This window comes from Cyprinodon tularosa, unplaced genomic scaffold (genome assembly GCF_016077235.1).
Source record: "Cyprinodon tularosa strain WSP-4 unplaced genomic scaffold, ASM1607723v1 ctg454, whole genome shotgun sequence".
Lineage (NCBI taxonomy): Eukaryota > Metazoa > Chordata > Actinopteri > Cyprinodontiformes > Cyprinodontidae > Cyprinodon > Cyprinodon tularosa.
In genome coordinates, this window is record NW_024039179.1 from 1 (window position 1) to 127,500 (window position 127,500).

General features: G+C 38.6%; 4 protein-coding genes across 5 annotated transcripts; 2 read left to right on the plus strand and 2 right to left on the minus strand.

Moving 5' to 3' along the window:
• Window positions 1-34,049: 34,049 nt before the first annotated feature.
• On the plus strand, window positions 34,050-40,755 carry b9d1 (B9 protein domain 1). Its single transcript, XM_038300726.1, has 7 exons — window positions 34,050-34,241; window positions 34,364-34,432; window positions 34,577-34,685; window positions 39,692-39,788; window positions 39,899-39,961; window positions 40,111-40,178; window positions 40,269-40,755. Exons 1-7 carry the CDS (start codon window positions 34,173-34,175, stop codon window positions 40,406-40,408), a joined length of 615 nt encoding a protein of 204 aa, XP_038156654.1. The 5' UTR covers window positions 34,050-34,172; the 3' UTR covers window positions 40,409-40,755.
• Window positions 40,756-45,092: 4,337 nt separating this feature from the next.
• On the minus strand, window positions 45,093-66,688 carry LOC119793523 (GTPase IMAP family member 7-like). Its single transcript, XM_038300725.1, has 5 exons — window positions 66,447-66,688; window positions 64,364-64,449; window positions 64,066-64,104; window positions 48,140-48,244; window positions 45,093-45,914 (listed from the first exon to the last, which is right to left on the minus strand). Exons 2-5 carry the CDS (start codon window positions 64,380-64,382, stop codon window positions 45,145-45,147), a joined length of 933 nt encoding a protein of 310 aa, XP_038156653.1. The 5' UTR covers window positions 64,383-64,449; window positions 66,447-66,688; the 3' UTR covers window positions 45,093-45,144.
• A 2,787-nt stretch (window positions 66,689-69,475) lies between these two features.
• Window positions 69,476-72,498, plus strand: LOC119793528 (GTPase IMAP family member 8-like). Its single transcript, XM_038300729.1, has 3 exons — window positions 69,476-69,516; window positions 70,873-71,406; window positions 71,602-72,498. Exons 2-3 carry the CDS (start codon window positions 70,884-70,886, stop codon window positions 72,432-72,434), a joined length of 1,356 nt encoding a protein of 451 aa, XP_038156657.1. The 5' UTR covers window positions 69,476-69,516; window positions 70,873-70,883; the 3' UTR covers window positions 72,435-72,498.
• A 5,089-nt stretch (window positions 72,499-77,587) lies between these two features.
• Window positions 77,588-121,268, minus strand: epn2 (epsin 2). 2 transcript variants are annotated; one of them, XM_038300730.1, is made up of 10 exons: window positions 121,051-121,268; window positions 100,441-101,171; window positions 99,751-99,905; window positions 86,892-87,004; window positions 86,602-86,706; window positions 86,331-86,445; window positions 83,597-83,749; window positions 83,099-83,191; window positions 81,892-82,119; window positions 77,588-81,722 (listed from the first exon to the last, which is right to left on the minus strand). In XM_038300730.1, exons 2-10 carry the CDS (start codon window positions 100,866-100,868, stop codon window positions 81,394-81,396), a joined length of 1,719 nt encoding a protein of 572 aa, XP_038156658.1. In that variant the 5' UTR covers window positions 100,869-101,171; window positions 121,051-121,268; the 3' UTR covers window positions 77,588-81,393. The 2 variants fall into 2 exon arrangements, with proteins under 2 accessions (XP_038156658.1, XP_038156659.1); XM_038300731.1 differs by lacking the exon at window positions 83,099-83,191 and having other exon boundaries at window positions 121,051-121,267.
• Between the last annotated feature and the right edge of the window lie 6,232 nt (window positions 121,269-127,500).

Below are 127,500 nucleotides of genomic sequence, written 5' to 3' on the forward strand. Positions count from 1 at the left end.
CAAGGGCACAAACCTACACCAGAAACTGCAGAACAACAGAGACATACATTCCATTACCTGACATAGGAGGAAAGAAAGCAAAGACGTACAAGACATCTTTGGAGAGTTTGCAAGAGCAAAATCTGATCTTTTTCTTCTAATTAGAAAGCTTTATCCTCTTGTATCTAATCCATTCAAAAAGGGGCTGGCCCTCGGTCCTCCAATCAAACGCCATCTCTGACACTGCTAGGGCTTCCCCTTATTTACTGCAAACATCTGGGGTCATTTGCTTCTTTGTTTTAACAAGAAAAGGCGGAAAGCTTGTCCTGGCATCTAGCATTCCTAAAGTCATAAAACACAAGATAAGCTCTCACAGACAGCTTGTGGAATGCGGGGGGCCTCACTTTTGACCTTCTGTAAACCAAGCAGAAATCTCTCCTGCAGGCTTAACTGTTATTCACCCCCCAGGAGATACTCATTCTATGGGCTGGTGGTCTAAATACTTATCCATTAGTAGTTTTAAATCATTAACACAGCCTTGTTCAAAATTAAGAAATATGTTCAAGTGAGAGTGTTTACACATGCCATAAGATTAACTGTATTAAAGTCTAAAAAATAATCATTTTTCTTTAACACAACATAACAGAGCAGATACTAAGACTGTGCACATTTGCTGTCAGAGGTGTTATCGAACACTTTTAACACCTAGTGGTCACTGACATCTGTCTCAACCTGCTTAAGATCCACCATTATTGTAAGTGCTCCACAGTGACACGTCTGAAGGACTTCTGACTTCTTGCCTTGGGTTGTAGGGGTGGCCATTTTATGAGTTTTATGCCCCATTTTGTGCCCATGTTCTTAGTCCCCCATTTCCCTTTTGGTCACATTTTTAGAACTCATGCTCTGTAGTAGCTAACTAGAGCTAAGATGGACCATATGGTAGGGGTTGGTATTTTGTGGTTTCACCAGTGTTGGGCACGTTACTTTTAAAAAGTGATTTTTTATCGTTACTAGTTACTTCTCCCAAACAGTAACTGAGTTACTAACTGAGTTACTCCACAATAAAAGTAACTAGTTACTAGTAAAAGTAACTATTGCGTTACTTTTGCGTTTCTCTCCCCCATAACCCTCACCACCCAGACCCCACCTTCTCCCTGTGTGTTTCAAAAGCCAGCTGAATAGAGCGGACGACAAAGACAAGAAACTGCAGAGAGTTTTGCATTTATTGCAACTCAACGTAAATGACATCAGGGGGGAACGCAATGTGAAGTTTTTTAACAGGGCATTCATATCTGGTAAGTATATGAAATTAATAACTGGGGATGTCTCATTCTGAAATCCTGTGTGTTTGGGTTGTTATAGATACTGCAACATCTATCTATCCATCTATCTATCTAGATGTATACTTCGTGTGTAACATAAAATATGGATCTCCATCCCTGCCTCAAAGGCCATCAAATAATGTTTAAAATAAAAAATACAGTAGGTTGAAAAGGCAGAGTATCCATCCATCCATCCATCCAGATTTCTCCCTTTCTCCATATAGGCTATCATTTGATTGTTCACGCTCTCCATAGTTCTCATGTGGCGCAAGCACAGGGCGACTGTTGCGCACCTTTAGCGAGCATAAGTGTTTCCTGTCGCTTGTGCGGTGAATCGTGCCGCCTGCGCTGTGCGGAGAAGCAGGGGAAACCATATCTGATGGGGAAACGCAGCTCAACGTTACACCAGTATTTCCATCTGGAAAACGCTGTTTTGCTGCTGGAGTCATCCTCACTCTCCATCTCTCTGTGTGTGCTGTACGTTAACACCCGCCAGCAGAAACACCCACCTACCCAACCGACAGACGGAATCTCACTATACATCAGCCATTCTCATCCTCCCTTCTCTCATGACAAGGCGCGCAGTCCTATCATGAAAAAAGGTTCATTGTGCGACCTGAGTAACGCGCAGTAACGGGGTGTCTGTGATGGTAACTGTGTTATAGTTACAGTCAAAGTAATTAGTTAGATTACTCGTTACTAAAACAAGGTAACGGCATTAGTAAGGCTGTTACTTTCAACGCCGTTAGTCCCATCACTGGGTTTCACCTCTAGCTGCGTCTTAAGTGTTATCTAAGCTAAGCATTGTGCTGCAATGCTGTATTGCTTAATGCATTTGTGAACCACCATCATTACCCATTGTATGCTGACTGAAACAACACTGCTTAACTTTATTGTTATTCATATATACCTGGTGTTATTTTGAACGGACACAAGTGAATGCAATGATACATCTGGCCAAACTTTGACATTCCTTAAGCAATTCTTTGAATGGACTCTTAGGCCCTTTTTTCCCTCTTTAAAAATATTTGTTTGATCTACCTGTTTATTTTCTAGTAGTGTACAGTGTTTGCATAGATGTTAGATTTGCTATAATTCTTGATTATTAGAAATACAGTAATCAATATTTTAACCTGCAGTAGTTTGTGTTTATTTTGCAGCGAACAATTTATCACTTAGGTCAAACTCACCCTGCTCTTGGTAACATTTGAATAAACAGAGAAAGTTTTCTTATAGCCATAGCCTAATTTACTAAATTGGTGCAGATAACTGGATTTTGAACAGCCGATCCAGGGTTCAACCGTGGATGTGAAAGACCAAGAATCCTGACGAGTAAGCAAATTACAGTTATAACCACTCAACTAATAACATTTAATTGGTTTTTCCCTTGATTTTGACTACAACTTTCTAGTTAATAATATATTCATATTCTACTGGTAAAATATCACAACACCTGGTACTGTGTGGTAGATTCAATAACCTCTGCATCAGTGTGGGAAGTTCAAGAAAATGGTGGCAGACTCCAGAAGAGAAAGGGATCCTTTTCATACCCTGTATGCTATACAGCTATGGAGATGGTCTTTAACTGCAGATCCACTGACCTTACCTGGAAAGCCAACAATTCTTGTTTGGCCAGAAAAGCTTATTAGTGTCCCTACTTCATCAGGAAACTTTTGATAACTGGACTGGGGAGGTCAGTCTTGTGGAACCTTGCTTCGTGATGGAACTTCCTTGCACATGTTTCACCCTGTAGCCCAGCAGCTGCACTGCTGGTGAGTGGACGGTTCTGCAGGGGAGTGGTATACACTGCATAGAAGACTGTAGGGAGCAGCCGTGCCTCCATCTTGCAACTCTACACATAAAGATGCAGAGGGAAGGCACATGTATCATGTAGGACTCCACCCATCCAGCACACTGACTGTTCCAGCCTCTCCCCTCAGGCAGGTAAATTAGGAGCATCTAGAGCAAGTAGGCCAGGCTCATAAACAGTTTCTACCCTGTAGCTGTTAGGCCGTTGAACTTGGGCCATGGTTAATTCAGAGACATCCTTTCTCTTTCTTAAATTTTAAGGTTCTTGAACTGGGAACTTAGTCCAATTTTTGTACACCAAAAACACAAATGTGAACTGGTATGATAATAAAAAAATCTTTGAATCCCTGAATAATGTAAAGTTAAGTAAGATAGCATTGACGTATGCTGAGATGTTTGTGTTACTTTTAACATCAAAGTCTCACTGGGGCCTTGTTAATGAAGCAGATGCTGTTTTTGTTGCAGGAGTTTTTGATTTTGATGGGCCTCAGCCTCCTAACAGAGGAAAGATTAAAGAACAACTTGTATCCAAGGTTGGAGGTGTTGGGGGAAATTTTTCCTGCTTTCATCCGAGTACTGGAGCTGTACAGTTCCTGGAAAAAGGATTTTAGCCAATTATCCTCTCTACAGAGCGAATGGTACGCTGCATTCTGACATTGACTTTTTACTCCCTGACTTCCCTGTCCCAGATGCCCAAGGTGCTTCCAGCCAAGAGACAACATTCTTCCAACAAGTCCAGGGTGATTCTCTGTTGGGAGATGCCTGGAACACCTCTCAGGGGCCTTCCAGGAGTCATCCAAAAAAGATGTCCTAGCCACCTCAGCTGACACTTCTCAATATGGAGAAGCACCACTATTTTAAGCCTCTCGTGGATGACCAAGCTCCTCACCTTATCTCTAACGGAGAGCTCAGCGATCCTCTCAACCACTTGTATCCTGGATCTCATTCTTTGGGTCCTGATCCAGATTTTATCACCATAGGACGAGAGCTTTTGCCTCTTTTCTCAGTTTTTCCGGACGAGAACCATGACCTCGGATACCGAAGAGCTGATTCTCATCCCAGCAGCTTCACATTTGGCTGCATGTGTGACGCGCCATGATAATTTATAGAACTCTGGTTCTTGAATGATGTTAGACAATATACCAGGACATTTTTGGATCCACATACATAAAACCCCCAGCTGCAAAATTCAAGTTCTTTTTAACATAAAGTTCATTTTCAACTAACAGCTTTTAGTGAGGATTCTGGATCCAATTGTGGTTGAGAGCTTGCTGTTTTCTGGTGAGTGGAGGGTCCAGGAGAAGGAAAATGTCCAAGTGTTTAAACTAAGCCATAGTTAGTATCAGTGTGGGTGAGAATCACAGAGTTTGTACAAAGTCATCAGACAGGAGAAGAGGGGAAGAAGGAGGGGAGACAAGGTTTAAGAAAAGATTCCAGAGGTAACAATCAGCATGGGAGTCTCAAAGAAAATCAGCTAATAAGGAAACAAGAGAATCTTGGTTTGTTGACCAGGAGACAGGGGGATAAGTTATATTGAAGGTTGTTAAGATGCAAACTCAAAAGCACTGAATCAAAGAGCTCAAATTGAACCTCAGGAACTCAGGGGGCTTGATTTTACCAACAAAATGGAACCATTAGGTGATAAATGGTAGCCAGTCGCTCCTTATTTATACTGCAGTAGATGGTAAATTGCACACAGGTGTACAACCTGCCACAGTTACTGGAAAAATTCATTAAGTGGACTTTTCTTGAAGCAATTAAACAAACAAATTGCCTCAAAACTATTTTAGTGAACTTAGAAAATCAAGTATGTGCACTTTATATACATTAAGTTTGCACTGGGTAGAATTAACTCAATATTGACAATACGCTCTTTTTGGAAAACCAGCCATAGAGCTTACCTGCTTGCAGTAAGTCTCTAAACAGGTTTTTCTCATTATATTATATGATTCTTCATTTCAATTTGACAAGACCTATATTTAGGACATTGAGACTCCTTGTCTTGTTGAAGCATTGATGTTTGGTTCATCAAACAACCAGGAAGACACAGTATTTCTATGGGGGCATATTATGATATATTTTACCTCTTAGAAAATCCTATATCCTATAATATTGAAAACATCCCATTAACCATAACAGCAGCTCCAGCCATAGTGTTGTCTGGCCACATGGTAAAATAAATAAATACATAAGCCATTTAGCTTTTATCAATTTGCAGGAGTCTTCATCGCTTTGAAATAATATGCATGTGTGGACTTAAATATTCTAAGTTATTAGAATATATATTTTTATCTCACAGTTCGAACTCAGTGTTGCAATTTACTGTGCAGCAGAGATCTCCGGAATGAAGAAGGATCATACTGTCACACATATACCCTACGACTCAGTCACTAGAAACATGACAGCATTTGGTTTTTGCTACATATATGTCTCTGGGGATTCTAGATTCCTTACATCTGACCGGATGCCAAGCTAGTGCAAACCGCTTTACTGGTTTGTTTACCCCAGTGTATTACAAGCGATATCTGTGGGAGACAGAGAAGAAAGTACAAATTATGCGCAACACTGAAAGTTAACTACAAACTTAGGTCGGAAGGCTTTTTGCCAAATGTGTCAAGAAGATATTTGACAATACAAATGAAGAGACAGCAGATAAGGTTTATTTGGGGTGTTATTAATTCCTACATATGATCTGGCCATTAATGACTTTGTTAGTAATGATGTTTTTATTCTGTCTTCCTTCTCTGTTTATTACACATTTCAGCAGTCCATTAATTCTGCAGTTCTTGGACTCTATTCCTAACATCAGCTTTTTCACTCACCAACTCCCCCACCCTACCCTCACCCTTTTTAGTCCCCCCCTCCCACTCCCTCTTGGTCTTCAAAGCAGAACTCTACAGAAGCTCTGCAGCTCTTGAAATATAGATTTTATCACCAGTGGGATGCTGCCTGCCGCACTGATATATTTCAAGACAAAAACACACTCCTCTTAATATCTCTTTCCTTGTTATAAAGGGAAACAAGGGTACCTCTCAGTAAAACATAAGCTGTTATAAAGAGAAAAATGTGGAATTCAATAGATTTTTCTTTTGTTTGTTTTGTATTTGATAGTATCAGCTAATTAATACAGACTGAACTCCAGCCTTCACGACTAACATTTCAGACCTCTAACTGCTGATCTGGACGAACCTTTTCCCCATTTAAAAAAAGAAAAACTGAATAGCGTTACCTAAAAGAATGTGTGCGCACCACAATTTTTTTTTTCATATCAAAGAAATAGTTGAATCCTGTTGTCTGCAAGAAATTGGTCGGCAAGTGCTTGTAATCTTTTTTTTATTGAACAACTAAGATACATTATTGTTTGTCTAAGAAAAAGATGTTACAAGTATGTACTGACAAGAAAAACTAAAAGGAAATATTAAAAAAAAAGAAAAATGTTTCTATACAAATAAAAATGAAATGTTTTTCTGGGGTTCTACTATATTTGAGAATAAGTTTTGAAAAATATTTGTCATTAAATTCCAAAAACATCTGGAGGTTGAAATAGATTGGATAAGAGAATAAAGCAGCAATGTTTTGAATGAAAGCAATTTAAATGCTGAAAAATTAAATCAATGAGGGATCTCTTTATATACCATGTTAATGTCAGGCTCAAAACAGAAGGATCCAGTATTCAGTGTGGACAAATAGATTTCTCAAAACGTTTATTGGAAACTAAATCGGAGTCAGCAGTGTCAGTGCCTAAGGCAGGAACCTCTGTGGGTGGAGACAGCAGGTTACTGACCACATCTAACTGGCAGTGGATGATAAAGAATGTGCGAGTCACTAAAGCCGGGCATACGCTGCACGATTTCTTTGCCCTTTTTGGGCTGATCTGTGCGAGAACTTTTTGATCAGACAGAGTTTCAGCCTGATCCTGCGTCCAGTATGCAGGGGATAAAGAGGGGCATTTAGCCTCTCACGACCACCTCCCGATCAGGAATCGTAAGGTCGGGAGATAAGCTAACACGTTTGAAATCCAGTTGGCCATCAGAAGCTCGCATTAGAGTGTCGGGATGCACAATGTGAGAACATACATCGTGAGCTGTGAACTTTTAAACCCTGCGGTTTTGTTGTACAGATTGAGCTGTAGCTGCGTGTAACGATTAAAAATATCGCACAGTGTATGCCCGGCTTAATCTGGTCTTATAGTTCACTCTCAATCCAGAGGGTGAGAATGGTTCCATCCGGGGAGAATGGCTGCTAAAACTCACAGAGAGTTCAAGACACTGATATATCGGTGGTGAGAGGAAAGGCATATTAGAAAGGATATTAGAACCGAGCAGATGAATGTAGGCAGGATATCCAAAGGGCGAAGCCAAAGCCGGTGTTGGGAACATGCTCGGTTGTCAGAGCCAGGAGGTGAGAGATCTGGTGAGGTTACAGTAAGTGTTCATTGACAAAGACATGTTTACAGTGTAATTTTAACAGAATCACTAATTTTTCCTGATTGGCAAACCTCAAGATGACAGCTGGTGGTCTTTGTCCCCCTCTCATGCAAGGATGACGTTACTTGTTGCTCCACCGACTGACTCCTCGTTGCTGGGAAGTCCACTGACCATGTCGACAGCAACTGCTAGAGCATGGTTTGATTTTAATCCCAGTGACAATCAAATAATTCACGTGAGTATACTGCTCCAACTCTTCCACACAATGCTCCAAATCCCCAAAGCGCTGATCCATTTCTATGCTATGGATGCAAAAGGTATTCAAAAGCTCCAATAAAGACAGAAGCTTAGATTGCTGTTTTCTGACAGTGGTCATCTCCTCTGCCAGGAAATCAAGGGAAACTTTAATGTCATCAAACTCCTCAGGTGACGCCCCACGTTCTGTGACAAGGCCCAGAACATAAGTCTCAGAATTTAGGTGACAGTAATATATTCAAAGACGTTTATTGAATAAGCGTACGGCGGGCTAACTTGAAACTCTGCAGGAGTAGAGGCTCAGTACAGTAACTTCAAAACTCAAACAAAGAACAACAATGAGCATGAAAGCCACCAACTTGGCAATGTTCATTATGTGCCCAGAAGAAGGAGTGAAACTCCAATGTTACTCAGCCAATGCCCAAAATCCAGGAGAGAGGAGGAGCAGCATCTTGAAACAGCCAGAGCGAGCAGGGGAAGCATAGGCCCGTGGTCAGAAGACAGGTCCAAGGTCTACAACAGGGCGGAATCCAAGTAAGTAACACAGTAAGAAACACAGAAAAGGCAAACAGAGCAAAACAGGGGTGGTCGAAACTCAGACGTCCGTGGGCAGAAACATGTCAGGAACAGGCAGATCTAAACACGGGATCACTAGAAGCTCAAATAATATTGGGACCAAAGGCTGGGATCAGGAAACTTAAATAGCCGCAGGAAACAGGTGGATCTGATAAGAGATAATGGGCACAGGGCAGAGCAAAGCAGAAGAGAGCAACAAGGAGAAAACCAAGCCTAAAGGTGTTCTGATCATTACACTTTCAGGAATGCACATTGAGCATTTAATTATTGGAAGTAAACTGCAGGGTGAAATTTGTTGGACTGCAGATCTGCTCCAAGCACAGCGTTTCTCATTCAATCAGAAAGTGAGACTCTTGGCATTGGAAAGCACTTCTGTGGTATGGGCCTCCGATTAAGATACCAGAATAATGTTTTTTTTTTTTTTTCATTCTCTTATACACCTAATTCCAGAGGTGTGTAGAGTGACCAACGATTTTACCTAAGTAAGAGCAGATTAATATTATTTATCTAAGTCAGAGTTGAAAATAGTCATCCAAGAAATTACTGAAATAACAGCCAAAAAGTATTTGATAGAATGGCTACTATCATGTACAAAACATCTGATTTAATGGTTAAATTGTGTTATCACATAGAGATTTATTTGCATATTCTGTTATTTTAAACTATAAACCAAAATGGAAGAATCGAAATAAATACAATTTAAAAATAACATATTTGGGTAGAAGAAACACTTTTCGAAATACATTTTTCAACATAAACTGTCATGATGGGTCTCTGTAATTAAACCCACATGCAGAACACCACACGAAGCAGGGTAAAAGTTTAATAGTTTATTTAAGAAAGACAAACACAGAGTAAACAATGCACTGGTTCTGGTACTGGTCCGGGACTTGGTTTCACAGAGTAATCTGCAGAGAAGGATAGTTTGGTTAGCCAGGTAACTATGACATCTTGACAGGGTTTTGATTCAGAGTTGTACCTGATAAGGTTCAGACTGATCGGTGGAGAGGGGGAACCGGTTGGGTCCAGAGACTGTGGGTTCAGCAGAGAGCTTAGCAACGGCAGAGCTTAGCTTCAGGCTAGCGAGGTTCAGACCTTGAGTAGTTCTCCAAGTTCTCTCCTGAGAACTAGCAGGGAGATTCAGACTGAGGATCTTCAGGTTTGGCTTCTTAGGGCAGGCAAGCAGGTTTCCAAACATGAGCTCCTCCAGAGCTACAGACTTCGATTAGGTTTCCTATAAGGCAGAGAAGACAGAGGCTGGTTAGAATCAGGTTACTCTCCAGAGCAGACAGAGATTCTATGTGCAGGCTGAGGATCAGGTTCTGCTAACCAAAACTGGTCAACACTATGGCGCTGAAGACAGGTCTGGCTGCTGCTTATGTAGCTGGTCTCCTGATGGGCTGATGATCCTCAGGTGTGCAGGAGGCTCCAGCTCAGGAGACCCATAGCGCTCTCTGCTGGAGACAGGTGGCAGATCTCCAGATCCCAACATAAACCTATGAAACCAGACATTGCAGTAGGTAAGGCATAGATGTCAATAGAGGTGAGAAAATCTACTGTTTATTATATTTTAACCTGATCTCTGAATAACTCCAGTAACTAGTGATGCGTGGAGTCACCTAAGATTTTACTCAAGAGTAAGCAAAGTACAACTACTCCTAAAACTACATTGTTTTCTTAATGCTAGTTAAGGAAATGTAAGTAGTTAAATGTGACTAGTTACTACCAACCTCTGCCTAATTCACTCATTCTTGAATTTATTGAGCATTTGTAGAAGCAGTTTAAAGTTTGGAGTTCTGTAGCTTTGATGGCAAAAAAGTTGGTGACCACACTTTCTGCTTTTTGGTGGTCTAACACTTCATGGTAGAGTTGTCACCAATGCCAACTGTTTGCTCTCTGTGATAATACCAATAACAGCTGAGTCCTAAGAGGGACCCATGGGGCCCCTGCGGCCCAGTGGGGAGAGAAGTCCTTCTCCAATCAGAAGCTGGTTGGATTCCAGTGTTCCCTGGCCACATGTCCTTTTGAAATAATTCAACTCCCTGAATATATTAGAACAGAATAGAAATTCTCTTTATTGTCCCACAATGGGGAAATACTGGTGTTACAGCAGCAAAAAGATCACAAAAAAAATGTTCACACACATATGTGGACCTTAGAAAGGTGTATTATTATACAACCTTTTTTATACAACATTAAGAAATAGACCCAGGTTGCCCACTAATCTGCATGTAGGGTGGCTGTAGCATAGAACTCCTTCACAGGTCAATGTAATTAAAAAAGAGCCTACAAATTCAGTCAGTTTATCAGTCCATTTACCATTCTTTCAATGGTCTTCGTATAGGCAGTCTGTATGCTTAGTTGCAATACATTGTACATGCATATATACAAACATTGTTGTGCCAGTTCCTCTGGTTCAACAGTTTGTTCTGGTTATTTACTGTTGCTCCCTTTTTTATCCCATTTCCATTCACATTTGATCAGATTTAAAGCATTGTAAACGTGCCAGATTTAAGACTTGCTTAAAGTCAAACCAGAGCTGTACCCATTTTTAAAAATCATGAGTTGGGCGTGCAGGTGGCGCAGTGGTTAGCACGCCAAACCCATGTACGGAGGCCGTAAGGGCTGGTTATACTCCCCGCAGCAGTGTGTCGCAGTGACCTTGGACATTTTTGATTTACACCCAATTTTGAAGCATGGTCTGCGCTTTCTGTGGGTCTAGATGGTGGTGAGAAAGTGGGGCGAGTTTGTCCAACAACGGAGGGACATGAGAGCGAAAAAGAGCAGGGATCCAGGTGGAAAAAGGGTCCCAGCGTTTACACGCACCTCACTCATCTAGCTGCCTTAACTTCGCAAGTTGTTTACCGCAAATGAGGTCATATGTGGCACTGTCTGCGGTCACCTACAATTTGGGAGAGGTGCAGCAGAGTGTCTGCGGAGAGGGCGCGGAAGGCTTTTTATTCACTGCGACACCTACGCAGACGACCTAGTTTCGAAGTATAAATCAGTCTTTAGTCCTCGACGTGGCCAACCCGGGTTAGAATCTGACCTGTGGTACTTTAGCTCCTGTCTCTCCCCCTCTCTCATAACCCCTTTCCTGTCAGCCTACTGTTAAAAACAGTAGCCACTAGTGCCATAAAAACAAAACAAAAAAATCATGAGTTTTTGGGGATGTTTCTTTGAATGTCTTTATGACAATTTTCTATATTACTTTCTGGACCTTTTAATATTTCTACGGCACTTTTTGTTTAGTTGAATTATGGATTTTGAGTAGGTAGGTTAAAGTTTCGAAGAAATTATTTTATATGATATGTTATTGTATCTAGTGTTAATTTAACTTCCCACTTCTTTCATTGCTAAAGGCACTTCTAAGGATAGGAGAAGCAAATTAATCATGGCTATATCCACTGTGAGGCAGGCTTTAGGTTGTTTGAAGTAATGAATTATCTTTATCTGATCTATTTTTACCAAAATAGGTTAATAAATGCAGCTTTGATGACACAGCTGTTTCAAATACTTCTTTATAAGTTCACAATATGCATTTTGTAAGAATAAGCCTGTATGGTAAACCATGCTCTATAGAGCATCTAATAGATGCCTTAATTCTTTTCACTGCCTCTCTCAGTTTCATTGTTGCCTTTCCCTCTTGATTCTTGTTCAACCACAAGTTCCAGCTCTTTCTTTCATTTCCTGTCCTCACTTTGCTCATTATTGATTTGTTTCAAAAACCTCTCCCATCCTACAGACTTGCCCTACTCCAGTGCAGTATTGTGGAGCAGGAGTTCAGTAGTAAATTTTCTTGATCGACAACAGCAGTTGCAGGGTGTGTTCAGAACAACGGTGACCCTGCTGTCTGGGTGACAGCCATTATGTTGTCAGAGAAGCACTCAAGCTAATGGAGAAGCAATCTTGATGATGATGATGATGGTATGCCCCCATCCCTCTAAGACTTTTTTTCCCCCAGTATAAACAACCACATATGCCTGCATAGCATTTATAATCAATGGCACCTTCATTCTTCTGACTCCAGCTATAAACGGATGACATTTGTACTTGACCTCCTTCCTTTTACTCGTTTGTCGATACACATAGACACAGTTGCACTGATGGGAACAATGGGAGACCCCTCTCCCCTATTGATTACAGTTTTATGAAGGACACATAGTTAATATCTGTAAGCTAAAAATAATTGTATTGTTTGATTGCTTTTCTTTAGCATGAGTATGCCATGTAGAAACAACATCATCAGCCAAATTATGATGTCAGTATGGGTTAAAAGGAAAGCAGCATAATATGCAGTAGATTTCCATGTTTCTTTGCTCAGATACCCTTTTCACTTTTTGGAAGCAGTAATATATCTGCAGTGCAAGAATGTTCAGCCACTCCACATTGGATCTTACCAAGTACTGACAGATTGATTTGTGCAATAGGTGACGTCACAAATCGAACATGTCAGTGTGAAGACATATGACTGAGGGGTAGAAGGGAGAATTATGGACGGTTGATGGATGTGTGCATGCAGCTAGTAATCAAGGATTGCCATATGTGTGGGTGTTTTTTAATTCAGAAATAGAAATTCTATCCATCCATTTAGGATGTTTTTTTTCTGTGCCCTGAAAAAATGAAAACACTGAGAACTATGGAATATAACAATACTAAATTGTAAACCACAACTGAAACTGTTTAAATGCCCCAAAACTCTTCTAGACCATGTTAAAGCCACAAAGATAAACCTCTCTCCCAGCTGCACCACAGCATCTTTAAATCAAGGAGTCAACCTGCAAATAGCGTCATTAAAGAATCAAACCTGGTGCAACAAAAAGAGGCCTGGAGTGGATGTGAATATTGTCAGTGGAGGGCACAATGTGTAATAACTGAGTCAAATATATTCCTTTAAATATTTATAGTTACTAGTGCTACTTCATTACAACCTTTGGTATCATACTGCAGGAGAATTGTGTGAGAGCAGTTGCAACAGAACAGTGTTTTACTATTCTAAAAAAAGCACCAGAATATTTATAAAATATTTAGTTTACATTTTAAGCTCTCCTTGGTAACCTAAACAAGTGATTAGAATTGTCAGCAATGCTTGCATAGTGGTCTATGTGGATATTCAGTATTTAGATGCTTACGTTAACTATGAGATTCCCAAAAGTGTGAGGAGCTCAATCTGAGTAGCCTTGCTGTACTCACCACCGATGCCATATGCTGAAATAGATATTTCAAAAAGTTGATTCTTCAAATCTACAAAGCCTTTGCTTTTTGTTAGTATTTCATGTGGTAGACAGTAAATGGCCCCACTCTGCTAATGCTGTATTCCAGTGTTCTGACAAAGGCTTGGGAACTGATGTGGGGATATTTTGTGTAAATTACCCTTTCATCCTGGAATGTGATTTCCAATATTCATCAGCTTTACTATTGATTATTTCTGGCAGCTTTATGATTTATCCTCTCTCTCAATTTAGACACTAAGCAATTTTGGGAAATCAATGGCAGATGGTTTTGAGTGTCACAGGACACTAGAAACAACCTATGTTGAACCTCCAGAGGTCCAGGGGTACTGCTTTTAGATTTCCCTGCTGTGTTATGGTAAATCCACGTAGGGCCTGATCATCAGAGGTACAAATGTGTCTGTACACACTGACCAAATCTTCAAAGAAGGTGCAATTTGCATTTGAAATTCAACAGAGAGCATGTGTAACTATTTCTTTTTTTTTTTTGCATGCTTGCCTTCATCAATATGCTGATGATATTCTACTGACCAAACTGTGCAAATTCATGGATGGAGGATATGCAAATGTATACATTTATCATGTGCAAAGCAATTTTTCCAAATAAATAGCTCATCTGCAGCTGCAGTTTTTGCATATTGTTTAGTGGTTTTGTAAGTTAGGTGCAAACTGACACACAAAAAATATCTGCAGTCATTGTTGCCACAATAGAAGCATTGGTGTGATGCCGACTGTTGGTGAGAGATTCTGTGCGCATGTAAACATATATGGACATTAATTAATTACAATATATTATTGAAGAAAAAATGTCTTCAGACAGCACAGATTATTCCAGCAGGATGCCAGACAATCTTTATACTATTAAACCATAGCTAAAATCTTAAACTGCTTTCCATTAGTTTTTCGAACATGAAATGAACGACTAACAATTGCCTTTTGGCTCCTTTCCCATTTGGTGAAAAATGCCGGATCAGACCCCCCACTGACAAGCTGCGTTGCCTCTGCCCCGCCACCACAGCTTATCTGATGATGCCATCATGTTGGCTTAGCAGTGATGATGTCACTGTCGGTGTGACAGATATCAGGAAAGTAAACAATGGAGAGCAATATGGAAGGGAGCAAAGGCATAGTCAGTGTGCTTTATTGTTTCACTCTTTTACCTGTCCAAGTCTCTCTTACCAGTGAGGTGCAAAGTTTATCAAATGTAAACAGAGTTGTTGTAGATTGTTATATATCAAATGCGACTGGTGCAATGAGGTGACAATGTTGCACTCAAGAGCATCGAGTAAATAGTGGGTCAACCCGTGTTTGGTGCTAAGCCGTTTCAAGGTGATTTTATCCCTCGTCGCTTCGTTTGAGGGGTCAATGAGCCATTCCCACCGCCACTAAAAGTGGATTTTGTGCAGGTAAAAAGGTTTTTTTTCGTGGCCAGTGGGAAGAGATAAATGACTGAACCTAAATATTGTGACATGTTTATATGAACTGGAATATCAAAAGAGCTTGCAAAGCAACCTGGAGGTGTAGGAGGGTGAGTGGGGTGTGAGGGGGTAGAGTGCTCATCTCTTTGCAACAGGGATTTTTTTTATTAAAAAATATCTGTACACAAAGCACAGTTATGTTTATTTTACTTTTAATCTTAATGCTTTGAGATAGGCTACGAGTTTCACTAAAAATATTATTAAGTATTATAAAATGTATTATTTCTAATACTGATCATTATTTATTATATATTTATGGTCATTTTCAAGTTACCTGTAGAGCATGGAATCTGCTCATTTTAATCCAAAATCCAAAATATTTGTAGATGAAAAACATCACACACCTGGAATTTAGAGCCTCATATTTGGAATCTCTGGTGATCAGGGCATAGTGTGCAACCACCATCTTTCTGTTTTGTTTTGTTTTTGTGTGAGTTTTAGGTTATAATTTATTTATTTTTTTAAATATATCTACAGAAACTCTAGTTCTAGTGAATCCTCTCCAGACCCTTCAATTAAAAAATAAAGAGAAAAAAACGTTCCTTTCCCACCAAATACAAACAAGGACACAACATCAAGATAAGAAATATAGAGGCTTAAAAAAAGTAATTGGTTGAAGCATTTCATTAAAATTAACATGTATTTAACACATTAAAATGCTATTTCCTCAGTTAGTACCATGTTGATGAGAACTGAATTAAATCTGATCTTAGTCTTCTGGATTACAGCCGCTGTTTATTTCAATCAATCAATCAATCAATCAATCAATCCATCCATCCATCCATCCATCCATCCATCCATCCATCCATCCATCTTTCTGTGTACCTATCGTACTATCTATCATTTGTACTTGCCAAACCTGAAGCTTTAGTTCTCGCTTCATTGTTTACCAACATTCCAATTGTATTTCAAGCCTTATTTGAATCTTATCAATCTTGAAATCAACTATGTTTTCAGTTTATTTTACAATGGATCTTGGACTTATCTCTATTAGTTTCCCAGCTCAGCTGGGAGGTGCTAACTGGCTTAGCTCCATTACTTCCTTGTTTACCCCCTGCGTGAATCTGCAGTGTGGTAACCCTATTATTACTGCGAAAATAAACAAAGGCTTAATTACTAACACATTTAGCAAAAACACTGTGTAAAATACAAAAGCAACAAATAATATGGCAGCAAAAAGAGGTAATCTTTCAGAAAATCTTTGCATTCAACTGGAGTAAGCTACTTTCATACAGATTTCAAAAATGTCATACAAAATGACTCTGCGCCTTTAAAAAAAAATCAAAACAGTTTTGCAACATATGCAGTGTTTATTGCTGCCTAAACTTGATTAGAGGGATTGCCACCCTCAGAAGAGAAAGAGTATCAGACAACCTAACAATTAATGGCAATGAGTATTTTAGATCGACATAAAAAGAACTTTAGCCATCTTATGCTAAATTTGTGAAATACATAAACGTTGAAGGATTGTAAACCTTGAAAAGGTCGTTTCAAGTTGTTACAGCATCCAGTTTGTGTAAAGACATTGACAAGCTCACTCCAAAAACTTTTTTTTCCTTTGAAAATATACTCAAGCTGTATAAAAGAGAAATTATGGAAACATATATTTTTAGGTAGATGTCAGATGCTTCTAACTGGGTTTTGCCCCCAAAAAATTAAGTGTTGGTTCAACTAGGCTTTAATTGAAAATACTTCAATGTTAACAATATATAACAGATATTGACTGGTTCATGGTGAAATGGGTACAAACAGAAGTAGAAATGGAGGAAATGGGTACACCAGCAAAGACCAGATTGGCCCGAGAGCTGGTAGATTCACAAAATCTGCTTTGGAAATAATCAGAAACATAAATACAGCAGTCACTTTGTTGCAGGAAGCTATGCTGTGTGTATATGTTACAGATCAGAACCTTAACTTCCATGTTCAGAACTTCAATTCCCATATCAGAGCATCAGATTAAGACTTTGTGTTGACGCAGCCTCTGACATCACATCCTGAACCATGCCACCGCAGCACTTTAAAAACTCCAGAAACTCTCTCTTTCTCTTGATAGGTGATAGCCTGTCCAGATGCAGAAACCCAACTTTCCATCTGGACATCACATTAGATGTGGCACATTCTCTGTAGCTGTGGTCCTATTTTGCTGCCAAAAAGGACTGCATCCTTTTTCTAAGAAGCTTTGAGCTCAAAACCCAGTACGACATTGCTGGTACTGCCTGTTTATGCAATGGATAAGGAGTTTTTAAATAACTGTCCGTCGATCAACAAACCCTCATGGGGCTCAGTCCTGGCCCTATGTCCAGTGTGCCCTTCTGCACTGTGAGAGGTTCTGACCCAAGGACCACTGAGTTGCTGCCTGTCTTTCTGCGCAGTGAGCTGATCTTTTATTATTTTAGTTGGTATCTTGCCTAGACATAAAGAATTAATAGTTAGATGTTGATTTGTTTATCAAAACAGAGCTGCTGAACTTTTTCTAAGGTTTATGACAATCATTCAAATTGTGTGTTTTTGATGTTCCCATCTTTGTAAAGTTGTGTTTTGTCATCTATTTGTGTGAGGTTTGCTTGTTTGTCTCTGTGTGTGTGTCATGATTTTGGTGCTCATGACTGGCTTAAAGGTTCATTTCATTCACTTGTCTAGCTCCCTCCCAGTTTCTGATCAGCGTTCACCTGTGTCACCTGCTCCAGTCTCTATTTAACCTGCTTACTCCCAGCCATCAGTGCCAGATTATTTAAGCCCATAGTGAGAGTTCTCTAGCGCACCTGTATGTATCCTGATCCTGATCACAGAGCCTGCCTGTTCCTGTTCTGATCCGTTTGCCTGATCTGTCTTTGGTCTCCTACTAGTTTCTGCCTGTGGACTGAACCTGAAAATGCTTCCTGACTTCAACCTGGATTTCCCTTTGGTACGTCTTCGGATCTCTGATCTTCTGGCTTTGACTCTCGTGAACCTCTTCGACACCGACTTTGGCTTCGCTCACTGAAAAGTCCTTCCTTCCTTCTTCTGCTTGAATCTGTCTTTCATCCAGCTCTGCAGTCTTCAAGGCTACAGCATCTAGAACCCTCTGGGCAGCATTCGCCGCATGCTGTTGGCAGCCATTCGGCTGGAATCCACTCTTTCCTCTTGGTAGAGTCTTGTTACAGGGATATTTGGGTTTAATAAATGTGTTTTAAGTGTGGTTCTCTGCAATCATGTATACAGCAGCGAACAAATGTCTATAATAGCTTATTTAACTTCTTTTGAGTTAATAACCAATAGAGAGAGACAAATATGTCCCACTGTGGTTAATGATTAATAACTCTGCTTGACTCATAAACCCAGTTACTGATATTTAATGATGGCGAAGACAACAAAGCTAAGCCGTTAATAAAGGTATGATAATTTACCTAACATCATCATTACTTGGTTTTACCCTAGTTTTAAATGAGATATTAATTAAGTAGAACTTCCAGTTCTAGTTATTAATATCTTCATAACCTGCTGGTAAAATTGCACAACATATATTAGACATAAATAATCATCCTTCTTGTCCAACTATCAAACATTAGAAGGAGGTACAAGAAAGTGTCCTGGAAGTAAGCTTCGGGTCATCCTTGGTCAACAGCTCTGCAGCCCAGTATTTATCTCAACTATTGGAGCCAAGCCAGATTAGGTACACCCACAAAATTGGCAATGTCAACTCTCCCCAACTGCAAACTATCAATGATCCGCTATACGTTGCTGAACATTATTCTTATCTCCGTCATAAACCAAAATCTGCATTCTGGCACTTAGCCTAACATTAACACTCTTTAAAGGTCTATGGCAGTAACAGTTATCTTTATATTTTTATAGGTTTCTTTTTTTTTTGTGCAACTAAGTCCTGTTTGGGGACTTTTTTATGGGGGGTTGAATGTATCAAACATGATTTTCAGAATGCTTTAACAAGGAATTCACTGCCTCCATTTTATTTCATCCAATGGGCATTAAGCCAACACACTCATGCAGATAGCTCTGAGAACAACAAATAAAAGGACGAGCCTAATTCCAGTAATCCACATTACAAGAAATCAATAGTACTTCATAGAGCACTGAAAGCATGATAGATATGCAGAATAACACTAAAATGAACAAGACGCTGAGCTGGTCAACAAATAAGAGATACAAATGTTTTCTATATAAACCTTTGGAGAGTCTGCTGAGCAGAGAGCATCAATACTTTTTACTTCATCCCTTGGGAGCTTTGTAAACCAAGCTGACCTTAAAACTCACTCCAGTCCTGAATATCTAAATATTTCCATTTCCCTTTTTCTACTAAACAGCTATTTGATTTGCTATTCTGTCATCATTGTACTGTTTTTGATGGAACTAGAAAGTATTTGTCTTTTTCAGCCAGTTGCTTTTAAAACGTCCTGTAATTTTATTCTCGTGTCAACTTACTCCCTCCCTGCTCTCACATCTAGTTGTCTTTTCCTCTGTAAAGGACAGTATAGGTTACAACATGCAGGTATTAGCCTGGAGGAAAAGCAGGATCTCAAAAATTGAGGACAAGTGCAAAGCAATTACTAATACTTCCCAGAATTTGTCTTTAGAGGGGGCCACCCTAACCAAACACATCTTCAATAATTGACTGAGTTTTGACTGATACTGGGCTGAAGGGCAGTGGCGGTGAAACCGTTCTAGAATTTTATCATAACCACACATAATTTTCAGCATAAATGTCATGATCGGTTTAAGGAATCTGACTCACATGCAGATCAAACCAATCAGAGAACACGGGGAAAAGTTTAACAGGTTTATTTGATGTAACATATACAGGAGTAGGATCTGGAACTGAGTGGACTGGTGAACCGGAACTGGAAACTCTGATGGGGAGATCACAGTGTTCAATTCAGGGACCGTAGGAAATTTGACTGCGGCTAGGATAATGCTGGAGAGGGACTCACATTTGAGGCAGCTCTTGTCAATCCTTGAATCCAGTCTGTGTGGGGCTAATCCAGAGAAGGGGGGAACTCGTTGGAGAGCAGACAGGTAGACATTCGTTGGACCCAGAGGAGTAATGGAGCGGACTGTCACTTGGATTTCCGATGGGAACTTGAATGGATCATGTGGAGGTTTTCCCCTGCTCAGTGTATTCTCAATGATTCCTTCCAGGGGGAGAAGGTACAGACAAACAGTTTTCACTTGAAGGCTTCCTGTCGAAGAGCAAAGACAAAAACACATTCAACTCAGTGAAACAAAGCTAGGTTAGACTCTGCTAATCTCAGCTTGGCTAGAGTACCCAAAACTGGCAAGCACTCTGGCTTTGAGGTAGTGACAGCCCACTGCTCAAATACTCCTCAAGTAATGAACCAACGAGCTGCAGGTGTGCAGGGAGGCCCAACAAGGACAGGGCACCACCTGGAGGGGGAGAGAGAAGAAACATACAGACAACCCACACAAACTGGATTCCTAACAATAAACATTTATGTGGGTCCTATGTAGACTTTTCTGGGGAATACTAAGTGGCTCTAGATCATAACAGAGGTTTTAAATGGGACCCACTTGGGTTCAATAACTACCAACTATTTTAAAAAACAACAACTGAGCACCTTCTTTAAATCTTACTTAAGACTCAAATTCATATTGACAAAAAAGGTTCTAAATGAGCAATGCTTGTAGGAGATGTATGAATCCCACTTTTACATAGATTCAAGTTGCATCAATTTGGGAAAATTATTCGAGGCAACTATGTAAGCTATACGTAATGTAATTTGGGTCCTATCTTTAAGACTATTTTATGTCTATGCGAGTTCTCATGAATTGCTTGCTGGGCTGAACAACAAAGACATAAAAGATGATATCGAAGTGAAAAAATGTGTGATATAGGTGAATCAGGGTTTACGGGATATGCAAAGTAAAGCAAAGAGGTGAGATTAAGTGATAAGTGCTGAGTTCAGAATTAAAAGAGTGAGTGAGTGAGTGAGTGAGTGAGTGAGTGAGTGAGTGAGTGAGTGAGTGAGTGAGTGAGTGAGTGAGTGAGTGAGTGAGTGAGTGAGTGAGTGAGTGAGTGAGTGAGTGAGTGAGTGAGTGAGTGAGTGAGTGAGTGCACCTTAATATCACTGGGTAAATCGAAGTAAATCCAATGTATCCAACAAATTTATGGATATTTGATGATGTAATGAAGTGAAATGATCAGTATTTTACCTTAGTGTTTGTATTGATTGTATGCAACATAGGGGCAGGATGCCAAGTGAGCAACTGCAGGCAAACCTTGTGGAAACGTGTTTGGTGTGAATTTACCTTACGTTTTTTATGTATGAAATTAAAAATAATTTTTAAAAAGCCTTTTTTTCACATTGTGTTTTTTGTGTAGAATTTTTTTTCTAAAGAGAATAATTTAATACCATTTGTAATAAAGCTATAACAGAACTGAAAGTGGAATAGATGCAGCAATCTGAATACTTTCTTGATTCAATGTTAAAGGGTGAAACTGAGGAGAAGGCATGGATACACAAGTAAGAAATATCAAGGCAATGGAGCAGACAGGTGGGTCAAATAAGCCAAATTGCCAAGGTGATAGTGCAGAGAAAAGGCTCTGTAACCGAGGGCAGAGACTGGGACTAAAAGGGTATGCAGAGCAGTACATACAGAATGAAAAGCAAACATAAACCAGAAAAGACATGGGGTAAACCAAAAATGTTAATATATAAGAAAACACCTAACTACAAATAATCAGATTAATGACAGACATAACAACATAAACTTAACACTCAATTGATATGAGTTACGGAGTTAAAAGGTGCATATAACAACATAATATTATCCACCAACCATTTTATTGCTACTTTTTTTTTCACTTTCTCCCTGTAACACTTGGGTTTCATTTAGTAGCTAATGGAAAATTTTCCACCAAAGCTGTAAAAACTAACTTAACGATTTAATTTTTTTTTTAAATACTGTACATCTATAGCATTTTCGGTAGATATTGATGTATTGTTTATCCATAATATGTAATGACACACAACAATATGATCTTTTAAAAGGATGTATTTGTAAGCCAAACAGTGCTGATAGGAGACAGTCACAGCTGTAGAAGCTTTTATGACATTGCCCAGTATTTGTAAAAAGGTTTGATTATGGGCAGATAAGCCCTTGAGAGACTCTAAGTCTGAACCAGAGACATTTGGAGAGAGGCAAAGATAGTGAGGGCTGCAGGAGAGCAGGGGAGTAGTTTAAAAATACGATGTGGAGTTTTGGTGCCTGTCCCAGAGGGAAAACACGATTTAAACTGGGCCAAAGATGGACCACACACACACACACACACATACACCTCACACATGCACCAATCAATCACATGCACTGACAGACACTGGGGGACAGGAAAACTGACAAAGTCACCCATCTTGGATTTAGTGCATTCCAGGTAAGGCAATGACAAAAGCCTGAAACAAAAGGGGGTGGAGAGGTTCAACTAAAAATGGAGTGGCAACAAGAGTAACTCATTAAAAATGGGTTTAAAGGGTGGAAACAATGAACTTCTGAAAGATTGTCTGGAAATGCTAAGGTAGTAATGCCCACACAGTACAACCTGGCCTATTAGCTAGAATAATTTTGTGTGTGTGTGTGTGTCCTGTTTTGCCAATATAGCTCTGAGAATAGATGTCCCAGAGTTAGTGGATAGCCTAACAGATTTGCTTTCACAAGCAGATCATTATGATTGTTGCCATAAGGTTCAGCTTGGTACTTGAGAGAAAATAAAACTAAACAGCAAAAATAGACACAACAGAAGACATCCAGTAACTCCTAGATTTCTGCTTCCACACCTCTTCAGCAAAAAGAAGACAACAAAGTAAACATTAAAAAAGCTTCAAGATCAGCAGGTATCTGTAATGATCTTAGAACGTTTGACCCAAAATTCAAAGTGAGACAGGCAGTGGGATAACTCAAAGCGTTTCTTCAAAACAAACAGGAACACGGGGATGCTCGTCATCTACGGGGCAGATTCTCTGCAGAGATAGGAAACACAGGTCAGTGACTGGATTGTTGGGCTGATCTCGACATGGACCAAAAGTCACTGACCTGATTCAAAGTTCAGTCCAATCCCGAAGGAAGAAGTAGAATGCAAACGGGGGGTTTCTCTGCAGTTTTTAGCAGGATCCACCCCCCAGAGTTCCTAGTGAAAGAGCAGAGCAGACTAAAGAGCAGGTGAAAGCCGATCCCAAGAAGCAACAGTGTCCGTGACGGGGAATCCAAAGCCAGAGTCAGAAGACAGGTCCAAGTTCAGAAACCTGGCACAATACAGAAAGTCAGTCCAAAAATCAAATTAACAGAGCAGAAAGGAAAAAAGGCAAAAACTCGAAAGTCCACAAGCAGAAAACAGCTCAAAACACTTACTTGATTAGAGTTACACACACCGAAAAAGCTAAAACCTAGCGCTGATGGTAGGCAAGGCAGAACATAAATAGCTTAGGAACTAGGTGGAAACAATCTGCGTTAATCAGCCGCTGGACCAACTAGACAGGTGAGCAGGAGCAAATGAAAAAACCAAACCATCAGCGCCAAGACCATGACAGTATCCCTTAGATTTCCATGAGCCTGGAAGGCACAGGGCCATGGCAGCGAGCCAATGGGCTCTGCCCAAGGTGTGGTTGGCACAGGGTTCTTCCTAATGCAGGACAATGCTAGACCTCATGTGGCTGGAGTGTGTCAGCAGTTCCTGCAAGATGAAGGTATTGAAGCTATGGACTGGCTTGCCCATTCCCCTGACCTGAATACGATTGAGCACTTCTGGGACATCATGTCTCCATCTATTCACCAATGTCACATTGCACCATAGAGTGTCAAGGAGTTGGCAGATGCTTTAGTCCAGGTCAGGGAGGAGATCCCTCAGGACACCATTTGCGACCTTACCAGGAGCATGCCCAGGCATTGTAGGGAGGTCATATGGGCATGTGTAGGTATGCTGCCCTCATTATGTGTTTCTCTTACAAAGCTAGACAGCTAGCTTAAACTTCAGTTGAAATTAATCCAGTGATTAGTTTTCTTGTTTTATTTTGCAACTCTTTTCTTATCTTCTCTTTTTCTGTAAAACTGTAACAAAACACAAAGTACACATCAGCTGCAGATACAGAAAACAACCAGACTACAGCAAACAAATTACCATCAATTCACTGTAATTCGCTAGCGATGTAGCTTTAAATGTTGGGAAACGTAACATTTTCCCCAAAATATTTCGTAATACTGAAATAATGATTAATAAAATGAACTTACAGACAAATGGTCTCCAAGGAAGAAACAATCTGAAGGACTGACGCAGACACCGACCGCACAGCTGGACGAGTTCAGCTTAGCTGACCGAATTAGATATGCACATAATGTCCACTAGGTGTCAGTATAGACCAATAGTTCAGCTTACAGTTTACCCACAGAATACTTAACAAAGCATACTGATAGTGTCAGCACAGTAGGTCATACACAAAAGAGAGCCTCATTTTGACAGGTTTTAGTGACATTAAATTTGAATCAGCCTATAGTGTTTTTTTAATTTTAACTCTGTGTTTGACTCCAGATCCAGGCCTCCATTGTTAATAAATTTGATTTTCATTGATGATTTTTGTGTGATGTTGTTGTCAGCACATCCAACTTTGTACAGAACAAAGTATTCAATGAGAAATTTCATTCACTCAGACCTAGGCTATGTTATTTGGGTGTTCCCTTTATTTTTTGAGCAGTTTATTTCAGCTGATCCTTTTAAACTCTACCCATCCGACCACCTTCCGACTTCATCTTGCACCAAATGCAGCGATTGCATGCATTACATTTGCTTTTTGTTTTCTAGGTTTTTTTTTTAAGTACATTACTCAGAATATATATATTTTTAATTCTGACAAATATGAGCTGATGCTGCTTTATTATTTAGGAACTTTAATGATAAACTTCCTGCTCCACTGAGATAGTGGACAATGACATTCATGTTCGAACATCTTCCAGCTTATGTTTGGCCCAAATCATGTGCAAACTTACCATACAGGCAGAGTAGGCAACCGCCTGGTTGCTACAACCAGGGCCCTGCGCATAAGGGGACATACGGGTAGCCTCCACCTCTAATGGGGACATGTTGGAAATTAAATAACTATGATTTAGCATCAAAAGAATAAAAACATCCTGACTCCCTCCAACACCATCAATTTCTTCTGTGCTCCTCCTTCCATATAGACTGCCCCTTCCCCTCATGTAAAACATTCAGAGATGCGGTCTGCAGCTAGCGGGGCGAGATTAGAAAAGAACGAGACGAAGTAGAGCTTTGAAAGCAGAGCTGAACGTCAGGAAAAGGAAAATAGACAGCATCTATATAACACCAATACTGGTTTAAACACTGCATGTTTTCTGAATAGCCCCAGATCTCAAGGAAGATGACTCATATATCTGTTTGAAATGGCTAATTGGGCCCCATTATTATATTAAATTTCAATATTTTTATAATTAGAATTGTTTTATTGTATTTTACATAACTGATACCTGCTCCACCATAACCTGACATTAGATGACAAGAAAAAGACAGGAAAAAAGGGTATTTGTGCACATGTGGGAATGCGACTGTCCAACTACCAGCACACGCGGGATGGACTGACAGTTTGTTTGATCTTTAGCAGACAGAACAGCTGATTAGTCCAGAGAGGCCTGACCCGTCCATTACAGAGAAGTAAAAACAACAGCGACAAAATACCGCTGCAACAGGGGAACATGGCTGATCTCAGAGCAGCGGAGGTGCAATCAGAACAGAAAGAAATGGATCAACCCAGAACAAAGATAGCAATTAAACATTAATACTGACTCAGACCAGGAAAATGTCATTTACTGTTGATTATCTATGAACCCAGCATGATGTAAGGTGAAGGTTTGCTTTAAAAAGCATCACATTGGTCATTATAAAGAACAAAGGAAGTTAAAACATTATGCTTTGTGCCTATTTTTCTATTGCTACTACAAGGTGACTTTGTCACAAGTAGTAGATGAATGGAGTTATTTCTTATTAAAATCTGGGCTGAACAATTTTAACATAGATGATTGATAACTCAGCAGCATGACAGTAACTCAAGATAAACTGCTAACATAAGTCCGCTTGTGATTTAAAGGCACACTATGCAACATTTTTCAGTTAATTAATGTGTTCCATAACGTTTTGGATGATTAAATAAGTAATTTCAGGTTGAACAAAGGTGTTCTCGGCCGCCCTGGTGGTCTGTGGGGGGAAATACCACACTTGCAATTGCAGGAGCACCGACCCGCACCCACAGGCTCAGAAGTCTCGCGAGCAGGGCCGGCGATTGCTACAGGCGAGCTAGGCAATTGCCTAGGGCGACAAATGTGTTGGGGGCGCCCTCTAGCGTCGCCCTTAGGCTTACTTCCCATTAATCATAGAATTAGAAAAAAAAGCGAATTAAACCGGTTATGAAGCGTCCGTCAGTTTGACTTAACCTTACATATATATAAATAAATAGCAAAATATGAACAAATAAATATACCACCGTTTTTTTATTTATTTTTTCACATTTAAGAGAAAATCGGAAAAGATTCTGATCACTGTTCAAGCGCCCTCCAACCCGGAAGTCGTGACGTCAATCACTGCAGCATGTACACCAATATTTTGGAATGAAATTGTAAGCAAACAGATATTAAAAGTAAAACAAGTGAATTCTGACACTTAACTTTGCTCGCGACTCGAGGATGGCTGAACGGAAAAGACTCCCCTCTCCTCCTCCTGCAGCCGCAGTCGGGCCCATCTTAATCATCCACTCAGAGTACCACTGGTAAGCGCACACAGACTTTGTAGCTTGTCCGGTCAGTTAAAAATATTAATTGTGAAATCCGTGTTGTAATCGGAAGCATACAAGCTAGTTAGCTTGAAAAGTAAATAAAGTTTCAGACGTGCTGCGTGATGATGTGTTCAGATTGGCTCAGTAAAACGACAATTAGGTTATCATGATGCATTCAAGTGTAACGTAAAGAAAACGGGAAATTTTGTTTTTGGCGAGAAACATGAGTAATACAGTTGTATATTGCTCTATATATAATTAAACTACTGATGCCAACATTTATTAAAATTACATTTAATTGAAAATACAATTATTTATTTGTTAAATATTTTCCTAATCACTAAAAACATGATGAAAAGTGACAGTCGTTAGTTTTATGTCATTTCGAAGTGGCCTATTACATTAGCCATGTTTATTGAAGGCTAGAAACGTTTTTGTTATGCTCACTTGTTAAGCAATAGAAGCAATACCAGTTCTGTTAAAAAAAATTTGTTGCATCGTCTTTCCACCAAATAACAGAAAAGTATCGATAGTGGTATCGATAAAGACTTGGATCGATAAGGAGTATCGATAAAGGTATCAATATCATTAAATATTAATGATCCCCATCCCTCATGTTGACATAATTTTTTTCTCAGTATATATGCAGCAGAATTATGTGCTATATTATTAGCTTGAGAATGGGTAGAAGATACTAATATAAATAAAATATTTTGTAGTGATTATCTGCATTGAGTATTCAAAAGGGATGTACAAATAATCATCAAAATATATGAAGTTATGGCTGTTCATCATAGAATATGTGAACAAAAAAAAACAACAACTTCAAACTTTTAATTTTGTAATGGTATTCATAAAAGCACTTTTGTTTGTAGAGGGTTAATCCTTTCTTTAATCACTAATCAATGTCAGAAATCAGGGTAAATATACCTGATATATTTTATTTAGAGAAAATTTTTGTTTATCTCATTTCTATTTATGTTCAAATGATTTAATTGAACTGGAACAGAAAATTTAATTTAATGTTTATCAATTACTTTTTTATGTAGTCCTTGGTTGAAGAATTTCTTAAATTTATTATTTTTTTATTGTTATTTGGTAATTTTTGAAATTGATTTATTTAATATTTGTTTAATGTGTGTTAAATTTGTTAATTGTCTGAAATAAATTCATTCAATGATTCAATCCAGTTTTTTAGTTATACTTTACCTAAGTGTCCTTACAGATGGTTAAAAGTGTTTTTGCACAGTCCTAACTTTGAGTGTGTAATAAATTATTTAAAATAATAAAAAAGAAAAGGTACTGCAACCTATTCTGGTATTTGTCTATGCATCACTCCATGCTAAGTTAGTTGCTAAGTTTTTTCTGAATGCTTAAACACAACCTTGATTCTTATAGCATAATTTCTAAAACTATTAATACTTATAGCAAATCCACTCACTGAGTTCACAAAACTAAAAGAACAAACACTGCTTTGCACTCAATTTGCAATTTTGTAACACACACTTTGCACAACTGTAGGCACAATTCACCGCACAGGGGGGCACAAAACTCAATCTCGCCTAGGGCAACCAAAGGGCTAGAACCGGCCCTGCTCGCGAGAGTCGGTCTTGCTTTACGGCGAGAACTGCTACACGCCCCCAGTTAAAAGCATGCTTGTTGCTAGCACAATGGCGATCTTTGTGTAGTTATGCTACGTTCACACCGGACGCAGCAAAAGCAGCAAAATCGCGTCTGCTACTTCATTTTTACTGCTTGTACCAGTTAGTTCTGACGCGCTCTGATCATCAGCGCTGTGTCTCTCTCCCTGCCAGCACCCAGATCAGCTTCTCTGATTGGTTGACACGGTGCGTCGAGCAGCAAAAATTCATTTTTTTCCATCTCGAGCAGCAACGCGTTTGCGGCGCGTCACGCGCGTCAGATGCTTAAACGCGCCCGACACGCTGCTTCAGCTGCTCAGACGCGCTGCGCCTGCTGCTCAAAACGCGCCGCGGGACCTTTTGCTGCACCTTGACGCGCGTCAACCATTGACTTTGCATGTAAACTCGCTGCTTCTGTCGCGCCAGCTGCGTCCAGTGTGAACGCAGCATTAGTCATTCGTTGCGTTCGCCTGTCTGCTAAGCTCAAAACAACCGCGCCTGGCTTGACGGAGAAACCAGGAGAATATTTACGACAGTGCACTTTTACTTTCGCCCTCTGGAGGGAGCCTCGCTGGAAAATCAACACCGGTTGCATAGTGTACCTTTTAACAGCCCGCTCCGTTTGCAGACCTCAGTCCTACAGAATAGCTGCAGAGGAAGGTAAATGTTTGAGATGCTAAGCAGTAAGTAAGGAAATAAAAGAGAAGTAGTCTAAACTCCCTCATGAGATGTGTGGAAATCTGTAAACCAATTAGAGCAAATGGCTGAGGGCTCCGTGTGTCAATGAAGCCATGCTTTGATAGGGGATCAAATACTCATTTCATTCTAGTAAATTAACCAGTTTTTGTTGCTGTGCTTTCTTCATCGCATTAAAAGTAAACAACTATAAAATTTTAAGACTTGCATTTATACATAAAATATATTTTTTTATACATAAAAATCACCCTAAATTAAAATTTGCAAACACATTAACTCTTGCATTTATGAATCAGTCAAATTTTTTGGTGTATACATTTTTTTTTTATTATTTACTGCTAAAATCCAAGATTTGATTACATTCATTACTGTGGTAGGTTTATGCAAACCTCTTACCATAACTGTAACTTGTAAATATTAATTCATTATTTACTGCAACACTATACTTGAGCTTATTATCAATTATATGCTTACTTTTCTGCTTTAGCTCTTCAAGCATTTCCTCTCTCTTGCCCACCTCCTTCTATCTAACTGGGGAAGCAAAGAAATTTCAGTTCTCTTACTGTATATTAAAATGAACAAGCCTTTTCTCTGGACATTTTCTCCATAGAATCACTGAAAGCAGAGAATAAAATGTCACTTTCAATCACATAACGTTAAGTAAAACACACCAGTTGATACCACTTAATACTGGTGTGTTTTATGCGCTTTAATATTTATCCCTCTAATTCCTGCCTTTGGCTTAAAGAGCACACCATGAAACCTTTGACTTTGAAATAGTCAGAAGAAATCAAATCCCACATAGTCCAATGTGACCCCTTTGGAGTAGCCACACTACTACATCTTTTAGTGGGCCTCCATCCATGAAACTGTCTAAATCCAAATCAGGCAGTTGGCAGAAAAGACTAGGGCATCAGAGATGGAATAGGGGAAAGAAAGGGGGGTAGAAAGATGAGCAGCATAAGAAATGGGAAGAGGAGAAAAGATGAGAGGAATCACAAATAAAAGCTAAACAGGGGGAGATAAAGAAACCAGCAATGGGGGAATGAGCCATCAAAGATCTTAGGATGGGAGATAAAAATAGGACGAAACATTGGAGAATATTCCAAAAATGTACTGGAGTTAAAGGAGGAGAATGAGGGGGGTAAACTGTAAACCACAGGAGACACTTTTTTTTTATAAATCTTTAGTAAAGTGACAAGTGGGAAAGAAGGATTACAGCCTGACGGTGGCTAGAGGTGCAAAACTGGTAAAGTGTGGATGAAAATGTAGTGAACCGAAGGTGGATGAAAAGAGAGCTGCTGTTTGGGGATCAGCAAAGGTCAGAGGCTTAGGGAGAGACTGTGAGTCAGCTGGATACACAGAGTCCTATCGGACAGGCAGGAATGAAAGGGATGTGGGGGGCAACAACAAAGACAGTGGATGGGTGGGGGTTACTATTTTGTTTAAAGCAGCTGATTTAGCTACAGCTAAAAAAAACAACCAGAATCTTAGCAATAATCACACAGTTTTATGCATGTTAGAGGGACATATTGGGGTAAATTGTAAAGTTCATTGGCTCTGATCAGTATGCTTAATAGATGCCTTTATGTCAGAGATCAAAACAATCTTCTTTGGGTTTAATCTTGAGGCCCTTCTATTCAGGATCTACATGCTCCAGCACAGAATATAACAAACAAGATGGTTTCATATAAAAATATTTTATTCTTCCTGCTTGGGTGAATGTGGACACTTTTGATCCCCATCTAAACCTCCATTATCTATCCTACTTTGCTGCTTTTTTGGAGTCTCTCTTCGCTTATCATCTGAAAATTGAAAATTATTATTCTGGCCAGCTGGTCTCTCAACACTATTGATCAAAATTTCTCCATGAGGAAACTGGGTAAACCTCTTGCACGGATGGGACACATGTATGTTATGGATTTCTGGGGGAAGTGGAAGATAATGTGCTCGTCTGTACGCTCAGTTGAGGACGTTGACGATGTTTACATAATTGGATCGATTATAGCAGGATTTCTGCTTATTGGACTTGACGGAGTGTAGCTGGATGATTGTGAGGCTGCCCGGCATGATTGATGGAATATGTCAAGTTCAGATTCAGACACTCTTGAATCAGAATCGTAAACAGAAGGAGATCCTTTTGTGGGTTGTAGACTAGTTGTGGTTCCAGATCTCATTGGTAAAATGGAATAAATCCTGGAGAAAGCTGTATGTTTGCTGAAGTGAAAGCGACTCTAAGGTAGACAGCGTATCAACAATGTCTGCCTGGACAAAAAAAAAAAAATGAATATATGAATCTGGCTCCTATGTGCCGGTCTTTGAGGATGGCAATCTCACATTCTCCTGGATGTTAGGTGATCAGATACTCTGCTCCAACCCACCTTCTCACTTCCTATATGTGTATTCTGGTGTCCAGGAGCAACCATGGTCGACCTGATGTACTCTACATCTTAATCAGGAACTATGGCTTGAAGGGGCTCTGGATCTGGCTAATTAACACATCCTCATTAGCGAACACTCATCCACAATGTCTCCCATGCGCTTTCAACTTACTGCCTCCGCAGGCTTCCATGTGCTCTATGCAGGGGTTTGTTTGCAACCTCAGATAGTGGCTTGTCAAGGGCATAGTGTGAGATATTAGTTTTTTTTATCCTCATCTACCCCCTGTGTTTCCAATTTATTATCTCCTAACCCAAGCGCAGCACCTTCCAATGGCTGCCGCCTCAGGCATCCCTCCCCCCATGTATGCCGTTAAATTGTGTCTCTTGGATGGATTGCTAAGGAATAAATATCGTTCTTTGTTGTACAACGACGAATTAGAGCTTTCTGACTCTGGTTCTAACTATGCTGACGACACACAGTTCTACATTATATGTCGACGAGTTTCTTTGAACCCAAGTGCATAGAAGAAAAAAATCAATGTAGAATGTCCTAGAATTTATTCCGATTAATGAAAATCAGTGAAATAATATAGTTTTTTATTTATTTAACCAAATGGGGTGTGATTAAAAAATTGTACACATTTTCAGTTTCAATAGCTAGAAACCAGTGATCAGACCCAAAATCTGGTTGTAGCGATAATTATGAACCTTTAGAGGAATATTGGAATCATTACAAAATGCCTTGTATCACCTTAGGATCATTTCCGGGATTAAAGGACTAATATTCCAGAAGCATCTTTATAAAACTCCTCCATGCATTCACCATTAAATTAATTGACTATGGCATAGAATAGAATAGAATTGAATAGAATTAAACTTTATTGTCATTAAATAATGACAGCAATGTAATGGTAAAGAATGGCAAAGCGTATGTAGGTAATATACATTAAAGAAGTTAAAGATAATAGGCGAAGAGGTTTCCTCTAAATGAATGAGTCCCATAGGTAGGAGTGGACCTCTTTGCTCTTACAAGTGACAGGTCATTCATCATATGTGGAATCACAAATTAAAAAGGTCTCTATATAAATGCAGAGCAGCACCAGAGGATCTGCTGCAGAAGAGTGGCAATGTTAGAAAGGAACATAAACGTTTGTAATCAAGTAACAACTGGTGCATGTAGAACTGGGAGAGTCAGATCTGTTGCCACTATTTAAATCAGAGCAGCTTAATCCTGAAGTCAAAGTTCTGTAACAGTTTTTAATCATATCAAGTTCGCTTTCCAGGTTGTTTTTATTTAGATTTAGCAGGGAGTTGGCCTAGTGGGTGACAGCAGCACACTTGTGTTTTGAAAAAGTTGCAAGTACCCGGTTTGAAACCCACAGCCTGCACACTGGGTTCCTGAGCAAAACCCTTAACCCCACACTGCCCACTGATCCCCAAGGAGACGGGTTAAATGCAGAGGTAACATTTCTCCAATGTGAAATATTTATTATTAAAATGTATCCAAAAAAGCACTGAAAGCCTTCTTTTTAGAGTTTTTGACAATGATTGCATCATTTAAAGCTCTCAACCAACATCTCTGTTGTTTAGTATTTAGATTTGCACGCTGATAAACCATGAAAATCTGTCTGTGAGCTTTATGGGTGTAGGATAGGCTTCTTGTTTGTTTTTCTTTTTAATGTTCTTGGGTTTGATTTAAATGTGTACCACCACTTATCATATTGAAGTATGAAGCTCAGGAAGGATTATATGTGAAACATGAGCTTTTTATTGGCTCTGTTCATCAGAGTCTTCCATTCTGCTCCCACTAATGCAATTGTCCTTTTAGTGCTTTGAATGACTTCTATATATTTCATGCTGTGTCTTCTGATCTTGACTTGATTTATTAATACACTTTCATCCCTGGATTTAAGGGAGGCAACTTACCATCAAGAGAAAGTAACCAAAAAAATTACATTTTAAGTAAATGGAAAAATCCGCTGTTTAACAAAAAAAATCCTCTTCAAAGATTTGGAAGAATGTGCATTCTCCTTCATGTACTGCGCAAAAAAGGTCAAAAATTATTCAGCAAGCTTAACTTTTTTAGCCTAAATAGCAAAAATACTCGCAAAAAGCCGAGCTTCCCTCATAAGGCACCTCCTGTCATAAAATAAATAAAAGTAGGCAACAAAAAGACTGATCAATCTGGAAAAATGTTTAAATATCAAGCACCACAACAATGTGAAGACCGTTTGATTTATTCTATAACTGTAGCTTTCAACAAATTTGTGTTTTTCCTTAATAATGGTGATGTTTTCACGGTTTGGTTGCCGCATTGCACACTCTTTGTCTTTGGTTTTTCTTAGTGATTTTACGCAGTAAACAGCCTTTGAGCCTCGGCTCTGCTGCAGCTGCTCTAGTTTTCACCTAATCGGTTTTTGGAACACTGCCGCCCTCTATTGGAGAAGTTGTTCATTACATTACATTATTTTTTGCTCCCTTGTTCTTTTTGATCCTCACAGGAGCCGTAGGGAAGCACAAACGTTGCCTTAGCAACGATATCGAATTAACGGTTAGCGGCGGCTTACATCATTAAACTTCAATATTTTGCTAAACGGATTGATGATGGAGACAACAAGCAACCCGTCTGTGTTTCTTTTATCTGTAAACGGACAGATTGAGGGAGCGAACGTGGGTGGTTCTTTATGGTTAAGTAGCTAGCATTAGCATTAGCAGCACTTTACAGTTTGAGTCTTTCTCTTGAGCTTTTTTCACCTCCTTTAGTAACGTTTTGTTGTTTTTATCCCTAACAGTTTCCAGACTATGACCAATTGTACTGCAAATATTGTTACGTGTACGGCCATGACTGGGCTCCCACCACAGTGAGTTATAATGGATGTGTTATTTTAAGCATCTTCTGATTATTGCTCGTTTTAAACATTAGCAGTTAAACTTTACACCCATTTAGGACAAACTGCTTTGTTTTAGATGTTCAACAACTAACTAGACTGTATTTCTTTTTTAAGGGTTTGGAGGAAGGCATCACACAAATAAGCTCCAAAAGCAGCCTGTCTCACAGGTTAATATGGAACTTTCCTTTGGAAACAACATTCAAGAGTACAAATCCCTCTGGATGTAAGCATTTAACGCTTAAAAGCTCTCATTTCTTGCTTTAACCCTTTATTGGGCACTCAGTGAAATCCTTTGGAAATCTGAATTTCAAGCTAATAGTGTTATTGGAATAGAACAAGACCTTATTACCTTTGGAACATTTAAAAAAATTGATATTTTGATGGCAAAACTAATGTCAATGTAATAAGAAACACCAACTTGCCCGAATATATTAAGAAAAATAACAAACGTGCTTCTATAAGAAATTCATGAAAAACACAGAGTGAAAGAAACACATTTTATTTGGTACAACATAACCTTAGAGGCATTAATGCTGATATTTGCACTTACATTTTTTTGTTTATTAACTTAAATATAATTGTTTACTAGGCTTATTAACTTTTTTACTTTACTTTTTAACTTTTTCAAATAGCTTTTTACCTTTTTTTTCTTGACTTGTTAACTTTTTTTCCCAACTCAATTTACAGTAGGTAATATATCATTTAAGGGCTCATCTAATTGGTCAAATGCCAAAATAAGATGTACAGCCATGTAGCAGGACCTTTGCTGAATGGCTGGATATAGATCTTGTGCTTCTAGACCACACTGAGGGATGGGGGGGACTCCATTTTTAAGGGGTATGCAAGTGATCAAAAATGCTAACTTGCCCTATAAAAGGTTAATTTTATTTTCACTTACTTTATATGTCAAAGCTGATGATCCTTCCTGCTCCAGGGACTGGTAGTACTGCTTCTGAACTATTTTTGGCCATGAAGCCCTCAGGATTGTCTCATCGAAAGGCTTTATTTCAGACATAGGGCCGGATTTATCAAAGGTTTGCGTGTATTAAAACGTGAGCTATTTCACTGCGCACGCTAAAAAATGTACAAACTGATCTATCAACAGCGTGCTAAAAGCATTTGATCTTTAAAACGTGCTAAATAGCGCCTGTGATCCATTTAGTACTTTTTCTGCAATGAATATGCAATATGGGGCGTTTACACGCTAAAGTGCGTCTTGTGGGAGGAGAACATGTAAATATATTAATTTAGCACTCGCAAAGTGATTTATCAAACTTGAACGCAATTTTGCTAACGGTATCTGACTCTATATTTAACACGTTTCAAAAGAAGGTGCAAATGGTCTGTATGCGTAATTGCGCACACATGGCAGCGGTTATTGTCGCAAGAAGGAGACATGGAAATGAAGCAAGGAGACGCAGAGAACGCATTTTTTCACTCCGTGTGAATATTTTTGGAATGAACGAGGAAACGATCATCAAAACATATCGTTTATCCAGCATTGCCATTTTGGAGCTGTTGGGGGAACTCCGAATGGATTTGGAGCCAGCCACAAGGAGGACCCACGCAATAACAGATATCACAAAACTCCTTGCAACATTGCACTTTTTTGCATCTGGGTCATTCCAGCGTACGGTTGCAGCGTGAGCTGGGATCTCCTAATCTCGTTTTTTCAGAAGTGCTGTCCGACGGGGTCGGGGTTCTCCCCCTGCGCCTGTGGAGCAACGTGCCAAATGCTGCGGGGATCTCATCCACAGTCACAGGCCAATACAAAACACCTGTTTTTTTTTTTGTTTTGTTTTTTTTTACTGCAGCACATACCACCTTAGGGAATAAAGGTTGCCAATTTATAAATAAATAAATAAATAAATATATATATATATATATATATATATATATATATATATATATATATATATATATATATATATATATATATATATATATATATATATATATATATATATATATATATATATATATATATATACTTATTTATTTTTTTTTGTTGGGGGTCACTGTAAGATTTAAATTTCTTAATGCACTAGTTTGTACAGACTACAAACTACTTTGCCGCAAACCACAAAACGCGCAAAACCATCATTTAAATAGGGCGTCTCCAACAGTTTTGCACCTTCCACCAGTTACGCAATCGCTCTTGTTAAATCACCCGCAAACCATGGTTCAGCCCCTCGCGCAAAATTCCACTTTGCGAGCGCAAATTACTGCACGCAAAATTGGATCTTGATAAATCCGGCCCATAAGTTCTAGATAAAAAAAAAAAAAAATATATATATATATATATATATATATATATATATATATATATATATATATATATATATATATATATATATATATATATATATATATATATATATATTCAACATTTACTGAACAACAAAAAGCAACAAATAGTACAAATTCACACATGCAGTCATCAAAAAATAACCACCCAATGTCCAATAAGAGATCTGTTCCAAAGTCTCCACAGCTGTAGAGCTAAAACAGTTTTACATGTTCCTTTACAGGCTTGCGTGTTTATAGTGGTATACAGTATGCTTTAAAAAGAATCTGAGCAAAAAAAAAAAAAAAAAAGATTTTATGGGAGAGATCGTTGACCTGAGCGTACTAAATTCAACTCTGTGCTGATTTCATCGTCATCTTTCAGGTCTTCGGTAATAAAATCACCAAGGGATTTCACATTTTTACTGACACCACATATATTATTTATATTCTGGAATTTAAAGATGTTGATCATCTTTTTTATGGCAGAACATAACAGCACTCTATCAGGCTCCATACTACAGGTGCTGGTCATAAAATTAGAATATCATGAAAAAGTAGATTGATTTCAGTAATTCCATTTAAAAAGTGAAACTTGTATATTATATTCATACATTACATACAAACTCATATATTTCAGATGTTTATTTTGTTTAATTTTGATGATTACAAATGACAACAAATGAAAATCTCAAATTCATCATATCAGAAAATTAGAATATTGTGAAAAGGTTCAAAGTTGATGGCCCCTGGTGCCACACTCTAATCAGCTAATTAACTCAAACCACCTGCAAAAGCCTTTAAATGGTCTTTCAGTCTAGTTCTATAGGCTACACAATCATGGGGAAGACTGCTGACTTGACAGTTGTCCAAAAGACGACCATCGACACCTTGCACAAGGAGGGCAAGACACAAAAGGTCATCGCTAAAGAGGCTGGCTGTTCACAGAGCTCAGTGTCCAAGCACATTAATAGAGAGGCGAAGGGAAGGAAAAGATGTGGTCGAAAAAAGTGTACAAGCAAGAGAGATAACCGCACCCTGGAGAGGATTGTGAAACAAAACCCATTCAAAAATGTGGGGGAGATTCACAAAGAGTGGACTGCAGCTGGAGTGAGTGCTTCAAGAACCACCACACACAGACGTATGAAAGACATGGGTTTCTGCTGTCGCATTCCTTGTGTCAAGCCACTCTTGAACCACAGACAGCGTCAGAAGCGTCTTGCATGGGCTAAAGAGAAACAGGACTGGACTGCTGGTGAGTGGTCCAAAGTCATGTTCTCTGATGAAAGTAAATTTTGCATTTCCTTTGGAAATCAAGGTCCCAGAGTCTGGAGGAAAAGAAGAGAGGCACTTCATCCACGTTGCTTGAAGTCCAGTGTAAAGTTTCCACAGTCAGTGATGGTTTGGGGTGCCATGTCATCTGCTGGTGTTGGTCCATTGTGTTTTCTGAGGTCCAGGGTCAACGCAGCCACATACCAGGAAGTTTTAGAGCACTTCATGCTTCCTGCAGCTGACCAACTTTTTGGAGATGCAGATTTCATTTTCCAATAGGACTTGGCACCTGCACACAGTGCCAAAGCTACCAGTACCTGGTTGAAGGACCATGGTATCCCTGTTCTTAATTGGCCAGCAAACTCTCCTGACCTTAACCCCATAGAAAATCTATGGGGTATTGTGAAGAAGAAGATGCAATACACCAGACCCAACAATTCAGAAGAGCTAAAAGTCACTATTAGAGCAACCTGGGCTATCATAACACCTGAGCAGTGCCACAGACTGATCGACTCCATGCCACGCCGCATTGCTGCAGTAATACAGGCCAAAGGAGGCCCAACTAAATACTGAGTGCTGTACATGCTCATACTTTTCATGTTCATACTTTTCAGTTGGCCAACATTTCTATAAATCCTTTGTTTTTATTGGTCTTCAGTAATATTCTAATTTTCTGATATGATGAATTTGAGATTTTCATTTGTTGTCATTTGTAATCATCAAAATTAAACAAAATAAACATCTGAAATATATGAGTTTGTATGTAATGTATGCATATAATATACAAGTTTCACTTTTTAAATGGAATTACTGAAATCAATCTACTTTTTCATGATATTCTAATTTTATGACCAGCACCTGTATACTCTGCTGCATACAGACCTCATATATTCTACAGCTGTTAAAGACAGAACTAGATGGACTAAAAACCACAAGATCATCTGCGTTCATAACTATTCAGCAAGAATTCCAGTAAAAAATCCAGCATTACATTTTTTTAAAGCTCTGAGGTCATCTATGTTGAAATTAAAAAAGAACTATCCCCTCCCCCCTGCTTAACACTGAAACCAAATGAGGATGACATTTTACTACTGAAAAAAGCACAAATTAAAATATTTACTTCTAGTTAAATATCCTAATAATCAAGAGCGTGTTTCTATTCGATCTTTTTGCTAAAATTAATTTAAATGTTATCAGTGAGAATCGTTTGAGCATCTGCTGAAGTTTCCAAGTTGACAAGGAAATGTTTTTCATTTATTACTTCGCATTCCAGAGAACATCTGAAGAACTTTGTCTAAGTGACATTTGGGAAAATAAATAAGGCTGGAACAATCCAAGAAAAGTTTTATAGATAAAATGTACCAAAGGCACAAATCTACCGATCAATTTTCCATTTCATACAGTAGTAATAAAGCTCAGTTGTCAGCTATATAAGGTTTATTTGTAATTAAAAATACAATATTTGGTTTGTGAACTGCTGATCCTTTTGATATAAATCAAAACTTATTTATAGCAATTTTGAAACCTGCAGTTGGTGGCAAATGTAAGCTGTTTTTGAGATGATCAAACAGCCTTTAGCCTATTTATTAATTGAACCAAGGGGTCATTAAAGTCTTAGTGATGCAAACATACCAGGCACTACTGAGGAGCAACTTTCTGTCCATTTTCCAGGGCCTCAGCTTGTGGTGAGCGTCTACGGACCCGATGTTTTTGGTAACGATGTGGTCAGGGGTTATGGAGCCACTCACATCCCCTTCACACCTGGACAGTGAGTACAGCTTTCATCTAAGTTTGTGAATGGTGCTGATGCCGCTTCAGAAACTTAAGGTGTAAATTTTGTATTTAAGTTTAGAACAAGAATCTGTTTCCCTCTCTCAGATATATAAGAACCATCCCCATGTTTGTTCCTGAGCCCACGTGGAGACTGCAGAAGTTCACAGGGTGAGTCGGACTCTTCTCTCAGCAGCTGGGATCTTATCAGTTGGACTAAATAAGTTTAATCCACAGTTTGGCACAGTTTAAAAAAGTTCTTGTTGAACAGTAGGCTGAGTTGTCTTTCACCTAGTTTAAACATTTTTTCTCCTGCTTAGCTGGTTGCTAGGACGACGGCCCGAATACACCGACCCTAAAGTGGTGGCACAGGGGGAAGGCCGAGAATGTCAGTCAATACTTTTTTCTGTAACAATCTGATGATGATGATGTCACCTACTAGATTTTCTTGCTGCTAAAACGATTGTTTCTGTTTCAGTAACGAGGGTTCGATCTCAAGGCTTCGTCACTGTCTCCTTTCACATAATGACCAAAGACATGAAGAAGATGGGCTACGACACAGGACCGCCGAACCTGGCAAACGTCCAGTCCGCCACCTCTGGTTGGTCAACAGAGTGATGACTATGGAACGGAGGCCTTGGTAAATGCCTCAGACTGCTTTCATTGCATTCTTCACCCCTTTCTACGCAGCAGGAGGCTGCGGCTGCATAGCAACGCCTGTTACCATGGTGGGCCTTAAAATACAAGAAGAAAGGTTATAAATGTCAAGGCAAAATACAGGAAGTTCGGGTTTGCAGACTTTCTACATGTCAGAGTTGCCAACTTTGCATGTGTGAGCAGCGACATTCACTCTCAGTCCAGACCCTGCAGTGCAGCAGCTAGAAATGACTGTTCTCGTTTCAAATTTATTCTGTATTGAATAGTTGCACCTTTTTATTGCATTTATCAATAAATCTTAAAACATGGTGGTGATGCTCATTTCAGATGATTTTAAGACTCATTCTTATTAACTCTAAACATCAAAATCAACAACAAAAGATACAGAGATGAAGTGAAATACATTTTATTTTTGAACCAATGCAACTACAGTTGTCCTCATCCAACAGGGTGCGACCAGCTGCTTTTGCTTGTTTAGAGGCCGTTAAAATACAAAGTCTTTTTTTTCCCTACAAAAACCCATTACACAGAATAATAAGGTATACAGAAGAACAGTATGTTACAATAGTACAAATGATAAATTATATTGTACAGTTATAATGCCAACGGGTAGAGCACAAATAAAAACAAACAAAAAAACAAGCAGTCTGTCTCCAGTACTAAGAAAAGGGCAACTAGTCAGAATAAAAAGGGTCAGTTTATGCATATAAAGCCCAGACAGCCAAGTCAGTTAGTCCTCTGGAAAAAAAAAAAAGTTGATTTAGTACAAAACAGAGGCGCTCGCAGTACAAGATAGGTTTTCACAGTAAGGAGGAAATCTGCTGCCAGAGAATAAAAAAGGTGACCAACTATATGCTTTACCTTGTTTATTTAATAAGGAAAAGCCTTTCCCTCCATGTTTTCACTACGTTTTGATTTTCTACAATTCTGAGAATGCAGGAACTGGTTATTAGTATTTCCTAAAGACTATATTAGTTACCTTTTCATTTCTTACATAATGTTTTATATAGAGATTAAACGTTTTGCTGGTTTGGAAGTACGTTTTACATCCATTAATTGGAGCATAAAAAAACTCTTAACTGCCATTTCCCGTATCATAAACACTTGAAGCCGCTTCTCCTTTTTGCCTGAGAGAAATGGGATGTCTGCATTCAGTGGAAACATCCTAGGTTCTGCGGTGAAGCCAACGTAGCACATCACACCACAAAGAGTCGACCAAACAAACTGAAGGGGAACAGATAAGGAAGCATGCAGACATAGATTAAGGAAGCGAACACTGCTTATGACATTGAAGCATAACTAGTTGAGCTGTTTCCAGGCAGCTATAAAATTCCTAAATAAACTTTGTAAAAGTTCTGTGCTTCCACTATAATCAGCAAGTTCAATGTGGGGTTGTCAATGTGTTTAAAATGTAAATCTTTTCATTTAAACTGAATACACCATTTTAAAGAAATATCTTCTTTCATAGTTTCAATGTTGCTCTCACTCAGACTACTTTTACGCTTTTCCTGTATTTGTTGCCCCGGACTATTTCTTAAACCAGAACGGTAAAAAAGTGATTGGTGGAGCCAATAAGTAGGTATGGTTTGATTCTTTAGCAAGACGTTAAAAAAACTCTTACTCTTTTGAATATTACAACTATACAAGAAACAGGATCAGGATCAGTAGTGAAAAAAATACTCAACAGTAGTACTTGTGTTAAGTATTGATACTCATAATCAAATCTTACTTAAATACAAGTAAAACTTAGTCAATGATCTACTAAAGTTAAAATATTGAGACACTCACGTTTGAAAATACTTATAAATATTCAAAAGTACATGCCTTTCAAAGTATTAAGTATTCAAAAATACAAATTAAATGTTATATCAGTATTTTTCTAAAAAAAAAAAAAAGAAAACCCACCCTCTCCACATTAAAGAAAGAAAGTACATGCACAACCCTGTACCCGCTCCCAATAGGGAACATCTATTAAATGTGTGCGAGAGCATGCAGGAGTCATTTCTCCTTGTTCACCCTCTATTTAAAAGTTGCTGTTTGCATTACTTATACAAGCTTATTCTCCAAAAGAAGAGTTGCAATTTTTCCCCTATGTCATACTCACCACCGGCAAGTGAAATTGGGGACGAGCACGTAGGATGTCCTTACATAAACATATCACCAGATTGATTGACAATTAGGAGGACCACTTATTTTGAGGATCCACCCAGAAAAAGAACATCCTCCATTATACCTTTAAGAAACCACCTGATGTACAGAGATGTAGAACCACTGCTATAAATACTTGTATAAAACTTCAGCATAAAAATGGCACAAAAATAATTTCTTATTCAAAACAAACCAACAAGGAAAACACAAAAGTCTTGATTCTCCTCACACAGATCTCTAAAACAGTGATTTAGTCCTAAGTGCTGCTATCTTCCACGTTAAAATTGCATTTTAATTAATAAAAACAGCAACAGCAGATTACAAATCTAAACTGAGCCAAAAGGAACAAGTAACTAGCAGCTTCCTGGAAATGGAGTAAATGTCAAAAGTACCCCCCCCCCCCCCCCCCCCCCCCCCCCAAAAAAAAAAAAAAAAACTGAAATTATGTGAAGATACTCAATAAAAGTACAGTAATCAAGTAAATGTAATTTGTTACTTTCCACCACTGATCAGGATGATAAGAAATATTTTCAATAGGGCACGCAGCCATAGGTGATTGAAATAATTGTTTCTTCTCTTTTTGAAAAGTATTCACTGTCACTTTTAGTTATTAAACTTTATGAAAAATTGGTGCCTCTGTTTGTCAATAACGGTGTCAATGGATCCAGTGAGATTGACTTACAGTCTTCAGATCACAAAACCATTTAAAGGCAAATATAAGATGTCATGCAATTGTATTAAATTATGGGATTTAACATTTCATAAAATATTTGGTCTGTCAATTATTACTCTGTAAATACTTGTCCAATTTGGTGATTATATTAGGAGAATAAATGAAAGATAATTAAATTAACGGCAAAGTCAAGCAATACATCCTGCACGTATGGAATGAATTAAAATTGTCTTCAAATTATTTTAAAAAAATATAAGGGAAATAATTGAACTCCAAGTTCAAAATATGTCATCTCCTAGTGTAACTTAACTAAAACTACTATCCAAAATGTATATGATTAAAGTAAGCAATTAAAAGGCAGACAAAAATAAAATTGCTGAAAAATCAATGAGTCTATGAAAGACAAGTTTATTTGTATAGCACAATTCAGTTAGAAAACAATTTAAAATGGTGTAAATTAACATAAAAAAGAAAACTATAAAAAGAGTACATTGCAGTAGGATCATAAATTCAGCTAAAGAAAAAAAGGGCTAAAAACTAATGTTTCTCTTATCCAGTCCTTAATTCAATCATTGCTTTTATGTCCCTCTTTTCTTAACATAAAATCAACATTTTTCCTTAAGTAAGAAGCAAGCTATACTGTGGAAGGGCCTCCTCAGCCCTGTGTGCACTGCTATTCAATTCAATTCAAAAACTTCTTAATTAATCCAAAAAAGGGGTATTGACACTCTGCTCTCAATACTCCACCACTTTCTGAGGATAAAATGCTCGCAAAAATACACACTAGTAGCAAAAGGAAAATTCTTGCTTGAAAAGCATCAGTGGGGATGAGTACAGGGGATATTATACAATATGTTGAGCTATCAGCAAGTATTTTCTTCAATGGGCTGCATATAACTTAGAAAAAAAAAAAAACACCACAAGATCAACAAGAGTCAGTCCTTCATACCAAACCAATTAACTGAGTTTATCTGGTATGGATTATCATTATTGTGTTTTTACTGATTGTTCATGTGAAGTAAATAGTCATTTAATATACTGTAATATTAGCCAACAGACGGGAATTTATTTCATAACAGACTATTCAGACAAAAGTATTGCTATAAAAGAGCTTTTTTTATTATGTAATACTATAGATATCTTTTATTAATCAGTATTTTGGTATCGTTTCATAAAGAATGAGGAGTTACCATCAAAATGTTTAAACTATAAAGAGAACAGATGAGTTTGTTGCTTGTTTTTTGGCTCTCATACAGCAGTTCCTCGAGAGCATTTAGTGCCACAAAGTTTTATATGTGAACTTTTGAATGTCTTTATTAGAAGTTCATACAAACAGACCTTTAGGGTCTATGCAGTAGATCATACAATATTTTAGTTGTGCAACCTTTATTATATTTTTTCTATTGTTTGGTCTATCCCCATTGCTAATGGACAGTTTTTTTTTCTGTTCTTTAAATATTAACTGCTGTAAATAAACATCAAAACAACAATTATTATTAGAAGGTTTCAGTTTAGTTTTTATCTTTTAAATCAATCTTCTCCTTCCATGTAAAACGTTTAAGACGCAGGAAGAAGCCATGTTTCTGTTTACTTTGAATTCTGCATATTTTAGAAGCTTTATAAAGAAACATGTTGGAGCTGAATACTTGATAATTAGCTGCAGTATTAATTAATTTATGTAGTCTTGATACCAGTCAGTACAAGGGTTACTTGCATTTAAAAAGGATTTAAAATATGGTTCAAGTAAATTTTAGCATGCTATAGTTGGTTTTAATTAAAAATATAGTTACCAACAATGTAATGCATTACAATGCAATGTAATGTAAATGAGTGGCTAATAACTTTGTTCATCATCAATCTAAGAGGATTTGAGTCTTTAATAACTAAACTGCAGCTTTAAGGTCTTATGAAACTTATAAATGTCTTCCATTGAATCCTCCTGTGCGCTCTGTTCTACAACCTGACGTGCGCGTTGCCTTAAACCTTCAAAGAATCTGTTAACTTCTTGTATTTCAAACTGAAGTCTCTTTAAGACAGCTTGGTCATGTTGAGCAGATTTCAGCATCTGCTCGTACCTCTGCTCAACTTCTTTGACCTTTTTCTTCAGTTCCTTCTCATATAACACTTTAAGCTCTGATTCTTTCTTTTCCAGCATCTCCACCACCTGCAGGTAGGTGTAGTTGGAGTAATGCTTCCCTTCATTCTCAGCCACCATCTTATCCACCTTCTCCAGCAGCTCCAGAACTTGACTCCGATCATCAGCTCTATGGTTGTTCAACACTGAATGTCTGTTGTTGACTTTTCTAAGAATCTTCTGCAGCTCTGGTCCAGCTTCCTGTAGCTGTGTCTCCATATCTACTTTGGTTTCATCCTCTTGTGTAAACAGTATCATGGTGTATTTCCAAGCATCTTCCCCAAAGATCTCCTCCACCTGCCTTACAGCATCTTGCTCCTCATTGGTGAACGGCCCCACCTTTATGACCAGGAGGATGGCATGAGGCCCTGGGGCCGACATGTTGATGCATTTGGAGATCTCTCTTTTGATGGTGTGTTTTGACAATGAAGTGTCAAAGAGGCCAGGAGTGTCCACGATGGTCACATTTCTGTCAAACAGCTCTCCACTGGCCTTACAGCATTGCCTCGTTACTGTAAAAAAAAAAAAAAACAGATTTTCAGTGTCAGTGTGGCACAAGACTGAGCACACAGTAAATTCCACAGAGTTAAATATGCAGTGTCAAATCACTTTGACTCTTTTAGACTTTGTATAACAACAACTGGAGTAATATATAAATAATTCAAAGTTAATCTAACACTAATTCAGTGCACTCAGATAGATGTTAAAGATAACTCTTAAAGTGTCACTTTAACACTGCAAATTTTACTGTGCAGAAGCACCAAAGAAGCATTGTCAGGGATGTAGTTGTTTTAAAATGTTAGAGAAATCATACATACATATACAAACTAAGGCTGGGCGATAATTCAATAACGATATATATCGATTGATAGACGTGTGGCGCAATAGAAAAAAAGAGAGTCGATAAAAGTTCGATAAAGAAAAACGCAGTTTTCCTTCCTTCTCATTGTAGCCTATCATGTAGGTTTATGCTAGTCACTACTTCCTCCCAACCAATCACAATCGCGGACCCAGGCACGCCGTCACAAAGCGCCGCCCTCTCAAACCACAACACAGAGCACATGAAGATATCGCAGCAAGGAGAGGCAGAGGAAATTGTTCCAAAGAAGGGTTTTTGTAGTTTGCCAGTTTGGCAGTATTTCGGTCATGGCAAGTCGGGCAAAAAAACAAACCACAGTCATCTGTAAAATGTGTAGGGAACCAGTGAAAACGAAGTCTGATAACACAACCAACTTTTTTTTTATCATCTCAGCCGCTCACACCCGCAGGAGTACGAGCTGTGTAGGGCCCGATGCGGCTCTCCTCCGAGGAATCTTCGGAAAATATATATATATTTTCAGTTCTGGGCAGTTTCCCACGTAGTTCTAACAATTGAGAGAAAAATGCTGAGGGGCCAGAAACTTCAAAGTAATAACTCAGGTTAAAGCAGGAATGCGGGTGGCGGCCGGTGGGTCCATTTATTTATTTGTTATATTTATTTTGGTCACTTTTCTGGTCACTTTAGTTTATTCTTTGTCAGTATTTAATAACAACTCAGGTCTCTTAAGTTATTTTTCTTTAAAACAATTCTGTTATGGTTAAAAAAGTTGGTTAAATAAAGATTTAATTGGAAGTCTGTGTTTGTGTTCTTTTTAAAATTAAATCATTTAGCAATATCATAAAATGTCCAGGCAGAGCCGCACATAAAATATGGTTTCAAATTTTTTCAATAATTATCCATATCGATCAATATGCATTTTTTTATCGATAAGCTTTTTTTCTATATCGCCCAGCCCTAATACAAACATACACATTTGTGAGGTTACAGATCAGGCATGTTGCTTTTTTGTACTTATTTCGACCATAATTTAGAAATAAACCCTTACAAAAATCTGTTATTTCCTGAAAGGTTTTCCTTATTTTGTCTTTCATAATAAAAGTGTTTTTCACCTATCCTCTTTAATCAGTCTTTCTCTGTTGTAATACAGACATCATTTTATCAAATCCTACAAAAGCATAGGACTATATACATACATTCTTTTTAGATGAGAAACTGGAGTAACCATAGTATATCCATTGTATTATCCTAATATAAATATCCATGTTTTTAAATATAGTAAAAGGTATAGTGGATGAGGTTCTAGGTCCGCACAGTGGGGCAGTGGAGCGCACTGCTGCCTTCCAGCAAGAAGGTTCTGGGTTGTCCCCCCTTCCGCATGAGTTCCCTGACCAGTTCCCGGAGCTCATGGCTTGGTTCTGCTGCACTGTAGTCGACCAAAATCCCGGACGATTTTGAAATCCCCCCCGACGTTATTTTTAGGTATGGAAAGTAGGACATGTCCGTGAAAAAGACGACACCTGGTCACAGTAGTTTGGACGCTCTGACAGACTGTGTGTTTCAGTTAGCGGCACACATGGACACAGATGTCAACAATGTCGTTTTTCAGAATCTGTAGGAAGCGGCCCATCTTCTTAACTCAGTTGCTAACGACCGAGGTGAAGCTGGTTTGAAGTTGGATATTGGATATTCAAGCTCTGTGGAGTTAGCGGGATCTAGCAAACGATTGATCCAACTGAGGGACTGAATTGAGGTGGACTGGGACTGAACTGAGGGTGCAGTTAGTGATAGGGTGACCAGACCAACCAATCAGAAACCAACCTTCCTGCTGTCTTTTGAGCCTGAGTCAAACACACAGAAACCTAAAAAACAGATTTATCACAAGTACTGTTCACACAGACCCCTTCATATTTTGGTTACCTGAGGACTGACTGACTGCTGCACTGAATGCATCTCTCCCCAGGATGGTGTTTCCACTGGAGCTTTTCCCAGATCCAGTCTTTCCAACAAGAACTAGTCTAAAATCTGAAAATGGAAAAAACAATGCAAGTCAGAATCAAATATGAATATTATTAAGTTTGTGATAAATGAAAATCATAGACTTAGACTTAAACTTAATTGTCATTTTGTATGCACAGAGTGTATACAAAATTAAATTTTGGTACATACAGCTTTCCAACAGTGAATGAGGAGCAGCTTAGCAGTCAAAATTAACATTTCCTTTTATAAGGTGCAGCAGTGATCAAAATGTAAAACAGTATAGGAGAGATATGCTGCAAAAGGCATTGATGTGGAAGGTTTAGAGCACTGCAAAAAATAAATAAGGTGCAAAATGCATTAAAAACATGGAGTTGAGTTTTATTCTTCAATCTCATGTATCCCTTGCTATGAAGCCTCTATTCGCCCCTATCAGAATACACCAAGGACTGATACTATCAAAAAAATTGCAGAGTTTGGGTTTTAATTTAAAAAAAGGTTGCTCTTGTGATTAATAGTACAGTGTTGCACTGGTGTTGGTGTGAGTCGTTTCCATTTATACAACAAATAAATACATACATATATATATATATATTAGGGCTGCAACTAACGATTATTTTAAAAATCGATGAATCGGCCGATTATTTTGTCGATTAATCGATGAATCTGACAAAAAATATTTTTTTATATTTTATACTCTTTATTCCAAAATAAACATTTTAGACAGAACAAACAAGCGCACAAGTACAGGTTGCTCATTAACTGTACTGGTGCAATATGAAAAATAAATGTTTGTGTTAAAACTACGCAAACTTACATGAGAAATGTAGCTGTACATCCACAAAATATAGGCTACTTTGTTTCATAAAGTGCAAAAAAATACTTTTTTTTTTTTAAAGCCCCTAAGGGGTTCAAACAACAGACTAATAGAGTTCTGCCTTTTAAGACAGGAAAGTATAGAAGTTAAAGTTGCTACTTGGGAAAATACTGAACCATAGAGATAAAAATAGCCCTGTGATTCAAATTATAAATTGCATTTGGAATAAAAATGAGAGAACTAGGGGTGCTAAAAAACACATCCTCCAAAGACAGATATTTACATGGGAATGTGGCAGATAATTAATTGACATATTACTGATCTTGCTGGATTTTATTCTGCTTTACTTCCATAAATTGCAGGATCTTCTTTACTTTATCTTTGCCAGAAGATTTAAACTTTAAAAGCCTTGCCCTCATAATTTGCAAGTTAATTATTTATAAAGTAAATATAAACGCTGCTTAAGCTAATTCAAATTAAATTAAAGTAAAATAAGTAGCCAACCTTATCACTGTCTGTAACCTACTAACAAGGTAAGGAAAGCATCAGATGAGCTACCTGAGAAACTAACGTTACGTTTCCCCACTTAAAAACCAAACAAACATGGTGGTTCCGTGCCATGTTAATTTGTTTTGACAAAAGTTGCATGTTACGACTTTTTTCACTGTACAAAGCGCAGGCTATTTTAATTATTGTGATCAATTTGCGCCTTCAATCCCGGTGCATGCGCGCTTCATTTGCAGTCTGGACGCTGAGGCTCTGACTGCAGCGCTGAGAGGGACTCCTGCGGGAGCGGGGGGAGGCGCCCCACGGCAGAGTAGGAATGATACATGCTTTCACGTAAGAGTCTCCAAAAGCCGCCAGTGACACCGTAAAAAGTCGCCAGATTTGTCGCTAGTCGCTTTTTTGAAAAATAGTCGCTGGAGGGGTCTGAAAAGTCGCTGAGTTGGCAACACTGCGCCCTGCAGCGCTGGCTCGCTCTGCCGTATTTTTTCTTCTTCCCCCGCTTCAGTCAAGTGGATGTGATGACGGCGGTGGCGGATGACGCATTAATCGCGCGACACAACTAATCGATGATGAAATTCGTTGCCAACGCTTTTAAAAGTCGATTTTTATCGATTTTATCGATTCGTTGTTGCAGCCCTAATATATATATACACGTATATATATATATATATATATACATATATATATATATATATATATATATATATATATATATATATATATATATATATATATATATATATATATATATATATATATATATATATATATATAAATAAATAAATAAATAACTGGCCAAAAGAGGAGATAGAAGCTACTGACATCAAGACGAGAAAGCTCCTCACTATGCATGGAGGATTTCACCCAAAATCCAGCACTCTGAGACTGTATACCAAGTGTAGCGAGGGAGGCTGAGGGCTAGTAAGTGTCAAGACAACTGTCCAAGATGAAACAACTAAGATCCAGGAGTACATCAGGAAGATGGCCCCCAAAGACAAATGGCTTGGTGAATACCTCAGGCAGGAGAAAACCGAAAGTAAGGACAAGAAAGATGAAGGAGAGCCATCATGGAGAGACAAGCCGCTGCACGGCGTATACCACAGACAAATAGAAGAAGTGGCTGATATCAAAAAAATCCTGCCAGTGGCTGGAAAAGGCTGGACTAAAGGACAGCACAGAGGCACTAATCATGGCAGCACAAGAACAGGCACTCAGTACAAGATCAATAGAGGCCGGGGTCTACCACACCAGGCAGGACCCCCGATGCAGACTGTGCAAAGATGCCTCTGAAACAATACAGCACATAACAGCAGGGTGTAAAATGCAGGGAAGTCCCAAGGTCAAAATGGAAGACACCTCCTAAGGTAGTTGAGAATGACCAAGCTAAGATCCTATGGGACTTCAAGATCCAGACTGACAAACAGGTGATGGCTAACCAACCACACATCGTGTTGATCGACAAACAGCAGAAGAAGGCAGTAGTGATAGATGTGGCAATCCCAAGCAACAGCAACATCAAGAAGAAAGAACACGAGAAGCTTGAGAAATACCAAGGACTGAAGGAGGAGCTAGAAAAGATGTGGAAAGTAAGAGCAGCAGTGGTGCCAGTGGTAATTGGAGCACTGGGGGCTGTGACCCCCAAACTGGGAGAGTGGCTACAGCAGATTCCAGGTAAAACATCAGAGGTCTCTGTCCAGAAATGCGCAGTCCTAGGAACAGCTAAGATACTGCGCAGAACCCTCAAACTCCCAGGCCTCTGGTAGATAACCCGAGCTTGAGGATGACACATACCACCCCACGAGGGGTGAGAAAACAGTTTTTATATATATATATATATATATATATATATATATATATATATATATATATATGTATATATCCAAAGATTTTCTATGGGTTTGAGATCTGGAGACTGGCTAGGCCACTCCAGGACCTTGAAATGCTTGAAATGCTTCTTACGAAGCCACTCCTTCGTTACCCGGGCGGTGTGTTTGGGATCATTGTCATGCTGAAAGACCCAGCCACGTTTCATCTTCAATGCCCTTGCTGATGGAAGGAGGTTTTCACTCAAAATTTGACGATACATGGCCCCATTCATTCTTTCCTTCACACGGATCAGTCGTCCTGGTCCCTTAGCAGAAAAACAGCCCCAAAGCATGATGTTTCCACCCCCATGCTTCACTGTAGGTATGGTGTTCTTTGGATGCAACTCAGCATTCTCTTTCCTCCAAACACGACGAGTAGAGTTTTTACCAAAAAGTTCTATTTTGGTTTCATCTGACCATATTATATGCTCCCAGTCATTGTCTGGATCATCCAAATGCTCTCTAGCAAACTTGAGACGGGCCTTGACATGTACTGGCTTAAGCAGGGGGACACGTCTGGCACTGCAGGATTTGAGTCCCTGGCGGCGTAGTGTGTTACTGATGGTAGCCTTTGTTACTTTGGTCCCAGCTCTCTGCAGGTCATTCACTAGGTCCCCCCCGTGTGGTTCTGGGATTTTTACTCACCGTTCTTGTGATCATTTTGACCCCACGGGGTGAGATCTTGCGTGGAGCCCCAGATCGAGGAAGATTATCAGTGGTCTTGTATATTTTCCGATTTCTAATAATTGATCCCACAGTTGATTTCTTCACACCAAGCTGTTTACCTATTGCAGATTCAGACTTACCAGCCTGGTGCAGGTCTATAATTTAGTTTCGGGTGTCCTTTGACAGCTCTCTAGTTTTGGCCATGGTGGAGTTTAGAGTGTGACTGTTTGAGGTTGTGGACAGGTGTCTTTTATACTGATTACGGGTTCAAACAGGTGCCATTAATGAAGGTAACGAGTGGAGGACAGAGGAGCCTCTTACAGAAGAAGTTACAGGTCTGTGAGAGCCAGAAATCTTGCTTGTTTGTAACTGACCAAATACTTATTTTCCACAATATTTTGCTAATAAATTCTTTAAAAATCAGACAATGTGATTTTCTGGATTTTTTTTTCTCATTTTGTCTCTCATAGTTGAGGTATATCTATGATGAAAATTACCGGCCTCTCTCATCTTTTTAAGTGGTCAAAAAAGTTGGGGAGTGGCGGCCTAGTGGTTAGGGCATAGAGCTTGGAATCCAGTGGTTCTGACTTTGAGCCCACTCTCACAGACTGCCACTCTGGGTCACTGAGCAAAGACCCTTTACCACCCACACTGCTCCTGGGACGCCACACAATGGCAGCCCACTGCTCCCCAAAGTGATGGGTTAAATGCAGAAAGCTCATTTCGTAGCTCTGTACTTGTGACAGTGTAATGACAATAAAAGCAGGGTAACAAAACATGGGAACAACTATTAGCCCATTCTATGTTTTCACATTTGCCCAAAGGTTGAAGTTAATAAGGCTCTAACTTCCCTTGTGTGTCCTATTTAAATATATAGTAAAACCAGGGTTGTCCTGCTTAATTAACATATAACAAGAGTGGTTGTTTTCTCACAAAGATTATCAGGAGACCTGCATTAAACAAACAACTAAACCAGGAAGCTCACAGGAATGAGAATGAACATTTACCGACCAGACCAGGCAACAAGATAACACCATAGTTATCAGAGGGTTAAAATCAGCTAAAGGTTAGATGTTTAACAGGATATTTACCTTAAATAACTGTAAAGAGATAATCCACGACTAACCCTCCCAGCCCCATCCCTGTCCCAGTGACAGGTGAGCAACATTGTGCTTGCCTGTTATATATATATATATATATATATATAAAAAACCTAAACAATAATCGCTAATAAATGAATCCTGGAAGCTACAGTGCATTGGGTAGCTTCCAGCAGCCTGTATAAAATCTGTGTCGATATTAAAAAAGTTAAGTTAGATTTCAGATCCAATTACAACAACTCAAACCATCTATAAATCTGGATCATTTTCATGAGCAGCTTGAAGCAGCCACCTAAAAAATACATGTTTTACTGTCATTAAACATGTAGATGAATGAAAAGTTCTCAAGGCCAGCATCAAAATAATCTGTTCTCTAAATAAAGTTATACTGAAACCTAATACGACTATATTTTCAAAAGCTAAACCTTTTTTCTATTTATGTCTACAAAGAAACAGCTGTGTTTTTTGTTTTAAATAAGCTGTTGTTATTTTGATAGGATGCAAATGTAAAATTTAAAGTTAATGTATATTTAACTTTTTCACGTTCTGATAAATTTCCTTTGTAAAAATTTTACAAAAAGAATTACATTGAAAATGTAAATGATACTCTTAAGTGCATCTTTATAATAGTTTTAAAAACTGCGTACATTTTTTGAATATCAATGGCTCTGCTCGAAAACCTGGGCTGCATCCTCCAAGGACACGGTCTACCTAGATTGGATCCTTCGAAATTCATGAAAATAAGGAGAACGGAAGTGTTTTGGCTGTGAATTCGAACAGGTTCAAAACTGTTTGTTTATTTACCGTATTTTCACGACCATAAGGCGCACCTTTCTAAAAGGCGCAGTCTCAGTTATGTGTGCCATTTCTGTATTTAACACACAAATAAGGCGCACCGGACTATAGGGCGCATTTTTTAAATGCAAAACTGAGTATGATTGTGCTTTATTCATGTATTTATTACAAAGTATTAATCAAACCTGGGAGCTGGCCGTGAGACAGACACATCGCTGATGACAGAGCGCTGTGATCACTCCTAAATTAACTTGAAATCCTGAAACCTGCCGACGGAATATGTTCGCTTTTATTACCGGTATCCTGGTGCCTGCAGTTTAAATTATTTAGATGAAAAACACCTACCAGCTACCGCGGTGAACCGCAAGGAGGCGACCCGGCCAGAGGCTGCTGTTGAAGGGATTCCTACTGTCGGCACACCGCTGGTATGTGGTATGTGTCTGAGCGCCTCCCACAGAAATAGTATAGACAGGATGATAATCTGGATGAACTGACTGCAATGATTAAGTTTTCAGGTGGACTTTCTCACTTAAAAACATATTAAAACTACTTTATTCCCAGTGATCACAGCAAATATAGCTGCAAGATTTAGATTATTTAGATGAAAAAACACCTGCCAGCCACCGCGGTGAAACCGGAGGCGACCCGCCCCAGAGGCTGCTGTTGAATTAAGTTTTCAGGTAGAAAAATAGAGCGGCAGCCCGGCCCAGAGGCTGCGTGCCGGGCGGCTCCTCGGAAATATTGACGGTGTTACGTCAATCCGCGTTTCCCCATCAGATACGGTTCCCCCTGCGTCGTCTTGCCGCTTCGCCCCGCCCACGCGGCAAAATACGCGTGTGCTCGTGATGAGCACTGAGAAAGCACGCGCTTGTTCGGCGTACTCGTCTGAGGAACTACGGACACCGTGAAAGCTCAAACAACATGTTTCGGCAAAGTTGTCACAATTTCTTCACGTTTTTGCGGGAAACTACTACTACTACTACTAACAACTACTAGTACTATTATTATTATTATTAAGAAGAAGAATACATAATAGTAATGATAAATACATATCTGTAACATATATATTATAATTATTATACACAGATATATATATATATATATATATATATATATATATATATATATATATATATACATATATATGTATATGCATATGAAATGAAAACAGGGCAATGCATTTTAATGCTCAGTATTACCCATCAGATACAGTTCACCCTGTGGTAAAGTGAGGGAACGGTATCTGATGACTGAAAATCACCCTTCAGATAACGTTCCCCTTGTTTTACAGTGGGGGAACGCTATCTGATGGCCATATTTTACCCATCAGATAAGGTTTCCCCTTGTTTTACAGTGGGGGAACGCTATCTGATGGCCATATTTTACCCATCAGATAAGGTTTCCCCTTGTTTTACAGTGGGGGAACGCTATCTGATGGCCATATTTTACCCATCAGATAAGGTTTCCCCTTGTTTTACAGTGGGGGAACGCTATCTGATGGCCACATTTTACCCATCAGATACCGTTTCCCCTTGTTTTACAGTGGGGGAACGCTATCTGATGGCCACATTTCACCCATATATATATATATATATATAAATAAATATGTGACATATGTATTTATCATTACTATTATGTATTCTTCTTCTTAATAATAATAATAATAATAGTACTAGTAGTTAGTAGTAGTAGTAGTTTCCCGCAAAAACGTGACAACTTTGCCGAAACATGTTGTTTGAGCTTTCACGGTGTCCATAGTTCCTCAGACAAGCGCGCCGAACAAGCGCGTGTTTGCCGCGTGGGCGGGGCGGAGCGGCAAGACGACGCAGGGTGAACCGTATCTGATGGGGAAACGCGGATTGACGTAACACCGGCTTTTGCGAAAGCTCGAACAACAGTGCCAGCAGACACGTTAGTCCAAGCATCTACAATCCATCCGCAAACGGTGGTGTAACTTGCCCGGCGCTGCCTTCCACTTTTCGTGAAACTGTGGTCTCCGTCTGTCATCCATCGCTCCCACGCCGCTCGCAGCCTTACTTTGAATGGCTGGTTCACACCGATGTCGAGCAGTTGAACCTGGTCTCCTTACATACACATGCCTCAGCCACTCTTTCATCATCTCCTCATCCATCCAGCCCTTTTCATTTGCCTTAATATCATTTGTCATCAGAGCGATGTGTCGTCTCACAGCCAGCTCCCAGATCAGCTTCTCTGATTGGTTGATGCGGCGCTTCCAGCAGCAAAACTTCAATTTTTCCATCTCTAGCAGCAGCAGCGCGTTGGTGGCGCGTCAGATGCTTAAACGCTCCCGACGCGCTGCGCCTGCTGCTCAAAACGCACTGCGGGACCTTTTGCTGCGTCTATACGCGCGTCAACCATTGACTTTGCATGTAAACTCGCTGCTTCTGCTGCGCCTGCTGTGTCCGGTTCACACCGATGTCAAGCGGTTGAATAACAGCAAGCACAGCATTCATTTGTTTCACCATGTTTTCCACATCAGCTGTGAGATGGGCACGCATAGAGTCACAGATTAACAGCGATGGTGATGAGTGGAAAAAAAACCACCTGGTCTCCTTACATTCAGCCTCTCTTTCATCATCTCCTCAATGAGGTGGTCTCAAAAGTCGCAGTTACAACACATAGGGCGCACCACACCAAAGGGCGCACCGCACATTTTGAGGGGAAAAAAAGACATTTATGTGCGCCTTATAGTCGTGAAAATACGGCATTTATTTTTCATTGTAAACTGAACAAAGACTCACAAGAATCCAGAGTGGAATAAAGGTTCCAACCACCGGGAGCATGAACAAATAAAAGCAAATGTAATTAGTCAGTTAAATAACATGCTGCTGTCATTTTGCACATTTCTGATGTTGCTGCTGTTTTCGAATATCCATTACTGTAAAAATGTCCATAGCTGGATATTGGTTATTTATTCTCCAGTTTATATTGTTAAAACACTTGTATATTGCATTGTTTATATTTTACTCTTCCTTATTATGTCATTCTTATACATTTTTCTAAGGTCCACATTTGTGTGACCATTTTTAATAATCTTTCTGCTGCTGTAAATTTGCCCATTGTGGGACAATAAATGGATTTTCTATTCTATAAAAGGGGTAGAAATACATAAGTAAATCTTAACAATGTATGTATAAAAAATATATCTGCAAAACCTCTAACATTCAACAACAAAAAATTCTTAACTAAGCATATTGTGCAAAACAGCAATGAAAAAATTAAACTCCTATCAGATTTATATTCTCCACACTGCAGATCTATTAGAATCTGTCCTTAAATTACAGCCAAACCCATTTACACTAGGGATGGGACGATTTATGAAAACGATCCGAACTGTTCGGTTCGACTGTCTCTGTTCGGTTCGCGTGTGTTTCGTTCGGTTCATGCGCTGCTCCTTTTTCTCATAGGGGAAGCGTTTACACTCCAGAGCAGAAGGTGGCGGTACTGCAACCAAAGCCAACTACCAGTAGTAAACAAGAAGAAGAAGCAGGGGAAAAAAATCTGTTGTTGTGGAGAATTGTGTCGGAATGGCGAGTGGGAAAGAACAGGAGTTGGAAGACGCGCCAGCAGCACTTTATAGGTCTGCTGTATGGGACTGTTAGAGTGATAACTATCCTGTGTTTCAACCAGAAGGGTCATAAACTTTTATGACCTCCTGTAGGTCATGAGGCAGAATCACACGTTTGTGTGACTTCCATCCAGCCAGTTGGTCAATTCACACTATCTTGTTACCTGCATCCTCCCAGACAATCATTACTGGCTCTTCTGTTTTAGGCCCGCCTGTTTAATGTTGTAAACTGTTAATAAAAGGCTTTGCTATGAAGGGATCTGTGTGAGTAGCTGCTGGTTTTCTGAGCCGGCAGCTACAGATTAAAACAGATTAATCAGCAGATTAAAACCCAACATTTTTGGTGCCTGAAACCCGGGAGTCAAGATCCAATTTTCCAGGACCGTGCGGGACCAAGGCCAAGAAACTGTCGACAGCCGTCCACCCTTTGCCGGACGGAGCCAATAGGTTGGTCCAGCCTTGCCCTGGACATCCTGGTGACGACTCAAGCTGAGGACTGATCTGCACAGAAAAGGTACGCCTAAAGTTTTTTATCAAAAGTTGGTCTGGGACCATGTGAAAGCTATAACTAGTTGTAGTCGCTAGAATATTTGACGAAACCAAGTTTTGTTCACAGATCTGGGATCTGGGTATTCTGTGCGTTTGGGTCTGGGACCCTCTGTGTGAAAGCTATAACTAGTTGTAGTCGCTAGAATATTTGACAAACAGGGTTTGTTGTGATAGATCTGGGATCGGTATTCTGTGCGTTTTGGGTCTGGGACCCTCTGTGTGAAAGCTATAACTAGTTGTAGTTGCAAGAATATTTGACGAAACCAAGTTTTGTTTACAGGTCTGAGATCTGGGTATTCTGTGCATTTGGGTCTGGAACCCTCTGTGTTCAAGCTATAACTGGTTGTAGTTGCAAGAATATTTGACGAAACCAAGTTTTGTTTACAGGTCTGGGATCTGGGTATTCTGTGCATTCAAGTCTGGGACTCTGTGTTGTAAAAAAAATTAAAAATATTAGGCCTTAGAATAGGTGTGTGTGACTGTGTGAAGGTGTGTGAGGAAACAATCGAACCGCTTTGTTTTGTTGTTTCATACTAAAACAGCAGGAATTAATACAGTATAACTCTTGTGGATGCAGAGGCAAGAATTTCTCACCTGAAAAGGTAGAAGCAGAAATTACCACAACAGTGTTTGGGTGCTGTCCTGCTAAATAAACATCCAGTGCTTAGAATACCCTAGGTGTTTGTACTGGACTAAATTCTTTAAAAATGGGACAAGGTAGTAGTAAGAAGGAAATGCCAGGTGATGTTAGATGGATGGTGGCGTGTTGTGGTGGTGACCCAGAGTTTGCCAGAAAGTGGATTGAGAAGGAGGACTGGGATGGAAAGTTGAGAGTTGAGCCGCTGACAAAGATTCAGCAGAAGGTGGACATGAAGTTGGTGTATAAATCAAAAAGAAAACAAGCTAAATACAGAAAAGAATTAGAAGAGTTAAATAAGTGGATTATGCAAGCAAAAAATAGGGAAAGCCAAATACAACAGAAGAAGGATAGAAAGACAGCTACAATTGCTGCTGTAAAAGTTAAAGCTGATGAAGAAACTGTTGTATCCCGTATGCTTCCTCAATATCCTGACCCTAATCAAATTCAAGGGGGTGATGGGGTTCAAGCAGTGGCATCAGCTGTGCAGGAAGGTGTAGATAACCCCCATCACGGTGAATATGAACACAGCCATGCCACTGTTCCTCCTCCAGTGGCCCCACCATCTTGTGGTGATATTGGAGGAGCAGGAGCAGGCCCCCTGTCCGTGTCGTCCTCTGTGAATGGTACGGAACCCAGTGCCCCTGACCCTTGTGGGCATGAGTTGGGAGGATCAGGGGGGGATGTGAAGCTTGATTCGAAGTGTTACAGGGATGATTATCAAGTGGAGGCTTGTGGAAGGGGCCCATCTGCCCCTTTTTATCCAAGATTGGCTGAATTAAAAAAACAAGAACAGGACCAAGATCCTGGGGGGGGGGCATGTGCTTTTCCGGTGTTGGAGGTGGCCAACCCTCATTGTGGTCAACGCACGGGATCCCAAGATGGTGACCCACTGGATCGTGGACCCACTGTTCTTGTGTGTGGGCCATGGACAGATGCAGAGATGCAGATTGCCTGTCAAGGTTTAACTCCAGCCAGACAGAACCCAGTTAAATGGTCAGAGGATGTTCAAAATAGATTGAGAAAATTCATGGCAGAAACAGGAAAGCCATGGGCAAAAAAATAACAAGATGACATTGACCCGCTAACTAAGTGGATGCTGAAGCTTTTCAGCGACAAAACTGTTCGGAAAACATGTAATCTGCCTAGTGCTCCTTTTGTTTCCCCACAGGAAGGCCTGAAGCCTGGAGACCGAGTGCTGATTAAAATCATCAAAAGGAAAACTTGGAAAGCTCCGAGGTGGGAAGGACCCTACATAGTGCAACTAACAACCCCCACTGCCGTGAAAATCCAGGAGATAGACACTTGGATCCACCAGAGTAATTGTAAACTGATTAAAAACTTTCCACAGCAAGAAGCCCAATTACCTTCACAGGAACCCCATAACTAAGGTGAGGGATCTGTGGTGAAGTCCAGCTTCAAAGGGGTTTGGTTTTTTTAGGACCACTCGTCTCAACGCTGGTGAAGGAAACAACCTAACCCAGTCCTTTAGAGTCCTAGTTAATGGGTGTTTCAAAGGAAGAGCAGGATGATTTTTGATGGATCCGCAGCAAGTCATCCTACAGTGCCAAGATGTGGAGGCAGCATTCCAAGCACGTTGCTGAAGATTTGAACAAAACAGACTGTTATGTTTGTACTCATATTCCTACTCCTATGAATACAATATGAATTGAAAGATGCTGATGTTTTTATGTATAAGAGGAGGGAAATGTTAGAATGATAACTATCCTGCGTTTCAACCAGAAGGGTCATAAACTTTTATGACCTCCTGTAGGTCATGAGGCAGAATCACACGTTTGTGTGACTTCCATCCAGCCAGTTGGTCAATTCACACTATCTTGTTACCTGCATCCTCCCAGACAATCATTTACCCCGTTTACACTACCCTTAAAAAACTGAGCCGAGACCGGTCCGAGCTCAGTAACTGAGATAACTTGTCGTGTGTGAACGGAAACAACCTGAACTGAACCGAGATAGACATAACCGGACCGTGCTAACTGCAGACCAGTTCCCGAGGTGGGTTCGGCTCGGTTTTTTCCTGGCTCGGTTCTCTGATAACAAGAGCGCATGAGCAGAACGCGTCATCGCCGACTGGCTGAACATGCCGATTCACACTCCATTCCAGAAAGTCGGCTTCCCAAAAGCCGACTTTCTCAAGTACATCCGCGCAAGGTTGCCGTCTTCGCCTGACCCACCGCAAACACGGAAGTACAGCAATAATAATTAAGCATAACTTTCTGAATGTGACGGGCGCCGCCATTTTGATTTGCTTGATTCCCTCCTCCGTCGTCTTCTTCTTCTTGGGTTTTACGGCGGTTGACAAACAGCGTTTGGTGCATTACCACCACCAGCTGCTTGAGTCCCTCCTTCAATCCTAGCAGTAACACCGCACATCGTCACTAGGAGGCGAGGAGTCGAGATAACCGAGATAAGTGTGACGTGTGAACGGTCGTCAAAACTGAGCTTGGCCTGGTTACCGATCCAAGCTCGGATCGGCCTCGGCCTGGATCGGTTTTTCAAGGGTAGTGTAAATGGGGCTATTACTTGCTCTTCTGTTTTAGGCCCGCCTGTTTGATGTTGCTATGAAGGGATCTGTGTGAGTAGCTGCTGGTTTTCTGAGCCGGCAGCTGCTCTCCACCCTGCAGACACTGACGTCACAAAACCCTGTCTCTGTGTTGATCATTTCCTTTTAATCTTTTAAACTCACATTTTTCTGGATTAAAACCCAACAGGGACCGCTTTGCATTTAGAGTAACCTACGATGACGGCGGAAAGAAAGTTGTGGATAAAAGTGCAACAGTGTGCGACGTTGTGCAACACGTTTTGTTTACGCTAACAGCAACATGACCAACATGTCATGCTAACCCCGAAATCCCTCATACATGTCAGCAACCCCCTCTGCGCTCCAGACCGGCTGCTCAAAGCAAAGCCTACAGCCCCCACTGTGGCTTCGTCCGCTCCCCTCTCTCTCCCTTGGAGATGGTAGAGAGCATGCGCGAGATGATTAAATTCAAAGCAGCAAAACATACGGAAATGATCCAGGATTTCCGCAGATCATTTAAAATAATTACAATCCATTATTTTTTGGGGAATTTTTTCATTAATTCCATAAATGTTTATGGGATTTCGATGTAACAATCAACATGTATCGAACCGAACCGAAAACCGTGACCAGAAACCGTGAATCGAACCGAACCGTGGATTTTGTGAACCGTTCCACCCCTAATTTACACAGTAACAGATAAAAACTTTTAGATAAATCAAACATTACCCGCCACATATATGACTCAATAACCATTAAAACAGCTATTTTCATTCATTTCAGACGGAACTATTCACAGACTTGTATTATATTAAACTGAACTTCCAATTTTCACTATTGTTCGGCGCCAAATAACCTGTCCTCTGATCACGGAGCAGCCGGCTTTGCTTCGTCTTGCAATGAATCCTGGGATATCCAAGGATACCGAGGATACATCGGACCCGTCCTTCAAATCGGGCAAAAAGAAGGACGCATTTTAAGGCTGCATAACGAGGACTCTTGGAATCCGACCAGACCTCGGTGCCGCGCTATGACGTAATCGTCCTTCGAATCTGGCCTTCCAAGGACGCATCTTAGGATTTCGAACAGAGCATAAGTCTTTCATGGGGCCCTAAATTCCTGGCAGCACGCCTGCCTCCATCCTTTATTTCTGTTAAAAGGGAATTTTTCCTTTCCACTGTCCCTGCATGAATGCTTGGTTTTAGGTAAGGGTGCTCCGATCAGGATTTTTGGGGCCGATCACCGATTGCTGAAAGCAGTATTGGTTGACACCGATCACCGGTGACTGATCACTGGGTCTATCTGAAGCCTTCTATTTATCATGTCATATGTTCAATTTTAATAGTCTTAACAAAAATGTATAGGTATTAAAATTAACAGAAGATAATGTATTGTGAATTGTCAACTGTATACTTTTATTAACAGGAAACGTTCAACATTTGACTTCCTTAGAAACATCTTGAACAGCTTAGAGCTTAACAAATAAGCCTTACTTCTAAATAAGATACAAAAAATCTGTCATTGTTAATTTACACAAACTTAAAGTGCAGAGCAAAGAAAACAAAATCAAATGTTTTGGGATGCCATGATAAAAAGGCATAAGGTATGTATTTTAGGCTTGTCCTGCGGTAATTAACTGAAAATAGAAGCCATGACAGACCAGTCACACATCTTTAGATAATATATCAGTAATTCCGGCTTTTTGTCCTTGCTCAAAATCTAAAATGTCATTTTAATCACTGCAGACATTTTTCAGTAGTAATAAAGTTTTGTAATTTCAAACAAATGCTAACTTTAAATGTTCTTTTAGCTCCTTTAAATCTACATACATTTAAAGTGCACAGCATGGAAAACATCAGTCAATGAGAAAGAAAGAAGAAGAATAGAGATTAGTAAAGCCATTTCTCTTAAAGCCTACTTGTTAAGCATCAATGGCAGATTTTTCTTTAGAAATATAAGCATCTCTGCATTTTTGGTGGACAGCTTGTTCCTCTTCTCATCTACAATATTCCCTGCTGTGCTAAAAAGTCGCTCACTATCTACACTTGTGCACGGAGCACAGAGGTAGGCGTGGGCTGCTTGTGCGAGAGCGGGGACACGACTTTTATTGTCTCGCCAAAAAACAAGCGGCTGTCCGCTCCGTGGGATGACTGGCTCTGATAGGTAGATGTTCATCTGCGATGATGTTGAGCTGCTGATGTCACCGCCACCCCGTCCTTATCCAACAACTCAGCATACATAGCGTGTAAGGAGCCAGCTCGTGGTACTTTCTCTGGGGGCTTGGTGCAAGTCGCTTCCAAACTTGCCTCACCACAAGAAAACGGACCGTCCGTTTTCTTATTCTTCCCCACTTCCAGTCGCATACCGATGCAGAGCAACTACAGCGCCCCTAGAGGAATCGGAGGAGTGAATTCAACAAGTAGTGCGTCTCATCGACCCATCCGATCGGCCTTTATAGAAACCGCCAATCAAACTATATAAAGCCTTTATCGGCCGATAACGATCGGTGACCAATCAATCGGAGCACCCTTAGTTTTAGGTATTACTGCAGAATAAACGACACAATACAGGGAAATATTTACTGTTGCCAGATGCTCATCCAGGACGACAGAATCCTGGAAAGTTAGTGACTCAATCCAGTCAGCTGGGATTCCTTAGAAAACTTTTAACCAATTATAAAAATTATTTATGAGTCATATAATTATATGATCTGTTTGAATTGTCTCTTTAAAGTGCCTTAACATGACATTTATTGTGAAAAGTTTACTAATAGAACTCAATCGAATCTACGTGCTGTATTACCTGGACGGATGTCCCCACTTTTTCTTCTTCTTCTCAAATCTGTTTAAACAAAGAAACAGATATTTGGACTTAAATTTGTAAAAAGAGTCAACAGTGATAAATGTTAAAGTGTTTATATAGACATTGTTGATTTTTAGGATGCTTTTGGCCCAAAATAAAATATGGCTCCATGACATTAAGCAAACTTGTGACGTTACAACACCTTGATTGATCTGACACCACAAGATCCACATTAACGAATGTCTGATATCATGAACACTCATACAAAGATATTTGTATATTTGATTAGTAAACTTACCAAGCTCTGTCTGCGCCATCGCTGTACTGGATGCTTTGGTTTCCTGGTTGAGAATAACACCTCACTGGAAATGTTTTGATGTATTGCTTTAAAAAGTAGATTGGATGGGTTAAAATAATCAGACTAATAAAACTAATGATCAAAGGTTTGACAAAGTCCTCAAAGAAACATTTTCATTAGACATTTTAGATCAAGTGAACAAGTTGTGTGAGCAATCGCTCCACAGGGGCCAACAGAAGCATCATGTTAAATTAGTTATCCTCAATCAATGATCTCTAATCATTCACTGAATTGCTGATAGTTGGTAGTACTGGGTTGAAGTAAAGCCACTAGACGCCATATTGGCACTCCCTACATGTAGTTAGACCGGTTGCAATCAGAGGCATAGCCAGAACATTTTATACGGGTGGCCAGGCAATAACCAATGTACACTGAGGGGTGGCCGAAAGTACGTCTGATTCTGAAAGTAGATAGGCACCAGAACCTCAGGGTCAATCTACACTGTTCCAACAGTAAAATTAATTAGCAAAACATCCATATTTTCTAAAGAAAGACAAACTATATTTTCCCACAGCCTTTGCTAACAAATAGACTAATACATTCAAACATCTGTGCTTTGTAGATAAAAGGTATAGTGGGTAGAATTCTTTCAGGTTTGAGTTTTGGGGGAACATATTTTCCATTGTCATTACTTACCTACTTTTATCAGTAATCATTCTGCATTGTATTCAAGATTACTAACATTTACATAAATTGGTTACTTAATAAGTTTTTATTAAAATTGTTATTTATCTATGATTTCACTGATGACTCCCAGATGACATGCAGAGACACATGTTCACTTTACCCCATAAAACACAAAATCTAGTTCTGCTTGAATTCTGTACTTATCATCTTTAATGTTAGTATATTGATGTGCATAATTAACCACAGTGTTTTTGTTGTCAAGTAATTGTTGATATATGAAAAATTAAAATTTTTTGAATATTCCACTTGAAAGTATTACTTTTGCCACCATCTGTATTAGAGGGAAATAAATGGTAAGGGTGACCACAGGGATGGCCAATGATTAGCTAAAGGTGGCCATGGCCACCCCTGGCCCCCCATATAGCTCTGCCCCTGGTCGCAATTTAAACGATATGTGCAATACAGCATAGAACAACTGCGATGTTCTCGTTTTCACTCGGACTTCAGACTTTTAAAATAAAGACAAATTCAATGGAGCATAGTAATACAGGTGTGCCAAAAGTGCTAAATTGTAATTGTAACATACCTGTATTGATTACATGGTTTTGGTAATACATGTTACATAAAATGTCAAGATTTTACATCAAGACTGAATTACAAGTACACATCTGTTAATGCTATAGTATTTTCCTATAATGCATGAATGATGGCATACACTTTGATGCTGCTTCTGTGCATTAGCCTTTAAAAATGTTGCTTGTTTTCTATATAACATGCAATATATTTCAGAACACAACTTTTTCAAATGAGAAATACAACAAACACTACAAAAAACGACAGCATCATACACTTAATGACATTTCACAGTGAATTACTTTCTATTTACTCTACTTTGTATTTTCTAACGTTAGACATACTATACTATCCTATAAAATAGCAAACTATAATATACTATAAAATACTATACTACACGCTAGGATTAATCTGCGTATATATGGATTTTCTTAATTAATTAATCCACTGACTGTGAAATTAACCAGTGAAATATACTGCCACAGCTAGTAACTGCTGTCAAATGCTTTACAAGTAGGCAACTGCGCATCTCCGTGGGAGTGGGGAGTACCAACATGCTGGCCGGTGGATTCACTTTTTTCGGGCAATCCAGTGAATAAAGATCAGTGTCCTCGATTAACTGGTGCGCCCATTCGGTAGGAAGTTCAATTCTACGGAAATGGGTCTCAGTTCTAACCCCATAGACACGAACCGCATGCTCAACATGTAAACGGATCAGCGATAGTTTCCAAATCGATTACCATATTTTGTGTCCGCAAATAAACCTTATACCTTCCTAAGCACATCATCTGAACATATGCATCGTCATTCCCCTTTTACATACTTTTATTTCTTGCCTTTTCCTTGTTGATCAGGCGAGCTTCTGTTGCGTTCAAGTACCCCGGAACCCGGGGAAACAATTTTCAAATCTGAAGCTGTCAATTTAACTCTTCCGAGATAGGCGAGGCTGCTGACAAAATCATTTCCCTTTCTTAAAAATAAAGCATAAAAATACAGAAAAAAAATGAATTAAGTCCAGGCAGGAAAAACTCTTAAAAACGTGAAGTTATCGCTAATTACCACAGGATATAAGGGAAAACCAAAGACATATCTTTGCTTTTAACTTAAAAGAGTTTGTTTGATGTATTGGTTTCGCTTTTGTTGGTTTAGTTATGGCAAGCTGTATTATCATAACATTGGCTTTGCCACACTTATCACGCCAGACATCTTAAATCGTTTTTTGAGTTGACATGGTTGTTAATTAATGTGTCTGTATTTATATTTGGACTAGCCAAAATACAAATTTCAGATATTTCTGATGGTATATATATATATATATATATATATATATATATATATATATATATATATATACATATATATATATATATATATATGTATATATATATATGTATATATATATATGTATATATACATATGTATATATACATATATATATATATACATATATATATATATATATATAAATATATATATATATACATATATATATATATATATATTTATTTATCATATACATTATATATTAGGAACTTTGTGAAAGGAGAAGAAAATGTACTGTATTGCAATATTGCTATATAGAAAATGAACTTGACTTCATGTGTGCTTTTTTCAATAACACCAAGGCTGTGCGTCATCTGTTTCATGTACATTTAAGCAGATTTTGAGTCAGTGGTTCACATGACCCAGAAGCTATTGAAATAAAAATCTACATTTTGACAATAGAGTCAAAATTGAATAAAGATTGGTGTGTCTCATTTATATAATCTATTAGCAGAATTTACCTTGGTTTTGTTTGAGTTGGTCATAAGACAACAAATGTATTTATTTTTATTTCTTGAAAGTGTTTGTTTTGAAAAAGTGTTGACGGTCCCTAAGTGAACCACTGCGCCTTAGAAGAGGTAGCAATAGAGGGGGGCTGGCCGAAGTCTGAGCTCCTTAGCCATAGCCAAATAGACTGAGATGTAGGTGGCGCAGGCTATGTCGAGCTTCAATATCCAATATCCAGCTTCAGATTACATTCACTATCTTCATTTTCTGAAGCAGTCTTCAAAGTTCTTGTTCTCCAGACATTCCATAATTCTTATCTTGTGATTAAGATATCAAAAGGTACGGAAGCGTATTGCATTCACCTAAGAAGAAAAAATTCTGACAGATTATCTCATAATTACGAGATCAGTATCTCATAATTATGAGATATTATCTCATAATTACAAGATCTTTTCTCATGATTATGAGATATTATCTCATAAATACGAGATCTTTTCTCATAATTACGAGATCTTTATCTCATATTTATGAGATCCTGATCTCAATATTATGAGATCTTATCTCATAATTACGTGATAAGATGTCCTAATTATGAGGTAATGTGTTATATTTAGGAGATCTGTGTTAGGAATCCAGTTTGTGTGGGTTGTGCTTTTGTTTGTTCTCAATCTGGAAGGACAGTCATTGCTGATCTCCTCTACATGAAACGTGAACATTGAGTGGATTGTTAGATTTAATCTGCTTTTATTTCTTTTTAGGTCTGCAACACTGGGAAATACTGAGTTTCCTTAATGTGGACTGAATTAATGTTAATTTATCAGCATTATAAAGTAAGTCCTTAGAATTTTTTTAGGCGAAGAGGCCCACTCTGACTGCAGGAGCAATTAAACCAGCACGGGCTACTTTATGGTTGTAAATTAATGCGTCTGAAAGGCATTTAAGCTGGCTTGGTGGTGTCACATAGATCTGTCCATTGATACCTTCTCAAAATCCTAAATCCGCAAGGAGATGAGGCTTCTGTAATGACCTCAGAATGTTGGATCCATAATTCGAGGCGAGACAGGCAGTGGGAAAGTTACAGGCAGTTAAAGATACAGAATGCTAGTTAATCTTACCAAACTGCTTAAATAACCTAGCGCTGACGGAAGGCAAGCACGCAACATAAATAGCTGGATAACCAGGTGGAAATGATCGGGGTTAATCAGCTGCAGGACCAATTAGACAGGGGAGCAAGGAGGAAAGGGAAAAACCAAACCATCAGCGCCAAGATCATGACAGCTTCAGAATCGTTTAAAACAACCAGGTCCCAACTTCATGCAGCATGTCGATTCATATGAAAAGCTAAAACCAAACAGAATCTCTATTAATAGAGCTGTTGATGGATTTTCGTGCATGGTCATATCGCTGCATGCTTACTCCACAAGTAGTAACCCAAAGGTTATAGATGGATTTATTGATGAAGTGAAAAACAGGAGTGGAATTCCAATGCATGTCATGTTAGACCTGCAGAGAACTGTTCAGTGGAACAGATGCAGATATTCTTAATAGATAATCATGAAGACCAGTTTTGTGAGAGTTTCTACATTACAGGCTCAAGTAAGCATAACCAAATATATAGATACGATCTCATAATTAGGAAATAAGAGCTCGTAATTATGAGATAATATCTCGTAATTATGAGAAAAGATCTCGTAATTACGAGGTAATATCTGATAATTACGAGATACTGATCTCATAATTATGAGATAAGCTGTCTGATTTTTTTTCTTTGGTGAATGCAATACGCTTACGTACAAAAGGGATGTGTGACTTTTTAAATGAAGAATCGGGTGACGTCATTTGAGGTATCTCAAAAGGCATTTTGATTCTCCAAAATGTGATTGAAGATATCTTGAATTGTTGTTTTCACTAGTCAAATTATACATTCAGATATCTTAACGTTTCCTTCAGGACTGTATTTTTCCTAGCCAAAATTGTTTCTTTGATATGTTAGAAGTAATTACGGATAGTCAGAAGAGGCTGATTTTATGGTAAATTGACCTGCCATACGTATCCTTCATAACTCCCAGGTTTGACATGCTATCACGTCGAAGGGGCTAAACTAGATGCGTCTTCTAAATCAGGTCAGTTTATTCTGATTTTCTACTGTTTTTATCGATTGTTAATTAATCTTTCTATCAACATTGTGTTACACAATGCAGACCATGTTAAGTTCTGAATGTTAATGTTTTAAAAAGTTTTGGAACATAATTTATAATTGCATATTTTGGTAGGAATATAATGTAATATACAATTTTGAGTGAGTGCAAGTAAAGCTGTAGCTATTATGTATTTCTTAAACTTTTTTGAAAGAAAATCAAGTAGAGGACAAACTGAAGTGGGGCGGATATAGATGTGTTATTTAATGGCCACCAGCAGCCATTTTACCAAACATTTCCTCATGGTGTCAGAATAAAACTGTCTATATTTCAGCTGCTGCTGCAGAATAATCCTCACATTTCACAAAGTCAGAGATTACAGTACTAAGAGTTAACGTCAATAAAGAACCTAAAATTTGATAATCATGGGAGTCATGAAATATTTTTTTAATTTAGTCAGTTGTACTTTGGAAGTTCTCATCTCCCCATGCCCTATTGTTTGTTTTACGTTTCACTTTATTTGTTTTTAAATCCATCTATTCTCTCTCTCCCTCACCTTTAACCTGCCATGAGACAGGTTACATATCTTTATGTTTTAAGACACTTTTTAAAACTTGTCTCTTTGACTTGGCTTTTGACTGCAGGTGAAATGTTAAATATTCATTGCCTGGCTGCTTATATGTATTTTATTTAATTTTACCTGCATTTTATATTGTGTAACTTTTTCTATTTTAATTTTTGTTTTATGGGCATCACTTGTGTAGTTTATATATTGCTTTGTGTTTAAAGCTGGGTTGTTTTAATGTGTGAGAGAGAGAGTCTAGCACTGTTTACATAAAACCATTAAAAAGTTAATTGTCATCATTTATAAACACCAAATGTATGGTAATGTCAGCAAAAATGTTTGAAACTAAACAGCAGACAACTTTGTACCAACTTACAATAAAAGGGATATTTATGTTAGAAGTGAAAATTAGGAATTTTATTGACCTAAGCTGCTTGTCCAACAATAGACACATTTAAAGTACATGTTTAAACACATTCAAAAAATTAAGAAATTTAAACTCCCACATTGAGTCTGTTTCAAGAAGCAGCCTCGCTAAAAGACATCACTCTAGTCTGCTAATGTGGAGTATCTGAAAGTAGGATAGATTGATAACCTAATTAGAACAGCTTGACTAATGTTAATGAAAGAATAAGAAAAATACTTGTTAGATATTTTCTTATTTCTTTTCATCATAAAACTAAATATTTTTGTCACGCAATATTTGTACATTAGTTTCCCTTATCCATGTTCCCAGCTGTAACTTCTTTCCAAAGTCTTCTCTCTCTCCTCTAGAGGGTTTTCAGCCATGGCTCAGTCTTCCATTGTTCTTCTGGGACATACTGGAGTTGGAAAAAGTGCTTCAGGAAACACCATTTTAGGAAAAACGTCATTTGAATCAAGACGCTCCTTCAAATCAGTGACCACAGACATCCAAGAAGAAACCAATTTTGTGTTTGACAGAAATATATCAGTGATCGACACACCAGGAATACTAGGAGAGGACTCAGAAACGAATATCACAGCCTACTGCAAGGAGCGAATGGATTCAATATCTCTGTTTCTGGTTGTGGTTAAAGTAGATCGATTCACTGAAGAACAAGAGAAAGCGGTGGAGGCAGCTATCAGAGTGATTGAGCCATATGGACTAGAGAGAGGTTTCTTGCTCTTTGCAGGTATTGATAATTTAGACGGCACACTGGAAGATTTTATCAATGAAGATACTGAGTCTCCTCTTCAGAGCATCGTTGAAAGGTTTCAGAGAAGGTACCTGGGGTTCAACAATAAAAATGGAGGACCAGAGCAGGTCAGAGAGCTGCTCGACAAGTCAGGTGTGGAAATATTACTAAACATACATTACAATATTTCATCATTAAGCCAACAGTGCTCTCCAAATTATCTTAAAACAGTAGATCACTACATTATCTTAATTAAATCATACTAACCTAATTTGATAATGTGAGTCAGTCAGACCTGTCTCTCTGAAACATTCATTTTCAACAATCAGTTTTTTTTTGTCTTTCCAGTGATACCATCTTCAGTACCTGAAATCCTGGAGAAGAGAAATATTGTGCTGTTTGGGCTGCAGGGAGCTGGGAAGAGTTCATCAGGAAACACTATTCTGGGGTCGCAAGTGTTCGAGTCAGATTGTGGGTTTAATTCTTGCACAAAAACGTGTCTCACCAAGTCTGCCAGAATAGGTAGTCAAGAAATAACACTGATAGACACTCCAGGTTTGAGTGATCTTAAACAGTCTCCTGAGCAAATAGCCACTGCCATAGTAAATGCATTAAATGAAGAAGAGATTCATGCTTTTGTCATCGTGGTGAAGATTGATAGAGTTTGTGAAGCACATAGGGTCATGTTTCAATGTCTTCCAATTTTGTTTGGCACTGATGCTTTGAAGTCCACTATGGTGCTTTTTACTTATGGAGATGGTCTGAAAGGTGAGCCCATTGAGGAGAAGTTAAAGGACAGCAAAGAAATAACAAAACTTATCAATCTGTGTGGTAACAGATACTGTGTGTTTGACAACAAGCAACCAACAAACAGACAGCAAGTTAGAAACTTTCTACAAAAAATAGATAAGATGGTTGAACTTAATGGAGTAACAAAATGCAACACACTCCAGGTTATGTCTGGATCTGGTCAGAATGGTCCACCTGATTCTGGTCCGTCCAATTCTGGTCTATCTGATTCTAATTTCAAGAAAAGATATCACAACTCAAGAAAAGATCACCTTTCTCCATGGGAGAGGCTTGTACTTTTTATAATGAAAATTAGAGACTTAATTATATCATTATTTTATGAACCTGGATCATCATCAAAGCCCCATGTGAGCTTGGCTGTGTGTCTTTAAACTGCATTTCCTCATAAAACTAGATTAGATCGAGTGGGGAAAAAAATTGCAGCACGCATGCAAGTACATACCGGTATTTCACCCTTTCATTCGCATCTTGCTAAAATATGTCAGGCTTCATTTAATTCAAAACAAAATAAGAAGGACAACGGGTAAACAAATGGTTAATTTATTTGTGGGGGAAATACTTAAGGAACCAGTTACAAGGCGTCACTGTTACTGTACCTTGTAGATTTCCAGCGGTGACACCTAATGGGAAACATATATGCCGGTGCATATCTGGTAGTAGCCTGACGTAGTCCGACTCAATTCTAGGCAGAATATGAGTCTGATACTGCTCCATAGAGCTGTGATTATGGGGCGTGTTTCGAACGAACCAGGAAAAAAAATGCCTCTGCACTCAATTGGATAGACCTACAACCAATAAGAGCAACGGAGTGCGTGACGTATGTTAAGCGATGCATAGTTGTTGTCCACAAAAATCAAAGCGTGCAGTTTCACGCCTATAATAAGAAGATGAGACTTGATCGCGTTTCTCTGTTCCTCTTTTAAAATTAATTTGCTGTCGATATCTTCTAGAACAGACCTAATAGCAGAATCTACTCACCTAAACTCTCCAGCGGCAGGCATTATTGTTGTCACCCAAGCGCGCATTGGTCACGTGGTTGATTACGTTACTGTTGATCATCTGTCCATCATCGTATAAAGCCCGCCCTGACAATTTGATTGGATCGCCTGACAGTGGGCGATAATACTCGCGCTACTATGGAGCAGAGCCAGACCGAACTTCCCGACCTCAAACTTTGTGGGCGGGACTAAGCTCGGAATGGCACCCAGGCTAATCTGGTAGTGCTATCCTTTCTGGGCCGGATTTATCAAGATCCAATTTTGCGTGCAGTAATTTGCGCTCGCAAACTGGAATTTTGCGCGAGGGGCTGAACCATGGTTTGCGGGTGATTTAACAAGAGCGATTGCGTAACTGGTGGCAGGTGCAAAACTGTTGGAGACGCCCTATTTAAATGATGGTTTTGCGTGTTTTGTGGTTTGCGGCAAAGTAGTTTGTAGTTTCTACAAACTAGTGCATTAAGAAATTTAAATCTTACAGTGATATATAAAGAAAAAACTTTGGTAACCTTTATTCCCTAAGGTGGTATGTGGCTGAATTTCTACTTCACTGCAGTAAAAAAAACAACAACAAAAAAACTGGTGTTTTGTATTGGCCTGTAGAAAAATGCACATACCAAATGGCTCACAAGAAGTGACTGTGGATGAGATTACTGCGCGTATGCATCCCCGCAGCATTGGCATGTTGCTCCACAGGCGCAGGGGGAGAACCCCGACCCCGTCGGACAGCACTTCTGAAAAACGAGATTGGAGATTGGGAGATCCCAGCTCTCGCTGCAACCGTACGCTGGAATGACCCAGATGCAAAAAAGTGCAATGTTGCAAGGAGTTTTGTGATATCTGGTATTGCGTGGATCCTCCTTGTGGCTGGCTCCAAATCCATTCGGAGTTCCCCCAACAGCTCCAAAATGGCAATGCTGGATAAACGATATGTTTTGATGATCGTTTCCTCGTTCATTCCAAAAATATTCACACGGAGTGAAAAAATGCGTTCTCTGCGTCTCCTTGCTTCATTTCGATGTCTCCTTCTTGCGACAATAACCGCTGCCATGTGTGCGCAATTACGCATACAGACCATTTGCACCTTCTTTTGAAACGTGTTAAATATACCGTTAGCAAAATTGTTTTTAGGTTTGATAAATCACTTTGCGAGTGCTAAATTAATATATTTACCTGTTCTCCTCCCACAAGACGCACTTTTGCGTGTAAACGCCCCATATTGCATATTCATTGCAGAAAAAGTACTAAATGGATAAGAGGCGCTATTTAGTACGTTTTAAAGACCAAATCCTTTTAGCACGCTATTGATAGATCAGTTTGTACATTTTTTAGCGTGCGCAGTGAAATAGCTCACGTTTTTATACACGCAAACCTTTGATAGATCCGGCCCTCTGTTGCTCCATTTGTAGATTACTAAAATAGAATTCTTCCTCGTCAAAACTGCTGGTCAGAACTAAAAATAAAGATATCCCGAATTGCATTTTTACCAGCAAAAACTAAATTACAGGATATAAAAACATAACTCTACTAGTAAGAATAAAGTTTCAAATGCCTAGAAATCTTTTCAAAGTTTAATTGGCCATTTTGAAATGTATTAGCCTGACTGAATATGTATCTCAAATGTCTCAAATGCATTTATTCCTGGTCAAATGAACATTTCAGAACTCTTTAATAACATTCTTCCCATCTAAAATAAACACTCTGGATATCCAAAACTATATTCTCATGAGGATGAACATAATGTCAATTTCAGATATAAAAAATGATTATAGATATCCAGAAAACCAATTCTTGACATCAAAAATATTTCAAATATTAGAAATATCATTAAAGATATTAACTACTGATATATTACAAGTTAAATGGGATTTCAGAGATCAAAATTTTAATGAAACATATCTTTGACTAACTTTCAGGAAAATAATGAGGCTCCTGTTACAGTTGGATTATAGTAATCAAATTCTTTTTTTGACATTCAGAATGTTTATTTCTACATAGGAGTAATGGTATTTTAGATATCTGAGGAACAGCCCAATATACATTAATGGGGAAAAGCGATGTCATTTTTACTAGAAAGTATTACATATAAGATATGTGAAATATTAATTTGAAATGGTAAGAATACTATCAAAAGATATCAGAAATACATATCCTGTCAAGCAAATAAATGTTAAAACAGACACTTGAAATGAGTAAAGGTTTGTAGATATCTATAATTTAGTTCTTACTAGTACAAATTTGATTCCAGATTACTTAAAAGTTCATTTCTACTGGTGGAATTATAATTAGTGATATCTAAAATACAATTCAGACAAGGAATTTTATCATTGAGACTAGTTAGAATGCTTTAGTGCTATCTATAATAGAAATATGACTTGTCAGCCTGCCTTATGTTAAAACTGAGCTCCATTATTCTATTGAAAGTATTTAAAACTGCATTATGGAAATTATTACATGACTAATCCTGATTACATTTTTGAATAGCAAAATCAACAAGATAAGAAGTGAAATAACCCTTAGATTTATGTGTCCAATTAGATACATGCTTTAATGTGTATAGAAATATCTTTGACCAAGAATGAGTGTAATAAATGTAATTATTTTATGTTTTTTGTTTTATTTAATGATGCCTAATAATATAGGTCCATGTAAAAGCTTAATACTGAGTTTGCAGGGCTTGAGTTCAAACTATGTTACTACTTCTTACTCTTATTCCTTTGGAACGTCAGGACTACAGTTTCTACAACATATGTGTATCCTAAATTCTGAGTTTTCTTTTTTTTAATATGTTTGTAATTTTTAATTCTACTATTATGTTCAAAATGAAATATTGTATTTATCTTTTATTTTAAAAAAAATGTATTACATATATTTGAAAAATAGTTTGACAATAACTTCCAATTAAATCTCAGCTTAATTGTCCAGGTTTTAAACTAAAAGAGAAGACATGTTTGGATTTGTGAAAATGCCTTCTGCAAAGAGATATCCTGGGGAGAGTAACTGTCATTGTAGGCGCATATATCTAAAAATAAATCCAGAAATCACAATGTATGTTTTTTTTATGTATTTGTTTGTATGATACAGCTGCAAATAAGTATTTGAACAGCTCACTCCATTTATTATCCTAAAATATATGCACCTTTTCGAGGTTGTTAGCTGCATAAAGACACCTGTCCAACTACCTACATGGCCAAGACCAAAGAGCTGTCCAAAGACACTAGAGACTCAATCGTACACCTCCACAAGGCTGGTAAGGGCTAGGAGGAAATTGCCAAGCAGCTTGGTGAAAAAAGGTCCACTGTTGGAGCAATCATTAGGAAATGGAAGAAGTTAAACATCACTGTCAGTCTCCCTCGGACTGGGGCTCCATGCCATATCTCACCTCATGGTGTCTCAATGACCCTAAGAAAAGTGAGAAAAAAGCCCAGAACTACACGAGAGGAGCTGGTCAATGACCTGAAAAGAGCTGGGACCACCGTTTCCAAGATTACTGGAAACGGTAACACTAAAATGTCATGGTTTGAAATCATGCATGGCACAGAAGGTTCCCCTGCTTAAACAAGCACATGACAAGGCCCGTCTTAAGTTTACCAGTGACCATCATGTGGTCAGATGAGACCAAAATAGAACTTTTTGGTTATAATTCCACAAACTGTGTTTGAAAAAGAATGACGGGTACCATCCCAAGAAAACCAGCCCTACTGTGAAGCATGAGGTGGTAGCATCATGCTTTGGGGTTGATTTTCTGCACATGGGATAGAGCAACTGCACTGTATTAAGGAGAGGATGACCAGGGCCATGTATTGTGAGATTTTGGGGAACAACATCTTTCTCTTAGTTAGAGCATTGGAGATGGGTCGAGGCTGGATCTTCCAGCATGACAATGACCCGAAGCACACAGCCAGAATAACCAAGGAGGGGCTCTGGAAGAACCATATCAAGGTTCTGGCGTGGACTACCCAGTCTCCAGACCTAAACCCAATAGAGAATCTTTGGAGGGATATCAAACTTTGTTTCTCAGCGACAGCCCAAAAACCTGACCGATCTAAAGATCTATGTGGAGGAGTGGGCCAAAATCCCTCCTGCAGTGTGTGCAAACCTGGTAAAAAAAAACTACAGGAAATGTTTGAACTATGCAATTGCAAAAGAAAAAAGGCTACTCTACTAAATATTTACATTGGTTTTCTCATGTGTTCAAATAATTATGTGGCTGGATTATAGAAATAAAAAAAAAAAAATATTGTGATTTCTGGATTAAAAAAAATTTTTTTTTATAGTCTCTCACAGTGGACCCCTTCATCCATCTCCCTTAGTGGGAGAAATTGCAAATAGCAGGGTGTTCAAATACTTATTTTCCTCACTGTATAAATGAATGATCTAGTTTTAAATGCATTCTGTATTGTATAGTTGTACCTTTATGGCATTTATTAAATACATTTTATAACATGGTGGCGATGCTCATTCCAACTCATGCATGACTCATTCTAATTAACTCTAAGCATCAAAATCAACAACAAAAGATACAGAGATGAAGTGAAATACATTTTATTTTTGAACCAATGCAACTACAGTTGTCCTCATCCAACAGGGTGCGACCAGCTGCTTTTGCTTGTTTAGAGGCCGTTAAAATACCAAGTCTTTTTTTTCCTACAAAAACCCATTACACAGAATAATAAGGTATACAGAAGAACAGTATGTTACAATAGTACAAATGATAAATTATATTATACAGTTATAATGCCAACGGGTAGAGCACAAATCCAGAGAAAAAAAAACAAGCAGTCTGTTCCCAGTACTTGGAGAAGGGCAACTAGTCAGACATGAATAAAAAGGGTCAGTTTATGCATATAAAGCCCAGACAGCCAAGTCAGTTAGTCCTCTGAAAAAAAAAAAAAAAAAAAAGCTGATTTAGTACATGAAGGAGGCGCTCGCAGTACAGGATACTTTTTCACTTTAAGGAGGAAATCTGCTGCCAGAGAATAAAAAAGGTGACCAACTATATGCTTTACCTTGTTTATTTAATAAGGAAAAGCCTTTCCCTCCATGTTTTCACCACGTTTTGATTTTCTACAATTCTGAGAATGCAGGAACTGGTTATTAGTATTTCCTAAAGACTATATTAGTGACCTTTTCATTTCTTACTCAATGTTTTATATAGAGATTAAACGTTTTTTGCTGGTTTGGAAGTACGCTTCACATCCTTTCATTTGAGCATAAAAAAAACCTTAATTGCCATTTCCCGTATCATAAACACTTGGAGCAGCTCCTCCTTTTTGCCTGAGAGAAATGGGATGTCTGCAGTCAGTGGAAACATCCTAGGTTCTGCAGTGAAGCCAACGTAGCACGTCACACCACAAGGAGGCGACCAAACAACAAACTGAACGGGATATAAACAAAACAAAAAAAAAAAAAAACCTCAAAGGGACAGTTTAGACATTCTGAATGAATTCTGTGAAGTCAACAGTAAAAAATCCCCGAGTAGAAAGATGCAGAACTAAGATAACAGCTGGTCAGAGGAGACTCGCATTAAAACTGATTTTAGTCACTTTCCACACTTTTCTAGACTGATTTCTGTATTCTATGACAGTTCTGGACTGATGGGTGAAAAAAAATGTGCCACAAATTAGATGTATAATGGCACAACTCTATGGCATTTGTCTGTAGGTGGGTTTAAAGGCAGTTTCTCTAATTTTTGCCCTTTATATCAACATTTTAAAGAAAGTATTACAATTTAACATATCCAATCTAGCCTGGATTATCCACCAAAAAACATGTTCTTTCTAGCAAAGCTTGTCATTCATTATTAACTTTTCTTAGTACAAATTCAGGAAAAAAAAAATCAGAAATGTGAATCCAACCAGTGACAGAAGTAATGAAAATTCATTTATATTTAAGAATTTTTTTTCCTATTTTATCATTTAGGGATCAAAAAACTGTTGTGAAACTCTTTTTTCCAAATGATATTTTCTTTACCCATTATGATCCATACTTGAAAAACCCTCAAATCAAACCTGCTGACGTTCAACGGTCAGTTTTTCAGCCATCATGGCGTTTCTACAGGGAAGTAAAGATCCAGTCAGTGTACTCATCAGGAAGGAATGGAGGAAATGTCTAAGTCATTTTTTTGTGTGCAAAGCTAATGATGATGTTTCAGTCCTGTGTTTTTTTCTGGTCTCACAGCTACTTGAAAAATGATTAAAGCAAACCCATGAGCTCAACTTTAGCACAGATACGCCATGCATCGCTGTGGCTGTTATATTTATATGAATATCATTTCATTTTAATGGCTAAAATCAGTTAAATTGGGGAGTGGGTCTCATTTTACGAGCCATAAGGCTTTCTTCTGTTTTCTACAAATCTACTGCATAAGGGAAACTATTACTAGTAGAAACTTCACAGATCCACAAACATAAACTGTCCCTTTAACAAAAAAAAAAGGGGGGGAAGAATCTAAAAAAGATGTGCATTTTATTTTAAGCAATAACTCATCAACCCACTTTTCATAACCAGCAGAAGAAACAGGGATGCTTTACTTGCTTTCTGGAAATCTAATGTTAATCCCCCAAAAAGTAACACTTTAATTAAACAAAACATTTGACTAGCTGTCAATTAGAGCAGAGTTAAAAATAAACATCTCATCATAGAGCCTCTTAAATCTGGAGTTTTAATAAACAGCAAAAAAAATAAAAAATAAGTAACGCTAATGAAGTGTGACCTAACTTTTCCAAATTCATCCTCTAAAAATTAAAAAAAATACAGTCGCTATGACTTCGGTAACAGTTGTGCTTCTAAGAGAAGAGAGTAACATGACCTACCCATAGGGTGAACAAAAAAAAACAAAACAAGAAAAAAAAAGAGAAATTACAGAATCAAGATGATGCACAGCTTTTTCTAGCCAGTAAATAACAAATAAAAGGACGACAGAAGAAACCGCAGATTGATTACGTTGCTGTTCGCTGTGGGATTCCCCTGTGCTATCAATAGTCCTGTTGGAGTCTGCGTGTGTCAGGCAGACGCTCTAAGGGGGAGATTAACCACAGAAAATCCAGCTGAGCTAAAGGATCTCCACAAAGCTCAGACCTTTTCGACACAAACCAACTTAAGGCTAATGAGATAACTAAACCGCCCTTTGTTTTATTTTGGGTTGGAGGGGGGCAAGAAAAAGAAGAAAATAAACTTACCTGGTTAAGTACACTTGGAAGCTAAATGCACACTTACACAAACTCCCTCTTCCCTTTGACCCTAGAAACCTCAAAAGAAAAAGCGATTGCTCCAAAAAGCAAAGCATCAACTTGTTTCATTCAGAAAATACTGACTCTTTTCATCCTCTCTTCCAAAAACGCTGACCGGGGTGGAGCCGCAGTGGAAAAGGCTTCAACATGTGGCTGTTAGTATCTAAGCGATAACAGCACGCCTGCATATGAGCACATACATACATACATAAAAAAAAAAACATCATGTCATGCTTTTCTGCAGTCTTTTATGACCAGAAAGAACATTTAATTTCCTCGCAGGGAGAGTTCATGTTTCATGTCTGTGACCTCTCAGGGGCCAAAGTTCATGTGGAAGGTCAGACTAAAGGTCCAAGGTGAAGGGTTGGGACTGAGTAGTACCGAGAGCCGAGGCAGTGTACAAGTGTGCCTGTAATCAGACTTCTGTGAGCTAAGGTGTAACGGTGAGTCCAACAGTCGCTGAGAGAAAAACTAAACTGAAAAATAAAAAAGCAAAAATTGTGCAAAATTCCTGCTTTGTAACACACAGCATACACACGGGGAGTATAAACACATCTCGCATCCTTAATCCAGCGTGTTGGAGTAAAACTCACTGGAATATACACAGTGTAAAAGCACTAAGATGTGCACCCACCCACCTACCCACCCACTCACACAGACACACTACAGCTGATAGGGCTTATAAAAGATTAGTTCTAGAGAGGAGATAAGAACCGGGAATTAGTACAGGCTGACTTTCCTGTCACCCCATCACAAAAGAGAGGGGGGGTTCAAAGAGTGAGGAGGCAGCTGAATAAGAGGAAGAATGGATGGAAAATCTGGCTCCAGTCCCACCTCTGTGTAAAATCTGAAGTCCATGGGTGCAAAATCTCTGTGGTCACCAGCATCATATAGGGATCAGACTGGGACACACAAGACGAGGCAGCTTGTAGCTGAGGTACAGGAGGAGGAGAGCAGAAAGGAGTCAGGAAGGGAGGTGATTTAGTAGGGAGCTGGCTGGGAGTGACTTATAAATGGATACATGGGATAAGATATCTCCTTGTTCATGTTGAAGCTTCTTAAGGAGCAAAGAAGAAGTCGATACTTTCTCCGGAGTCATCCTTTCACAATAGGAAGGGGTTGGTGGTTCCAGCAGGTTGCGTCCCAGCCTGGGGGGGCATGCTCATCAGTGGTTGAGGGATTGACATTGTGGGTGGGATGCCTGCGCTCCCACCGACTCCAGCTGCTCCCAATCCAGGCATTCCATGGCCTATTGGGGCCATCCCTGCCAGGGGGACCATGGTAGGCTGGGTGGGCATGGTGGACAGGGGCAGCGGCTCCACAATGCTACCGAAGCCAGAGGGCATGGGGCTGACGCGCATCTGGTTGAGGGTAGGAGGAACTGGCTGGCCCACTTGGAATGGGTTAGCTGCGGGAGCTGGAGCAGAGCCGCCTGAGTGAGGGAAACGGGTGATCAGTACAGAAGAAAAACACAAGTGAACCTCTTCGAAACGGTTATTTGTTTTACATGAAAGAAAAAAATATATACAGCAGTTTTCATTATCGACAGGTTGGCAGAAAATGGAAGATCAACAAGCTCCGTTACGCTGTGATGCTCCTACCTGTGGCAGCCAAGAATGGGTTGACGACTGGTGCCGGCTGAGCTGGTTTGGTCACTAGAGAGTCTAGATTAACCAGTGCAGCGTTGGGCCCCAGGAAGGACTCTGGAGTCTTCCTAGTTGGGTTTGAAGACATTGAAGTAGAGGTGGGGAGGGGGTCAAAGAGGTCCAGGCTGCCACTACTGGCCAGACTGACTTGGGAGGGAAGGGAGGACGTTATGGCGCCGTCGACTAAAACAGAGAAAGAATGGAGGAGGTTTAATTCCCTGCTTTTCTATTGAGTTTAAACATTAAAACTGGCATCTCTCTAGCATAAATGCCTCCTTTTCACATTAATCCCAATGAGTCCTCCTGCACTTAAGAACTTCCATCATCTTCAACAAAAATAAAACAAAATCAATGAAATAATAAAATATCTTAAGGCAATAGAGACATCAAAGACAGCTAGACTGGCAACAGTCAGACGGCAGTGGAGACCGTCATTAATGTGTTATAACCACCTTAACATACCTGCAAAAATGGAGAAACATCAAAGAGAAAATTCACTGTTACATATCAGAACGTATGACATCATCAGAGAACAAAAACTTATAAGTTCAAACCAATTCTGTATTTCCCAAGTACTAAATACCGTCTAAAGATTTTAAGTCACATTTAATGTTTATTTTTTAAAAATGCATTATTTTCTTCAGTTCCTTCTTTCCTTGTTTTTAAATATTTTTATTTATGTGTTGAGTTGAAGCTGAAATTCACCAAAATCCCCTCACAACCTTTAAAAATGAAGAACACTTAGATGTGCCAAAGAAGTTAATTGAAACCCTTTCAGAACCTGGATAACATTTCAAATGTGTTCATTCTAATAACTGTCTAATTGGATTATCACAGCAGATCTGAGAGGGTTTCTGTAATTTAGCCACCTGGAGGGGCCAATTATGAGCACAAAGGATAGATCGCATCATACAGATACAAAAATACAGACTTGAGCCAGGCACGATAAAATATATTTTTTAAAAAGGATGTAAAGCCAAATTTTTATTTTTTTTAACCAGTGCTACCTTTGCTCAAGTCTGTTACATTTATACAAAGACAAGACTGCGTGTCAGAGGCCCCTGCAGAGAGGTTAAGTCTGCACAGGGGCCATCTTCTGAGACACTGAGGGGAAGGAAACACAGACTCCGTGTCATTAGAAGGACAAAGACAGGGTGAGTACCAGTGGGGACAGAGGAGGAAGAGCGCAGGCTGTCAAACTCTGAGAAGTCTTCCTTTGATGTACCATTGGATGTACTGAACAGGTCAAAGTTACCTGAAAGGAGACAAACCCATTCACACCACCATGTGTGCACACACACAAAGACGACAATACACTGATTACATACACAGCAGAAACAAAGTGTAGACAAATGGAGACATTACAAATACTAATGTGTGTGGGAACCTGTTACATGAAAGTAAACAATAAAATGAGCAGCAAACAATACAGATGGATGTAATCCTATTCAAATTGTGCAATTAGTGTCTTACTGTGGGTTCATTAGAGGCCCTCTATCAACAGACTAGAATTATAAACCATTCTATCGTTTATGGATTCTATACTTCTGATCTACAGGTAGATTAACTCTACTGGGATGAAAAGCCTCTTTTGGATCATCAGGTGAGTTAAATGTGTGAGTTTTTTGTTGGATAGAGATAAGGGGATGGGAGGGGCTACCTGTGTTGGAGGTTTTAGGGCGGCCACTTCCAGAACCCCAGGGGTCCGATGCAGGACTGGAGTTTGCCCAGGGGTCGCTGGCCTTCACGGCGGGCAGAGATGAGGAAGGAGCAGCCCATGGGTCTGCTGGCACTGATGGTCTGGGAGCAGATCCTGGAAGAGAAGCAAAGTGATGAGAACGTTTATCTTCCCGAGAATCCCTTCCTGCATCACAAATGCCCTGCACTCCCCTTTCTTCACAATATCTTCTTCTAACTCCCTCCCTGCTCCCAGAGCAGTAATGTTGCTCTGGGAGCAGGGAGGGAGTTAGAAGACATAAATTAAAAACTAGATAAATAAACTTAGAGATGCCAACAAAATCCTAATGATTTTCACCCAACATTGCGATATACATTTAAAAAGTGTACAAGAGCTTTATAATTGCATTCAACTTATACTGGCGTCTTCAAATATGTCACTAAACAAAAATAAACAAGCATTGATAAATATTAGGGCTGTCAAAATGAATGCGTTAACGTAGAATGATGAATTTCTGGAATTAACACGATATTTTTTAACCGCATTAACGCATTTCCGCCCTGTTTTACAGACAATTCAATTGTCTGACATGAGCGAGATGGAGGAGTCAGAAGAAGAGATTTTTTAGAACGCTGGAGCATACAACCATAGATCTATGGGAATGTTGTTACAAATTATTTATTTATTATATCAATGGAGAAGAATAAAAGAGCTAAATTATTACTTAATGAATGTGAAGTATTAAAGACTGATTAGGAGACACAAAGCTATGACACGACCAATGTAATTAAGTTTACCATTGAGATAATTATCATCCCATCCTAAACGGAGAATAATGTAAAATAGTACGTTTGGTACTTGCAGGTTAAAAGTTTTAATATTTAATCAACCTATTAAACTAGTAAATAGACAAACAATTGTGGATATTTTTTATAAAAGTGCAGGAAATTATCACAACCCTCAAGAATATACATATTGTTTACCAAATTCTGTATTTTCAACAGTTGGTATAAATTCACTATATTATTTACCCATAGCCAGGTATATAACTGTTAATTTGATACATTATTTGACACAATCAGCCATCTATGCTGAAAAAAACCACAGAGTTTATTCTTTAAGCCAGAGGTGCTTAAGTCCCATCCTCAAGATCTACCATCCTGCAACGTTTAGATGCATCTCTTCTCTAACACACCTGAATTTAAAGGCTCATTCCCCCCATTTAGCCTAGTAGACGCATGGTAATGAGCCACTTATTTGATCCAGGTGTGTAAAAAAAAAAATGGAGTGCATCCCCAACATTGCAAAAGACTAATTTATTGTGAAAAAGAAGGATTTTGTATTTTTTAATGGTAGAAGTATTCAATTGTACTGCTCAGACGACAAAGAAAACTGAAAAAAAAAATATATATATATATATATATATCAAAATAATAGTGAAAAATGCAGAAAAGTATCTTTAAGTGAGAGATTTAAACTGGGAAAGGGTTGAAAGTATGATGGGAAAACGAGTAGGACCATCAGAAACTGGCATTGTGACATAAGCCTAAAGACCAACTAGTAATTATGAGGATGAATTTGATTATGCATTTCATTATGTTGGGTTAAAACATAAAGCTTTTTTTTTTGTTCTGGGGCGAGTTACTAGTTTAACTCATCAGTTGGTGGCAGTAGTGCACTTTAACTAGTTTGCCAACTGCCATAAAACCTTACAAGAAGAAGAAGAAATGGGGTGCATCAAAAAGTTACAGGATAGTAGTTCTTGAGGACTGGACTTGAGCACCCCAGCTTTAAGGCCTTTGACTGTAAAACATTTGACTCAAATAAGTTTGGATAAAGTAAAAAAAACAACAAAAAAAACGTTTCTTTACTAACTCCTGAACAGTGCATATAGGAATATGATTCATTTCCTAATAAACAACTTCAATCTTTAATTATTAGGGCTAAATCATCCTGGCTGGCATCTCTGCAATTAAAACCATTAGAAAGGAGTAACGATATAACATTTTTTTTATCACCAATGCTAAAACAGAAGCACTGCCTTGTTAAACTGGTTAATAGTTCCTGTTTGATCCCTGCTGCAGTGAGACATATTTGGGAAAATGTTCATGGCGGAATTGAAATCTTGTACAGTGTTTTGCATTTATTGCCTGTTATTATACAGCTACCATCACTATGGTGCCAAAATATGAGCCAAAACAATCATATATAAAGTTTATACGAGTTCATCTTAAATTCATTCCCTATAAAGTGATTTGGTTCAACATAATAAGATTGCAGGCCTTAAATACTTTAGAGCAATGTGAACATAATGAGGCAGGAGAAGCTAACAGCCTATTAGAGCGTGTTAAATAGACATATAAAAAAAAACATACATCCTGGCAACAGTACAAGTATGCACCCTGTTGCTTGACTGAAACTAGTGCTACACTTTTATCTTCCCGAGAATCCCTTCCTGCATCACAAATGCCCTGCACTCCCCTTTCTTCACAATATCTTCTTCTAACTCCCTCCCTGCTCCCAGAGCAGTAATGTTGCTGAGCCAGACGAGCAGCATTCCGATTAAACAAAGAGTCACAGTCCAGCGAGCTGCAGGTGGAAAGCAGCGATGCCTTTGGATCACACACTCAGTAACACACACCAGCTTCCCTCTATACCTCTCCAGAACCACAGTAAGTATGTGGACCTTTACCAATAAGAATGTGTGTGTATTTACCATAAGGCTGCCACGGGTCTGCTGATGCAGCTCCAGCTCCACCCCCCATCCCCCAAGGGTCAGCCTTGGCACCTGGCTCAGGGACATCCATTAGATCCATCAAAGAGGACTGCGGCTATAAAAACAGAACAAGAGCTTAGAAGATTTGGAAAAGGAGGGAAAAAAAAACATCTGTACACATTTTTTAGGCACTTAAAGGCGCTCTGTGTCTGTAAAATACAGCTACTAGTGTGTCCAGGCAGAAAAAGATGAGACTTTGGCTGAATTTCACCTCCTTCTTCTTCTTGGGCAGCTTTGCTGATCCTGGACCTTCTTTCTTACTCTCCTCCAAGGCCATCTGTAGTCTAAGGTCATCACCTCTACGTAGGCGCTCCTCCTAACACACACATTCTGAATTAGCAGCCCAGTTCCTTCTTCAGCTATATACATGCCGCATCATGTCTATCAGTATCCATTTATTTCAGCCCCAGTATCTTTTAGTCATTAGAGCTGAGATTAAGCACACAATAAGGGCGAAATGGATACATGTTGGAGCATGCATATGATGTGATGCATGAATACCTGCTCTGCAGCTTCTCTGCTCATGGCCAAGGCAAGTTGTAGCTGTAGTTCCTCTTCTCCACTGGTCTGAGGTCTAGCCTGCTCCAACTCTGATCCAGCATTAGGAGATGTAGCTGGAAACCAAAAGGTAAATCGTGCATTAATGAGTTACCATTGGCATGCATGTTAGACATGGAAAACAAATGTAAGTCATCAGGATGTCTAAACAACAACTTCAACAGGCCAAGAAATATCTGTGGAATCTGCCAGTGCTTAAAAAAGCAAACCTGCTCTGTCAGTGCAAATTAATATTTGCTAGTTTAGTCTTATAGTTCAGACTAATGAAAGTCCAGAACCTAAAGCAATATGTCAGGATTCGTAGAAGCAAAACAGTTTCAGATCATACTGCTGCAACTAATAATGATGACGCTGGTTACAAAGGTATTTCTAAATTCCTAAATGTTCCATTTAGACCTGCTTATGATGTAATCTGAACTTGCAAACTGTATTATTTCCACAAAAATCAGCCATTACCAAGTGGTCTTTACAATACTGTTACGAAGGAGTTAAACTATAATGGGAAGAGTTTACCATGAGGCGTGCACATTTTTTCAGCTCAGGTTATTGGCTGATATCACATAGTTGATAGAGGATGAATAGAGAAATGTATATTCTTGATTTTAAAAAATGCAAACAACTGCACCCAATTTGGGAAACATATTTTAATTTCTTTAAAAATGTGGATTATCTAAGTTTTTACTAACACCATGCATACATTTCACATCTACAGACCCTTTAAAAACATACATTTACTGATAATATATTGACTTGTTCCATGTGTATAACCTCCAAGGTAGCAATAAATATGTATATCACTAGTTTGTACATAATTTGGATTAAGACTACATTAGACAAATGCCAAAACAACACTTTTAAATGTAGTAATTGTTTTGAAAACATATTTTTATTTAGTGTGTGTGATTCCTGTGTGAGTGCTTGTGATACACACATACATATAAATGGATTAGGACATCTATGCACAGCCAAAAACAGCAATGCCATTGTAAACAGTAAATTTATACTGTATGAAGATTCACACCATTTACTCTTGAGCCAAAATTGATGGTTAAGCTACTAACATACGAGTCATATCTTAAAGGAATAGTCCACCCAAAACATGATTAGCCTTCATTTTCTACTCACCCCCATGCTGAACAACACTCTGGAGTACTTTTTTGATATCTCAAATGCATCTGGAGATCTGGGAGGCTTCTTACTGTCTGCTGACATTCAAATAATGGAGGTCTATGGTGCCCGAGGCAGAAAGGTCCATAAAAGTCCACAAAAATCGTGTCAATATTCCTCCATACTGCTCGTCCAATGTATTCCAAGTGTCCTGAGTGGGTAGCATCCATAATTTACTCGAAACGAAGTCATTTAGAATGTTTTTAGAGCATAAACAGTAGTGTATAGGGTTACCTAAAAGCGCGTTCACAAGTCTACGGAAACCGCGGCAGACCAAACCGGACGAAAGTGCGCATTTAGCTCGGCAAAGAACTCATGCTCTTCCTCAACACTGAAGTCCTCAGACATTTTTCTTTCGTTGTTTCTTTCTTTGGACAGGTAAACAGCACATTTCTTCTTCTACGCTTGCATTATCGGCAGAGCAGACGCTGAATGCGCACTTTCATCTGGTTTGGTCTGCCGCGGTTTCCGTAGACTTGTGAACTCGCAGGCGCGCGCTTTTAGGAAATCCTATACACTACTGTTTATGCTCTAAAAACATTCTAAATGACTTCGTTTCGAGTAAATTCTGGATGCTACCCACTCAGGACACTTGGAATACATTGGACGAGCAGTATGGAGGAATATTGACACTTTTTTTGTGGACTTTTATGGACCTTTCTGTCTCGGTCACCATAGACCTCCATTATTTGAATGTCAGCAGACAGCAAGAAGCCTCCCAGATCTCCAGATGCATTTGAGATATCAAAAAAGTACTCCAGAGTGTTGTTCAGCATGGGGGTGAGTAGAAAATGAAGGCTAATCATGTTTTGGGTGTACTATTCCTTTAAAAGAAAATTCAAAACTTAATTTCTTCAGTTATGGCCTTTAAATGTTTTTAATCTGTCCTCTTACTGTGTTTTAAGTTGGGCTGCAACTAACGATTATTTTGCTAATCGATTAATCTGTTGATAATTTTTTCAATCAATAATAATCCAATAGCAAAAAGTGCCTTGGAGAAGATTTTTTACAGAATTAAACTAGGTGAAACTAAAACTTTTCCACTTGCAATTTCTGGATAGAGCATTTTGACAGAGGAAAACAATTTTTTTAATCTAAAATGCAAACTACTGATTGGTTTTAGTATAATTACTCTAAGTGGGTTGCTCCGTCAGCTGAATTCACGTCTTACAGCCTCTATTCCCCAGTTAATGATAAACGATTAATAAATCAGTTGATGATTATTTCAATAATCGATTGATCTGATTAATTATTTTGGCCCTAGTTTTAAGTATACCACATGGAGCGGGTAAATGCCTATAATTATCAGGGCAACAAACAGGATATTTTCAGACAGTATCCTGACTGCTTAAAATAACTCCAGACTTTATAGCGGCCTCTTTGAATTTATTGTGTCTGAGCAAATGTGTAGAACTAAATGTGTTTGTGTTGATGTGAATGTAGTTTTTAACCTGGGGGAGTTTGTATGGGTCAGCCAGCTCACAGGCTACTAGACAGGGACTCACTAACTATACACAGCACCCCATCGGACGCAACGCCCCCTGCTGGTCACCCACAACCCCACCAGGCATGGATCAACAGCAGGAGCGAGAGTTCAACGCTGCACCCATGGAACAAAGCTCCCACCCCCAATGTCACCCTTTTTTACATAATGATTAGTGTAAACAATGTTTCTGTAAAATGCAAACCTGTTTTCTTCCACTTTACTCACTATTTTTCCCCATACTTTAATTTGTTACGTAATGTTTTCTGTCTACTTCATTCACTCTACCACTTCTCCTCTATTTGATTCCATTATTCATTTCTAACTACCCAGAACAGTAAGAACAGAAGCCACACACTTTTCCAAATCTCTTTCCATCATGGCAAGAAATGTGTATGATGTGTAGGCTGCACCCATCAACAAAACAACGCTTACAAAAATGTGTTGTGGCAGTTTCCCTATGTCAGGGGAGACAAACTTCATACCCAATTCTCCAAAATGACTGAGACTGAGATGACACTTTGTACATGTCAGCCTCTTTAAAACATCTGACATCACATCTTTCCATAATTTGGAGAACTTAATATATTTCCCCTAAAAATATAATTTTCAATGTTGATCATTATATATTTCAATCATAGAAAGCCTGAAGGAAAGATCCAAAAAAACAACTTTCGATTTGAAATAAAAATGATTACAGTTTTTTGACAACTACACAAAATAACGAGAAAAGATGCAGGAATCATGCCTGAACGCATTATTGAGGCTAAATCTTTATGTAGGATTCCAGAACATCTTCCTCTATAAAGATCCATCAAAATTAAATTAATCTAAAAATCATCCAAACAAATTTCAATGCTTTGATACATGTATATAGTTTGTATCCTTTAGGCAACATTAGTGTGAGAAGAAAGTAGTAATAACTTAGTGAAAATAAAGTACACAATTTCCTTCATATTTTCCTAAATGGTTTGATGGAATCCTCAAGAGACTTAGGAGAAAACTGGAATTCCAAGTTTTCCTTCAGATTTGGCCTCCAAGGTGCAGCACAAAAAAACAAACTGATACAGAACTAGAACTTTGCTACCAACCCTTATAGTTTGCCTTTACCTACTGTAACTACAGGCTCCCCTGTAATGAATAACCCCCGGGGCATCATGCTGCTACTCTCATGCTTTGCCATGGGAACTGTGACATAAGGGAAGCCTTCGTTAACACCATGGTGCAGCCACCATTGTTATTTAAGCAGAGGGTAGTGTTTTCAGTGTATTGAGCAGCAACATTTCACCCCCCACCCCCACAGCATTTTGCATATGGGTCAAACAGCTTTGTGGTTTTATCTGTTCGAACACAAACAAGCATCTTTTTGCTCTCCCTTTCATCCTGCTGATAATTATTTTCAATTTCAATATAAACACCAGATTTCCCATTCAATATTGAAATCGGTCTGATAGCAAAAAAATAAAATAAAAAATTGTCTGAATCTAAAAACTCTGAAATATGCAGGCTGATGGAACCACTACAGCTCTATCTTCTTCTGTTTAAGGTTTATAGAACCCATTGGTTAATAATACATGGGTCAGCTATTCTTCTGTTTGAGTATCATCACTTAATTAAACCTTTTCCAACATCACACATTACCAAATAAGTAAATAAAGTATTTAGGATTCATGCTGATATTGTACTGGGTCAATAGCGGCATCCTATCAGAAATTAAACAAATTGTATTGGGACATTCCTAATTTAATTCACATCTTCAAATTCATATTTGCCTCTAATCATTTAGTTGCATAAATGTGTCTGTCAATGCATGCATCTGTCCATGTCTACAAACTCAAGAGAAATAGATCAAAATCATTCAGATTAAAGCTGAGCCATGTTAAAGTATCAGCATATCTGCCTTAAATAGCCAGGACTCCACAATAACAAACCTTGGATAGATGAGAACAAACAATTTCTTTAAACGTCAGCAAAATTAAAGCATTGCTCAGTAATAGTTATTCATTTTTGTTGGTCTTTCTTTGACAAAAACCCTGCCTTCCTCTATCAAATCAAACATCTGAGCTCATAATTCCTAAAAATTTGTTCTCATGGGATCCACAAAATAAGAAGGAAAAAATAGAAGCATGTTGGCACAACCTAATGTGTGACACTTATAAGGACATAGTTTAATATGCCAACTAAAACACATGACTGTGGGAAGGGACCATATATGGCGACTGTTCAAACGCAGCTGTGCCTTTCGTGGGCGAAAATGCCTGAAACTTTGATTCTCGTCCACTTTTCTGCCATTTCCTGCCAACGTTAGAGTCCCTAGCACTGTGCAGTGCTGACTGAATACGTACTGTGTTTTAGAAATGTGAAATAAACCTGTGTCCTTCATGGTAGATTTACGGGGTGAAAAAGGTAAACAATATTTAAAATCAAGGGAAAGAGTCATAAAATCCAACCACATTCGCAGACACACCGTCTGTGTCTGTAGATAACGAATCTAGAGGCTCTTGTGGGAGGAAGTGTCCAATATGTACATAAACTAAAGATAAACAAAAAAACATCTCTATCAAACGTTCATTATAAGTTTTTATTTCCTAAACTTTGCATAAAGGTTGGGTTAAAAGCTGCTCTCACAGCTGCATGACCGTTCATTCAGTCATTCACTCACACCACGTCTGGACAACAATACTCGGAAGGTTTAACTGGAATCCCAAAAATTCCCCATCAACTCCCACACCGGTGGCCCGGCTGAACTCTGACTGGTTCTTTGCTGATGACTCTGCAGCTAAAGGCTTCATCATAATGTTCCCAGTACAGATTTAGATCAAAGAGTAGCAGTGACAGTGGCGGACTTAGCCATTCTGGGGCCCCAGGCAATCTTTAGCCAGGGCCCCTCCTCCAAGACAGCGATCATGTTCCAGTGTGACAGATTCTGTAGAGTTAAAACCACAGTGTTCAAACTGCAATACGGTGAATCAAAAAGCAGCACAATCGTAGCTTTTACTGTAGGTGCTCTCCTGGCATCCTTAGCTGAAAAACTAGATGCTTATTCTACAGAGATCAAGGACAAATATACATGTTGGTCTGGAGAGAGCTGTAATTTTGTGGGCACGCACCCCAGAGCTTAATACCACGTGGTTTTTAGCTCCTTAAAGGACTGGATGATAAAGGTGAAATATCACTCTGTATCTCCTCTTTAGGGAAAATATACAAAATGTCCTTGCTACTTACAAATGTGTAAATAATGCAGATTTTGTTGCAGCAATAAATGTGTTTAAATTGATATTAAACAGAACGTTGAACAAAAATGTTACAATGACATTTTGTTCTTTAATATTTTTAGTAGCTAAAAGATGAAAAAAACCTTTCACTGAAGATCATCAGGCTTCCTAGTTATTTAGAAAAACCTTTATCTGAAATCTTTTATCATTCTAATAAACAAGTTTTTAAAGACAGTGTATCCCAAATGTCCTAAAATCACATTTGATTATGTCATTTATGATGAGAGATTTCCAAACATTTGATTAACACTCATTAAAGCATCTGTAGTACCTATAAAATACTTTCTGTAGAGAAAAAGGCGTCAACTTTCGGGGTTTAAATATAATTTAGAGCCTCATTTCTTTTACCCTTTTTTTTTTCTTTTATCAGTATTAATATCAACATAAGTAATGATCTTTGTTTTTTTTTTTTTTTTTATAATTTTTTATTTAGAAAGACAGATTTCCATTACATCAGTAATCACAGCTTCAAGCATTCAAGATTATAATAAAGATATAAGCAGAAAGTCCAAGTGATTTTGTCCGTGTTGCCTTTCTGGTATTTTTAACAGAATATCACTAACGTAGTTGTAAAGATAACAAAAAATGAACAGAATTAAACAGTAATGGGGATTGCACCACCTCGAGTAATAAAAACCACAAAGACATTAGAGGGCAAGACATATTTCAGAATAACAATCAAATGAAGTCGGATCTAACTGGTTTCACGTACTCAGTCCATTTGGACCAAATCTTATAAAACTTTTCTTTTTCTAATTGGAGGGAAAAACAGATCCTTTCCATCACATAAATCTGGTAAACAATTTCAATCCATTCATCAATAGTGGGTGGGTCTGGTTTCATCCATTTCCTCGTGATGGCCTTCTTACTGGCAACCAGTAGTGTAGCCAGAAGTTTTTTGTCTTTGTTTGTCCATGTGTCCAATTGTAGATTTCCCAGGTACAATGTTTCACATTTTAATGGAATACTTACATTGAATATATTTTCAATATGTTTGTGGAACTCTTCCCAATATGGTTTTATTACCTGACAGTCCCAAAAAATGTGAAAGTGGTTCGCTCCTTCAGACCCACAGAGTCTCCAGCAGGCGTCCCCATTGTTTTGATATCGTCTCTGAATGGGTGTAACAAAAAATCGCATAATGTTTTTCCAGCCGAACTCCCGCCATGTGTTTGATCTGGTCGAGACCCACTGCAATTGACAAACATCCTCCCAGCTCTCTTGTGAGATTTTAACCTTAATTTCTTTTTCCCACTTCCTCTTAATGTATTCTGTATTCTCTTGTTTAGACAGCTGTATGGCCTTATATAATTTGGAGATGATTTTGCCGTCTGATCCGGGTTTAATTAGTGATAAAAATGCCTCCATGAAACTTGACTCGCTCTTTTTCAGCACCTCTTTAAGGTTACTGTTGAAATAGTGTCTCACCTGCAAGTACCTAAAGAAATCCTCTTTTCCCAGTTTATGATCTTTCTGTAAGGTTTCAAAACTTTGAAATATCCCTTTGTGGACAAATGAATAGTAGGAAGTTAATCCTTTAGAGATCCATAGTTTCAATCTGTCATCCAGTCTATTTGGTGCAAAATCCGAATCATAGGCACACCACCTCATGATTTTAGACGCGTCTCCTATTCTGCAAATTTTAGCCAACTCCTGCCATGACTTGAAAAAACTACCTGTTATGGAGTCATCTGGGATCTGCTGTTCTTCCTGTAATTTATAATCATAAAGAAGGGCTGTTATTGGGATTCCTGTTATTGTCGTGCCTTCTATTTCTTTCCAGGCTGCGGTGTATGATGGTGAACAGAGACAGACTAAAGGTCTCAGCTGGGCTGCATGATAGTATTCCTGTAGACAGGGAAGGCCCATCCCACCCTTTTCTTTTTTTAATTGCAAAGTTCTAAACTTAATTCTGGCCTTTTTACCCTGCCATAAATACCTCGCTATTAATCTATCCCATTCTAAAAACTGTTGAGGTGGGATTTTGACTGGTAGACATTGAAATAAGTAGAGCATCTGTGGAAGGATGTTCATCCTGATGGATTCTATCCGGGAGCTTAAACTTAAAAAAGGAATAACGTTCCATCTATGTAAGTCTGATTTTATTTTCAAATTTAGTGGTCCATAATTTTTATCAAACAGTTTTGAGAGGTCTTTCGGTAGTGAAACACCCAAATACTTGATAGATTCAGCCTCCCAATTCCAATTGTACACAGTTTTAATTGAAGGCGGTGGATCATAGTTAAATATTAATACCTGAGTTTTATTTATATTTATTCTATAACCAGAAATTAAACTGAACTCTTCGAGCAACATCATCAGTTTTGGTATAGTCTGTGTGGGCTGTGTTATACTTATCAATAGATCGTCAGCGAACAAGGATAGTTTTTGCTCCCCAGATGTCATTGTAACCCCTTTTATATCCGGCCTCTGCCTGATCAGTTGGTTCATGGGCTCAATAAACAAGGCGAAGAGAAGTGGCGACGCACAACACCCCTGTCTCGTTCCCCTTTCCAAGATGAATGAATTTGTCAGGTCTCCGTTAATTTTATTTCTAGCCGTTGGTTTACTATACAATGATTTAAATGTGTCAATTATTGTTGTATGAAATCCAAATTTTGAGAGCACGTTATATAAAAACGACCATCCCACCGAATCAAATGCTTTCTCTGCGTCTAGGCTTAATATCAACGCCTCTAGTTTTTGCTGTGTGATTTCTCTCATAATGTGCAATGTTTTCCTGATATTATCTTGGGTCTGTCTTTGTCTGACAAAGCCAGTCTGGTCTTTGTGTATCAGAGCTGGTAATATGACTTCTATTCTTTTTGATAATATGGAGGTGAAAAGTTTATAGTCATTGTTTAGGAGACTTACAGGGCGATAACTCCCGCAATCCAACTTGTCTTTCCCTTCCTTTGGTATGATTGAAATCACTGCCTCTCGCCATGAGGGGGGAATGTTTTTATTTTCTAAAACCCAGTTGAATGTTTTCTCTAATATAGGAATTAATTGGTCTTGCATAACTTTGTACCATTCTGTAGTGAATCCATCTGTCCCTGGAGATTTTCCCTTCTTGGTTCTCTTGATTGCTGATTGAATTTCCTCTTTTGTAATTTTGGATATTAATTTCTTATTTTGTTCGTCAGTGATCGTTGGAAGATTGATCTTTTCCAGAAAGGTATTGATCTGGCTGTCGCTGCTTGTATTTGGTTGGGTATATAGTGTTTTATAGTATTTTTGGAAGCAGTTTTTGATCTCTTCTGGATTAGTTTCTATTTTCTTTGTTACATTGTTTCTTATTTTGTGTATAGTTCTGTTGGCTTGTTGTTTTCTTAACCTATATGATAAAAGTTTCAGGGATTTTCCATTTGTCTCATAGTATTGGTGTTTTATAAAAGTAAGCTTTTTTGGATTTCATGAGTGTTTATTTCTTCTATTTCTTTTTTTAGTTTTTTAATTTTATGTTTGGTATTGTCACCTTTGGGAGACTTTGCATGTTCTCTCTGTAGTCTTTTCAGATCCTCTTCTAATTCCTGCAGTTTATTTTCTCTGATTCTTTTCTCATATGATGTTATGGATATGATTTTACCCCTAATCACTGCTTTTAAAGCATCCCAGACTATAGGAGGAGTCACTTCATCGTTATCGTTTTTTTCTAAATATAAGTTAATTTCACGTTTTAGTTTATCCTTGATTTCAGTTTTGTTCATAATGTTAGAGTTCAGTCTCCACAGAGTGGACCTTCTCCTGTTATTCAGCTGGATTGAGATGTATATAGGCCCATGATCTGAAAGAGTGTTAGGTCCTATTTCACAGCTGTTTACCCTAAAAAGATCTCCCTTGAACATAAAGAAGTAATCTATGCGGGAGTAGACATTGTGAGCGTGTGAGTAGTGTGAATAATCTCGTTTATTTGGGTTTCTTTCTCTCCAAACGTCCACGAGCCCCAGCTCACTCATCCAGGTATTTAATCTCCTGCTAATGTTTTTTGTATCGGGTTTCCCATTTGATGAATCAATTTTTGGATTTAGTCTGATGTTAAAATCTCCACCACATATCAGAATCCCCTTGCTTTTTGTTGTCATTACATCGACTATTTGTTTATAAAAGGACCAGTCACTTCCAGGTGGAATATACACGTTAAGGAGAGTTATCACCATTCCTTCTATTTTTCCTATAACCATTACAAATCTTCCTTCATTGTCGTTATATTCTGAGATGTGCTCGTAATTTACAGCTTTGGATATGAGGGTCGCCACTCCTCTTCGCCTCCCCGATCCATGTGAGGAGAAGTAAACATGCTTAAATCCTCGTTTATTTAGTTTAACATGTTCTGATTCGTTTAGGTGCGTCTCTTGCAAAAAAGCAATTTGTATTTTATCTTTTTTTAATTTTGATAAGATTCTTTCCCTCTTAACTGGATTGAGTACTCCATTTATATTAAAAGATGCTACTTTTAAAGATCCATTTTGCATCTAATTCCCCTCCATCTTACTCAGAAATCTGGTGCATTTCCCCCTCCCCACGAGAACCAGCAGGGAACAAACAATGAACATAATAAACATAAAACTGAACAGTGTGTGTCCATGTAACTTCCTAGGTAGGGGTCTATTAACCTGACCCTGTTGATTCCCCACAAGGGGTTCGAAGGGAAAACTCCCCCTCCTCCGACCGGAGGGAGGGGCCCTTACCTGCCACAGTCGCATGTCGGGAAAAAAGAAAAAAAAAAAGAAAAAGTCCCGATCAAACCGGATTATTCTATAATTAGTTTCCACCACTAGCTACGGATCTGGTTGAAGATGTTTCACAGTTCGTCCCGCCGTCGTTAGTTTGGAGAGGATCCGCTAGGTCCCGGAGGGAGCCGCAGATGTTCTCCTGAAGGCTCGCAGCTTCTCCTTGTAGCCGGCACCGCGGCCGGCTTTGAATGCGCCTCTCGCCGCTCGTCTCTCCACTCTCGTCCAGGACAGTTGCTGCACCTTCTCCATGAGTGTCTCCGGAGGCTTGATGGTTGACACGGTGAAGCCTCGTCTCAGCAGGTCCTCTGATGCCTCCTCTGCCGTATCATAAGTTTTGGTTCCCTCTTCATATCGAACGCGCAGCTTCGCGGGGAAGAGGGTCTGGAAGTGGATGTTGTTTTCCTTCAAAACTTTGCGGATCTCTGTATATTCTCTTCTTCTTTTAAGTATGAGTGGTGGATAGTCATGGTCCAGGTTTATGTGGTTTTTTGGCCATTCAAACCCCTTCCTCTGCCAGGCCTTGCGGAGTATCATCTCTTTAGTTTTGAAGCTTAAGAACTTAATAATGATGGAGCGCGGTTGCGCGTCGGCTGGTGGCTGCGGTCCCACTGACCGATGAGCTCTTTCAATGTGAAGTTCAGGGGTGTCCTCATTTAACTCAAGACCTTGGCGTAGCAGGGTTTCGACGAATGAGATCATGGTCGATTCCTTCTCGGATCCCTCCGGTACCCCATACATCCTTATATTTTCGCGTCTGGATCTACTCTCTAGATCCGTCAGTTTGTCCTCCATCTTAGCGTGTAGCTTTAGCATAGCCGTGATGACCTCCTCCGTATTTTGAATCCTTTCTTCTGCCTTCTCCATACGCCCCTCCACCTCCTCCATTCTTGTGTTTATCTTAGCAATTTCTTCTTTTATCGTCTCTAATTGTTCTTTATTTTCTTGGCGAAACCCTTTTAGTTCCTGCAAGATCAACTCGGTGTCGGTCATTTTTAGGCGCTGCTTCTCGAGGCTTGCTAGCTTCACTCGTTAGCGGCTATTTGTTACTGCGTCTCTTCTCTCTCACCTTCTCGACTTTAGTCGGCGTTTATGTCTCGAAGTGGTGGTACAGACTTGCCCCCTTTTAAAGTTATTATATTGAGATGTTTACTTGGGTTATATGGGGGAAATTTCTCTAATTACTCCAGTTCAACCAGGAGCGCTCTCACTATGCGGCCATTGTGATGGTGGTCCAAACCGGAAGTCCATCTTTGTTTTTAAAGATAATTGAAAACATTTTTTTTGTCAGAGTACATTTAATTATTTAAATATTCATTTAAATACTTAAACAAGTCCTATTTTGTGAATATATTTACATAATATATGCAATTCCACTTATATTCAATTTTTTTTTATAATCATCTATAAATAAACCTACTACACCATTTACTAATGTATTGAACTGAGGCCCGGCTATGGATGGATCACATTTAATACATGGAGGATTAAAGCAGCCCTGAACCATATGCAAAGCCACGCAGACATGAACCAATAGGCATCCTCTCTCTCACAGGGGGATGCAGCCGGAAGCAAAGGAATAGGGGTCAGAGCTTAGAAGGAAAAGGGGCCGGGGTTCATTCTATCGTTGCATTTTCAGTTAATCTCCTCAGTCGTTCTCTACGGTATCTTACTTCCTGAATATGACTCGTGTTTTTCTTTTTCCCCCCAGCAATGAAAATATATTTAACTCCTTATAGGGTAATAACACACTATCCAGTTTTCTTAAACTGACTGTTATCCCTGTTAACCTTGCTCCATTGTCACTGTCCGTGGAGAACTTAGCGTATCAACAAAAACATGAGCAGATCCCTCTGTGAAGGGGATGAAACAGGATTTCAGGGGGCGGGTGAGGGGTTGGCGGGTGAGGATCTCCTTCCTCTCCTGTCTGGGGGAGTGAAAAGAGCTCTGGAATGCAGTCAGAGTGCAAAACTGCGAGGCAGACATGAAACAGGGGGAGGGGATGGCTTTGGAGTGCAGGCAGAGGTTACAGTTACCGAGTAAAAACAGCTGACCTAATCATCTTTTATTTGTTGTCGAAACATAAAAAATGAACCCTGTGTGCATACATAACGTCTGCCAGGTATTTATGAGGATATACTCACAGCCATGGTAGGAGGCAGGAGAGCCCTCTGATCTGCCATATTCTTCGCTGTAGGATGTGGAGAGGTTGGGCTGGGATGAGCCTCGGCCAAAACCCATCTGAGTGCCCCCTGTGGACACCTGGGCCATACGCTCCTTAGTCTTCAAAGCCTGAGACCTAGCAAGACAGGAGCAGGGAATATTCAGATTATCCTGGTGCCATTTCCAATCTGAGCAGGTGAAATAGTCAGAGAGAAGACACTGAAAATAGCAAAGTCCTCTGATGATTTAGAACCGATTTTCAACAAATCAATTCAAAAGATGTCTGATATTTCTACTACATGAACCAAACAGACTGGTACTGATTGAATTGATGGGAAAAAAGACATTTAAATGGAAAGATTGATTGATGGACCAATCACTTTAAAAGTAGAGAAAGATGAAACATTAATGGAAAAAAATGCATACAGACAGACAGACCATGAGGAAAGAGAGAAGGCATGGACTACAAATGAAAAAGGAAAATCAATAGATGAAGTGATGGACTCATAAATGAAGAGATGAACAAATGGAGATGAGGAGGAATGGACTGAGTCAGAGACGAATGTATGGAGGGATTGCTAGAGAAAGAAATTAAGCGGATACAGGATCGTATCAGGCTTAAATGTCCACCGACAACAAATTGGTTCTTAATTTTGTCTGAACATTCTCACCTCTCCCCTTTAAGTCGTTCCTCATCTTTGAGTAGGACCACCAGCTGCTTGCTCTTCTCCCTCACGTTGATGCCCTGATCTTTGCCGTCTTTGTCGATGTACTGGAAGTCTTTCAGGGTCTGGATGGCGAAGATGTTCTCCTTGCACTGCAGCGCCACCCTCTCTGAGCCCGTCTTGATCAGGTAGTCGAGCAGCGTGAGGGCTTTGTAGACGTGGCGCCAGTTCTTCCCGTGGTCGTTGAGCCGCTTCCAAATCATGTTCATAATCTCGCTGAAGGCCACCACGTTGTAGGTGAGGTCGGCGATCTCGGACATGAGCGAAGACGACGGGCCCCAGGGGTCGTTGGAGGTGGCCTCTCTGACTTTCTTCTCGGCGTCAGAGTAGTTGTTGACCACGTTTTTCATCTGCCGGCGGATGGTGCTTGGCATGTTGGCGGTAAAGTTGACACAGACAGCAAGAAATGAAGGAGGAGAGGAGCTTGGGCTTGAGAAGTAAAAAAAAAAAAAAAAAAAAAAAAAAATTTTATCCTGGAGGAAAAATTGGTGTAGTCCTCTGTCACTGCACAGCAGTGGTTGGGTTGTTTTGATGTCTATCGTTTAGTATTAATAGTGTTGGATATGCTTAAGAGGTCTCTCCAGGCCAGTGCAGTGTTCCCGAGTCCTCCAGAAGAGCGCCTGTTAAAACCATCTCCACACATGCGGAGCAGGCAGTACACAAGACCACGCCATCAACTGAAAGAGAGGCAGATGGCAGATACGTTTAAGAGGGGGGAAGCAAAAAAAAAACCCCAAAAAACATTAAATAAAACACTTTAAATCGCTTTCTGGCTTAAAAACATTTAACTGCACAACAAAAAGAGATAATAATGACATATCAGCTACATCTCCACACCGAGCAGCTCTCCTGAATTCACCACAGTGACCCTGAATTTACACGCCTTAAACAATAAGATCACCCTGAACTATATTTATACAAGCAGCTGTAGTGGCTTCCGTTCTGAAACTAGACAAACATGTTTCATACTTTCAGACTGAGATAAGCATTTTCCATGCCTGCCCACTTTAAATCACACAGGGTCTGGGTGTCATACTGCATATCAGCTTTCAAAATATCACTTAGATTTACAGTAACATGACACAATGGCAAATTATATGGTAGGGTTCTGAAAATGTGCAATGTCTAAAGAGTTCGTTCTGCATATTCAAGCCTCTCAGAGGAATTCGGGTGGTAAAGTTGGACAATTGTTGGGACTGTAGGTCAATCAAATGAAATAAATGTGATAATTTACTAGTATTAATGTGGAGTCAGTATATTTACAACCTGAAACATGTTAGAGACCAATGGTTCTTCAACTGTGGCAAAGGTATGACCTCAGCTCCTTAGGCTGCTTGTAGTAACGTTGATCCCTTGTTTACAAGAAAATTATGTAACAAAATGACTGAGTGTAAAGCCCATGCAATTAAAACACATGCAGCCTAAAAGACGCATTGATCCATTGATTCATAAGAAAAGTCCATTAACTTCCAGCACAAACTGAGGCCATGCTAAAGTCCAAACTGTGGGGAGCGCTGTCCACACCATGTAGATGTGTTTGAGGTCCAAGCTTCAAAACGCAATGAGATGAGATAATTGTTTAGCACAGTGTCCACTTTAATTACTAGTAACAAATAAAGCTGGTAATAGATTTTTTTTTACTTTGTAGACTCTACAGCGACTCTTTAATTCAATGAAGCTATACAACACAGTGTAAAGATTTAGTTAGATTAAAGGAACAGAAAAAAGACCAAAATTAGATTTTATGCAAGTATGATCAACATTAAATGCAAGGCAGTAGACAAGTACTATATAAAGAGTCAGATTTGCTATTTAAGTTTGTTAAAAAAGAAAAACAATGAAGCCCCACTGTGGTAGCATATGGCTAAAGAGCAGATTATGCTTCCGCAACCGCACACATCAAATGTCGCTTGCGTCTGGTCGCAAACCACTTTTGCTGGTATGTTTCTGCACCGTCGGTCTGGGATTTCTTGGGATACACAGCAGTTTCCTGCCAAAGGGCAAGGGGGAGCCTATTCGAGAACTCGCGAGCACTTTGGCGGATGGTGACGAGAACTTTGTCAGCGCCGGCGGGAGTGTTTATCTTCAAAAACACCAATGGCACGTCTGCAAAATATCAGTGTCAGGGAGATGGCTCTAGAGTTGCTAGACATCGAAGAGGAACAGGTGCTGTTAAAAGAGTCTGCAAAAAGACTGATTAACCTTTCGTCGTAGTTGTCCACTGTAGTTGTTCCTCCGTTTTTAAATAATGCCGCACCACGGAACAGAATCGAGAAGGACGACCACACAGACAGCCGGAAAGGCAAACCAAGGACCAATCACAGCTGCTTTTTGTCTGCGCACTTCCATTTGAGGTCTACGCGGGTTTGCGACCATCCGACGCATAGTCAGGATTTTTTTTTTTTGAGGTACACACAGAGACAAGATTTGACGGTTGCTGTTTCAGCTATAAAAAAGTGTGTTAATTAAGAGGCTAGAATAGGGATAAAGTTGGAGAAGTATGTTTCAGTGATGGATGTTTGTTTAGGAGTTAGGGCCATAACTTATGACATAGTACCTCCCAACATAACCTTACATTCATCCTGTGATATAACGGACTGTTTCCTCTGACCCGCTCAGTGTTAACCAACCCGGTGACATGATGTGACGGCTTAGGAGTATTACAACATGGGGACCAATCTAAAAAAATTATAAAACAATGCTCTGTTTTCTTTTATTTTACGTTTAAAGTACAGTTATTGATAAAAGTAAGACATAGTCTTTGGTTTTTGTTATTTTATTGGTTGACCATTTCATTTTCACTTGGTAAATTTATTAAAAAGGTCTAATCAAAATTTGTATTTCCTTTTTTTATGTACGTTTCATACAGATAAATCTTGTTAAATCTTGACCTGTTATATAGCCTCATTGAATGAAAGAGTTGCTGTAGAGAGGACTTCCTCCTTTCTTCTGTTATACTGTGTAGCTGAAGTAAATCAGGACACTCTATAATGCAGTAATAGAAGCTCACCCAAAAAAAGTTTAGCCTCTTTTTGGGCCTTCCTCATCACATCTGTTGTGTCTGTAACTCAAGACCCTGATAGGGAAATCTCAAACCGTCTTCACTAGGTCTGGACAATAATTCAATAGCAATATACCTTGAATATAATTTTATTAAATAACAATATGACATTTGAACATATTTCTGGTATTTCTATATATGCTGCCGTCTGTGGTTACAGCATTTGACACTGATTCCTGTCTACGTGTGGGATGACTCACACCAGACAGGGAGCTTTGAAACTGTCGGCTGCTCTAGTGGTTCTGTTCATCCGCTAAGCTACAACGGGCTAAATTTTAGCTACAAAATGATAACGTGACCAAACGTTCCCCGTTTTAAATTAACTATAGTTGGCAAAAGCAGTCACCGAAAATGTCTATGACTCAGGCTTTTGTGCGAGAAAAAAAATGTGCAGACCATGTGGAAAGCATGTTGCACATAAACAGCTGGTTGCACCGATTAAAATGAGTGTAGAAAAGCCGTACGCAGCCTTTAATAAGGGGAAGGGCAAGCTGGTCACCACTGAAATGGAGCCATCCTGTGATATTATCGCATGTCTGACCAGTGTAATTTTATTTTGACTGAGCTGATCTTTGGTGAGATAAAGGTTTGGTTAAAACATTGCTGTGCTCAGGTTTAAAGGAATAGTACACCCAAAACATGATTAGCCTTCATTTTCTACTCACCCCCATGCTGAACAACACTCTGGAGTACTTTTTTAATATCTCAAATGCATCTGGAGATCTGGGAGGCTTCTTGCTGTCTGCTGACATTCAAATAATGGAGGTCTATGGTGACCGAGACAGAAAGGTCCATAAAAGTCCACAAAAAACGTGTCAATATTCCTCCATACTGCTCGTCCAATGTATTCCAAGTGTCCTGAGTGGGTAGCATCCAGAATTTACTCGAAACGAAGTCATTTAGAATGTTTTTAGAGCATAAACAGTAGTGTATAGGATTTCCTGAAAGCGCGCACATGCGCGATCACGACGCTACGGAAGCCGGCAGACCAAAGCAGATGAAAGTGCGCATTCAGCGTCTGCTCTTCCAATAATGCAAGCGTAGAAGAAGAAATGCGCTGTTTACCTGTGCAAAGAAAGAAACAACGAAAGAAAAATGTCTGAGGACTTCAGTGTTGAGGAAGAGCATGAGTTCTTTGCCGAGCTGAATGCACTGGTTTGGTCTGCCGGCTTCCGTAGCGTCGTGATCGCGCATGTGCGCGCTTTCAGGAAATCCTATACACTACTGTTTATGCTCTAAAAACATTCTAAATTACTTTGTTTCGAGTAAATTCTGGATGCTACCCACTCAGGAAACTTGGAATACATTGGACGAGCAGTATGGAGGAATATTGAAACGTTTTTTGTGGACTTTTATGGACCTTTCTGTCTCGGGCGCTGGGCACCTCCATTATTTGAATGTCAGCAGACAGCAAGAAGCCTCCCAGATCTCCAGATGCATTTGAGATATCAAAAAAGTACTCCAGAGTGTTGTTCAGCACGGGGGTGAGTAGAAAATGAAGGCTAATCATGTTTTGGGTGTACTATTCCTTTAAATCTGTTTATTTTTTCTAAAACTAAGTTCAAAATAAGCCCAAAATAAGCTTTTTAAATAAATCAAAAACAGAACACACGTCAAAGATAGGGGTAATGAGACCTCTGACAGAAAGAGTAGGACAATTCTTAGGAGGAGTTTTTTTTTCTTATTAATCGTGGACCTTCAGTCTGCATTTTCAAAGCTTGTTAGGAGTTGTTTTGTTAATCTATTAAAAATGATTTTGCAGACAGTCTTTTACTTTTACTTGTGTTTGTCTCCTTGGACATATGGCAGCCAATCACAAAATTAGAAGAGGAATAATAAAAACTAAAAGAGACTAGAAATATAAAGGAGAGATTATTACCTGGTTAAATGTGCATTTCATCTGTTGAAATTGTACTTCCAAAATAAAAAAGATTGCTTTTTAAAAAGTAGTTTCTAAAACAGTATCATGGAGGATTTTTATGGTCTTGGCTAGGGCTGGGCGATATGGAAAAAAAACTATATCACGATATGGATTATTTTATATCACGATAACGATATATATCACGATATACCACAACTGATGTTGCATTTTATGTTTTCATAGTCCGTCAGATGGACAGGGTTGAAAAAAATCTTTCATCGCCTATTTTTTACCCATCATCTTGTTTCCTAATATGAGAATCCCAACCCCAAACCAAGAACACCAGTTATGCAATTTGCGGCCATGACAGTGAACAGTGAAAAAGTTTATCACGATAGAAAAAATAGAGGAGAAAGGTCACGATAGACATGTTTCTCTCGTCCTCACGATATATATCGCCATATCGCCCAGCTCTAGTCTTGGCATAAATATTTTCAGAGGTTTTTGAGGGTTCTGCTGTGGGCTAATGGCCACAACTGAGGCTTTTTTACTTTCTACATCAAAATTGAAAATGTAATGACTGAAATTAAGAACTTTATCATAATCTAATTTATTTTTTGGCCATATCGTCTAGCTCTACTCTTCAGAAATCCCCCATTTATAGGCAGTTACATGCCACTAACCTTCTTCCCCAAGTCCACAATCAGCTTTTCAAGCCTGGTTTATATTAAACGCACAGAGGAGGCTGCAAGGCTGCGCCTCCAAGTGACACAAACACATCATCAATGGCCCTGCGCATGGATCTCCCTTGCTGCTGCAGCACCTGCTTGTGCACCTTTGATTACTTATAATTTGTCACAGACCACATCCCTGATCCATTCACTGAAAAAACTTTATAACTCATTACTTAAAACACCAAAGGAAAATGGTAACAGAAGAGGAAAAGGTAAGAGGAACATAACTATTAGACATAAAATTAGACTGCACACATTAAAATCAAAAACAGTATGTAGGTTAAATTTTATATGCTTCTGAAAAGACTTTAAAAAGCCTAAAACTTTGCAAGAAACAGAATCAAATGGTTAACAAATGATTAATTGGTTAAGTCACACAGCCATTTCTGTTGTGTGTGTGAAATGTTTCCTCTCATATCTATATATCCGCTTGTTATGTAATGAACTGTGTTTTCGGAAAATACTTTGCCAAGGTCAGTATCAGGTATAAACATTTGCAGTGCTTATTCAGTCAGACAGACCTGTGCAACACCCCCGCAAGCACCACTACAATTTCATTTTTAGCCTTAATTGTACTGATGAGCAACTTAGGAGGATTGAGCAAAGGATTGCTCCTGAGTAAACAGCAAAATGTCAGTCGTTACCTGCTCATCCACAAGGAACAATTCCTGCAATGTCAATGACTCAATGCGATCAGCTGGCTTTCCATGCTGCAGATGTTTCCTGCACAATAGTCAGCCACTCTACTTTTTCCTTTTTGATGCCCCTCTAAGTTAGAACAGGGCTCAACTTACATGATGGATATAATACAATTAACTAATGTAACGCAGGAATCAATTTAAACAAACAAGAAATATCTAATAACAAATTTATCAAAATATTGACAATTACAAGGAAAATAATAATGAAATAAACTGGGGCCAAAAAGACATCCAAAGAGAGAGAATTATATTTAAAAAAAAAAGATCTGAAACTAAAAAGAAATGTTTTAAACTTGTTTTCAGGTTGAATGTTTCTTAAGCTGCAAACTGCAGCTGGTGTGGATTGATGACTGAGAGCTTTGGCACCTGAATCAGGGAGCACATTCAAGTATGGGCCAACACAAACAAAGGTGCTAATATCAGCCAAAAACATCGGCCAGCCGATGTATCCGTCTATCTCTAGTGCCTCATCACCAGGCCTGAAGGTAAAACTCTTCTCTTTCAGCAGCCCCTGAACGTCCCTGGTCATAGGAGCTTTAGCTTAGACTAGGTTTGTGTGTTGTTTTTTTTGTTTGTTTGTTTTTTTACAGTGACATTATTGCTACAGTTCTTAATATACAGAGTAAACAGTTAAAAGTCCTTCCAAATCTGCGCTTTCAAAAACCCCCAGTTGGTCCTACTAAAATGTTCCTGAAATTGCTATGAGGTTCCATCTGGCTAAGTTTCAACTGCCTTCACTGTTAAAAAGTAAATGGCAATTGTTGTTCTAACACACAATTGTATTGTAATTCGACTCAGAAATATAAATTTGACATCTAACAAATAAATACACGTTTGCCCAACTCAAATTCTCAGAAGTTGGTTTAACAAGGAGTTTTAAATCGCCTATACAAGATTTTTTGAGTTCCCTCAACTGTAAACTCATGGGCATGCGCACTGCTTATGTTCATGGACACGCCCACTACGGTACGGGGTTTCCTATCGGTTTCTTCAAGGGCACAGCCTTTTTCCCTCGCATTTGAGAAGATTGGCTGACATTGTGCTTTTATGCATCTGGAGAACCACGGAGGAACGACCCTGGGACCTTACCAGTTTTCTGAATCTTTTCTTTTCCTGGTGAGTGCTGCAAAGTACAGCCAGTTAGCGGTTAGCTCCGTGAGTTAGCATTCCCTTGTGGTGTATTGCCACCGAGTTGAAGCATGAGTTTGCATGTTTTTCACGTTCTGATGAAAGGAAAAGCCGCGCGCGTGCGTGTTTATAATGCGCGTGTGCGCGTGCGTGTTTATGTCGCGCATGTGCGGGTGAGTGTTTATCCAGAGAAAAGAGTGCCTGTTATTTTCATTGTACAAATGAAAAGAGACATTAAGTTGAGTGTAATAACTTATGAAATTTCTAAATTGTTTTATGTAGTGCAGTGTTGTTGCACTTAGGCACAGAATATTACAAGACTACATTATTTTACTTTCTTAATCTGTGTGGGTATTTACTGTTTAGCTGTAAGTGGTTTTATAATTATTTACATGTGGATTTTTTGCTTTCATGATTTTATTTGCTTTACAAGAAAAACAGTGACATTAACATTTTATATGTTAACCCTGTAATGCAGCAGTTAATTCGTAATGAGTTAGAAAAGTTACATTACACACTGAAATTTATCATACTTGGAGAGATATAAACTGTACAGTTAAGAACAAGAAGTGAATGGATTTAACTAAGCCCTGTTGTGCTATGCAGGCAGGGTTTTTTGGATACCCTGGATTCTGGATTCTCTCCTTAAATGGAGATGGCGAGCCAACCGTGTGAACATCTGGATTTGGACTGAAGAGAAGGATTTGGACAAAAGAGGACTTTCTTTTCTTGCATTCATCGTCCTGTCGGAGTGGTAGGACAAAAAAGAAAAACTCAGAGATAAAAAGGGAAAACCTTTTTCTATTTCCGTTGGGAAACAAGACATTTTATTTCATTTTATTTTTTTTAAAGGGTGCACCCATTTTAAAGAGACTACAATTGAAAAAACAAACTCAAGGCCGTCCAAATTTGTAAAACTGTTATTTTTTCATATATGTTAATACACTTACTTCACAAAAAATTACCTGTGTGTTTTCCTCTTACTAAATCGGTGTCTTACTGTTTTTTCCCTCATCATCACTCCCTCTTACAAATCTAGAACATTCTGGTCCAGTGTCAGGTTACTTTGATCTGTGCAGTTAAGATTATGTTGTTGAACATGGTTTTATACTGTATCTATTGATACAATGTTTGACTTGAAGCAATAAAAATGTTGTATTAACATAATTTTTTGTGTGTTGAATGATTGGTAGTGAAGATGATTGGTAGGACTAAAAAAACTGAGTTGATAGAACTCAACTTGCAGATAACACTACAAAATCTGAGTTTGTAGAACTCAAAATCTATATGTCAAACTCATAAAACAAAGTTGATAGAACTCAGAACTTAAAGGTGAAACTCAAAAACCTAAGTTGGTAGAACTCAAAATTTCTATGTAACACTCCAAAAACCTAAGTTGGCAGAACTCAAAAATCTTTGTAAACTCAACCACAGTGAATTTAAGTAAGGAAAACTCAAAAAACCAAATGCATCACGTTGCCTAGAAAATTTAAGTTCTGTCAACCTCTATTTTTTTTTCAGTGTTTAAGCTTTTTGGTGTGGCTTTTTTTCCAGTGGGATATATGTCAGAATCCATAATGTTGTAGTGAGAACAATTGAGCTGCTGGAAAAGCGACACACCTACTTATATGAAATGATCATCTTTCAGCTACATCATCTCATTAGATTTAAATGCTTCTAATCTTTTTCAGATTATATGGATCTTCTGACATGAAGCCTATTAAAATGTAATTTATATACATGTATAGTTAATTACGATAAAATCTGGCAGTAGTTCTCCATCACCAATCTGCCCCATAATGTGTGTGCGTTGTACAGAAGGGCCATGAAGGGCAGTAGATTTTCCCTCCAAGCTTTTTATTGATACTTTACAACAAAGGCGTGCATGATGGCATACACAAGTTTCAGACCCTGTTTATTACGAATGCATGTTTTATAAATTAGACCTTAGGTCACTAGCCACTTTCCCTTTTAATTCCCAACATAGCAGGACTTGGAAGATTGGTCTCAACTGTTATGTCAGTTTTTTTCTCATTTAGAAATGCCACATATAGTAAAATATTAGCAATAGTTAGCTGAAAAGATTGAATAAATGACAAATACCAATAGAGCAAATGCATTGTTTCCCAAACTGGTATCTAATTAAACAAGTTATTTTCATTCAACATGCTGTAAAAAATTTTGTTAACAAAAAATCATGAAAGTTTTAGCTTACTTTGGCAGGTTAAAATAAAATAGTATTTCCATTTTAATTGCAATGACAAGATATATACAGAATAATTAGCCAAGTACCAGAATGAGGTCATTTTCTATTGATTGATAGAAAATTGTCAACTTGTTGACCTGTCAGAAACAGAAACGCTGATTTTACACAACATTCAAGAAGTGAGACAAAAAAAAGAAATAAAAATCGCATCGATTTATTCAACCAATAAATAGCAGCAACACATAGATTTTTGATTCATCCATGAAAAGTGTAACCTGCAGCTCAGGTATAGATATGATTGTCTAGAATATACTGATTAGGTTGCATCCCCTGAAATCTACAGGTATGTAGAGGTGGTTTGCAACTACTTATATTTGCTTGAGTAACTTACATATATATATATATATATATATATATATATATATATATATAATAAAATCAAAATATTTTACAAGTAGTTTTCCTGTGCTTTTATTTAAGTAAATATTTTGAAGTAACACACATTTTATTTTTGTTAATTTTCTGGCTTTTCTCCCCACTATGGGTCATTTTATACATTGAAGAACATGTTTTTAATAAAAATCCACTAGACACAGACATGTATATTAGTTTTCTTCTTTCGCTATAAAGTTTGATGTATCAATGATATGTTCTGCTGTGACAACAGCAAATCATGTGAATTTAGTGTAAACACATTTTCACTGAAGGTACTTAAACCTGTACCTGACAGGAAAGATACATATGTATGTTCCCTACAGCTCATACTGGTTTCCTTAGGTCAACGTTAAAAACTATTTATTTGGATAAAAAATGTTTCTGCAAAATGTTTCTGCCTGAATTTGTTATAGAATTCTGATATCTTATTCTAGTTATCAAAAGAGCAGAAACAATTAATTGAATTAATCGTGATAATCGATTATTGAAACAATTGTCAACTAATTTAGTAATCGATTGTTAACTTGCGTATAGACTGTAAAAAATGCCTTTAGCTGACAGAGCGACTCATTTAGAGTAGTAATTATATCAAAACTGTAAAGTTTGCATAAACATTTTGCATTTAAAATAAAAAAAAAATGCTCATCTGACAATCTGCTCTATCAACAACTCCTCAAGTGGAAAATATTTAGTTTCAGTTGGTTTAACTTTGTGAAAAAAAACTTCTTTAAGGAACCTTTGGCTATCTGGTTATTAATAATAGACACATTAATTGATTTGGAAAATAATTGTTACTTGAAGCCATAATTTATATGATTACATAATTTTTAAATATTGGATAAAATGTTATTGTTAGTTGTTACTCCATTTCTTGAATGAAAACCTTTAACTTGAGTAAAAATATGTTGGACGTTCTACTGTTACTTTAGTAAACTCTTTAGGTACTCTACCCACCTATTATGATACATACTTAATTTTATGAACACCTGTATTACATTAATTAATTGCATTCATAGGTTTTATTTTCATCTTGGAAGGGATTAGGAGAGTGAAAACACTCTAGTGGCTATTTACTTTTATCTACTTATCTCAGAAGTTAAACGTTTAGACATCTAAATTTGGAGTTCCCCACTTAGAGCTTATCACTGGTATAAACCTGTCACTTATCGTGTAATGTATTCTTTTCTTTTCCATTCTGATTCTGAAATATGTAAAATGTAGGCCTACTAGTTCATGTATGCTACAGCCAATATAAAATGTAAATAGCCCATCTTGTGATCACTTCCTGACATGTACTTAGAGTGAGAGTCAACTTAAAGCTGTGTAAGCTACACCTCCATGTTTCACATGAACGCTCTTGACCATGAAAACCTTTGTGTAGCATGGAAACACATGTAGTGCAATGAGTCTGCCATTCACCAAGTTGTGTTTTTAATACTCTAGTGTGACAGCCAGTTAGGAAGGAAAGAAAAAAAATTCTCTGAAATGTGAGGTTCGTTTGGAAACTGCATAATGCATACCGACTCTGGTGATCTTGCTTAAAGCACTCTAAAGGTTTTCTGTACCCTCGTCCGTAATCTAGGTAGACCGATGATGACTTGTGCAACTCTGCAATCTGATCTCTGCAGTGAGCATGCACTGACAAGCCCCATCAACAAGTGCTTTCACAATAATCTGATTTTCTTTTTTTTCCCGTTTCGTTGCAGATTAACTTAAGACTTTACAATGTCATGCGTACTTTCTTTAAAACCCATCAAGTGGCTATTTACACACTCATTTGTGCTTATTTAGAGGACTTCCTGTCAAGTAATACCACAGACAGACAGCTGAAGGCAAAACAGGAAAGGACACAAAGAGTGTATGTTTTTTGAGGGATAATAAAACATCTTGGCACATGCCATAAAATCACTTAACGCCAGCGAAACGTGATCCCTGCAAAGCACGCCCTTCCTTGAAAATCCCTCATCGCCCTCCTCCCTGCTGCATCCGCATGAATACAGCTAAGGCCTAATGACACATCTGCTGCTATAATCACCTATTCACCCAAAGCTGACAAGAGGAAGAGAGGAGAGTCTGTGCTGTCTATCCCGCCCCCCTCCTGCACCCCCCCTCTCCTCCCGGAATGGTGACCCCCCCATCCGACTTCCACAAGCAGACTCAGCTTTGCGCTGTCCTTCTGGGCTGCACTCAGAAAAGGCCTAGAAGACACAGCGGAGGGCTTGTGTATGTGATGAAATGCATACATGCATCAGCGTAAGTCAGCCATCTCTAAATGATTACTTCTGTCATCGGTCTTGCTATTTTCAGAAAGCCATTTCAAATAGAGGGGTAATTTAACCTAAAAATCTGAGTTCATGCTGCCTGACAACCTACTTCCTCTTCCTTCAATCTGGATGTATCTGCCTACCAGACTAGGGGAAAATAGTCTTTTTTTAGGTTTTTTTTTTTTTTTAAACAGTGTACAGCTTGTATTTATAGTGATTTTCATGAATTTTTAAAAAAGACCTGCCCTCTCCACTTAAATAAAAAGCACATGCACAACCCTGTACCCGTTACAGAGAGGGAACGCTTATTAAACGCGTGCGAGAGCATGCATGAGCCCATTTCTCCAATTGCACGATCTGTTTAAAAGTTGCTGTTTGCATCAGACAAGCTTACTTTCAAAAAGAAGATTTGCGATTTTTCCACTATGTCAGACTCACCACCGGTAAGTTAAAATGGGGATGAGCACGTAGGACGGCCTTATGTAAACATATCACCAGAATGATGGACAATTAGGAGCACCACTTATTTTGATGATCCACCAGGAAAAAGAACATCCTCCACTATACCTTTAAACTGTGAATTTAATTTCAAATTATTAGCCATAATAAATTACCTATTGTCCACCTTTCCCATGTTACACATCAAGGTTGTATGATGGTATGTGTTAGGAATAGAGTCAGAAATAGAATTTTTTGACTCACTGGCAAACTGGACTGGAGAATAAAAGTATTTACCAGCCAGAAAAGAAACATTATTTCTCTAAGGCATTATGTTACATGCAGACAAATTTACAGTAAAAGGTAAAGTAGTTTTACTGAATAAAGTTGTTATCAAGTGGGAATGCTTATGCTAACTAGTTTTCAACCGATTTCAACAATTTTGGTATCAAAACGTTCAGCTAGTTCAGGAGAATTGTGCTATGTCTTTTGGTAAAGATATTTTTTGTAGTTTTCGCGATATTCTGCTTTTTCTGCATTTTTTTGTCCCATTGAAATGCATGTAGAATTCTTAGATTTCAGCAAAATTCAGCTAAAACTTTATCATATTCGACCTTTAACTACTTCAGCATACTTTCAGCTAGAAACACCATTCAACTTTTAAAATCTTTCCGTATCTTTCTGCTATGACTATTTATCTCGGCTTTTTGCTCACTTTTACAGTTTTGCTTCAGTGAAGCTTCAAACTTTAAAAGAAATTTTAAAGATTTTCAGATTTATAATGGAAGTCTATGGACGGAATTCTTCAACTGCTAGAGTGCGTGCTCTAGCTTTTGAGCTGTACTGGTTTTTCAGAACAAAGTCTTCTCACTCCCTCATTTTTTACTCAATTGAAATAAATTATACATCAAAACGTAGGGATTTTTGTCAGGATTCAGGAAATGTAATCCTCATTTTTGTGGCATTTACGGTTTTCCAATAGTTTGGCCCAGACCATGAAGAAGTCCACACTTCCCCAATACAAATCCAATGAGAGATTTTCCAAAAATCACAGACAAAATCTAAAACGATACATATTTTCGTATCGCTCCCATTTATTAACTATTTTATGTACTAACATGAAACTTGGTATAGAACATCTTCAGAACCTTCTGGCACTCACATTGAAGGAATTTCTTCAATATCATTTATGGTTTAGCTGTTTAGCTAACTTGTTCGGGCATAGGAAAACGCTGATTCTGAGAAAAATCCTCAAACTCAGAAAATGCACATTTTTACATCGTCACCGTGGCCAAATAGTTTTTAGTAGAAACATGAGAGTTGGCACAGTCGAAGAAGAAGGATGGCTGACGTCCACGGTGAAAGAATTTTTAGAATACCTTTTATGGTTTTGGCTCACCACTCATTTGTTCGGAGGCGAAGTTTTGCTTTTGAGAGTTCTGCTCTACCATTGAGCTGCATGTTATTTAATGAGACCAGCAGGATTTACAAACCTTTATATTTCTCCTTCCCATTAAGGCTGTGAATGAGCTACAACCATGAAAGTTACCCCAATTGGAGACAAAGGATAGCTGTCGCTTAGACTGAAAGAATTTTTTAGATACCATTTACGGTTTGTCTTCAGCACTCGTTTGTTCGGAGCTAATACTCCCATTCAAAAAAGCCTGAGAGGAAAGGAACGAAAGTGAAGCGCATGTCTCTCTGTCACTGACAGGCTCGTTAAGCGTTGTCAAGGTAACCGAGCTTCAAAGGGATTTTACCTCTGCCACTTTAAACAGCACATTTTAATCTAATGGAGGGAGACAACACTGATTTAACATTTGGAAATGGATACAATATGACTACTGGCCATGACCCTTCCCTTCACACGCAACCCTGAAAGACTTTCAAAATAAGACTCCGGGGACCCTTCAAAATAAAAGCCCCTACATTAAACTCATATTTTTTTCCCAGCATATGGCTAAACATTATGACCCAAACTCAACCACTTTTTTAAAAAGGAGACTCTAGGGGGTTTTCAAAACACACCCCACGGAAAATTTCAAAATAAAAGCCTCCCATTGCCACTTTATCTACTGCCCTAATAACAAGGGAAAAGAGTGATTTAACGATTGGAAAGTCATCAAGTATCACTGCTGGGTCTGACCCTTTTCTCAACACACAACCCTGCTAGACTTTCAAAATAAGACTCCAGTGACCCTACACAATAAAAGCCTCTATATTATACTCGCGTATTAATTGGTGCAAATGGCTCAGCATTATGACCCAAACTCTACCAGCTTGTTTCTATTAGACTCTAGGGACCTTTTCAAAACATACCCCGGAGCTAATTTCACAATAAAAGTCTCCCATTTATGCTCTAACACAGCATCTATTCACCCAATAACATGGAAAACCAGTGATTTCATATTTAGAAATGGATTCTATATCACTGCTGGGCATGACCCTTCCCTTGACACACATCCATGATAGACTTTCGAAATACGACTAAAGGGACTCTACAAAATAAAAGCCTCTTGCTTACATACACTCATTCATTGTGCCGTATGGCTCGTAGCTATGACCCAAACTCAACAAATTTCTTCAAATTACACTACCAAGGCCTGTTGACCACACACTTCAGTGCATATTTCTTAATCAGGTTCTAAGATTTACACTGTAATAAAGCATCTGCTAACCTCGTAACATGCAGCTTAAGCCTGCCAACGGTGCTTTCATCAACACAGCGGCTCGTAACATGCAGGTTAGACTTTTTGATAAGTTCAGCTACTTAAGTGGTATTAGTTCTCTTTCTATAAGCTTCTCTCTCTGTCCTTCCTCTGCTTGTCATGGTCAGTCTTACACATAGGTTTGTAGATTTTCAATCCTCTAAGGAGTACGCTGTTTGCTTTATGCTGATCAACCAACACATTTTAAATCATTTAAAATTGTTTTGCCACGTCTTGACATTTCCACAATTTCTAAATGTTGATACTTATTCAATACCATCTTCCTCAACATTTTACTTCCCATCCTTGAGCTACTCATTTTTTCTTCAACCAGATAAGATTCAAGTTTTTCGTTGTAAATTCTTTTCTGATTCAGCTAATTAAATACTTTTCAGCCTTTGCTGAGAACTTTTGCTTGATTCTGCTCTCTTTCTGGACAGGAATTAAGCTTTTCTGTTTGCTGCTAATTCATAGAACACCTGACATGTTTCTGGGCAGTAGGTGGCCCCCCTTCAAGATTTCTTTAGAACATTTTCAAGAAACTTGGGAGACATTACATTTAGACCCTTCTAGAGATTTTTTGATATCATGTATGGTTTGGCTGTGAAGCTTTTAAGATGAGTCTGTTTCTGCCATTTTACTGCCAGATGATTCTACCCTACAAAATCTTCAGATGATTCAATTGTTTTCTGCAGTTTGAAGTTTCTGATGACTTCCTATCACATTTTCATATGTTATGCAGTTAATTTCAGCTTTTTTCATTCAGCAAAAAAAGCATTCCCACTTTGCTGTTTCTGCGAAACAGCTTTTTCTAGTTTAGAATTACATTAAATTTAATTTAAAAAAGTGGAAATGCAAAATACTTTTATCTGATAAAGTGACCAAAAATGAAACCATTCAATAAACAGTAAACTATTTTCATTTGTTATTTTATCCAATTAATAAAAGCACAGCCTTTCCTCCAATGACATGGACAGGACATCCAGTGACTGGGGCATTTTCTGCACTTTTTTTTTTTTTTTTTTTTATGGATGCTCTTCTGTTTCATAGATTGACAGCCAGCGACAAATTAATCACATCTGTTCCCTTTTGTGCATTCGCTTCACACTGAGCAGCTCAGCAGTTTAGCAACATCTTCAGATTAAAAAACCATTGGGGATGTGGTCTCTGTATGCGTATCTGTCTATCGGCATGTGAAGAACAGATCGCAGAGGAACAAAGGGGCAGAGGAGAGACTCGCCAAAATAAAAGATGAAAGGACTTGACTGAAGCGCAACTGTGGTCCAAACATTTACTTGCCTAGTGGCGAATGGTGCTCTGGCATTAACCTGCTAAATGAAAAATTTTGTTGCATATGGCAAGCGTTAATTTCGGACCCTGGTTTGAATATGTTGGATTATGACCAGACCATCCACCCCTAGGGATTCATACAATCAACAGATGGGTAAAGATCTACCCAATTGGTTTACTTCTAGATACTAGCCTCCATCTCAATAGTTCTTGATTTTAACACTCGCAAAAACAGGCTTTTAAGGCTGATCATCTTAAAAATGCCTATATTTCATATAACTAATGCATTAGCAGCATTAGCCATTTATCATGCTAGATACCCTTTATGGCTTGGGAACATAATCATGTTCCGCCCTCTAATGTTATGGGGTAACAAAATTCTCCACAGACAATATTCAGCCATCCATCATCTCCCTTATTGTCGATATGTTTGAAGCCCCCTGTGCCGTCCACATTATGATACTCCTATATCCTAACCAGGCTAAACACTAGTGTGTTTGTGCATGCGAGCCAAAGTAACCCACATCCTTAACAGTCTTGCTCCTTGGTTCTCTGTAAGCGGATGTCACTGGTTCGAATCCCAGCTCATTGTTATTTGTTGCATGCCTTCCCCCCTTTCTCAGAATCTCTTTCCTGCAGACTAGGGCTGAAACAATCAGATTAATCATGATTAATCGAGTATTGAAAAAATCTTCACCTAATTTAGTAATAGATTAAATGTTAACTGGAGTATAGAGACTCTAAAACATGAATTTAGCTGACAGAGCAACCCACTTAGAGCAGCAAATATACCAAAACTGTAAAAAATATGTATTTTTTATTTAAGATTAACAAAACGTCTTCGTCTGACAACATTTTCTATCCGATCCCCCAAAAGTGGAAAATGTATAGTTTCACCTGGTTAAATTCTTTACAAAAATCTTCTCTTAGGAACTTTTTGCTTCCCAATTATATATCGATTAATCGAAAAAAATAAAAAAAGATTAATCGCTTAGAAAATAATCGTTAGTTGCAGCTCTACTGCATATTTCAAAAGACAAACATAAAAGCCACTAGTGCGATAACACACACCTAAATTTAAGTAATCCTCGTCTTTTTGCATACCCAAATAGAAAAGCAAATAACTAAGAAACTGTAAGCCCAAATTACATGTTTAATACATCATTAACAGCTTCTAGTTTTTGAAAATATAAATGAATATGGTGTGACTAAAACACAGCCTAACCCGAAGCAGTTTAAACATGACTTGTAGTTATTTTTCTTCTCGAAAATCAGTTTTTTTTTATAGCAGTAACTAGGGTTGTCAAAAGTATCGATACTGAATCCGGATACAATACTCATTTTCAAAAGTATCGATACAGTGCTACCACCAGTGGCACCTAAATAGTCATTCATCTTAAGAGCAGAATAGAGGAAAATGCACTTTCTGAACACTGTGTGATTGAATAATTCTCTGCACCAAAATATTGTTCAAACATTGTTCGCTGTTACAAGCTGCATGCATTTCCACACGCATAGTAAATTCAAATATAAGCAAAACTTACAATTCTGCATTAAACAAAGTAAGTTAGTCTTGACCGCTATATGCAAATCTTGTTATATTTGCATTCAAATTAGGAACTTGTGAATTGCCTTAGATGTTATCACGGTTTCATATCAAGCAGGAAGGTTCTGATGCAAAACAAACTTCCAGTAGATGCCTATATTATTGAGAAGACTCTCCAATTGCAAGTCCAACATTTTTTGTAATACTCAGCCATAAATAAATAAATACTTTGTCCTCAGATATTTGCATTTTGTTGTTTTTGGCTGTCCTTATCAACAAGTTAAATTCCCCTGCTACTTTTAATACTCAAATGCATCTTCATCTTAGTACGTCATGAAGACTGAATCCTTCAGATTCCTGGTGCATTGCATCAATGTTACAAAGCTTGACATTTTCACCACTCCACATTGTTAACTCTGAATCCAACAGCTGACAAAAGTTTTCTAAAACAACTGGACAGTCCTCTAGAGTTTAACCAAGACGCCCAACCCATTTAGTTTTGTTGGAAATAGTCATATGACAGAAACAAACTCTTAGATGCTCTTGCAGGGGGAATGTAGATATTAGAGCCATGCAAACACCTCGGATATCTTACTCCTTTTTACAAGTTAGAGACTCACTGCAATCACTGATATGCCCTGCCAGTAAGGTTTTCAGTTTGTGTGTGACTTGGCAAAACCCGAGTACACCGATTAGCATTAAGGATCAAGGCAGCAGCATTCAAGACAACAGGTTCACCTTGTCACACAGAGACTAAAGCTGATCTGGTGAAAGAAAATCTTGCGCAACCAGGCACCTGTGTAGGAGTGTGACAGCTGCTGATTCTGCTACATCAAGTCATCTAGCCTGTTTCAGAGACACACAGTCACTTCCTTGTGACTTAGCAATAACCACCAACACTAAAAATTAATCTTAACTGGATCTGGGACTTTGTAAAAACTGGATCCAAATGCAAATATTTCAAGTTTTGATAGAGATCAGAATGAACAGAAATATAAATACAAACAAGAAGAAGAAACCACTTTCTGATGACCCTTTGTCCTCCATGGCTTGACCACAGCTATGATGCATTTGTCAGCCAGTGTGACTGATTATTCTGACAATAGACAAAGCCGTGCCCCTTTCTCAGGCTGTGTTGGTAATGACTTTTTGCGAAACTGTGTGAAAGAGCGCAAATCGGAGCATAGATCCCTCCACGTTAAAACAGGGAAACAAAAAGCTGTTAAACCGGCCACTATTCAACATCTAGAATAACTGCCCAGTAAAAAGGGTGGGCAGACAGTGCCCAAACCGAGAATTATCCTACTTTTTTTTAAATCACCCCTAAGGTCGCTATCAAAGGGTCTTTTTATTAACTTCGAGATAACTAAACAAATCACAAATATTAAATAAATTCATTTTAAGGAGAGAAAACAAATCAGTGCAACCTTCAAGTGATGAGATCGATAGCACATCAGCTACATTTTATCGACATCTGACTCGCGGTTTAATGATGGGTGTAGCACACATCCAACTTTAAGCAACGTCAGCTTTAAGCATCCTCCCGGACAAAAAAAACCTGCTTTCCGCCCGCTAATGTTAACAACTAAAGCGCAAACTTAACGATAAATACTTTTCGTTAGCCAACGTCTCAGGCTAACGAACGTTAACTTGTAGCTTTAATTGGGGTTTCGTTAACTAGTTTTCCTCACTAGTAGACTCTCATAGCATGTAACCTAAAGTTGGTTTAGTCAGTTTATATATACGATTTACCACCAAGTATAGCCAGTGACATTTTTGCGTAAAAAAATATATAAAGTTTTAATTGTATTTAAATTTCTGAAGTAAAAATTGCTAAGAAAAAGTTGGATAGAAGCTAACCAAGCTGATATGTCAGCTAGCTCTTACAAGTATCTACATTCTTCTGCATAAAACTACTACCGTACATTAGCAAAGTATATGTAATGTCAAAAGTTTTATTTTTGTTGTTATTTTCTGAATGTGTTGACCGCACTGCTATAAAATACTTAATCGCCCCGGGTAGCTCGCTAACGTATACGCTAGTAGCATGCTATGCTAGTTAGCAACAGTCAGAGCTAGTAGCTAAGACGGGTGCTCGGTGGAGACATCACCACAGCAAACTGGATTACAGGACACCCTGGAAAAAACAAAACAACTTGACTCTGAAAGCAAGTGGTCACTCACCGTAGTTTTTTTACGAAACGGTCGGTTATGGTATTACTCCAGAAATACGAATATAAAAAAAGAAAAGAAAAATAAGAATCAGTCTACTTCCACGTTGGGGGGGAATCTCGTCTGAGAAGTTATTTCAGCGTTCAAGGAGCTTGTTGCGCCTCCACCTAGCTGGGTGCAGCTAATGCTAATCCGGCTAAAGCCAGGACTACACGTATCTCCTCCTCCATCCCTCCTCCAGAACATGGCGGGCAGGGAAGGTGGGGGGACTGACTGGAAGGGTGTGACCGAGGAGAATAGACATGTAAAGATGAAGAAACGGACAAAATATGTGCGAAAGTCTCCCCTGCTCTTTTCACATGGCTTTTGACATGATTTCTCACCGCTTTATTGTTCGTTTCTCTGTATTTTATCAGCATTTTTTTTTCTTGAAGCACTTTGAAATAAATTTCAAAATGTGTTTTTATAATTGTATACATAATTTTTTAAATAATTAATACCCCTTGTTTTGTTTTTTTTACATTTTATTTTTAGAGTATTCTTTTTGTCATGGTCTTGCTTCTGTTATGTTTTCTTTTGAGTTGCTCCATGTTTTCTAGTTTTATTGGTTTAATTCCCATTTTGTTGTGTTTTCTGGATATATTTGAGTTCTTAGGTTTGTATTTGTTGCCCTCTTGTGTTGGTTTCCTTTCCCCTAGCTCCCTTCTAGACTCCTCTCTTCACACCTGCTACCAATTAGCTCGTTAGTCCTAAAAACAACAAGAAACGGAGAAAGAACAGCTTATCTGTGTTAATTAAATTTGAAGAAGAGCAGTTACCCAGCAAAGTTTTCATCGGTTACATGAGCTACAATGTTAAAATTTACAATCCTCCACCTCTCAGATGCTTCAAATGCCAAAAATTCGGACATATAGAAGCAGTATGCAAAGGAAAACAGCAATGTTTGAAGGAAGGTGTGCTCTCCAGCACACCTTGTACATCGCTTTGTTCTTTTCAAGGTTGAAGTGATCAATTGTAGTGCACAGACAACAAGAAAAACCAAAAAAAAAAAAAAAAATCAAAATAATAGTGAAAGCTGCAGGGAAAGTATCTTGAAATTAAAGATTTAAATAGGGAAATGGTTGAAAGCATGATGGGAAAACAAATACTACCATCAGAAACTGGCATAGTGACGATTACTTAAAGATAAATTAGAAATTATGAGGGCCAATGTGCAGATATTTATTATGTTGGGTTAAGTGTAACTGTTTTTTTTTTTCTTTTTCTCATTAGAAGAAAGTTTGCTCTGATAATTCAAAATATACTTAATTTTACTAAGAGAGCACTGCCAGAAAATGTCCTATGATTTAGTTCCTTAACCAGCAAATGTTCATGTTGACTTTTACTGATGTAGAGGGTCATAATCTGTCATGTTCTTTTCGTGACTCCTTTGAAATTTGTATATAATTAATATAAACTATGTGTTTGATACTATACCTATGCCACAAATATCAACATAATATGCAATGATTTAAATATCTTTCCTGCTTACTCCCAACACTACACTGCAAAATTGACAGCAAGGTAAATGTCTTGAAATTCTGTTATTAAAAAAAAGATCCCAATTAGCTGTTACCAAAAGTTGGATGCGCTAGTCTTCTTGGGATCCACAAGACAAAAAAAACAAAAAACACTTAACAATTTAACATTATAGACATTATTATATAGGACATCAGAGAACATTCCAATAAGTTATTACATTCATATCCATTACATTAATTCTCACTTTCACATAATGTTAATTCAGTACTCCCACATTAAAATGGCACATTCTCAAGTAATAATTGAAAGATACTTTACTATTGAATTCATGTACATTCAGTGGGCAATTATTCCACTAACAAACGGCATGATAAATTTGATTTTAGACATGGTAACAACCTCTAGCCACCATTAACGCACCTTGTCACATAAGAATGAACCTGACAACATCTGAAAATTTGGTTATATAAGAAGACAGGTTAAAAAGAATAGACAATGTTTCTAAAAAATGTTGTTGTATTGCAAGCCAGCCTGTACTGTTCCATAAACCGGGAAAGTTAACAGTGTAATGATGTAATGAACAATGTAAAACCAACCTGGCAGCTCTGTTCTGGGCAGTTTGTAATTTCACTATTAGACCTTTAGATGTGGAGGACCTTACAGGTGCACAATAATCCAGGTGACATAAAATTAAGGATTTCCCACAATATTTGTAGGGACATAAGAAATGCATATTCTCAACATTGAGATGTCACAACCCATCTCCCTCACTAGGGTATCAATGTGTTCTGCCCATGACAACTGATTATCAATTATTATGCCCAATAATATTAATCTATCTGTTCTGTTCTAAATGTTCCCCAGACAAGTTCAAACACATCTTTGGTTCAGATGACAGTTTATGACTTGATCCCAAAATAATTGATTTAGTAGAGATATTCAGTACCATCTTATTTTGTTTCATCCAATCAAAAACTATATCTAACTCAGCTGACTAAGTATTGTCCAGTTCACTGACTGTTTTTGCAGCATAATACATTGAGCTTCTCAGTCTTGTGAAGTTATCCCAAATTTATTAAAGGTTCCAGCTAAAGCTTTTCACCTTATAAAACTGTCTAAAGGTGTCTCTATCACCAATTCCTTTTTCCATCTCATGCCCATGTTGTCTCATTAAACTTGTTAGTCTAATAATATTTTTTCTTTGTTGATAAATATGTTAATAAATTCTGAAAATATATTTTTTATATTTAATTCATCTTAGCTGTATGGTCTTTTTTTGAGGATCCGGTTGTGTTTTGTTTGGTTCCAATTGCTATCTGGCTACTCCCTATGATATATAATAAATAATGACCCTTTGATTAAACTAGAACGACTATAAGTAACTTCTCATTGATTTTAATTTGAATCATATAGCTCCATTTTCTAGTAGTCAATTATAGAGAAAAAAATAGAAAATTATTATAATATATTTTTTTTGTACCTGAATTATGAGATGCCGTTTTTTTCCTCTTCTTCTAAATATATTGTTTTCTCTTATATATTATTATATAATACTATAATATTCCCTTTATTTGCCTAACCTTTATATCACAAATAGAACCTTATTTGTTATTGATGACAACTTTTCCTAAAAACATATTCTTTTTCATTTCTGGGTGGAACCTATACAACAAAAATGTCTCATCACACAAGTAAGAGCTTGTCATGTGTTGTTGAAGCAAATGACTGTCTGTTGTGTTGCTGCAGGTGTGTCAGGACAAACTATGCAGAGCAGCATTCCATCTAGCAGACTTTTCCACTGTCTTTGTACTAACCATCTCATTAGCAGGCTTCAAATTGAGAGCTGGACAAAGTGCTCACGTGTTTCGGACACACGTGCGCAGCATGTCAAATTAGGTTCTATGAATAGGCATGAAAGTTTCCCTGAAAAGCATACGGTGTGCTGAAAATAGAGCCGGAGTAGCTAAAAGACAGAGGTGGGGATGGAAACGTCACAGACCTGGATGTCTGCCAGCTCAAATTGGCCAGCAGCATATAAGCCAACAAATAGTTTGACCAACATGGCTTTTTTTTTCTTTCAGTGTAAATGTGAACTGCTCGGCAGATAAATTTTACTTTGGTTTATCACTCTCTCTTTTTATAGAGATCTCATTTAGGCTCTTCTCACATGGCTCAGAGGGACAGGATAAGCAGAGGAAAGGCTAATCCCATTTGATTTAACTGTGTTTGAAACGAGAGATTGACTTGGGATTCAAATGTGAACAGCCTCCAAGCTCTACATTTATAAAATAAACTTTAAAAAAAATATTTTCTCAAGGAAAATTGGATAAAAAAACAAAACAACATGCTTGTCATGAAGATAAGGTAGATGTAACAAACAGGATTTTCTAAATGGAGCTGTTGCAATGTATTCTCTGTTTTTTCACCAGATCTTGGTGACCCATTTCCCCAGACTTAAAACATTCAAATGGTGTTCATATCCCTCCTCAGTTATCAATCGACAACTGAACATTGTCTCCACAAAGTATCGTTGTCATTGAAAACCTATAAGTTCAACAGCTTTTAACATTCACCAACACATTACAGTACTTGATAGCAAACTGTATATTTGACGTGCATCCTTATTTAGCCCTGGCTGAGTAATACTTTGCAGCACTATACTAGGTCAGGCAACTAAAGAATCAGTTTTTTGCAGGCCAGATGTTTGGAAATGTGGCTAAAACTCAATCTTTTTGAACAGAGAGAGTCTTTGATCGCGCATTTTTAAGTCTTGCTACACACAACAGGACGGAAATTTCACTAAAAACATGAATATATTTATTTTCAGTGAAATTGTTTAATCTTCGTTGTGTGTTTATGGCTTTTGTCCTGCTGTAAGGCAAACTTTCCCCTAATCTAGTTAACCCGTGTTTTCCAAACATGGGTCGACCCATTAACAATCAGCATTCGGATTCCTTCCAATTGGCAAAAAATGCTGGGTGTATTACCCTCACTGGCAAACTGTGTGTCTGGTGACACCCTCACGCTGGGTTAGCACTGATGATGTGCAACAGAAATGCAACAGAAATCTGGAAAGTAAACAATGGAGAGCAACATGTAAGGAAGCAAGTGAGCTTCAATGTTTTGCTGTTTCATCCATCCGAATCCCTCTTACTGCACCATTTTCACTGAATCTAAACAGAGCTATTTTGGCTTGTTAGATCCGACACGACTTGTGCGGTGTGTTGACTTAGACTTATACAAACTTTATTGTCATTTTGTACACACAGAGTGTATGCAAAAAGAAATTTTGTTTTGTACCTCTCTTATGACATTTCCGTTTCCCCGTATTTTGCGTTTAATAGTGTCACGTAAATTTGAAGGCCGACCCGGCTCTGGTATTCTCCCAGCATGCTGATCAGAGCCAAGGCAATTTTAAAACAGGTCACTTGCCGAGCCGTTTGACCCTGGTAGACACGCGTCAGTGAACTGCTCCCACTGCCACTAAAAGCCAATTGTTCTCGGGTTTAAACGGGTTTTACGCCCAGTGGAAAAGGGGTATAATTCTCCTCCAAGATGGTTCTGCATTTACATCCCTCCATCTGCCCATCAACAATGACTTGCTTGCCCGGTCTCCTTCGAAGACAAGAACTCCCACAGAATGATGCTACTGCCACCATGCTTAATGTGGGATATTAAGCATGGTTGTGATGGCAGTAGCCCCATTTACACTACCCTTTGAAAACCGATAGGTGCCGAGCTCGGACCGAGCTTGGATCAATTAACAGTGCCGAGCTTGGTTCCTTAAAACTTTTTACACATCACGCTAGCACAGTCCCCTTCCTCCTAGTGACGAACTACAGATTGAAGGAGGAAATCAAGCAAATCAACAGTGCCCGTAACAGTCAGGAAGTTTGCTTATAATTGTGATATTTCGTTGTTTGAGAGAGAGAATCAGGCAAAGAAGGCAGCCTTTGATGGATTTACTTGACAGAGTTGGTTGTTGGTAAGTAGATATGACAAACGATAGTCTAATCAGGGATTACAGATGCAGGAAACAATGACAGACGTTGAGTTTCATCACACTGCTAAACAGAATCATCACTGGAAACTGTGTGGCACGGTAGTGAAGCTGGTATTTTTATGATTGTTTGAAATTTCATGATTACGGAGGCTCACTGTAAGATGATGCTGTCTGCTCATGCGCTCTGTTATCTGAGAACCCAGCTTCAACTGAACTGCTCCGAGCCCTACTGTTGAACTAGTACTAGTTGTAGTGCTGTTCAGTTGTGTCTGGCACAGTCCATTCCAGTTCAGTTTGAGTGCCATTTACACTCAACAGTTATCTCGATTACCATGTTCGGACCATTCTCAGCACAGTATCAAAAGCGTAGTGTAAATGGGGTTAAAGTATCTATATCACAGATATATGTCTGTAATATGAATATCTATCTATATTTCTCTAAGTTCCTTCTCTCACATTTGGCATGTCCAACATGTGGCTCTTAATAGGTCCTCCCACCTCAGGCTGCCACTTCTGCACCGTTGCCTCTGTTTCTCTGAGTAATGTTCACATTGGTCTGGCATTTAGATCAGATGGACAGTCATGTTTTCACAGGTTTGAGGTTCTTTACCTTCTTTACCTTTTTTGGAAAATTGCACAAAGAGCTTTATGTGACATTCAAAGCTTTACATATTGACTTAAAGCGTAACTTTGCTTTAAACCTGTCTTTCTCACTGACCTGTCTGGTGTGTTTCTTGGTATTCATGCTTCTCGATGCTCTTTGTTTACCAACATAATCAGGCAAATAACTGAGGGCATCACAGAAGAGCTGCATTTAAACAAAAATTAAATGGCCAGCCATTATGCTCTGTTTAAGGATTAAATGACTTCCAAATAGGGCAGCTCGGTGGGTGTTGCAGCATGTAGCACTGTTGCCTTGAAGCAAGGAGGTCCTGGGT

Bases quoted from the DNA above. Each gene is read 5' to 3' on its own strand.
- b9d1 (XM_038300726.1), top strand. From the start codon at position 34,173: ATGATGGAGACAACAAGCAACCCGTCTGTGTTTCTTTTATCTGTAAAC. The intron at 34,433-34,576 runs GTGAGTTATAAT...TTCTTTTTTAAG, and splicing joins ATGACTGGGCTCCCACCACA to GGTTTGGAGGAAGGCATCAC. The intron at 39,789-39,898 runs GTGAGTACAGCT...TCCCTCTCTCAG, and splicing joins ATCCCCTTCACACCTGGACA to ATATATAAGAACCATCCCCA.
- LOC119793523 (XM_038300725.1), bottom strand. The intron at 48,245-64,065 runs GTAATACAGCAC...TTCCATTTTCAG, and splicing joins AAGTGGGGACATCCGTCCAG to ATTTTAGACTAGTTCTTGTT. The intron at 45,915-48,139 runs GTAACCAAAATA...TTTTTTTTACAG, and splicing joins AGCAGTCAGTCAGTCCTCAG to TAACGAGGCAATGCTGTAAG.
- LOC119793528 (XM_038300729.1), top strand. From the start codon at position 70,884: ATGGCTCAGTCTTCCATTGTTCTTCTGGGACATACTGGAGTTGGAAAA. The intron at 71,407-71,601 runs GTGTGGAAATAT...TTGTCTTTCCAG, and splicing joins AGAGCTGCTCGACAAGTCAG to TGATACCATCTTCAGTACCT.
- epn2 (XM_038300730.1), bottom strand. From the start codon at position 100,868: ATGCCAAGCACCATCCGCCGGCAGATGAAAAACGTGGTCAACAACTAC. The intron at 83,750-86,330 runs GTAAATACACAC...CTTCTCTTCCAG, and splicing joins AGACCCGTGGCAGCCTTATG to GATCTGCTCCCAGACCATCA. The intron at 81,723-81,891 runs GTAGGAGCATCA...TCCCTCACTCAG, and splicing joins CCCATTCTTGGCTGCCACAG to GCGGCTCTGCTCCAGCTCCC.